The 102,804-nt window shown below is 40.7% G+C and overlaps 2 protein-coding genes across 4 annotated transcripts; one reads left to right on the top strand and one right to left on the bottom strand.

Annotated features, from left to right (window-relative positions):
• The first annotated feature begins 7,204 nt into the window (after positions 1-7,204).
• On the top strand, positions 7,205-74,993 carry znf827 (zinc finger protein 827). Of its 3 annotated transcripts, XM_088633134.1 has the most exons (15): positions 7,205-7,607; positions 35,557-36,765; positions 38,709-38,881; positions 39,603-40,074; positions 48,446-48,688; positions 54,073-54,309; positions 55,091-55,145; positions 55,321-55,421; positions 59,820-59,957; positions 61,409-61,580; positions 62,256-62,422; positions 64,944-65,153; positions 67,553-67,730; positions 70,770-70,820; positions 71,078-71,216. In XM_088633134.1, exons 1-14 carry the CDS (start codon positions 7,565-7,567, stop codon positions 70,816-70,818), a joined length of 3,447 nt encoding a protein of 1,148 aa, XP_088489260.1. In that variant the 5' UTR covers positions 7,205-7,564; the 3' UTR covers positions 70,819-70,820; positions 71,078-71,216. The 3 variants fall into 3 exon arrangements, with proteins under 3 accessions (XP_088489260.1, XP_088489259.1, XP_088489258.1); XM_088633133.1 differs by lacking the exon at positions 70,770-70,820 and having other exon boundaries at positions 7,207-7,607; positions 61,448-61,580; positions 71,078-74,993; XM_088633132.1 differs by lacking the exon at positions 70,770-70,820 and having other exon boundaries at positions 7,207-7,607; positions 71,078-74,993.
• A 1,749-nt stretch (positions 74,994-76,742) lies between these two features.
• On the bottom strand, positions 76,743-93,684 carry LOC148678270 (uncharacterized). The gene is made up of 7 exons (XM_088633135.1): positions 93,108-93,684; positions 92,546-92,625; positions 84,579-84,655; positions 83,138-83,213; positions 78,534-78,628; positions 78,260-78,332; positions 76,743-77,508 (listed from the first exon to the last, which is right to left on the bottom strand). Exons 1-7 carry the CDS (start codon positions 93,386-93,388, stop codon positions 77,306-77,308), a joined length of 885 nt encoding a protein of 294 aa, XP_088489261.1. The 5' UTR covers positions 93,389-93,684; the 3' UTR covers positions 76,743-77,305.
• Between the last annotated feature and the right edge of the window lie 9,120 nt (positions 93,685-102,804).

The following is a 102,804-nucleotide window of genomic DNA, read 5'->3' as shown; positions in this document are numbered from 1 at the left end:
TATTGCCATTGTTAAATATTTGTTTAACCAAGTATGCCTGAATTATTGCTTTTCTCACCAAAACTGTGCCAGAGGATAGGTAAATGGGACATGTCCCTCTAATTATACCAACCGCTCGGGTAAATTGTTGGAGAAATCCTTATAAGTAAGGGGTTATGATTATCTATTTTAGTTAGTTACCAAGCCACTCAGTCAATTCTTGTTATTCACCATTTTCGCAGCCTTCCATTTGTAACAGTAGGTTCTGGACAATTCTAACTAACTGATATTGCTAACACTGTTACTGACTAAAATAATGAATTAGTCTTTGAAGTAGTTAAACACTGCAAAGCAAATGACAATTTGAGCATCAACAACAAGGAATCTTAGAACAACAAACCAGGTAAGTGTACCTAAATATTGCTAAAATTTGATCTCACTAAACAGCATTCCTACAGTAGCTACTGTGTATGCCTCTGGCAGATCCCGCACTGGTCACCTTTATCAGTCACCTTCAGGCTTATGGAAGATAGTCATAGTCAACATTTCCAAATGATTATGTGGTTTATGCGATTCACAAACAAAAATAAAAAAGTGATTTGTTGTTTTGTCTTCTGGTCTTCTGTTCTGTATTGACAAAATGTATCGTCAATTGTATTGTTAAGTGCCATGGGGCAACCTTGTTGTGAAAGGTGCTATATAAAAATAAATGGAATTGAATTGAGTTGTTCTGTGGATAATGTAAAGACCAGACCAATGCAAAATACACAGGCCATACTTTAAAGGAAAAACACTAAAGCAGCATGCAATCCCTTTCAATAAAGCTGTGGTCATAGAAACAACACTCAAAGAGTCAATGGTGAGAACAACATGCAAAGCTAAGTGTGCTGTGTGATGAAAAGCTTCAATTTTCCAGCAATTCTAAATTTTGAATTCAGGATTGACTTAGGCCTGCTGTTTCTTCAGCCTGAAGAGTCTGCTGTTCATTTGCATAATTTTTGCAGTAAATCATAAACAAAGGTGTCAAAAATCAATTCAGATCTTTGTATTTCAACAACATACTACATACTGCTGGAATAGTGAATTAGTTGTCTTTTCAGGCCATTACAGGGCAGGACTCTGGTTCAACCAGCTGCTTAATTAGAGTAATTACTTGTTAAATAAAATATTAACACTGTTTCTAGTGCAATTTTGCAGTGCAGTAAATTGGAAGGACCATCATTGGACTGCACGTCCTATACTGGGTCATATTTCACAGATGCAGTCATACACTGAGCTGGTCCATTCCAGTCATGGGTGTTAATCTTCTGCAGACTGTGGCTTAGGCACAGCGGCAATGTGAATACTTTCATTCTTTCCTTTTCCCGCTAGGTTGCCTGCATTGTCTCAAATGCCACATTTTTGTATCAATTCACTAAACCACTAATTTCTGCAATTCCCTGGATCCACAGAGCAGCCATAGGGCGTGACTCTAAAATGTTATAACATACTGGTCTGTTGCTAGTAAGAGTTGGAGATCCTGATGGCTTTTGTTTGCTGTCCTAGTTGGAACCACTGGATTCTTCCCCAAAATTAGAACCCCTGCCCTCTCCAGTACCAAGAATAATAAAAGATGGGGTGCATGACCTTTGCCCTTACAGCAGAACTTGGAAGCAGCAAGGGATGCCAGCTCTGAATAGGTAATTCTTATCGTTTTGAAGCTGCAAAATCTGTGAAATAATAATACTCCTTTTTTTCCTGGTATTTAAATTTTGCAGAACAACAAGTCAGTTTTTTGTTTTAATAATTTGATTATTATCTCCAAAATATCTTTAGACCCTTTGAACTTCTACAGGGAGTCTAATCATGTTGTGCAATATTTTAATTATGAAAATGCTAAATGTGTGTCAGTCACTTGTGGTCAGAGGAGGTGATTAATTAGGGCGCTTATTAATTGTCTTTATAATGAGCTGCATGGGCTCTGCACTGAGTCACTGCAATGTGGCAGGAACCGAGAGGGTGCAGTCTGAACACGACTAAGGTGTTAGAAAAAAATAAAGTTATAAAACAACGCACAGCCTGTTATTCCTATAGTGAGACTGAAGAACAGCTTTCTGTGCCAAAGACTTCACAGCTGAGAATTCTAGTGAAATACAATTACTCTGTTTTTTCCTAGCCAGGAGAAAAAATAAACTTCAGAATAGTTCTATTTAACACTGATATGCTACTGAGTTACTGGACTTTTCATAGGTGTACACCAATGTACAGTACTGAAAAGTACATTAAAATAAGATTCACATATAATTTGTATTTTTGGAAGATATTACATATTATCCCTTTATACTGAAAATATAACAGGATTTAAGTGTGGACATACACTACCACACTTCATATTTGAGGGATAATTTTGCTTGCAAGACCAGTCGGAGTGTGAGAGAGGGTATGAAATGATTGTACAAAATGGTAATGTTCTTGACTCTTGTTTTTCTCACAAAAAGTGTGAAATTGTGAATTTAGGCCAGCAAAAACAATGTGCATCTGCATAAAAGACAAATGGTGTTGTTGTTTAAATCACACAACAACAAGAGAGGAACCCATTCACTGGAAAATAGTAAAAAGTGATGCGTTTGGGTAAATGCCAGTTCTGTCTCATTTGGTAATATCACAACCATAGATGTAGAAGAGCTAGACAGGAATGACATCACTCTGATGTTCAATCTAGATAATATGGCCACCTAGTTTGTAGATACATAGAGGTACATAGGTAGACTACATCAGCACACCCCCAAAGAAACTGGAGATTTGAACACCTTCTCTCAGGCACTTCCCAGCCACAGGCTACAGCACATTGAGACTCCTCAGAGATGAACTCCTAAACTAAAAGGTCTGCCTCCTGGCAGTAGAATTTATTCAATACATTGTTACTTGTTTATAAACTGTCGGGAAAGATCAATGTTACTTGACCAAGACCTTGTGTGTATCTCCTTGTTAATGATTCTTAAGGGCAAGGCTACAATTTGGAATATCGATCCTTCCATTTTCAATAACCATGTAGCCCAATACAGAGACACAGCACACCGTGGCCTAACCAAACAGGCAATAGGTGCAAGATAAGTCTTCAGTCCACTGTAGGGCATACACACAAGTGGAGGTCAGTTTAGAGACACTAATAAACCCAGACAGCATGGCTTTGGACTGTGGGAAGAAACTGGAGCACATGGAGAAAACCTAGGAGGCCGCTAGGAGATCATGTAAACTTGGCGTAGATGTGTACTGTAGATGAAGCCCTAAGCCAGAATTGAGCCCAGGATCCAAGAGCTTTGAGTCAGCAGCACCCCTCCACTACGCTGCCCTTAGTTTGGCATGTAAGAACTGAAATAAAGACGGCTGAAATAAAAGCTAAACTTTAATAGCACATGGCAAATTCGCAACATATTCCTGATGATGTGATGTGAAGAGATACTTATGTCAAGTCAGTTTCCAATTTGTTATTATTTTATAAACATTATGCAAACAATTTTAAGATTTTCTTACTGGCTGGCTGTGTATTTGGAAATTGTCTTTAAGGCTGGTTCTAGCTTGTTGTGTTTTGGAAAGCAGTGGTTTTAGTGGTTTCAGTGTGTTCTTTATCTCTCGTCGGGATCACATTCAATGGGTGACAGGGCCTTTTGTTGCTCTGCCCCAGAGCTTTGGAGCACTATCCCAAAATAAATTAGGGGCAGAGAGACACTGGGTTCTTTTAAGACGAGCCTAAAAACTCTCAGAACAGCTTTCTTTGGTCGTTTTATCTTCAGTATTTTCTTTTCTTGACTTTGTAATACTTTATGTAACACATTTTTGGTGTGTTGAAAGGTGTTTTTTTATTATTATTATTATTATTATTATTATTATTATTATTATTATTATTATTCAAAAACTCGATGTATACTGTAACAGAGATAAAGCGTAACCTGTGTCACGTGTTTGTGAACGTCTGTCTAATACGCAACTCAAAGGCTAGTAAGCCAAACGACAAAAGCATTATTATCAAACAGACATTAGAAGAAAATCTATACTACGTTTATTCTTAAAAAATCAATCTTCTTTCAGAAAAACAATATTTCTTGTCAATACACTTTTTAAAACGTACTCAAAAAGGAACAATTTAATATTCTGTTTATATTTAATACGAATATGTTTTGGTATCCAGACGTCTATTAAAATGTCAACGAGTGACAACAACTATCAATGTGCCTGGAGTATGCAATGCAATAGAAAAAGATATTCCACACTTTAGCGAATACAGTATGGACCAGTAAATTAAAAATATTTTTACTCAACTTTAAGTAACTGATTTCTGTGAACATGACAATACACACAGTGTACTCACATTACACCTTGTGGTGTCCAAGGACCCTGTCCCTAAGGGTCCAGGAAAGTCAGATTTAAAGAGCATTTCAGTCACTGGTTCATCTGTGTGTCACATCTGCGTAAAGCTGTGCAGTTGTGGCTAGATTGCTATAAATAATTCTGAGAATAACAGCAGATACATCTAATATATAGGTACAAAAAATATATTTTGTTATGCAATCATTACATTATACTGTACAATATACTGTAAGGTGTTCTTATATACAGCGTAGTCCATACAGTAAGTATTTGGACAGTGACACAATTTTTTCCATTTTTGGCTCTGTACTACACCACATTGGATTTAAAATAAAACAATGACTATGAGGTTAAAGTGCAGAATGTCAGCTTTAATTCGAGGGTATTTACGACGATATTGGGTGAACCATATAGTAATCATAGCCCTTTTTATACATAGTCCCCCCATTTCATGGGACCAAAAGTAATTGGATACATTAACATAATCTTAAATAAAATTTGGCATGTTTGCAAATACTTTGCAATTGAGGACTGCCTGAAGTCTGCGACCCATAGTCATCACCAAGTACCTTTCCTGGTGATGCTCTGCCAGGCCTGTAATTCAGCCATCTTCAGTTCCTGCTTGTTTCGGGGGCTTTTTGCTTTCAGTCTTCAGTAAGTAAAATGCATGCTCAATGGGATTCAGGTCGGGTGATTGACTTGGCCAGTCAAAAACATTCCACTTTTGGCCCTGAAAAACTCCATAGTTGCTTTAGCAGTATGTTTGGGGTCATTGTCCTGCTGCAAGGTGAAGCACCGTCCAATGATTTTTAAAGCAGTTGGTTGGACCTGAGCAGATAAGATGCTTCTGTACACTTCAGAATTCATCCTGCTGCTGGTGTCTGCAGTCAGATCATCAGTAAAGACAAATGAGCCAGTTCTACTGGCAGACATACATGCCCAAGCCATGACACTTCCTTCACCATGTTTCACAGGTGAGGTGGTATGCTTTGGATCATGAGCAGTTTCATTTTTTCTCCATACTTTTCTCTTTCCATCACTCTGATACAGGTTAATCTTCATCTCATCTGTCCATAAGGCTTTGTTCCTGAACTCTAGAGACTTTTTAATGTACTTTTTAGCAAACTGTAACCTGGCCTTTCTTACCAGTGGTTTGCATCTTGTGATGAACCCTCTGAGGTTATGCTGGTGTATTCTTCTCTTTATGGTAGTCTTTGACACATCTACTGTATGCCTACGTCCTGGAGAGTGTTCCTGATTTGTTCAATAGTCGAAAAGGGTTTTTTCTTCACGACTGAAAGTATTCTTCGTTCATCCACTACTGTGGTATTCTGTGGTCTACCAGGTCGTTTGCTATTGCTAAGCTCACCAGTGCGTTCTTGCCTCTTAATGTACCAAACAGTTGATTTTGACACACCTAAGGTTTTGGCTATGTCTCTGATTGATTTATTCTGATAAATTCTCATTTATTTCATGATGGCCCACTTTAATGGCATTAACACCTCTTTGGTCCTTATGTTAAGAGACAACAACAACAGACTCCAGGTGCAAATGCCACATCTAGAATCAACTCTAGATCTTTTGTTAGCTCTCTTGTGCATGAACTAATGATGCAACAACACACAGCTGGCCAAGAAACAACCGAGCAGCCAATTGTCCAATTGCTTTTGGTACCCTAAAATCAGAGGACTATGTATAAAAAGGACTGTGATTCCTATATGGTTCACCCAATATAGATATAAATACCCACAAATTAAAGCTGATTTTCTGCACTTAAACCTCATAGTCATTGTTTCATTTCAAATCCAATGTGCTGGAGTACAGAGCCAAAACAAGAAAAATTGTGTCACTGTCCAAATACGGACTACACTGTATACTCTATTGCTGTAAGTCAATAAATGTGTTTCCTGTTTTATATTCCATTTTGCGTACTGTATGTATCCTCATTTACTAACTTCATTGCTGTTTTCCAATCTTTTATGCACTGTACATAGAACTTTCAAACGATCCTAGAATATTAAAATTCGTGCAAACATGAAATTTAAAACATTATCATTTTCTTTCCTTTTTGCTTGTTTGTAAATGTAGTACTTTTATTATATTGATAACTTCTAAAGCATTGATTTTTGGCCACACTGTAAGTGGTCAAGCCAATAAAGCAACTTGAATAAAAAGGTCATCAGTTTTCTTTTTTTGCAGTTTCTAAGTGCTTTTGCATAGCCTCGACGCTGATGGTGTTTTTGCCAATTTCCCCGTGACATATCCTATAAATATAACGCCAGGTACTGCGAAAATAATAATAATAATAATAATAATAATAATAATAATAATAATAATAATAATAATAATAATGACGGACACTATTTTATTTTTATTCATTCATTACAGAGTAATAAAATACCAAAGTGTCTTGTGAAATGCCTTGGAAGTTATTGATATATACTTTTTCATTAATAGTACATTTCTAATATATTTTTTAAACCTACATCCTTTTAAAATACAATTCTTCAATGAATTAAAAAGGGCTTGTAATTCAGTGTTTTTGACAGTCGTTCTTCACTTTTATTCTATTTATCAACCACACTCCTCCGTCGTTTCATTTGCAAGTAACTCCTGAACTATAATTATACAGTAATATACTTTGTAAAGGTAACGTTTAATTTTTTTAAAAATCAAAATGTTAGATTATAGCACAAAACATTCACATGAAAAAATCGGTTACTTAGAAAAACAGCCACATGCGCATTTTTTTCATAGAAATAAACACGTTTCACATCTGCATGTACTTATGCATGCACATACATGAATATGCACACATGTCATGTAGTCATGTAATGCTGAGGTCCGAGCAGTCAGAAGTACACCCCCGAAATGTTGGGGGCACCTTGCCCGTTTCACTGCCTGCGAGCTGCGCCGGGGCTGCGCCGCGCTCCGAGCCGAGATCCTCTGTGTGTGCGTCTGCTCCGCTGTTGCTGCCCTTTGATCCCTGCATTAGTGTTAGTTAGGGGCTCGGAGACACACACATACACAGAGAGCAGCCATAGTCAAGACACAGCAACAACAACACCAACCACCTCCTCCTCCTGTGATCCTATTCCCAACAACACACTCTAAACCGGGGACAGCCAGGTGCACGGCAAGTCCCTGCCATCAGACACTCGCATACAATTTCAATGGAAAAAATCCTTTTTTCTTCTTATCCCTAAACAAGGAGGAGAATGTGAAAAAAGGGGGGAAAATGCCCAGGAGGAAGCAGGAGCAACCCAAGCGCCTGCCTTCACGTAAGTCGATTTCTGGTTTCGTATATTTTTAAATGGCTCTCAGTGTGTTTTCCGCAGTAGTTTAGGGTTAAAGAGGTGAAACGGACAAAGACACGGCGTAGGTTATTTCTCCTTTTTTAGGTCTGTGCTAGGCAGCCATGTTGGCGATGAGTAGCTAGCGAGTGTATTATAAGCAGTGTCTTTAACGCTAAATGATCGATAAAGGTCCTGTTCTCCTAAAGGTTGCGGTCAGTTAGCGTGTCTGTTGGCAGTAAATGGCTTTATGGCAGAGCGTGTTTGCGAATCCGTCCATGGAAGTGTCTCTCTCTCCTGGAAGCGAAAGGGGAGGATCTGAGGATCTGGCCGCAATAAAATGAAGGGTCAGTCGGATCAGACAAGCCAGGCTAGACTCAGGCTTCCATGCCCCAGCGTCAGCAGCAATAGTGCGATCCAGCACCGCTTGGTAACTTATTTCCTCTCTCCATGTAAAACATCTAACTTTCTTCCTTACGATCAAGAGCCCGGAATGCTTTACTCGCGATCCGGGCAGTTTCCGATCGGGGATGCGACGGATAGACGGAGATTTTTAAAGCTTATGTTTTCCGTCCAGCCCTCTCGGTTCAGAAGGGTTCATGTCTGCAAGCTGCCTGTGTCAAAGCCATGGTCGGTCACCTGAAGTTCAGGGTATTTTTCCCCCATATGCAGCCATTCATTGCAGACAGACTGCGATCAATAACGCAGGCATGTAGGCAAGATGGCACTTTTCCTGACTGCCCGGGACCTGTGAAGCGACGCAGCCTTTTAAATTAGCAACGCGCTAAACTTAGCTTTGAATGGACCATCAATCGTTGTTTTTTGTTCATTTGACCCTACGTACGATGTTTACATTGTGCTTTTATCAGTCGAAAAATAAAGCCTGCTGTTGCGCTGTTTGTCCACTAGAGGATACCGAAGGTAGATCTCGGAAAACATTGATCAAAAGACTTCTGTGAGGGATGTTTTCTAAGTAAAACAAGGATTATGAACCTGTACCTGTGTGTTTCCCTGAACATACGCTTATGTGGAAAGCGAGCTGCGCATTTATAATGACGGGTTGATATTTTAAAAACACAAAAGGCATATTATTTTAAATTGTTTTCACTTGTGTTTTATAAGCCACAGAGGAGCACATATATGTGTGCCCACATATTAAAATCTCTCTCCAGTCAGTTGGCGAAGTCGATGAGAAGTATTATGAATTAGTGTTGACATCGTATTTCCAAAGATACAGTGTATAGTGTATCTGATATCATTTGTTCAGTGCAAGTTTTGTCTTTCCCAATATAGGAATTCTTCAGTAAGAAGAATGGGTAAGCATGTTTATAGGTTTGTAAAGGTTATTTGACAGGGTCTTTGTCTGAACTGCCTTCATCCTTACAGTGTAGTTAGCTGAAATTAAATGGAGCAACACCAAGCAGGCGTGTTCATACACTGACTGAAAATCAGTAGTGACATTGCTGCCAAACACATCACAACACCATTTCAAACACATTTATTTTTAATTTTGACACACAGGACTTCATGGTACAATCCCTTAGAGATTGTGAGCACTACACTGGTTCTTGCCATAGTCTTGAGGTTAGATACATTTGTGAAGAGCTATGCCATTAACTCATAATAGTTATTTCTTGGCGGTGAAAATTGGATCTGAATTCTCTTTACTAATGCTGTTCTCAATTCCTTACACATCCTATGTCTTTACAGATAAACTGACAGGCTGATTCCTGAACAGTGTTGCCATTAAATAAGTTACCATTGTCTTATTCCCTGATATTATCACTGTAAATTTAATGTATGTTTATTTTATTTATAGCCAGTATGGATGCAGTCTATGTTTACAGAGTCTGTCTAATTGTTGTTTAGTTTTCTGTATGATTCCAATTGTCAGTTAAATGCAAGTAAGACAATTGGAACCACTTTATTTTTCCTTTTTTGAATGATGATGAGGGTGTACAAACTGTTTTAGAAACGTTACGTAAGACTTTAGACCAACTGATGTCAAAACAGTCACTTCACCTTTTAGATTTTTTATGTTCTGGATCAAGTGGGTACATTTTTAGTTCAGCCACTTTAATTAATAGTCTTGTTGCATTGTGTTTGTTTTTCCCCAAGATTTATTTTTAACACCTGAGTGCCACTTCAGTGTGTTTTCGCCCTGCAGCCCTTATCTGGCTCCTTTTTATGCTCTCCTTAGGTTCCGTTGCAAAATAAAAGAGGGTAGTCCTTGATATAATATATGAAGCACAAAAGTACTAATAAAAATCTCACAATTTCTTATATGATCTTATGTTTTATATGATCTTATATGATCATTTCTTATATTATCCTAATGAATTGAAGATATCGTTTGCTATGTGTAGACCTTGTTTTCCTGTAGTTAACTCCAGATTAGTGTTATTTCCTCATTATAGACAACCTCTGTACTGTCGATATCGCTTAACCATATAGGCATACCAGGGCTGTCGGGGGCTTCAGTACTTTAGTTTAGTTAAGGGACTCAAAGGCAGTATCGGGTAATTCAGAGCTTGGCTAAAAATGGAGACCAAAAGCTTCGACACTTCCCAAGGTTCTATATTCCATAGGCATCACCTGTGATAAGATTCCTTAGAACAGCTCGATATCGCCCAGCATCACATAGAAAATACTTCCTTAAGACAGCATTGTGAAACAAAAAGGCATTTTCTGCAACTCAAAGCCGTAAATGTAAAACCTTTGGGTTAAGTCTCAGTTCTGTTAACCAAATTGTGATGAACAAACCTTTAGCACACTGCTGTCCAGGGCTGTATTATAGGTCAGTCCTTATTTTATTAGTGTATTCTGTAACACTGTTGGTACTGCTGCTGACATCAGTAGAAGGAATCTACAGGCAGCTGAATTTTCGGTGCTTTCCCATTGTTCTGCGGTATGAGTTAATATTCCAGTTTGCTGTGGAGTTCCTACAGAAACAGAAATGGCATGTACATTGACCACATAGATGATCCTGTAATGATATGGGTCTATTTCTGAAGTTAGTAGTTCCAACAGCTTAAGCTGGGTTTGAGGAAGGTGGACACAGGGCCATTTACTCAACTTCATCATTTTCTTTCCCCACAACATAAGTCTAAGACAGCAGCACAATTATGTACTGGTTCTTCAGAAAACATCCGCTTGTGGTAGTACATAAACCTTAGCCCATAGGACCTCATAAAAACATTTTTATGGCAGTGGTTCTTAACCTGGGTATGCAACATGTCAGATACACAACATCTTTGTTTTGTGAAACCAAGGTATTTTAAGGTAAATGTAAAAACAAATTATTGTATTCTAAATGTTACTACAAATTTTAAATAAATAAATTTTAACAGAACAGACCTACTTCCAGCGGTTTTTGAATGGGTGCAAGAACAGATTTTGAGAACCAAGGGGCTGCAGACAGCAGTTAAGGTTAAGAACCACTGGTGCCTGTGCTCATATCAGTGTAGGCACCTTACTTTTTGGTTGGCAGTTTGATATGGTGCCAGTGTCTGCTGTTGCAGTGCTCACTTGTTGTGGCACTAAGTTACGAATTCAGAGTTTGATAATTAATGTCTCAGTTCAACAGTTCCTTCTCCTAAAGATTATGTGAAGTTGACTATCCACGATTATTTGCAGGAAGACAAATCGCACAAACGCCATATGTGAAGAATTCAAACACACAAAATCCAACATGCCCTGAATAGAAAACATCAAATGTCATGCATACATTGGTCCAGACCTCTCGCCATATTGACGATTGGATTTATATAATGTGATAAACCAGCCTGAATCTATGATGTATACAGTATGTCTGTATTCTGAAGCTATGTATTCTGTATCTGTAAAACAAAGATACAAATGTGTACTTGAGCTCAGCTCCCCTTTTTTCTTTTCTTTTTCTCAGTTTTTCCTCCTTTTTATTTTATCTGTTGTTATGAAAGAGGAAAAGTTAATAGTTTAAAAAAAGAAAACATCAAATGTGGATTCTTTGTTTCTGAGCTGGTGACAGGGGATGAATTAATTAGTACTCTGTTGAACTCTCCGATAATTGTCCTTTTTAGTGTAGCGGTGCAGTCTTTTCTTCAGAATTCACAGTGCCCTTGACAAACTAGAGGCAACTCTTTTCTCACATGATGTATGTCCAAATTACCTGATGTACAAATAAGGGTAATACAATAATTTTATCTTATCTACCCCCCCCCCCATTAGCATAATAGTATATATACTGGTATTGATTTCTTTTTGTGATGGACCAAAAGAATGTCCAATACAGTATACAGTAGTATACTGATTGCAGTAGGCCCTTAGTGTGCTTACTATATAGGTTTGGATGTAGCATTATAGTATATATTTGGAAGAACAGGCTAGCAGCTATTTTTAAATGATTTTGGCCATTGTTCCTCTTGACTTCCAAAACACAGAGTACCAGCCAAGAAACAAAGAGGAAACAAATCACAAGCTGTGTTTGAAGTGCTTGTTTGAGTCCTGTGCAGTCTAGTGAGCCAGTGCGGCCTTTCAGCTTTATGATCATAATCTCTGTGCAGTTTAAACAAGATGAGATGTTTGTTCCTAAAAACGGCATTTGCATTTGTGTATTATGATATAGTCACAGAGATGATAAAGTTTACTTATGACAAAGTAGATATCTTAAAAAAACTAAAGATCACATTAAGCTCTCCCTCTGGCACATTTCTTGTCACTTTGCACATTTTCATTCTTAGTGTTTAAAAGCCTCACAAATATTGTGCCAACATTATTGTCCTGTTTTGATTTCCAGATTCTTTTACTGCAGGTGTTACTTTTGTCTATTAGTTAATGCGACAAATTGTGTGACTGGGACCAATTTATTGGACCACACCAAAAGAAATGTAATATAGGAGAATACCAAACTGTTTGTGTACAAATCACCCACCATTTAGTCTCATGTAGTTCTCTTTGTGTCTGGGCGAACTGTACATTTATTTGCCAAAGTGGCTGCTTTGTTTGTAATTATCTTCATTTTTACACCATTATGTTCTTATGGGTTGTCGCGGTACAGTGTATTTTTAACCAGTCTTTCAAGTTGACCTGTTTTGCACCAATACAGTAAAGTTTCATTTAGCAGGAAATATTTGCTAGCTTTTTAAATTAGATTAGTAGTCGACTGCTAAAAATATTTAGTTGAATTATTTTGTTTAGATTAATTTATTTATTTTGTCAGATTTTCTCCAGGTATGTATTTTTTTTTTTCAAATTTATGGGTCACATAATATCACCATATCCGTTGTGTGTGCTGAAACAAAGCAGACAATGTTGGTATGAAGTTGGAAATGTAAGACAGAGTTTCAGATGTTGGATGCCATGAATCAGTGCAGTAACCTCAGACTAAGAGGTACAATTTGTTTTTGTCACCATAGGTAACAAGTAGGAAGGAGAAAGTAAAATTGTACTTCGAGAAAATATCAGACCTTTCCTTTGAACAAAAAGCCAGTCTTGCCCTGAGCAGTGAAGAATCTTTTTTTTAGACCTGTATTTTATCTGTAACCTGTTTTCTAAGTGTAAGATGATTGATGTCTGGCGGTGAGTGAAAGGCCATGGTATCTCCTCACCAGGATGTTTCAGTGGCCTTAATGGTACAGAATCTCTCTTTACTAGTGAGTCATCATGGCTCCCCCCGCGACGGTTATTTTGACCTTGACTGGCCTCGGGCCTGGAAACTTTGGATTAAAGGAAGAGGAAAACACAAGGGGATTTTCCATGTCAGCCTTGGCACCTGATCTGCACAGAGGTTCTGCCAAAACCAAGGTGGTCGAGCCATCACAGAGACTCTGCTGAATCGAGGTGGAATGATTTGTAATCCACCAGCTTTTATGTACAAAGCAATTAGAGGGCACCCATAAAGTGGACTGTGTGTAAAGTACCATGTGTTTCTGTACAGCTCTGTGGGTATCAGGCTCGTGGATGTAGAACTGAATAAACCTCTTCAGCATTCTCCAACATCTACAATACAGAGAGAAATACAATTAAAGGTTATGAGACATCATGAGTGATAAAATCATCTCAAGGCACTGTGCTGCTCTGAAGTTCAGGAGGTTCAATATTGAAACTATAATAAAGTAACTCTGTTGCTCGTTCTAAATCGATCCTCGATTGAAATGCATCATTTAATAAGTACTTAATATGACGGATCATTACTTGTAAGATATCTCATTGCTTTCTGCTAGATCTTTGTATATCTGAGACAATTTTTTGCAGTGAGAGACACTGCTGATTCTTCCAATTAATTTTACAAAGACACGTGTAACGGGGTCAGTAAGACTATGTGTCACCATAGGCTTCTGTGACGAATATTTGAAAGAACCTAAAACGAAACCTAAAATATTTTTTTCAGACCGGGCCCATGCGGCTGATTGTTTCACAGTTAAAAGTCTAATTTAAAGATTAAAAAATTGCAGAGTAATTTCACTTGCCCAAACCGACCTAGAAAAAAGGAAACCTTTGTCACCCCCGTGAGTCTTTTCATTTGTCCAGCCAGTGCGAAGTTTATTCCTGAAGTTGTCTGAGTGAAATAGGTGTGCTTTTCCTGCTTGAGACTTGAAACGTTTTGACAAGCCGCAACATTAAGATCTACAGCAGTGAGAGCAGCCCTTTGGCTACTGTTGCTTTACACTGAGTAATAAGGATCTCACAGGAGCAGCAGACATACAGTTGGCAGCAATTCACAAAGCAAGACTCAGTATTTCAGCTGGGAAGAGGTGGGGGCTGTCCACAGCTCCGAGGCCCTTTCTGTGTTGTAGTACTAGAGACCATCCAAATCTGTCCTTTCCCACTGGAGAAGGCTTTCAGCTCCCAGCGACAAAAGGAATGGAGCCCTGGGAAGGTCAGGGAAACCTGTGCTGTCCGGTAGCTAGGACACAGTGCTAAAAAGGGATGTGATTTATGAACCGACAAGTTATTCATACCATGGTTTGTTAAGAAAGAAATGTGTAGTCATCTAGTAAAAGGAGAGAGGGGATTTTAGAATGGGCATCATCATGAGTCAATGTTTTTAAAGCGCTTACTTGAGCTCTGGTTTGCTGCATCCCTTCCAGTTTGAAAACCAGGCCTCCTGACCGATCTTATCCCTGCGGGATCTTGTCAGCAGGTACTTTTAGCGCTTCAGCATAAGCTTCCTGAGCAGCTCGCCTGAACGAGGCCTCTTCCGGAAGTACAGGATGAGTCCTAGAGCCTGGAGCCCTCAGGCGCAGTCCTGACAGTGGGTTAACCAGAACTTGGCAAGGTGTGTGTATGTCTGTGTGGGGGGCATCTAGCCAGGCGGTGTAGATTCCTGAAGGACTGTTACACTGGGCCATACTGGTAGGAGCATAGCCTCCCTCCTTCTGGTCATATCTGGACTGAGCTGTGTCTCTTCCCCTCTGCCCCTCTGGCTGGCCAGACTCTTCTGCTCCTTAGTCCCTAATTCTTGAAACACTATATAGAAAGTGGAAGATCCGTGGGGAAAAAAGGTTCAAAATGTAGGTAAAGAAACATTATTTCGGTCCAATATAAAAAGGGAGTGTGCAGTATAATGTGAGTAATATTGGGTTTTTTTTTTTGGTAGTGGTATTATTTTCCTCCTGCCCTGGGATTTTGAAGCAAAACAAAGAAAAGTGTATGAAGAGGACTATTGCTCGTTCAAAGTGCAGTAATGGTCTTAAAAGTTACATTAAAGTAATGTCTCCAGTATGTCCACAGTTCTGTGGCTTTTTACTTTGCTTCAGCATGTAGTTTCTGTCCAATGTAAATTGTATTCCTCTTGAAAATTAGAAAGGTTTTTAAAGTTGGCCTGCTCACGTATGAGGCATTGAATTGTTTAGGCCCAGGTTATTTTAAGGGATTATAAGGGAGTATAGACTAGCTCTTATGTTGAGATCTGCTGATTCAGGTCTTCTTAGACCTGGCAAAGAGGGTGATAGAGCCTTCTTGAGTGTAGCACTACATCAATTGAACTTATTGACCGGCATCCATTAGAGATTCTGCAAGTGTCAACATTTTTAGAACTCACTTAAAGACCTGTCTTTCACTATTAATATATAATTAATTAATCTTTATTTTATTGAGTCAGTTTTAAAGTGCTCTTTTGGCTCTGTTATGTGTATGATGCACACAATGGTATGTATTGCTTTGTGTGTTTTGAAAAGCATTAATAAAACCATGGTGGTTAGCATTGCTGTTTTGCAGCGCTGGGGCCCTGGGTTCAGTTCTGGACCTGGGGTGCTATCTGCATGGCTATTCCTGTATGTTTTTCTATGTTTGCGTGGGTTTCCTTTGGGTCTTCTGTTTTCCTCCATTTTCCTCACACACTCCAATGACATACTGATAGGTCAATGGACTTCTGGTAAAATTAGCCCTGGTGTGAGTGTGTGTACCTTGTGATGGACTGGTGTCCTGTCCAGGGTGTATCCTGCCTTTACCCGTTGCTTTCCAGGATATGCTCTGACTCCTCTGCAGCCCTATGTTGGATAAAGAGTTTAGAAAATGGATGAATAGACAATGACATGTATTATTGTTTTCACTGCTTAGAGCTAACTTAAGTTTAACAGTGGTGTTCGGTGTTATGAGAAAGCCTGTAGTTTTTCTAAAACGGTAGATGATATGCAGTGGAAAGGAAGACATTGTATAATTGTTTCATCTAAAAAGTGTTGTTCTTTTGGCCTTGATCTCTGCAAGTTGAAACCTTGATAGCTCATTGCTATGAGAAGAAACTGTAGTGTGAGTGTACCAACATATAATACTGAACAAGATTATAATTGATGCAAGTTCTGTACTAGAGCTTGAAACCAACTGCATGAAACCAATCCTATTCTGGCATGGTTTTCAAAGGTGTATTATAGTGATTCACAAATAAAGCTACAACTGACCCACAGTTTTTCAAATGTACATGTGTTTGTAGCCCTCTTGATGTCTTATTTAGAAATGAGGAATTGGCCAGTTTGTAGCCCCTCCAGATGTAGAGTTGTCAAGTGTGGTCAAGTGCAGCCTTACAGCTGCGAAGCTTGCATTAGCCCCGGGCAAGGGTCCTTCTCCTAGTTGGCTCAGCATCCTAGCCCTTTGGTGAGCAGGTGATGTCTGGACATCGTGGCCTGCTTTGTTCTCTCGTACTGTTTGAGTGGCGGTGAAAGCCCACGAGCGATACCGTGTCTAAGAATGGAGAGATTCATTCGCTCCATTCTTTCAGGATGGCACAAGAAATCTTTCACTACATTCAAAATGTCATTATTGTGGCTGCAAGCAGCTTAAAGTGCTTGTCTGCATCATTGACCAAAATGTTTTTTTTCTGTCATCAGGATATTGTTTGTGAGGGGGAGTTAAAGAACGTTAGAATCTGAGGGGGAAATATCTGTGGACCTGTCTTGAAGTGAAGTGTCAGTTAAACCTAATGCTTTACTTGCATCTTCAATTTAATGGTATGTAGTAGGATACAGACAGAGCAAGATGGGCTGGATGACCTCCTCTTATTTGGAACTTATTTGTAATTCCTATTTTCTTAGTTCATTCTTTATTTGGTAACGTTAAGCAGACACTTTTAATGAAGTTCCTTATTCCTTGAAGCCAGACTTTCATTTACTGGACATGTAAGCCATACATCTTCTCTTATCTTCTGCTGTAAAATGCATATTTTACAGGATATGTTTGTAAGTCTGGGACAACGTTACAGATTACACACTGATAGGCTGTCTGTCTGATTACTTGGTTTATGTTTTCTTTTTTGCCTCTCACACCTTCATTTTTTTCCCTGTTTAGGTTCTTAATAATTCTCAATGTACCCCATAGCTCATAATTCAACTTTTCCACTCTTTAACCACTTTTGCCCCAAAAAACCCAAATTGGTAGTAAATGTATGCTGAAACAATATTTCCGTGCATTGCTGTGCTGAAAAACTTAAAAGTGTGCAGCATTCCCTCTTAAGGCATAGCAAAGTGCTGCTGAGTGCGAAGTGCAGTAAGGTCAATCAATTTGTTGGCACGGCAAAGGAAGAGGCTGTAGCTTACTGTAAAATACAGTGACAGAAAATACTACACGTGTAGTATGGACACCAGAAAGGCATTGAAATTAGAGGGATTTTGAAGTACAGTTTTTTTACAAAGCAAAAAGGTGGATTCCCACACTACACACTACATGCTGAACTGTTTCTTTAATCCTTACCAGTCACTGGGAAATGGGCAGTATTAACTCTTCCTCCATAAAGTATTCTAGATTACAGTGTAAACCCTAAATGAGCACATTAAAAACCTAATTTGGCCCTTTGCTCAAGATGCATTTTCTCATCCATGATAGGAACTGAATATGTCATTTGCTTGCTTCTGGTTAAAGGTGTTGCAAGAAATGAAGACCTTACAGGAAGTTGTTTATACATTATCATCCTGTGGATTTAGTGAATTCATAGCTGGGTTCCTGCACACTTAATGTTGAGCCTCACAATGACATTCTTTGATAAGTCTGGACACCTAATCGTTATTGTATCACACCCATGTCTGAGACTCCAGTCGCATTTTTTTCACTTAATTTTCCAATCGCTGCTTGATTGGACCAGTGGTTCAAAAGCTTAGGAGGGCCACAATTCAGGGAGCCAGTTCAAATAGATTTTACTTTGGTTGAATGTCGGTGATAACATTAAAGCAATTGGCCTTTTGCCCTTACCCCTTTGCACTAAAAATCTCAACATCACCCAAAAAAATCTAAATGAAGAAAAAAGACAATTTGAACTTGCTGTAACATGTTCGTATTCATCCCTAGATTACTTTGTGACTTTCTCCATGATAAAAGATGTTAAAAACTGTACAGTGTCTGTGTTCATTTCGCACTAGTTGTATGCATGTAGAATAATCTCGATTATTAGTTGAATTGGTTTAGCACTTCCTCATAGGAAAAAAAAGGTCAGATTGAGAATCTCAGCAAATTGTGAGGAAGAACCCAGCATGTATTTAGCTGGTCAGAGATGCTAGGATGAAATTTCTTTAGGGAATGCATCACACAAAACATAGGAGGTAATCATAAAATAAATCTCAAGTAGTTCAAGTAGGTAGCTGTGTCAGAACGCATAGACTGCAGAGGAACAAGTAAAGGTTTATTCCATGCTGAAAAAAGAAGAAAAGCGTTCTTCGGTTGTGAGAAAGAGAGGAAAGGAAATAAAATAAATCTGACTTTTCATCAAGTCATGGAAGAAGCCAATAATTAAAGCCTTATACACAGGAGATGGCTGATACTTATTCAAACATATCCACTTTCCACCCCTGTTCCAGAATGTGTTGCTCATGCTGAATCTGACAGCTTTAAGATAGCATGTTTGTAGCCAGATTCCCTCTCCAGTTTATGTGCATTAAGACATTTCTTTCAGTGAAACAGCCATAATAGCAGTTTCCACATTTGTCAGATCAGTGTCCAAGGTTTTAAGATGTGGTTTGGCTGTGACAGCCAGACCTTTTGAATATTGGTACAAAGTGAATGACCTTAGTCATCAAGTAGGATCTTAGTGCCAAAATTAAACTGTTGTTTTTGGTTTAAGGGAGATTTCATTTGTGCACCTTGACAGATGATCATTTTTGTGTTCCTGGCTGGAGAATAACACATACTGGGATCCTTCTGATAATTTGTCCCGTGGAATTGGGATTCCAGGTGTGAACTGTCCTCTACCAGGAAAAAAAATATCAGTCAATCCCATAAGGAGAAAACATTCAGGTTATCAGTGTGCTTAAAGCCTTTGAGACGCACTCATTTTGTAGTGTGGTTAATATTACAGTATGTGTGTAAAAGTGTCTGTGACACCTTTGCTTTAAGTACTATGTATAGAAAATAGTAGTTCAGGTGGGGAGCTGCGTCAGTATGCGTAGGCTGCAAAGGAACAAGTAATAGGTTTATCCCATGCTGAAAAAAAGAAGAAAGAAGACACAACGCTTCGGCCGTGGAGCCTTCTTCAGGTGTGGACTCTTCTTTTTTTTTAGCATGGAATAAACCAGTTACTTGTTCTCATGTACAGAAAATATTGAGATTCTCAGGGTCAAAGGTCAAAATTAATAATCATCCATTTTTGACAGGCATAGAATTTTAATTGGATGATCAAGACTTTACAGTGTCCCTAGCTGGAACTTAATACTTGAAATATCTTTGGAGGTGTGCTGGTTTGAAAGGACTGGAAGTGCAGTCTTCACAAATGATATACTTTCGGTGCCATTGTGGACAACAGCAACCCATTCGTGTTGGAGATATCAACATTTATTTGAGGAAATCCAGAACAATCTAACATGTGTATTGTTGTTTTAATAGTAAGAGCAACGTATAGCCTATAACTAAGGAACCCCAAACAATAGACATGACTGCAGTCTGCAGTGTAGTATATTAATACATAGCAAACTGAAAACTGGAGTCAAATTATTTCTTTAATGAAAGAGACAAATGGTATTTAAAAGGGAACAATTCTTTCAAGATGTGGGCAGAATAAACTTACCAGCATCTCGTTTATTTTTTATGGTTCCTCATTTACTGAGATTTCAGTTTCCATCCTGTGTGTTGTCTGGAGCAAAAAGAGGATTTGTCAGTTTCCACACACCAGTATGTCTGGGTAGTTCAGGACACATGCAAGAGGGCAATGTTAGAGATCTACGTGTAGCGCTCATGCCAGTCCTTAGCGGCAAACGGCAAAAAGCTGAGGGTCTGTACAGACCGCCACTCAAATGTAAGATGGAGTCTCCTGCTGTTGAGTGATGCTGATGCCCATAAAGAGGTTGCCCTTTCCAAGACTCGCACGGACGGTTCTTGAGCTTCCGGAGACTGACGGGATTAAACTGAAAGAGGCATTGCTGGGGGCTGTTATGATCCAGCGCCTGTCACTCCCGTGGTACTTAAGACGGCGATCTTTTCGGGTGACTGGGTGGCCAGTGGTTTTGTGCAGTCATCTCCTCTGCACCAAGGCTCTGCTGTATTTTACTGCATTGTAGACTGGGTTTCTGCATTTCAGGAGCCCCTGTGACCCATCTGTTGGGTATGAGGTGCCTTGTCAAAGTTGAGCAGACAACTGCCCTGCCCTGTACTGTAATTTTCTTTAGAAGGTTCTAGACTTACCTGTGTGTTGTACCCTTCCTACTACCGTTTTGTTTCAAAATGAGGAGAAATAAGACTGGGGTTCGTTGTCGGCTGTTCTGTTATTGTGCAAATGAGGAAAAGGGGCATGTGGGAGACTATCCATTATTATTCCTGTGCAGTCCCTGAATGTCAGTGACAGGAAGAACGAGACAGAATCCCTGTGGTATTACTGTACTATTACTGTACTAATAAAGAAACACATACTGTATGTGCCAGTACACTGTTTTCTAAGATGTTCTGTAGTCAATAAAAGGGTATACTGGGGGTGGAAATGTTTTATGTCACAGCTACAAAAAGGGTGATAGCATACCAGGGATGAATCACAAGGTAATATCAAAAGAATAATTGTTTTTCAATATGTTAGCATTGTCCAACATAGCAATGCAATTGTGTGTGTAGCTGTACTTATATGAGAAGCTTGAATACTTTTGCTGTGATATACTATTGGCTAGTATATCATGTACTGATATTGTACTGAATACTGAAAATAACCACTTTTCCTTTTGAAAATATATGGATTATTTTTTCATTTTCCTCCTAAGCTGTGGAATCCTTAATAGAACCACTTCAAAAATGGTAAACAGATGGGTCTACTTTTATGTTGTTCTTCTTTTTAATGTCTATTTTTACACTATTTCCCGTGGCTAATTGGATAGTAACAATTGGCCTTTAAGATTTATTTTCATATAGTTCTACACTGGGTAATTTATTAGGCTTTGCAATTTTCTGGACACTCCTGTATATTCAGCTAATAATGGTTAGAATTTGTACAGTAACTTTGAAACAGCTTTATTCATTCTGTTTACAAGACAATCCTTCATCTTATCTTTCGTAAACAGAGTTTAAAAAAAATTACATTTAGGAACTATTCTGTACAAAGGAATAAAACACATTTGGGTTCCTGTAGCATTAATATCATGTCTTATTGGGATATGAAAAGGAAAATACTGGTAGCATGAGCATCTATGACTGTATAACTAATATTACAACGTGGATGAGTTACGTTTTGCTGTATCAACAAAACAGTTGCCTTGAATATTTTGAATGTCTACATGCATAAGCAAAACCCGCAAATACAGCTCATGGAATTATGGAAAAGTTCATTATCACATAACCCTAATAATATATGGCACTGGTAGTTATGACCGAAATGTCTCACTCCACTTTTAATGGAAAATAACATTGTCTTAACAATGTCTGGTCTGGTTTCTCAGTTATCCACAGAATTGTGTCAATGCAGTGTTTCTGCAGCAGCATTCAAAAACCCATCCGTTCCTGCCCTGGTAAGAATAATGGCAACTGCATTCTCCATTCTCAAGAAGCAATGACTAAGAATGGAGATTATACCGCTTAACTTTGGGCTAGATAACTTGGCATCTCAAGACCATATTTCCCCTCTTTCAGTAAAAAAAAATGCAAGTTAGGAACAACAATTATAATAATTTAAAACCAATTTGTCTTACACTATGTCAAATTCAATTAATTTAATTAACTTACAAAATCCACTTAAAATACAAAATGGTGAAATCTACGTTTCCCGATTACATGTAAGTGTAATGGAAAATCCAGATTATACATTTAAAACAGTTCTATGTGTAATAATAATTATAATATCAATAATATCCTATACTTACATAGCACTTTTCTGTACACTGTGCTCATAGGGGTGTACAGCTTTTGGGGAATTAAATTTGGCCAGGACACCAGATTTACACCAATACTCCTTTTGAGAAACTCCCTGGGATCTTTAATGACCATAGAGAGTCATATATTAGTGGGGGGCAACCTTAAAGGACCAAAAGCTTAGACCAGTGGTTCTCAAACTTTTTGGACCAAGTACCACCCCTAATCCAACCAAAGCATCCAAGTACCACCTACAAGTCACCATCTCATAGGAACCCAGGAAATTATCAATGACCAACATGAGCGCATGTGCACACACACTCACACATACATATAATAAATATTATAATAATAAACTTTGTTTGATATATTAAAATGTGGCTTCTCAAAGTGTTTTACAGAAAAAAAACAACACATAAAAATAATAAAGCACCATTTCAGTGAGAGGGGTGAGCCTGTTTAGTCGAGCAAAGCAGATGTGAATTAATTTTTCGAGCCTTGATACAATTCACAACAGTCTTAACAGATTTTAAATCGTCAGGCATTTTCTTGATGGCAAAGGTCTCGCGGTGGATGTTGCAATGAAACCATTAATTTCTGGAGCAACATCTCTAATTCGTGCAACTACACCCCTGTGTCGGCTTGTCATTGCTCTAGCACCGTCTGTACAAACTCCGACACATTTTATCCAGTCGTTCTCGCACTTCGTATCCAGTGCCATTCTCTCCGAAAAATTCATTCAGAAGCTGAAATACGTGCTCTCCTGTAGTTCCTGTTGGTAGCGGCTTACAGAACAGAAAGTCCTCACGGGACGTAACCTGAAACTCGTATCTAACATGAACGAGCAAATTGGCCAAATCGACTACAGACTCATCTAATTGCAGTGAAAAACATCTGCTCATCTTAACGCGCTCTGTCAGCGTACTTGTGATATAATCCTTCATTTCAATAATTCTGTGAATGACTGTGTCTTTCGGGGGGGGGTAGCAGGTCGAGCTGTTCAGCAGCTTTTTCTCCACACATAATATTGTGGGGCTTACCTGCTTTATAAAAATACAAAATATGAAAACCCGTCCCGATTTTGTCAGCGCACACAGCACAGTTCCAGGGTCATTTGGCGTACCACCTGGCAGCACGCCACGTACCACTGCCGGTACGCGTACCACAGTTTGAGAACCACTGGCTTAGACAATGAAACAGATTGCCCACAGCAGACTTAACAAGAAATTGCAAAACTAAGCACATCCTTTACTGATAACCAACACTGAAAAAATGTAAGAAAACAAAACCTGAATGATACGTCCTTGTTATACGCGAATTTACCTCAAGCGGTTTTGAGTATCTGCGCCAATTTTCTGTGTACCATTTTGCCTTGCGCAACTCTAATTCTGAGGATCCGCGAGTTCAAGAAGCATTCGTGCGCTGCAGTGCGTGCTGGCTCGAGAGTTCTTTTCACAGGAAGAGCAGAGAGAGCAGCCGCGTGGTCAGATCTCGTTCTTTCTCAATAAACCTGCTTTGCCAGTAGACGTGTCAGTCGTTTCTCTCACATTCTCATACTGCTCTGTGAATATTAGTGTACATTATTGCTTTGATGGGTATTGATATGTGATTGTGCAAAGATGTGTTCGTGATAGTGACTTCCTAAATAAAAGTAACGGCCATTAGTTATGGTTCTACCTTGTTATAGATGAAAAACTGTTTGAGAGATTTTAATCTTGGTCTTAATAGGTGGGTCTTAACTCCAGTTACCCTAACCCTTTTTTACTCATAAAGTTTACCAACCGCGAATTTACTTACCACAAAGGGTTTTCAGGAATATAATGGTGCAAGGTATTACTGTATATATTAGGGGTTGGAACCATTTCAGAAGGGACGTGCGAAGAGTTAGCTCATGTACATGTTCTTACAGGTTTGTGTGACACTTTTCTAATGTCAATATTAGTCCTGCTCAAATTTTGGTTAGTAAAAAACAAATATTAACATATAATTAATAAATGAAAATGTTACCATTTGGTCTGATCCTTGCCCTTGCTGAGCTCTCCAGTCTCAGGCTCGTGGTTTGACACTTTAAGCAGCACACAAGCTTCTTGAGTGTTCAGTTGTTGACCAGCTGTGCTTCGCAACTTCATGTGTGAAAATATCTGTCCTTAGAGGTATGTTGATCCAAATACTGAGTGCAGTGAAAATGCAACTTTCTTCAAACAGTCAAATTTTACTAGCAGGGACTTTCAGCAGGTCATGATAGAAACGCTGTGATCATTTTTAGTAGCCTCAGCTGTATTTTGCAGATCACAGAACTTTGAGTTCCATAAGTCAGAGCACTGTAATTCAATTAGCTACATTCAAAATCCTCAACACCCATCCACCGAACCACTGAAAAATCCATGTTGCTGGTATCAAAAACCGGAAAGTTGGAAATCCTGAAATCTGACAGAAAATCCTGATCCTATTTCTCGGACGAACACTCCCGACTCGGCAACGTGGATTGTACAATGTTTTGAAAGTTCTTTCAGATGGTAAAAATGGTGGAGAGTTGAGGTGTCGATGATCCGAGAAAAAAATGGCAAGTTTTGCAAGAAAATTCTGCCATGTTTTGAAAGGGCCTGTAAGAGTTTGACCTGCAACCTGCAGATTGAGGTTCAGTTCATTCATATGTTTGGCGATGTTTGCTAGAAACATTAGTTTTGCAGCCCATTTTTCATCATGTTGTTAGAGTAGCTTTAAACTTTTCTGACATAAAGAACTTAATTGCATTAAGACTGTTCACAAAGCTTGTCAGCACCTTCGCATTGTTCCTGAAGGAGAGTTTGAAAGTGCCTGTGCCAGATTGAGCAACAAGAAAGCAACTGTTTTCACATTATTAAGCTCATAATTTTGAAAATCTCGGCTCAAAGATTTTCCTGACAAGTGATACAATGAAAATCTACCATGGAGTGGCCAGTGGGGTCCGAAACGATCTTTAAGAATCCCTGCTCTTTCCTGTCCATATCAGAGGAACAATCAGTCGGCACAGAAAATATTTTCTTGATGTCAATTCCTCTTTCCTCAAAATGATCAATAAATGTATTAGCTATGTCTGTGTCTTTCAGCCATTTTACTTATGTGTCTCTCCATCAATCTAACAGACACAGGTTAGTCTGTTAATTAATTAATTCTTAATTCTAGTGATGACCCTGTCTTTGTTGGGCAAACAATTAAACAAAACATCCAAACAACTAAGAAAAGCCTCTTTTATTCTTCCCACCTCTGAATGGCTTTCCATGTTTTGCAACACATTGTGTGATTTTGGGACTTCCCTCTGTGGCTTGGTTTTTACTTACACAGAAATTAATGTTTTAATGTTTTAATGTTTCTTTAGTAGCCCTATACAATTTCTTGCATTAGGAATTCTTCTTTTTGCATACCCCAGCTTTTCTCCAAGGAGACACAGACACACAGACAGGGAGAGAAGCTTGGGGTCAGAGCGCAGGGTCTGCCATTGTACGGCGCCCCTGGAGCAGTTGAGGTGAAGGGCCTTGCTCAGGGGCCCAACGGAGTAGGATTCCTCTGCCGGCCATGGGATTTGAACCGGCAACCTTCCAGTCACAGACGCAGATCCTTAGCCACAGAGCCACCCCTCCGCCCACTAATTTACTAAATTAGTAAAGATGCTGATTTGTTTCTGTGCCTCACTGTGGTCTGTTTATAGACTCAGCTTTGGCCACCTCAACCTTGAAGTGTTTGTCGTGTTTTGTCTGAAAATGTCATTGGACTGTTGATGTGCAACAAGCAACAGTCTCCCAACATAGAGCACAAACAGAACACTCTTTATGTTTTCTGTATTCATCTTTCCACAAGGGCTCAAATGAGAAGACATCTAACTTTGCTTTCTTAGCATCCACCATTTTGTCCAAAACGTTTGGCCTTATTCTTCACAGGATTGCAAGCTTTCCTGTGAAAACAATAGGCCATCCCCACTAAAAATAATGCAGTTGATAAATAAATAGCAAAGCAAATAAAGAGCTTTCATTGGATAGCATGTTGTAGAGAATTACAGAACAGTCAAGCCTAGCCCTTATCCTTTTTTTAACTTATTTTCTTCTTTAGACCTTTATCGCGTGAGCTGTAAAAAATCCTTCTGTGTGCCAATAATGACATGCATGACATAGGCTGTCGACCCCCGGTATATATATACTTGTCTCTCATTCAGACTGACTTCTCCAGTTGAGATTTAAAAATGTTTATGCAACCATGAATAATCCGTACACGCACTATGAAGTGTATTGCTTGGTTTCAGGGGGATCGTGCACTGGTCCTACACAGCAGTAATGCAGGAGGCATTATGGGTCACCCTTAAAGAGTTTAGAGTTCAGAGATCACTTGAAATGAAAATCTGAACACCGTGCAGCTCCTAAGGAGCACAGTTGGCAATTTCCTGAGTAAATTGAAGCAATTAATTTACTAAATTAATCAAAACCCAGGTATCCCATGTCTTCACAAACTGGTGATTTGCGGGTGACCTGTGTGCTTGGTGTGACTCTCTGAGACCAGGGTTCACCACCCCTGTCTTAGTTAGTATTCACCATAGGACTGTGTCAACAAAGGAAAGCTCAACCCAAGGTTTTAAAATCTGCACAGGCCTTGAATTTCAATCACCAGGGAGAGCATGACGAAATTTGCTGTTGGCACTACAAACATCAAAAGCTTGATCTGCTTTACTTTTTATTTTGAAAAAGTATGAAATCCATCATTAAATTCTTGGGGTCTGTGTTGAGGTCAAGCAGTATGAGTTTAGAAAGGGAGGTCAGGACCTGAAAAGGGACTTTCTTGAAAGATTAGCAACGAGATTAAAAATCTCTCTTTGGCCATTTGGGTAGCCAATGCATCCTGATGGAACATATAAACGAGCATTCCACGCATTTACGCAAATTGAATTCTTCAGATATGATTATCAAGACAGACCAGAATACTTTTATAGGTGCTGAAACTGGGGGAAATCAAAGTTTCATACAGCAAATATGCAAACTATTTAGTCTCATAAGTCATGAGTCTAGCAAAAGTTGTAAAATGTTCATACAAGTTTTTGATTGCAAAACTGCCCCATCATAGTAAATCAGATCTCCAAAGAAGAAGGCTCAGCAGCTGAAACCTTGTGTTTCTTCTTTCTACTTTTCAGCGTGGAATTAAGCTTCACTTGTTTACAGTCCTTACTTGGAAGACTATGCTATTCTGCTGTCCTTGACCTCTTTATAACAGTGTCTGTATATGTGTTGTCTTCCCAGACTTCACTGACCACTCCAGGGAACTGTTCACAGATCTGACCTGGTTGTCGGGGCAATGACAAGGCACAGTGCAGAGGTGCATGCTGGGTCTTTTGGAAAAGTGCAGTGTTTCCTGTGGGTGTTAGATCCCACGGTGCGGGATGAGCCCTCCTCACAGTAGTGCCAGTGATCCGCATGGGAAATCTCAGCCATGTCGTGGGAAGGTAACTGGGGATTCTCATCCTCCCGTGGTAACTCAGATTGCTGTGGGTGCCCAAAAGCCTTCAGAATTGCACTGTGTAAAGAGTTGAGCCAGTCCTCTGAGAAGCTTGTGACTTTTTTTGCAGTGTGATACAAAAGAGTAGCAGTTCACGGGGACAGAAATACCCAGACCTCCATTGAAAAGGTGCAAACCGACATTGTCATTTTTTCACACATTAATCTTCCTTTCCAAAGGAGCCCAGCCATTGAGACTAATGGATTGCCAAAATGTGAGGTGCTTTTATTTTTCATTTCTTTTCCCCAACCAGTGTATAAGGATACTGGCACGATACGCTGCTTCAATTTGACATTGCATTATTAGTTGATCCTCTTGATGAACAGCTTTACTTTGAAGATAATGAAGGTTTCCAAGGGAGAGGGTGTGCAAATGACAAAAAGTGAATTGTGAAATGAATGCATGATGATAAGCTCGTATTCTGTCTCCTGTTTGGGAAAAAAAAACACAGTCCACTTATCATATTGATGTACTATAAAGTAATGAGACAGGACAAATGTGTAGATGTGTTTGTTAACTGGAGAGAATGAGATACTGAAAGTGCCCCAATTAGTGGAATTACCTTCCCTTTTAACATGAGTACAAGTCATTTATAGAGACATACCCATGCAAGATGCTGTTTGCCCAATGTATTTTCCATTCAGTGTTAACGAGGCAGACTGCTGTATGTGCTCATTAGAATTGCCTGCAGTCTTGTCAGGGACGCAGTGCCTGACACTGTGTGGACGTTTAATGGCCTTATTTCTTAATTCTTATTTCTGACTACTACTAGGTACTACTACTAGTACCTGAGGGGCTTATGGCTTTGCAGGTGTGAGATGGTAGTGTGATGGTGCCTCTGTTTTAATAGGAGAAGATAAACTATAGGTGTCTGCTGAAGCGCCTCCTCTGTCTTGTCGTACTAAACACTAGAGTTTGTTTTATTTGAAACAAAGATGTTTCCATTGCCTTTCTTCAATGAGGAAATTATATTCTTGTGTTCTGTTTTAGTGTTATGCCAATGACTCACCCAGTCCTCCAATTTTGAAGTTAGACCATCTATTTATGTCTGTATGAGACACTGTAGACACTCCGTATGAGTTCAAGAAGTGCAGCATGGTGGCAAGGCTGTTAGTACTGGTGCTTTGCTTCTCTTGGGTCCTGGGTTTGATTCCAATCTCGGGCACCTTCTGTGTGGAGTTTGCATGTCATCACTTTTTAATCAATGTATCTAAAACAGCCAGCAGCCATATCACCCTGCAACTCACAACTGGCAACCCACTGAAGCTAAGCAGGTGTGAGCCTGGTCAGTACCTGGATGGGAGACCTCCTGGGAAAAACTAAGGTTGCTGCTGGAAGAGGTGTTAGTGGGGCCAGCAGGGGGCGCTCACCCTGCAGTCCATGTGGGTCCTAATGCCCCAGTATAGTGATGGGGACACTATACTGTAAACAGGCGCCGTCCTTCGGATGAGACGTAAAACCGAGGTCCTGACTCTCTGTGGTCATTAAAAATCCCAGGGCGCTTCTCGAAAAGAGTAGGGGTGTAACCCCGGTGTCCTGGCAAAATTTCCAATTGGCCCTTACCAATCATGGCCTCCTAATAATCCCCTTCTATGAATTGGCTACATTACTCTGCTCTCCTCCCCACTGATAGCTGATGTGTGGTGAGCGTTCTGGCGCACTATGGCTGCCGTCGCATCATCCAGGTGGATGCTGCACATTGGTGGTGGTGGAGGGGAGTCCCCATTACCTGTAAAGCGCTTTGAGTGGAGTGTCCAGAAAAGCGCTATATAAGTGTAAGCAATAATAATAATAATAATAATAATAATAAATTGTCCCAGTATGCTTGTATCCTTTCTAGAATTCAGTCTCCAGCTCACACCATGTGCTCATCATAGAGGCTTTGGGACCTGGGAATAAGTAGCTTTCAAATAGTAAAAGTAAATTGGTAGCTTCAATTTAGCTGCATTCATAGGCAACATTGTAAATCCTGTGGCATTTGGCCTTCAGAGCATACTGAATCTTTTAGTATTAATGTATCTTTAATATTCAGTATTAATGTATTGTTAACATTAGCAGGGGTTCATGGAAGGAAATACTGACTTTTTAGATATGTTCTGAACAAGTCAAGAATCCCGTTTCTTGTGTCATGTAAAAGATTAAATCACTCATACTTCAGTGTGTACTTAATCTTCGTCTCCACAACTCTCAGTAGACCCATGTTTTTTCCCCACAAAAATCATTTCTTTTCTAACAGTCTTCCTCCCGGCATACAAAAACTGAACACTATAAACTCAGCTTGGGTAAACACACATTGTTTTAGTACCCCTGTTTGTCATTTGTTAGTGTGCTTTTCAATTTATTTATAATCAAGCAGTCTACTAGATGTTTAAGTAGAAAGTTATATCATACACAGCCAAAATGTCCTAAACCACTTTTTCTCATAAAGGAGAAGAACAAGAATTAGAGTCTCCTCCGATCTGGATTTTCTTCCTATTATGTAGTAAACATTTCCATTTCAAGGAAGAAATTAACAGAGATAGTGCTCTTTACAGGAATGCGGCCAAGCCTTTAAGTGTGTGTTTTTTCTGCTCTTTAAAATCGATTTATAACAGTGATTTACTGCATTCACTAATCAAAGTAACTAATTCACCCTCTCCTCTACCCTTGTTTGCTTAAAAGACATTTTTTGAAATGATCGAGTCTCAGGTAGTTGGCCAATTTGGCATGTAGGAGAAAACATGGTGATAGGGTTCAGAGTGAAAGCTGTACAACAGGCAGGTCAAGAGCTCTAACCTTATGACCATGTGAATCTGCCCTGTCAGCTGTTGTCTGTGTCACAAGTGTATCTGAAGAATGATGGCACTCAGAGAGTTCAGGCAGAGTGTGTTGGAGGCCTCCAGTCTGGTTCACTTGAAATGATTGTTGTCATTTGGGTTTTAAGTTTTTCTTTTTCATCTAATGTCAAAAGGAGTCCTATTGTATTTTTTTTCTTTTAAAATTTAGAATCTCTTGTTCTTTTCTATACCCACCTGATTTGGAACAGCCGAGTGTGGGCTTTTTTCATGTCTCCCCTCGCAGCTGTGAACCCTGTGACCGCACACGGGGGGACAGTGAGGACGTTTCTCTGACCCGCCCTCATTGGGGCCTGTCACGTTTTAACCCATTGGAGCATATGAGGTCCTGTACTCAAGGTTCAGTGCTGGTTGGAAGAGAGACAGCGCACATGAAAGCTCTGCAAGCCTGCAAGTGCCCAGGAGGCCATGGGTGTTACTATGCTGCTGAGAGCCAAAAGAGTCCTAGCCAACTGTTACCAGCTTCCCTCGGCGGCGCTCAGCCAATAGCACGCCGCCACTTGGGGGTCACAGTCGGCTAGGTTGTGCTCTTGTAAACAATATTTCTAGCCTGGAAGACACTTTTTGATACAGGCTCATAAAGCACATAGCACATGCAACAGGATAATGAGCCTGTGCTCAGGTTAACCAGTTGCGCCCTTTATATGGTATTTTAAATTCAGAATGATGAAAGTTTTGAATGAGAAAAAGCTTTTTTTCTGATTAGTTCAACTGTGAGGTAAGATGAAATCGAGTGCATTTAAAAATCGTTTTATGCACATATAGTACACAGCACCTATAGAACGTCTACACACCCTTTCCAAAATGAAACAAATTGTGACCTAACAGTCTGAAATCGAGAAGCATTAAATCAGCATCGTACCACAAAACTTCCAAGTGAAAATCCAAAATTCAAATATTCTGCAAAGTAGTTACTTTTATTCTCCAAATAAGCCATTTATAATTGCACTTAATTAAAGTATTTTCTCTTTATCAGCTGATGTTTAAGGTTCAACAGACATCTGTTGTATGACATGGAGGAAAGCCTCATGTAAATATCATTTGAATAGCTAAGAACTTTAAAATTTCTTAAAGTATTGCCACACATGCAGTAGGCCTGTTTGTGGTGTCATCCATATATTGTCCTCCTGGCCTCAATTCTCACCTCTCCAGGGCACGGTGACCCCTGCTGGCCAGAAGTAGATTGACTGTCCTGATCCCTGCAGACCAGCATGTTTCAGTTGCTTGGCAACCAGTTGTGCTTCTTCCTTAAGGAACACAATTCAACCAGAAGACAGTCATGGTTCACATCAGGGGTGCCATGATAAAGCAAACCTTCATTCCCAAAAAGGGGTTAAATATATCGCACAACATTAAAATACAGATGATCAAAAGCCATGCCACTAAATGTAATTAATGAGCCAGTACTGGAGTTTGGAACACATACCCGAATCAACGCTGCTTTTTTTTTCTGTGATTGCCCCTGTCACACTTCCATTGTGTGCTGCTCAACATTTTGTTGATATTGGATAGTAATGTAAAGGAGTGTGAGGAGCAGCACAAAGCAGGTTGAAAAGTTTGAGGTGTGGCCAAGCAGCAATACAGACCCTGTTGCTTTGACAACATGTTCTCACAGGTTTGTGAATATTAATAGGTTATCAAGAATATTCACTTTCTTCTTTCGCCCTTGTCTGGCTGGCAGTTATCTGAGGCTTATGAATATTGATATATGAAGTGTATATTAATGACCCACCGTGACCTTAACCCTATCCTTATTGCCTCCCTGGTGGTAACTGCAGGCTCATGAATATTTATTAAGCTCTGTAACCTCCATTACCCTAATCTTTGCTGTCTAGCCTCCCAGAAGGGCCCGTTGCCATGGTTACCCCTTTACTAAACTCTTTTCAAACCCTGGGAAAAATATGGTTAATAAAAGAGTTTGATAATCAAGTTGTTCTACTGTACTAGAACTAGTTCCCTTTTTTTGTAATTGCTGCTGCGTCTTGCCAAAGGTATTTACATATATCTGTGCACAAGTACACCGTTTATATTTGGTAGAATTGGCGCCCTCCACATTTATTTATACCCTCAATGAAATAGGAATGAAAACATCATGTAACAAAAAGATTTATGGATTACATAACGTGTCCTGCTGAAAAACAAAAAAGTAACACTGTAATCTTAACAGAATTCCACAGAGCAAAGTCATTTTTGTTATAAATTATAGGAAACACTATTGTCACTTTTATTCACACGCCTGTGGTTAATATTTTGTAAATCCTCCACTGGCAAGGATGTAACTGACAAGACACCTCCTGTAGTGTGCTGTTAGGTTCTAGTATTTCTGAGGGGGGATTTCTGACCATTCGTCCAGGCAGAAGCACTCCAGGTCATTCAGACCTTTGGTTTCTCTTTGAGAACTGCATTCTTAAGTTCAAACCCCAGATATTGGATTGGACTGAGTTCTGAAGATTAAAATAGCTGGTTAACAACATTTATTTTGTACGCAGAGGGAATCAGATGTTTGGAGTTAATGTTCCGAATGAAATTAACAAGGGCTGTAGGACCTGTATGTGCAAGACAACCCCAAAATATAATAATCACCCAGCATATTTCACAGTGGCCAGGAGCGTTTCCTTCACAAGCCTCACCTTTTTAATGATCATACGACAGTGATGGGCACGGCTAATAAACTCCATTTTCATTTAAATTGGACAGTAAGACGTGGTTCCAATTGTCAAGCAGATGTAGTTTGGCAAACTCGTGAGTTGCCTCTTTTTGTAGTTCACCCTCAGAGGGCTTTTCCTTGCAACCTGGCCATGCCTGCCACATGCGGGTTTGAGTCTCTTTTCAGCTCTTTGCATCCTGAAGATGGCAGTTTGTGTTGGCGTTCTCCAGCTGTTACATGTGAGTTTACAGTTACATTGTGAACCACTTGTCACACAAACTGCGTTGGCAAGATATTTGCTGTTTTTCTGGCACGGTTGCCACGATCCCAGGTTGCCAGTAGATTCTACTTTTTGCATATTCTTTTACAGCGATTTGACAGTGCGATTTCTTTTGCCTCCGTGAAGCATGTGGCAACTGAAAGTCTCCTGTGTGTTATTTCTTTATATACCCCAGTGAAACGGGAAACGTTTGGAGGTTCCTGAATAGTTCAGAGGCTTACACTGCATTCCTAAAAAGCACAATGTTACTGTAGGTTTGTTTTTCTTGATTTGTTTTTTAAAATAATACTTAGAGGGATCTAATTTGTCCATTTTCAGGAAGAATAATAAAGAATTTGGGTTTAGGAAGTGTTCTGTAAGAAGAGGTGAAAGTAAAATTATAACTTGCTGTCAGATCAAAAAGCCTCTATCCTGCTGTTCTTTAGATTAAGGGTAATAACTAATGTGTCAGAAGTCTTTCCTAATTGTTTATACCATACAGTAGGTGGTAAGAAACAGACTGTAAAAGCATGAGACACACATGAACATTTGGAATTGTTCTATTATACAAATGTGTTTATCAAGCTCTTGTATTTTGGAACATTTTCAGTGGTATTTTTTTATGTTTTAACAACTATAAATGACCATTTAACTATCTGAACATGACTATGACTAACCCAAGTGTTTATCTGTCTTGAATTTTATTTTGAACTTTGTTACTAGTCAGACAGTCCAGCCTGGCTCTAAATGATCTCTAAAAAAACACATGCAAGTGAACATTGAAGGCCATATCAGAAGTGAGAACATTGAGGACAATTTGGGGTATCTGTATTTTTACTTGTTAAAATTAAATTTATGAATGCAAGAATTGGGCACAATGGCAGAGAAGGATATGAAATCCATCTCTGGTGGACCAGTAGGTGGCACTCTATCCCCTGAACCACAATTTCCAAACAAGGGTCCCAGTATGGCGATGGAGGGGGTGTGTTGTGCTTTAAAAGTGCCATAATTTGGATGAAACACTTTGGTTCTTTGCCTGGTAGTGTAAAGCTTTTTGGAAACCTGACGTGCTATGTGAATGCAATTAATTATTATTAAAACCAGCTGTCAAAGGAGACAGTTGTTTCAGTTTTGCCTTTGTACCTAAACAGTCTTGAGAGATTTGTAAAAACACAACAGCGACTAAGGTGAAGACATCCAATCTGCAAATTGTTATGAGGTCGTTGCCCATATAGTTTTATACTCGTATAAATAAAGACAAGGCATGCAACAGAAATTGAAGACATTAAGAGTGGCTGTCATGACTTTGATTTGAAATAATTGTTCGGCACATTGTGTGAGAGGTGAAAAGTTCTGTAGTTCATGTTAGAAAGCATTTTCAGTAGCCACTTGTCCTTTCTTCAGACTCAATGGTTTTTGACATTTTCAATTAGATGTAAGAAAACGTGAATGTAAAAAGTACAGTACATTTCTCTTTGCCTACCATCGTGAGGGCCTTCCATACTGCTGTTTCAAAATCCTCATTATTGTAGGACAGAGTCTTCCTCAGCAAACGAAAAGCCAGGAGTATGACAGTATACCATACAGTATGTTCTGTGTGTGATGTTGTGAATATAATGCTTGTGTATCTCCAGTGAATTCGAAGCTTTAATTCCTGACCTGTTAATAATTGTTACTCACATACCTGGCTTTCTCTGTCAAGAACATTTTCAGCAAAGAGAACTGGCTTTGCCACCATTTCTTGCTTGGGCATAATTCCCTGAAAACAGTTTGACTGGGACATCACAAATAAGCTTTGAGATGGAAGCCCTGCTGTAAATAATTTATTGGAAAGCAGTTTTTCTTTTTCTCACTTCAGGGGTTTTTTGTTTTGCTCGTCACTGCAATGCCTCCCGAACTCCTGTGCATGTTCCCCTGTTGAGGCACCGTTGGACTAATTTTAGTTGTGTTGCCTTGCAGATGTGGACAGAGTTGAGGAGGAAGAAGCCGAAGGAGAGACGGTCCCAGAAGACAGCTGGTTTGGGAATGCTTCAGATACTCGCTCCGAGTCCTCCTATGGGGATGTACAGGATGAACTTCGGGTGTCTCCTGATGCGCCCCAGCAGGATCAGGAGACCTCCGCCGAGAGCTCCCTGGGCTGCCCCACTCCGGTGCACGGGAACTCTCTGGAGCTCTTGGGGCTGGACAGTGAGTCCTTCAAGACAGGGAGCTACGCTGCCAAGGACGCCCTGTCCTCTGTTGTGTCTTCTCTCTATGGGGACGCCTCTCAGGCCCTTGGAAAGCCATTGAGCAGCAATCTCAGGCGTCTCCTCGAGGCAGGCTCCCTCAAGCTGGAAACAGGTGACCTAGCAGCCAGAGGGAGAGGAGGGGACTCCCCTCCAGTAAACCTGGCCACCAGCTTGGCTCTCTCTCCCTCCTCCCATCATGCCCAGCAGTTAAGTGCCCTTGCCCGGAAACTGGTCAACACCGGCTCCACAGCTGTGTCCCCCGCTTCCACGGCACCTCCGAACATCAAACAAGAGCCATGTGACCCCTTCGCCCCCAGCACGAGCAGCAGCGGCAGCAGTGGCAGTAGCTGTGCCGGCAGCTTTGTGTGGGTGGGTGGACCAGAGAAGTGGCCACCCACCAGCTGCTCGGCCCCCAGCAGCAGCAGCCTCTCCCCGGACTCCGCCATCCAAAAGCTGAAAGCGGCAGCCAATGCCGTGCTCCAGGACAAGAGCGCTGTGGCATCCTCCTCCTCCTCCTCCTCTTCCTCTTCCTCCTCCTCCTCAGCCACAGCTGTGGGGTCCAGAAATGAAGATGCGGTGCGCTTTGACGCCTTTGCCTCTCCTTTCAGCCCGCAGTCGGCTAGCTCCACCCTGGCAGCCCTGTCCAAGAAGGTGAGTGAGAGGGGTCTCTCTGGGGGCCAGACAGAGCACCAGGCCCCTGCCAGTTCCTTCCTCTCGCTGGTCTCCATGACCTCCTCTGCGGCCCTGCTCAAGGAGGTGGCAGCTCGGGCGGCTGGGAGCCTGCTGGCTGACAAGAAGGAGCCACCACTGGTGCCAGGACCACTGGAGGATGTCAAGCCCCTCCTAGACAAGAACCAGAAAATGCCCACATCCTCCCCGAGCCTGGAACTGCTGCTTCCAACCACTCCTAAAGGAAGGACTAAAGCGAGCAGTCAAGGAGGTACTGTATCTTTTAGAAGTAATAATGTGCAGTAGAGAAGACTGGGAAGGGTCCTCAGAAAGTCTCTTCCATTGATTATCTCACTTGATTGTTGTCTTACAATTTCTGGTTTGTGATTGTTCCATTCAGGTGCACTTCATGGTGTGCAAGGGAAACGCTACTCTTAAGAGTGGTGTAAAAAGGGAGTGCAGGCCTAATATTGGGAAACAGCCTGAGGCTTTAGGCTGAGGCAGTGTGTCTTTGAAAGAGGCCCAGTCCGATGAGCTCCATGTGAGGTTGGACGTTTTCTGTGGTGGAGGTTCCAGATAATTTATTAAAGATTTATTTGTACCAAGTACGGTGTGGTTTTGAAAATGTTGGTCTTTACTTGGTCCTTTGCAATTTATTTTCACAATGTCCTCTCCAGTTTATTGTTTCTATTTTATATGTACAGCACTTTATTATCACACATAAAAATAATACTAATAATAAGGCTTTTAAGTTAATACATTTAGCTAAGTAAATAAATAATATGTTTCTTTATTTTATTAGCAAAGCTTTAGTCTTACCTGTTCTTTGTACATCATGAGTGGAAATAACATGTCATGCTTCTTAGTCTCAAAGGTGAAGTTCAAGCCTGTTTCAAAAGTAAATCCTCTTGCAGAGATCTTGAATTTTAAATTAATACAATATCCTTGGCAACCACTACATTAAAGAGACACGGAGCTAAAATTAGTCTCATTCGAATTTTTTTCTCGGCTTCATCAGTGGTGTGTGTCTCTTCTCATCTCAACACCACAGAGCGGCTGTAGAAGAGAGCTCTGAACTGGCTCTGTGGTGTTCCATAGCGCAGCAGCTACAGCAGTGCGTTCCACTGTAGAGAATAAACCACAGTGTGGATCACTGTACTGCTCCTCCCAGGTAGTCCTCAGGGTGACAAGCCTGCTTATGAAACAGCTATACTCAAGAGTGCAGTACAGCAGGAGCTTTAAAACTGAAGGGCAGCACAGCAATCCGGCTCGAAAGTCTGCCTGGCTCTTGACATGAACATTGTACCAAAAGCCATTTGATTCACTGTTAGGCTGTGATTTCATTTCACCACCTGTAGCCAAGTCAATTCAAGCCAGGTGCCCTAAGTGATCGGTACCTGGCGGACGCCGACCATCAGCTGGAACATGAGCGTGCAAGGGAAATGGTGAGACTGGAAAGACACATTGCTCACAGGCCTCGGTGATGCTCCTCCATAAACTCTGCCAAGCAGAGATGTTACTCGGCAGTCGTTGATGTTGACATCTAGGAGCATCTAGCTCTTGTCCTTGAGTGGGTTAAGGCTAGGCCAATGTGGTGAACCAGTGTGTGTTGCCGATCCTAGAATGGCACAGGAAGTCTTGAATGGCTCTTGCCTTGGACCAGCAGTATTGCACTGAAAGACTCTAGGATTATATATATATAACATATAAAAATAAATTGCTGTTTCTTTAATGACATTTGGAGCTCAGCTACCAATAGCTTTTCATGTTGTGCTCAAAGAATCCTGTAGACAAGAAGTCAGTTTCTAAAGTTGGCTTTAATGGCCCACTCTCAGTTCTCATATTCTAAAAGATTTCATTACTGAGCTTGATTTATTGAAAAGATCCAGAATAGAATCTTTTTTTGAATGAGTTATGTGCAGTACTATTTTCAATTCATTTAAACTCCCTGTTGCTTTGGTGTTTTTAAATGCATTTCTGAATGCTTAGCTTCTTCTATGACTATAGATCATTCTGATAATTCGACCTGACCCTTGTTACTTTCCTTTTTTGCTGTGTCAGTTCTTTTAATGCTCCTGCAGAAACGTATTCTATTGAGTTGACTTACATGTTGGTTAATGTAACCCTTATTTCAGTGCCTTTGAAATGAGAAAAATAGATTACCAGCAAATTCCAGTGGCTTTTATAGTGTCTGTTTCTGTCTGTTCTCCACAGCATCTCCTGAGGATGGGGGAAAGCCCTTTCAGTGCCCGGTGTGTGGCTTGGTCATTAAGAGGAAGAGCTACTGGAAGAGACACATGGTGATTCACACAGGCCTGAAGAGTCACCAGTGCCCCCTCTGCCCCTTCCGATGTGCTCGCAAAGACAATCTCAAATCGCACATGAAGGTAGGGCGGGCTGACCTGTTCACAGCACCTGTACTTCAAATAAGGTTCTGCAGAGTCTGCTGTACTTCCTTGTCGTGCACTCAGAGTCATTTTAGTAAAGAGATCCTAACAATTTTTTATTTTAAAGCACAAGGATATAAAAATGGGTACAAAAGAGAGGAGGCCTTTCGTCCTGTCTAGCCTAGCTGGTCATCAGTAGCTGATTAATCCAGGATCTCATTCAGGCGTTTCTTTAAAGAAACCAGGGTCTCGGCTTCAAGTACATGGCTTGGGTGGGTTGTTCCAGACTCCCACAACCCTTTGGGCTCCTTGTTCTCAGTTTTAAATATATTTCCACATAGTTTCCATTTGAGCCCTCTGGTTGGTGTGTGTTACTGTGTCATATGACATAGGCGTCATAGGTCATAGGTCAAATCATAGGTGCCTATACAGCACATACAGGTACAACCTTGAACTCTGTTTTAAACCACTTGTATGCCACAACTTTTAAATATATACTGTATTTTTCGAGATTGGGAATACTTTAGGTTCTAAACAGAAGGATGTCATTTCTTTCATGGCAGTTTTGTCACGTACTTTGGGTGAATTCATGTATGGATCTCGTAATGTAGATAGCGCGGGAAGGTGACTCTCCCGACCTTCAGTGACATGGCGCAGCAGGAACTCTTTTAAGGGGAGATGTGTGCTCACTGAACTGGGTCAATGCTGTGCCCTTGTGCAGGTCCACCAGCACCAGGACCGAGGGGAGACCTTCCAGTGCGAGCTCTGTCCCTTCACCTCCTCCCGGCACTTCAGCCTCAAGCTGCACATGCGCTGCCACCAGCACTTTCCTCGCACGGAGGTCAAGGTCAAAGAGGAGGTCACCACCGACACGGAGGGAGAAGGCTCTGTGCTGGGCGACGCCGCCGCTCTGGGGGACCTGAAGGGCGCAGGCCAGAACTCCCCCCAGCCGCAGGACGCCAGGCTGGGGGCCTCTCCTGCCGAGCCCCACAATCACATGCACATCAAGGAGGAGCCCCAGGAGAGGGACGTGTCCACGCTGTCGCCGTTCTCCCTCTGCAGGGAGCAGACAGCCGCCAGCGCCAAGCCTCTGGACCAGCCAGGGCTGAAACCCAGCCTCCCCTCTCCCGCCTCTCTCTTCAGCCCCGACATCACCACCAAGACAGCCACCGACTTCCTCATAAAGCTCTCAGGTAGGATGTGCATTACTTTCGCACCTGGAGAGATGATAATGCGCAAACTAACCACCCAAAATACATAACGAAAGGATATACAGGCCAATCCCGGTATACATATAAAGTCCCGACATGTAGCAAAATTATTTTTCCCCATAAGAACAAATTAAATGTGGAGGGTCGGGACCCTAAGTTTATAAATTTAAGAACAAAGCTTTTCCCATAAGAGTCAAGACGAGAATAGAGTTGAGTTAAGAGATCATAAGGTACAGTAGATGGATGGTGTCTCACGTGAAGCTAAGAAAAACACAGTACAGAGGGTCCCATTATAAGTCCAGGTTAAATTCCTAAATAGTACAACTTACAGTAAAATTACTTGATAAAGTGAAATTAATATGTAATTAGCCTGAGTTGCGCTCCCAACATACAGTTCAATAATGGATATATACAGTTAATGTACCTAGAGCCCATAAAAACAACAAATTGTTCGCTGTTTCATGTTAGACTTTTGTTCTACACACTACATACATTTACCATCACACTTTAATCCACTCTAATCCAATGAGAGACATATTGCGCGGTGGTGGTAAGAAGTCAACTTTAAAAATGGGGCATAGCGATTCATAATCTTAAATTATGTGTAACGGCACTGTCTACAAGAACAACAATGTTTAATTACGTTACTGGCTTATTGTGCCTTGAGAAACGACATATGTTTAGGGAATCCTAATGTCGAGTTTCTTAATCGATTAAGTGCAACAAAGCATATACAACTTTAAAGTATTGTAACGGGGACCATCTGTACCAAAGACAGCACTGAGTTACACTTGATTAGCATTGCTGGAAAATGCGCTTTGGGATTTGTATTAAAGCAAAGAAGCCCTGGAGTGCAATTTGTTAAAGATGAACAGTGCGTTTGTAATTGAATGCAAAAATAAAAATGGGTAAAAACGGAGGGCCTTTGCTTTTTATCTGCAATGTTGAGATGAAACATCAGGATCGTTCTGTCATGTAGTTGAACATTAGGTTAATTAGAAATTCCTATATAATTCAAAATTAAAAAATGAATGTGAAATTAGGAAGGTCTTCTGGATCCTCATTTGACCCTGTCTTGGGACCCTCTGACTCCAAATCTCTCTGTATACAGTGTTTTGAGATGCTTTAATTCAGCTCCTCCTGGTGCAATAATTCAGTTCCTCTTCCAGTCTCCTAATCAAATATAAATTACTCTCAGGACTTGCCTTCAGGGGGTGAATTCTAAAAATGTCACTAAGCCTTAAAGAAATCAGAGCAAGAAAGTAAATGTTTTGATCCTGGAGAATTGTTTATGTCTAAACACTTATTGATTCAGTTTAATATACATGCATTTCACACGTTTAAGATATGCAATGTGGTATCTCAGCGTAGCTGAGAGCAGTGTGTTCTAGCTATGTTATGAAAGGTGGGCGTGTGTGTTACGTTTCCAAGGTGCAAAGAATAGAATAGCATGTTCGTTTTTTGCAGAGAAATTTATAATTTTGAGAAATTATGAATGTCGGAAAAATAACAAGTGAATAAAAGATGGTCTCCTCGTTGGGCCTGAGGTGTGAGTCCACAGTGATGAAGGAGATAAGGACACTGCCTCCAGTCAAACGGCCTCCTCATATTTACCACTCAGTTTTGACCTGGAGCTGAGCTGACACCCTTAAGGTTGAAAAGCGTGTTGGGGGAGGGGAGGGAAGCATCACATGGAGACATGTTAATGAGCAGTATGGTTCCTGTCCACATTCATGCCAACAAAGATAGAGCTGGGCAAGTAAGTGACATCTCATTTCTCTGGCTGTTAGTGTGTTAGTTCATTAAGGAGGGAAAGAGGATGTGTGAGTGTGGGTTTGGTGATAAATGGTCCTTGTGTCCACTGCTGTTTTACTTCCAGCCACGTTTGACTTGAACTGAGATGCAGTTTTGATTCTTTTGAACTTCCTGAGGTGAAACAGGAGGATGGACTTTACAGGATCTCTGACATAATTGGAATTCCAAGCTTGGGTTCCCATGGTTGTTACTGTTTGAGTAAACATTTCCCACTCTGCTACTTTGACTCTACTACCATGCATAAAACATTAAGATGAAGGGCACTAGTGAAACACAAACTAGAGGAAACAAATGGACACTATGTGGACGTGCATTTAAAAACTGACAACAGGAGGCATTTATTTTCCCTAAGGGTTGTGAGAGCCGTGAATGGTGGCAAACAATATTTCAAAGATTAAAAAAGTTACATTCACATGTCTGAAATTTAAGAATCAGATTAAGGAGAGCAAGGCAGCATAAGGTATTGTCAGAGTTTAGAAGTATAAATGTTTTTTTAACATCTAAGCATCTAAGCAGACAGTTCTTGATCAGAGTAAGCTTTCAAATGATCATAAAAGTAGGTGTCATCAGCATTGAAATGAAAATAGAAATCATACCTACAAATAATCTGACCCAGTAGTAAAATAAACTTATTAGAATGGGACCATGAACACAGCCCTGTGGGACACCAGGTTGTCCAGTTTTGTCAAGAGGTAAAGAATACACAATTTAGCAAATTATTTTATATCATTAGATGAGATTTAAACCATGACAAAGTGTGTTCATGGTATCCACTAATACCGGCAACCCTTTTAACCAAAAAGGTATGATCAACCGTACAAGTCAGCACTGACGTTCCTCAGGAAAAAATTAGAAAAAAAACAGACATAAGCCACAGGTAAATCATTAGAATTCTTAACAAAAGCTATTTCTGTCCTGTGCATCTGTCTGAACCCAGGCTGAAATGGCTGACAGGGCGTATTTGTAGCTAAGTGAGCTTGCAACTGAATAGAAGCAGGCTGCTTTAGAATCCGTGCTAAAAATGTTAAGTTAGATATCGTGTGGTAATTATAGTCCGCTGTAAATGAGTAGGCTCAAGTCTTATTTTGTTTTTTAAGTACTTGGTTAATATTTGTGTGTTTAAGGGCTGAGGAAAATTCCAGATCTTAATGATCCCTTGAATATATGTTTGAAAATCGAACAGAGGACTACAAAATGTTACCAGAGCAAGCTAATGCTCTTCCTGTTCCCATTCCAATTCCCCTTGGCATTGATCGGAGCAGAGCAGGAACAATGGGAACTGGATCCAAGGAGCATGTGTTGGGTTTTCTTTAAGTGATCATTTCAGTCAGCTTCCAAAGAGAGACTGCATGAAACTCTGTGAAGTGAGATGCACTAAACGTAAAAGTATGTAAACCTTTCTTAAAAGTGAAATCACAACATACAATTTGTCTTGTGACGTTGTCAGCTTCAAATGTAAAAAAATCAGACAGTGGATTGCAGTTTCAACTGTTCTGAGCTGGATTGAAGAGACAGTGATTTGTGGAAAGAAGTTAACGTCTTTGCCAAGTACATTACTCTATTCAAGAAGATGGATCCTTGCTGTTGGCTTTCATACGTTTGTGTATATATATTCAAACATATAGGAAATATAAAAAACATATTCAGTAGGGATGTGTTTTGTTAGGATTAAAATTGGGAGTCATCATTGTACTTTTAAACTTTCCTGTGTTAAAGAACAGTGATGAAGAAATGTATTATACTGCACACAGTGTAGCCTCTGCACGCCACCCTAAAACTGCTCATGGAAACAGACGTTCACTTTCACTGCGTAGGCAGTCTTCGGTGACAGAGGTGGAAAGGTACTGATGTTATTCCAGCTCAGAGAGTAGAGTAAGGGGTTGAGACAAGTAGACAAGATGGATAAGGAAGAGAAAGGCAGTAGCCATATCTGGCCTGCGTTCTTACCACAGTGATAATGTTAGCAGGACTCTGAGCCTCTCGGAAACTGGAGGCCAGGCCTGGAGGCTGGAGTGAGCAAGACAGGTTGCTACAGAGCTTAAGTGATGCCTTCTGTGTCTATGGCTGAGCTGTTTTGGGTGTTTTGATTTCTAAAGGTGTTTTCAATGTTAGAAATGTGATATAAACAAAACAAATCCAAAGATATTCCTTTAAATGGCCCTTCTTTGACTGAGACAATATCACAAGCTCTTTAAGCTTTACTAGAATAAAGGGCTGAAAACCAGAAATTCCATTGATAGCTGTTTTGAATGTATTTCACATCTCTTACTGTAACTGAGGGACACAGAACGATCGTCTACTGCAAATTTGGCCCAGATTGCACTGAGAATTTTTGCACATTTACATTCAAGACCTGTTTGGCTCCATTGAGGCTGTTTTTTTTATATTTTGGAAAGTCTGGTCTACTCATTACTACATGTTCAAAACTGCAACCTAATCATATGGATGCCCCCAAAAAACATTATCCTACAATGGAAAACAGTAATGCAGATGACGGTACATGTACAGTATAGTGTTTTTTTTAGAACAGCAGAATTAAGAGTATTTTATCAGAGTTAACAGTTCCAGACCTTTTCCAAGAGGCAGCATTGATTCAAACAGTAGCTTAGCATCTCAAATTAAAGACAAAAATGTCCCACTTTCTGATCCAACAAGGCAGTGTGTGATCTTAATTAGGCAAACACCTTGCAGCTAACAGACAGGTTGTGCTTAGCTTCTGACACCTGAGAAGATGACATTTCAAGCTGGTCCAAAATCAGAGCTGAACCAATGCACAAGTCTTCAGGCCTTTCCCACAGCACCTCCTCTGCCTCTGCGGCCCCCTACTGACTCCCAGTTGCAGGACTTGCCCACCTCTCTTGCTATGGTCTGGTCCAATTAAAAGTGCTCTGACTAATGCACATCACCATTAATCAGCACAAGGTGGCTTTGCAGATTGATGACATGGTTGCTTAGTTCTGGGCAGCGGAGTCTGTCAGAAGGAGTAGGAGGTTAGGGCAGCACAGATCCTGGCTGCAGTTCCCTCAACTGGAACATCATTCAGCCACAAAGTGATAACCTCTGGTGTCTGCCGCGCACAACTATTAAATATGTGCTGCAGAGAGGCAGTGGCAGATTTTGTTCATGCCTTGGCAGCGATCGTAAGTTTTTATGTGTTTAATTATTTATTCTTCACATAAACTCTTTGAAATATGACCCATTTTCACAAATCATCTAGGGAGGGCAGCACCATTTCAAGAGGCACATGCATTCGGCATTCACCTTTACACTTTTAACCACATTTAGTCTATCCTCGGCGTAGTATCCATTGTGTGGTGCGAGCATTTTTTTCTGTGGAGTGGCAACTTTTAATGCCAATCTTTATTAGAATAAATGTAATTAAAGTTACCCAAGTGCTCTGTTGAAAAAGGCACTGACTGCCTAGTGCAGAAGAGCAGCTCATTCAGGGGTTAACCTGAGCTGCTCTGAAGACCCAGGTTAATTTAATCTGGTTCAGCTGTGGGCGCTGTAGGCGGACAAGGGCAAGCTAAGTGTTTGCATCTCTCCAGCAGTCTGTTTCATCGATTGCTCAAGGTTGTAGTAAGAAAGTCCTGGCTCGCCACTAAACTCTCTGAAGTTGTTATGTAAACCCAGCCTCTGGACAAGGGGGCAAAGCTTGGGCTGGATCCATGAGTCAGTGCCAGACCTGTTTAGGCATAGAGCTTCTCACAGGGTAATTTTGTTGCACCTAAACAGTCAACTCAGGAGGGTAATGTCACAACAAGAAATATGGAATTGATCTCAAGGGGTCTGGCTGTAATGACCTGATTCTTTTTCATTCACAAGGTCAGGGCCAGCTGTGCTGGATTGAATTGATACAGGCATTCCTTTTCATTCTTTCTTTACATGGCTTCATCAGAGCTTTTGTGCAAGCTATAAAGCTTAGTAAAGAAAATTCTATTTGCTTAGAAATTAACAGAAGTTATTTTTTTGCTGGTTTATTAGAAAAACATAACCGACACACCTGGGCATGTAAGGAATCAGGCAGGTTTCAGTCAGAACAGATAGCTATTTGCAGTGCAAAAACAAAACAAAACGGTTTAGCTGCCGGCTGGGAAGCAGGTACAGCAACATCACAGAAACAGACCAGAGAGGAGAGAGAGCGGCTCCTCTCTGCTAGCTAAAGGCCAGGAGACTGCAGCTAGAGCAGTCAGTTCCTCCAGGGAATCCCCATCTTGCTCTTTTGGCTGCCATCTTGGCAGGGGGAATGAGGACAGGGGGACTCTTTTTCCCAGAACCCTTGTGCAGAGGAGAGACCACTACTCCGGGATTGTTAGTTACTATGGGAGGTTGTCTCGAGTGGGGAAAAAATTGAATGCTAAGTTCCTGAAATCTCAATATGAGATTTGTTTTTTTCAAATTCAATGAAGCAGTAATATTTTTTCAACTTTTTTGTTCTTTTACAAAAATACAGAGAATGGGGGACTGACACAAACCATAAAGAGGGATGATTTCAACAGGTGATGGAAAGAACAACTTTGCACCAGCATATTGCAGCTTAACCACAATTCTTTCCCCAAGAGCAATTGGGAGTGAATACAACCAAGAGGAAAAACAAGGGCATCACAGTTTCCACCCATAGAGAGATTTGTTTTAGCTGCCATTAGCTCTGCCAGCAGTCGGTGTTATACCTGAAGATTGATAGCAGTCTGGGAGCTATGTCATTGAGGAGCAGTCGGGGCCTTGGTGCCACAATGCTATCTGAGAACATACGGTAACATGTTTCCAGGAGCACAAAATGTGTTCCAATGTATCCCCTGAGGGCATCTGTGACAGAGAGGGCTGCCATTTTTCTTTGCACCTATAAGAGGTGGTACATTATTTTCCTGAGAGTCGATGATAAAAAATAAAACAGGTTGTATCAGTCAGTACTATATATCCGTTCATGTTCTCACTGTTTTATCCAGTACGGGGCCAAGGAGGAGCTGGAGCCTACAACGGGAAAGTAACGGTTCATAAAGAATCCATGCAGATAGCATACCAGGTCCGGAATTGAACCCAGGCCCCAGTGCTGAGAGACAGCAGTGCTAACCGCTGTGCTGCTATACTGCCCTAGTGCTATATTATTTCCACCGGGAATTTTGTTTCATATTATCGTTACAGTTGAAAGTGTGTATGACGTGTTTCAGATGATAGGCTTTATGGAATGGTGTCATGGGGTACTCCTCACGTTAGGTTTGAATATCATAAAAACCCTCTGGACATCATCTGGAAGTCATTTCTTGTGTAAGAGTATAAGCTTTGATTTGGTAAGATTTCATTCATCAACATACTTTGACAGCTTCTGCTGGCTGAAAGGCAGCTGAAATGGAAATCCATTTGTCTTTTACACAAGGTGTTTTACATTTTTTTTTATCTTATCAAGGGGCTTGTAACAGGATGTAATAGGCTCTGTTGGATAACATATCATTATCTTATAGAGCCTCTTATCCTTTAATAAACATAATATTATTGTCCTCCAAGGGATAATGCCCACCAGTAATAAACAGTGCACTGAGTGTGGTCTTATAGCTTTACGTTAAAGCTCACTTATGGGTGTAGTTTCTGTGGTGAGCTGAAGACTTACATAGGCCTGTGGTAAAATTCTGATCCCTGAACCCCTGGGTTGTGTTTCGTTTTGAAAACAGTCATGTCAGTGTTCTGTTTGGCTCATCCATGGCACAGCAGACGCTAAAGAAAGCCACTCCAAAATCGCATTCCAGTAAACCGTGGACACAAGCCATCTGGCTGCGCCTTGCCCAGGCACCAGCACGGACAGAATTTCCCATTGATTCTCAGGGATGTCTGGAAGCATTTCTGAGTGCATGGAAGAAGCTGAGTCAAACCTTGATGAACTGGCCTGACACCCAGAGGGGAGCTCCCACACCATCTGTGTTGGCCCTGGAGTTACAGAGCAGAGCGTTTGCCCACAAGGAAAACAATGCTGCTTTGTGAATTTTCGTTGGAATTGTAGGCTCAATGTCATTCCAGGTTCTGACATAAGTAAAGAACTACTAATTGGTGTGTTTGTGAATAATGCTGTGTGAGGTATGCAAGCAGTGTGGCATCGTCAAGGTTTTCCTGGAGAAGTGAGCTCAGCCTCTCCGGCAGAGAGCCAGACGTGTACTCGGGAGGCCTGACGAAAGCCAACATCTGAAGAACGCTCTTGTCAGTTTGTCACTAAACAATTATAGGTAGTATTCTCAGAAAACAGAGAAGCCAGGAGCATAAGGTTTTGCCTTTTGTTTAAATGAATATAGTATGTAGAGATAAGAGTCATTAAGTCATTCTTTTGTCATCTGCTCAGGGTGGGAGTGCTGTTTAGTCACGTGAGTGTTCTGTATGTAATCTGACTGTGGTTTAAATTCCAGGCCACCAGGGGCAAAAGCAGTGACATACAGTAAGTTTGGATGAATGTCTTTATAAGCTTCGCTCTGGCATCACTGCATTGCCATACACTTTAACATGTGCATTCAAAGACCATTTCTATTTCTATTTCTCTCTGTTCCCCCCCCTTCAGCCGCAACTCAGAAGGAGATGATGAAGCCCCAGTTCTCCGTGAAGGAGGAACCCCAGGCAGCGGAGCCCCAGAGCCCACGGCTGCCGCAGACCCAGCCCAGCTACGTGTTCTGCCAGGACGGGCCTGCGGGGACGGCGGAGCGAGCCCTGAAGAGCAGTGAGGGCAGCCCTCTGGCCAAGAGCAGCCTACTCAGCCAGGACATCAACGTGAAGGTGGCGTCGGAGCTGCTGATGAAGCTATCAGGTACCGCTTCCCTGCAGGGCCCCAGCATCTGCGAGCTGGGTTTTCATACCACGCTGCCCAATCTCCCCAGTGATTCTGTTACTGACATACAGACAGAAGCTCTGTACACAAGAAAGACCTTGTCTGATTATTTCCCTAATGCTGACTTGCAGTAAATAGCCCTGATATATTGTTTTTATCTGTACTGTCCAACCTGACAAGTAACGTACTCAGATTTCAAAAACTGTTTTTGAATTTGTTATGAAATTCCTGATGAAAATGCACCTTTTACCTGTCCGTTTTGCTTCACGTAATAAGGACAGTAAAATGCACAAATCATTCACCACGTTTGAAGCAAAGAACCCATCATTTTCATTAAAAACTGCTTGTGGATAAGCAGACATATTGGGATCCTGTGGGCAGATGCAGAGGGGGAAAGCACTGCATCCAGTCTTTCTGATGGAATTGAAAAGCAGGTTAGTGTTGCCTTGCCTGAGTCCATCCTTGTTTGCAATGAATGGTACAAGAAGTGTTTTACACATGTGCAGTTTGGCAGACTGCCTGCAGGTCAGATTTCACAGTGTGTTAGAGAAAGAGAGTGAGCATTGGTGTCTGACTACTGATACAGTGTGTCATGTGCATTTTTTTACCTCTGGGATAGTTTTAACCAGCTTTTAAAACAACAGAGCCTTGGGCTGCATTAATTAGCCCGTTTATTGTCATGTAAGAGAACACATTATATGACAGCAAGCTTTGCGATTCTTATGGTTGGTTTGGAGATACGTCCAAAGCAATGTACAGAGACACTTAGGTGTGATAAGTGTGATTGTCTGGCGTACAATTGCCATGGAAACTTGCGTCTTAAAAATGAAACGGGAATCCGCTGACTTGTCTTGATATACTGTACATTCTGCCTTAAGACCCTGATCACTCACATGGTCAAAATATCTGGATGGCAGAGGCTGTTTAATTTGTGCAGCATTTAAAGTTGTAGAGAAGATCAATTCAGAAATATTGTAGTTAGGAGAATGTTTCTGTTTAATTGTATAGTCTTTATGGTGTTACTGTGAACTACAGCTTCATATCCATCATGAAGACCCTGGTTACGTAATGGTTTAGTTTTTTTAAGTAGTGCCCTTTTAGAGACTGAGTTTTTTAGTTTTCTAATGGTGTTAATGTATAAACTGATCAGCTTTTCATCTGTGCACTGCTCAAAACATGCGCATTGTCTTGCAGAATTATTGCAACATCTAAAATACAAGGTATTTTTTGTGTTGGTGTTCTTAGGTAGAGGAAAACTATAACACAACTTTGACGTATGCATCGGAAGAAGCTTCTATGAAATGATCATATTGATCCTGTAATCGTGACCGTACAAGCTCGCCTGCATTTATAAGGTTTTGAAGATTGAGACATAAGGAGTCACCATGATGCATATTTTATTTTTTGGGGAAGACAAAACAGGATGGCAAGGTTGTCATCAGGGGAACAAGATGGATTTGTAAGTGTGCTAAGAACCAGATGTTGCTAAATAAGGTGGAGGAAGATTATTTTTTGAACTGACGACTAGTACAAGACTGTAAGAACATCAGTAACAGACATATTGGATTTGCCAACCCTTGACCCATGGGATGGAGAGTTATTGTGGGGAAGTACATGCTATTCCTGTGAGAGAACTTTTTTCATATATAAAAAGGACATGGACAGGTCTGTATCAGTTTTGTATCATGTTTTGACTTGGATTGTGGAACAGTTTTTACCAAATTCTGAACATCTTCCAGAATGAAGCAGTACAAGTTTGTGTCTTTGTCCGCAGGGTTAGTTTCTGTGTCCAAGGGGTTAGAGTTAGGGTTCGTGTCTGTCTCTTCAGGGTTGGGGTTAGTGGCTGTGTCCGGAGCGTGGGGGTTAGCGTCTATGTCTGGAGGGTGGGGGTTAGCATCTGTGTCTGGAGGGTGGGGGTTAGCGTCTGTGTCTGGAGGGTGGGGGTTAGCGTCTGTGTCCGGAGGGTGGGGGTTAGCGTCTGTGTCCGGAGCGTGGGGGTTAGCGTCTTTTTCCGGAGCATGGGGGTTAGCGTCTGTGTCCGGAGGGTATGGGTTAGCGTCTGTCTCCGGTGGGTGGGGGTTAGCGTCTGTCTCCGGTGGGTGGGGGTAAGCGTCTGTGTCCGGAGGGTAGGGGTTAGCGTCTGTGTCTTCAGGGTTAGGGTTAGTGCATGTGTCAGCAGGTTTGGGGTTAGTGTATGTGACTAAAAGGAGTGTGCTTCCTGTTCATGGTGCATCAGAATACCCCAATGATACCCTTTTCCAGGTGAGGGACCAAACACGGTTATTGGATGCATATTGAAAAGCTCCAGATCCTGGCCTCAGTATCATTCAGCACTGCTGAATTTAGGGTCATTTAGGGGCTACTCTTGGCCAGGAGTGATGGAGAATGCTGTAGTTGTTCATTCAAATGCTCACTCAGTCAATTAGGCTGCATTGTGCAGCCAGTATTGCCGTCATTATTTCTGAAAACTAACCCTCATACGCTGAGTTGATTAACATTTGCTATTTCATTCATTTTAAAAATGTACTTCAGGGAATTAAAAGCGATTACAGTCTTGTGTGATAGATTAGTACAGTGTCACCACCCTCAAAACTACATGGTGCGTTATTAAGGATGGTCATTGTATGCACTGCACTAGTTTTAAAAGTAGGTCACTTTTCACCATCCGTTTACAGTGAGTAAGCTTTTACACCTTTCACCCACCACATCTGTTTAATTTATAACATAGCCATCCCTGGGGCTAATTAAAGCGCATAAACAGACTTTCTGCTTATGGTGCTGCTTGAACAGATGTGCCATGATACAGCAGTATACTGCACACATTAACCCAGGTGTGAGCTACACGGTCACATGGAGGGGATTGAGTCATTGGTGTGGGCTGACTTGCAGTGGAGTGTCCTCCTGACTGTTACAAGTGCCTTTGGTGTGAATTGTACCCTTTCTCAGGGGGAGCCTTTTGAGTGCAGACCTCCTTGCCAGGCATGTCCTTGATAATTAAGTTGAGCCAATCAAAAATGTGACAGCACCCTGACATGCCATGCAGGCTTTTCATTATGCCAGTGAAACCCTGATCTTCTGCATTTGCACAGAGTGGGAGTGTATGCTGAGGTGCTTTGAAACCGCAGTGTTGCTCTTGCAGTACCGTCGTACTTGCTGTAGAAAACTGCAGCCAGACTAAATAAGTAGGAAATTACTAAATTTTCTTTGTGTACAAAGTGTATAAAATGTGTTGGGCACAACAACGAAGAGCAGGAAATAGCAATGTATTTTATGTAGGTTTTATCTTTGAATTCCTCCATGAAAAGCCCACACATGACCTGTGAAATACAGGGTGCTGTCAGGCTCCTCCCTGCTACATGAAGTGACAAAACCCTTCGCCTGTAATGAAAGGTTAATTCTGATCCTGGGATCTCTAAACAGTAAGACAAGAGTCTGGAGTTACTCCAGACTGCGTTCGCAGTTTGTAAGCAGATGTGCAAACGGGAGCAAAGGTAATACACACCTCGAAATTTCATGAGACATGCTGTTCCTTACAGCTATCTATCGTATGCTGTTGTATTTCGAGGGAGAACCCGAAGAAGTACCAGGACATTATGTTGTTCTTTTGAGCCCTAAAAGGTAACAAAAAGTAATGTTCATAGAACAGATACATTTTCTGGATGGTAGGGGCTGAAACATCAGTACTGACATGATTAAAATGCTGTGTGCTTAACCAAGCAGCTTTCTTCGAGGTCACTTGTGAGTCTAGGGCCCGGATTGTGTTAACTTATAGCCTTATCTGGAGTGTAGATCTTCATGTCCTTTTCATGACCTCAGCTTGTGGCTTTCGTAGTTCTGTATTTGCATTTGCTGTGGGGGCCTTATTAAAGGATTACTGGGCTGCTAGTTTTCTCTGTCCTGGCGTGGCTCAGCTCTGGACATATCTGGCACCTGTACCCTGGACATATCTGGCACCTGTACACAATGTATGTCAGCCTCAGACCAGATGAGCACTGCTCACCCAGGGACTGAGAGGCAGGCTTGCTCAGTAATTTCCAAAGGGATGTTCCCCTGTGGACTGCATCACTGCCCAGGCACATTCATGCTCTCCTGAAAGGTGTGAGCTAAAACACAGTTCAGAGCGTGAGCCGTTGCTCAGAAGCCCTAGAAGCTGGCTCTTCAACATGAATGTACAACTGCAGCTCATTAAACCGCCCTTCTTATTTCTTTGAGGTTTCAGCATTTTACCTGTAAGCCAGAATTAAGACATTTGGCATTTTTGCCAAAGAGTGTCTCAAGTTTTGCCAAAAGTTGAAGAATGGATTCTTAAACATCTTGCAGATCCTTTTAAAATGGAGAAGTTAGATCTTACAACTCCACAATTCACTGAATCTTTTAAGTGTTCTTCAGAAAACTAAACAAAAAAACACCTGGATTTCAAAAAGTTTTCAGTATTTTATATTTTTTATATGGAATTCCATATTTTAATGTAGAATTTATCAAAGTAAATGAACAAAAAATAATTATGTCCAGTCTTTTAATATTTTGCTAAACCTAAATTTAACAAGATACATATTTAAGCTTGAATTCTGATTTGGTCATGTTAACATTATAGACAAAATAAGTTATATTGGTCCTATTAAGCTTAGAAAAAAATACTTTTAAAAACATCAGTGAATGGTAGTTTCATCGTGAAAATTACAGTTTTAAGGGAGTGATGTCACCTTCTGCAACAGGCTCAGTTCTGGTGAGACCTGTTATATTCATCCCCTTCCCCTCCGTGAATGTTCACATCAGTCACTGTAATCCGAGTTGCTGCTTCAATGTGTAGCTTGGCACCTGCTGGGATTCCACCTTCAGCATTGTGAAGATTTCTGCTTCACCACAAGAGCGGGTCTCCTGCCACAGGAGAGCTCAACTTTATCCAAGTTCCAAGGAGGTGATGTCACCTTCAGTAAGAGGCTCAGTGCCACTGGGCCCTGCTGCACAGCTTCAGGAAGAAAATAAGATACTGTTTTCTTTTTCTTCTGAAGAAGAAATATTCAGTCTGGGAGGATTTTGTTTCTTTTGCTTGTTTTTTAGTCTTTTAGGACTGGTACTCTTCATTTACAGTTGTTGAGCTCTAATTGGTAAAGATGTGGAAAAAACTAAACAAAACTATTTTCTGGTTGAAGAGAACCTAGACCTTCATTGTGTTCTCTACTTTTGACAAAAACTTTTTTTTTCTGAGGTGAAATCTAATCAAGCTGTTGCAGTGCAGGTCTTTTGGGTAAGCTAGCATGAAAGACATGCTGTAAATTCTTACTCCAGTAATATTTGATCGGTAAAAGTGGACCTTGTCTGGAGGTTTTGGTCATCCGTCTGGGTTGGCTTGCTTTCAACAGAAAACAACAAAGAAACGCACCTACAGAAGGCCACAGTGAAAGCAGAGCCCATGGAGATCGACACCCACGATGACCTTCCGTCCTCTGCTCGCCTGCTAGGCTTCTGCACTTTACCAGGACGCGAGAAGAGCGAAGCACTACCCAGTATTCCTGAGGCCTTGATCTGCCCCCAGAAACCACTCTTTTCCCAGGACATTTCGGTCAAAATGGCCTCCGAACTCCTCTTCAAACTGTCAGGTATGCATCCCAGACACAGAAAATGGGTCTGAATTAGGGCTTAACCCTATGGTCTAAGAACAATGACCCATCATTGAAACATTTAAGTTTTGGTCTTTGGTGATTTTCATTTATTCAGTGTAATGAGGCAGTGTGAGGATCTTCCATGTCAATTGCAGATAAATTGTATTTTCTTGGAATAACTGTAGAGTCCTTCCTTGGTTGATAGGGAACAGTACATTCAGTTTCCCTTGAAATGGAAGCTGCAAAACACACGCTATCACGACTTAAATATGCATCCGACATAAAGTGGAATGTTTCAAGGCCGTATAATAAGCTCACAGACAGATAGGCTACAAATAGCAAGTGAATTTTTCTACCTAATTTTAAGTGTAAGGCATTACGCATAGTCGGTTGCACACTTTTTTCCCATTTGTAATTGTCATGGCAACACATACGGAACTCCATCCTCCGTGCTGCCCTGTGCTGTAGCAGTGTCAGGCTTTAAGATGAGGGGTGTTGTGCCATAAAACACTACCAAGGGAGCAGTCACTGTGAAATGAAGTCATTACTCCACTGTGAGAAAGTGTGCAGAAATCCCAGCAATAATCTGATGTCTAATACCGATTACATGCAATGCTGCATAGTCCAAACTGACACCTGACGCTCTTGGATGTAGTGAAATAAATCAGTGTGACCATGAAAAAGCATATATCTTCTTTATCGTATTGGTCTTCTTTTCTGAAATGCACTAAACTAGAACTCTTGTGTGTCCCCTTGCCTTATATTTCCTCTCTTTCAGAAAAAGTAAGCAAAGCTAACGATCACAAAGACAACAGCATGTTAAACATGAACAGGTAAGTCCCCACAACAGATAGCACTAACGTCGCATGTTGATAGCTGATGTGTAAAATACAAAACTATCTTTTTTGCAAATTGCAACACATCCCAGTGTCTGTGTTCCATTGACACCTTTACTGGTCAAAGCAAATTTAGATTCTTAAGAACTTCTGTCTCTCTGACCCTTCCTAGCCCTTTCCTTGAAGATGGCTTCAGACAATCACCCTTTGACTCCTGCTCCAAGGATGCTGTTCCCAACGAGGCTGGCTCTTCTGCACGAGCTTCAATGCAAGGTAAGACACAGTCCCTTCCGACAGCCCTGAGCTCTGGAGAGATCCCCTCCACAGTCCCAGCTGCCTCATTAACACATTGCGCACACTTGACTCCCAGGGACAGACTCCTAATGAGGGAGCGCTAGTCAGCCGAGTTCTGCTTCCGAGTGATTGTGCTTCAGTCCCTGCCTCCCACTGGCTAATGAAACCTTCACTTCTCATCTCGGAGTGGTTAAGGGATGCTACAACGCAAAGGGCAATTAGCATCTGCCATTCTCGTATCCCATGTTGACGAAAAAGTTATTGTGTTTCTGGATGTCAAAGGTGTCCTGAACGTTAATTTGCCTAATGCTTTCCTTCTCACTTTGAATTCTGTAGACCCCTTCTGTACAATCCAGAATAGAAGCTTAACTGGGAAATATTCTGACATATTCAGTATTGGAACATTTTTTTTTCCTTACTATAACCTTAAAATTAAACCTTACAACCTCCCCAAAATCGAAAGAGAACCGTGACTTTCCTAAAATCTCCCAGAGTTACCAAACACATGTATTGTATTAATTACCTAGAATTTTCTTTTGACCATTTTCGCTGCTCATTGCCTTCGGTTTCCACAATTCCTGCTTTCGGAAAGATTAAAGACGAGGAAAACGAGTAGCAAACTTCAGTTGTTTTGCAATGCAGTCTGTCAGCTGTGAAAGTAGCTGTGCTGGAGGAGGGTGTGTTTTGCTCCCAGAAGACGTGGTGCTGGTGGTGACTGGAAGGGGCAGCAGAAGAGAGCCATTAGTGTGCGTGTGCAGGCTCAGCATGGCTCCTGACCTTACCTTCCTGTCTAGGGGCAGACGCATACTGACCGCAAGAAGCCAAGGCACTCCAGCTTTAATAAGCGCAATTAAGCCATTAACTACTTCAAGGCCTGCAGGAACACTTAATTGGCTTAATTAAATATTTAGGTCATTGTTCGAGTAAGACACCGACTTGAATGACTCCTCACTGCTTCCCTCCTTCACATCTGCTTCATAAATATTTAAAGCTCTGTATCAGACTTGATTCAAAGAGCAGGGTTCACGCAAAGAAATCCAACCAGTTTTGTTACCTTGGGTGGTTTTATCCCAGATTGGGGGTGGTTTCTTCCGGCTGCTTGTACAGATTTATCCAGCTAATTTCTACCACTCTCACAGTTGCTGTCAGTCTCAAGACTATGACCAGTGTTACGGAGAAGGAGTCTAGATTCAAACCAGTATAATGAGGTGTTGTGATCTAGACACTGGGGCCTCAGAGCAGATCTAGTACTGCTGGTATTTCTGTGATGTAAGTCCATAAAAATCTTTAGTACATAACGCTTTGAGAAATCCAGGCCATAATTAAAATAGATCCTATACTATGGCTCACAATTCATTGCCTTTTCATTGGATTTGTGGAAAGATCAGGGAGGTAAACTTTGTTCCTGTTTGCACTGTTATATTTTTCTTCTGTACTTTTACTGTAGTTTGGTTCCTAATCCAATACAAAAAGATGGATTGGCTTATTTCAGCTGGGCATAGTTACACGCATGTAGAAATTTTAAAAAATATAAATCTGCTTGGTTAACACGGAAAAGAGACAGGTCTCAAATGAAGAACTAATCTGGTCTTTGAGCTTAAAGCTCGGTCTAGTGACAAGGTCTGGCTGTCCATCCAAGAAGGGTATTATGTCAATGTATTCCTGCTTTCTCGTTACAACCTCAGGACAACATTCCCTGACTTGAATGCAAGGTTACTTTCTTAAACTTTTTTTTTTTTACTTTGCTGACACAAAACTAAGCGAGTTGTTGTCCAAGAGCCTGACATGCTTGACAGGCACTTAAAACAGACTGTTATGGAAAATGGGATTAATTTTTCTGCCAGTGCAAGAATGAACCGGAAACCCATAGGAATGTCCTTCAGGTTCTTTCTCCAGGGTGAACACATCTGGTCTATAATGGATTCTGTTATAAGTATTGATACTGTATGTGCCAAAAGAGGACTGTTTTTAAATCTTCTATTTCCGCTGTGCCCCCCTCCCCCCATCAATCCCTCACTCCTTATTGGTTCTGATAATATTCTGAAAAATTTGTGCTTTTTGCTCTTGGCATATTCACTGCAAGAGCAGTAGTAAAGGCTTTTGCTGGGGAACCAAAGGCTATTATATTTTTCAGTGGATTGAAAGCCAAAATACCACAATTAAAGTTACTTTAATTTAAATCTAGCGATTCTGCTTTCTTTTTGGTGATGGTTTAATGTTGGCTTACAAGCAGTGTGTGGAAGCTGTAAGCTTTATTTTGCGCATATAAATAGAATTATGATTATGGCACAGCGTCACAGATTGTAAGAGGCATTCTCCAAAATACCAGTACAAATACATGATTTGAAAAAAAGAGAGAGAAAACTTCTGCTTTCTGGGAAATCTGCCTTACAGCCATCAAAAAACATTTTTCTGCTCTCCTTTCTGCTTTTGGCAATAAAATCTGATGTAGCCGAGCAGCAAAGTATGAGAAGCGAATGTCAGTGCACGAGATAATCCATTCTTATGCCACGTACAGCAAGGAACACAATGGCAAAGAAGTAAGAATGTTTCCAAGGGAACGTTTCAGATTTCAGAACAATTACGTAGAATATCAGGGCTCGGAGCGACAGAGTGATGTTCTACACATTGTTTAACTTTTCCTGTGGTAGCAAGAGAAAAGCAAACTGCAACAAACACACAGAGCAGTGATTTTTGAAAGGCACATATGGAAAAATAAAAGGTCTAAATTAAATGTATATTAATATTAGTTTTATGGAGTAAACAAAGTATCAGGGTTTTGTGTCAGATGAGACACAACCAGCGCTCGAAGACTGCTCACATGGGAAATAAGTGTCACCCTTTTCAAGTCTGATGGACATAAAAATGGAGAATATCTGAGATGAGCTGAGCGGGAGTTTTGTGTTTCACTGTCTTCAGTTTCTGTTATGATAAAGGCGACTTAAGTATAAAAATTATTGTAAATTTTGTTAATAATGTGTTTCGGTGATGTGCACGTGTGTGGGAAGGGGGGCGGTGTTCTGGAAATCTTATTGCTGATGTAAGTGTGCCTTGGGATCGAAATGACTGACATTTGAAACAGCTGATAACATACTAGCTGTTTACTTTAAGAACAGAAGAACACATCTATCGTAGGACTGAAGCGTACCAACTTAAAAAATCTTTCAGCACCACTAGCATTGCATTACTTGTCATAGACTAGTATTTCCCAACCTGCTGTGTACCAGGTTCCAGTACCCTGGGCTTCTCCTTTGAGGACCACTTAGGCTGAAAAGCAGTCCAGAGCAGGCATACAGTTCAATCTATACTGTTTACAAGGTTACAAGAGGGACCCGTGTCGATCCGCGGACCAGAAGTTGAGAAACGTGCTTTTAGGCGACCCTACTGTGAAATACTTTCTGGAAAAGTCATTGAAAAACATGGGTGTCATACCCAATTTGGGCCATCACCAAAAAGCTCTGTTAGTGTTAGTGTATTCATCGGTTTATATCAATCCATTTAATAACTGCTTCATCAAATACAGAGTTGTGGGGCTGCTGAAGCCTATCACAACGTGCAAGGGTGGGGTACACCCTGAACTGTTCACCAGTCCATCCTAGGGCACAAACAGACGCACACACAGCGAGATGCACACACTACCAGTATGTCTTTGGCCTGTGGCAGGAACCACACACAGACATGAGATGAACCTGCAATGTAATTATTTTACACCCTACACATAACCTTATCAGTATAAAGTGGAAAAAATTAGAACTGGGAAGAAGAGATATAGACTGGATCAGATTTTGAAAGGCAAAATTTGAGGTGCTGTAGGTGCATCCAGGAAGACAGATCAGTGGCAGTAGTTGTCAATGAAGAATTGCCAGAACTCAAAGATGGGAAGCAGAGGAAGATCTGAGAGGATCAGCAGCACATAAGAGACAGAGAAGAAATAGTTGGTATAGTTAGTGTAAAGAAAGTTTCATCCTGGGCAACAGCCACAGAGATCCAAAGAAGAAAGATATCATGAAACTCAAAGGAACAGGTGGAGTTCCAAGCTTAGTGACAAAGGATGAGAGGATGGTCGATCGGGAGTGTCTAAAGCTTCTGAGACGTCAAGGAAAACTAAGAATGTAAAGTAGTTTAAACAACAAGTGGAGAGTCAGTTATGTTAAGATATTGATATGGCATAAGAGTAATAATGGCATTTAGACATTCTGCCAGAATCATGTATTCCCACATCTTAGCAAAAGCCAGAATGAAGGTGACTGTTTGAAACATTCGCTTGGTGGCAGTACGCGGCATCAAGGTTAATTCAGGAAAATGCTTGTCTGTTCCTTATTGGAAAAGTCCTGGGCGCACGGTGGCGGCTGACATGTCGATGCGTGTGTGTTGCAGACCCGGAGAAGCCAGGCCAGGAGCCAGGAAACGGGATGCCTCAGTGGAGGCTGAACGAGCAGCTCTTGCCGTGTACTGTGTGTGGAAAGGTTTTTGGGAGACAGCAGACACTGTCTCGGCATCTCTCCCTGCATACTGGTAAGTACCGACACACAAGCAAATGCAAAAAAGGAAAATAAAAGCATCTGACAGAAGATAGTAATGTGTTCCCACCAGTTTTTCATGGTTCTGTTATCCAAAGTTATGTAAAAAAAAGTATGATTCTAAAGCACTGTACATTTGCGGCCCACTGCATTTGGTTTTGCATTTTAACAAAATGACAACAGCATAGAAATATAAAGGAAATAATGTTAAGTATGAAAACTAGACACATTTTTTAAATGTTTAATCAACAGTAGTTTTCTATTTCTTACCAACCATTCCATAATCTATTCCGATATGGAATCACCTATTGTATAGCTTGACAGCCTCTGTACCCACATGGAAAGCTTAAAAAAGTGTGGAACAGGCACCTCTGACTCCCCCCCCTCACCCCCTCATCGAGCCATACAGCTCTGCAGCGACCTGCAGGAGAGCCAGCTCTGACTGGAGGAGGAGCACGTCTCTCTCTGATGTCAGCCCTGCCGCCACTGTCTTCTGATTGTTTGCTTTTGTCTGTTGGTTTTTATTGCGTGAACATGTACTATAAATGCACCAAAACTACACACCCATTCAAAGGACATTAGATCATGTATTACCTGTGTATGATGTGTAATGTATACTGTATATACCCAATGGTAATTCTGTAGGAAGAAAACAAGAAATGATTTGGCTGTAAACAAATCTAGACAAAGACACTTCTTTCCGTTGTTCATTGCTTCATGATGATTCCTGCACCCTGTATACTGTATAATTGATTGTCCGTTTTGTGTTGATATAATAATAATTGCTTACACTTACATAGCGCTATTCTGGACACTCCACTCAAAGCGCTTTACAGGTAATGGGGACTCCCCTCCACCACCACCAATGTGCAGCCCCACCTGGATGATGTGATGGCAGCCATAGTGCGCCAGAACGCTCACCACACATCAGCTATCGGTGGGGAGGAGAGCAATATGTAAAGAAGCCAATTCACAGATGGGGATTATTAGGATGCCATGATTGGTAAGGGCCAATTGGAAATTTGGCCAGGACACCGGGGTTACACCCCTACTCTTTACGAGAAATGCCCTGGGATTTTTAATGACCACAGGGAGTCAGGACCTCGGTCTTACGTCTCATCCAAAGGACGGTGCCTGTTTACAATATAGTGTCCCCGTCAATATATTGGGGCATTAGGACCCACACAGCTTGCAGGGTGAGCACCCCCTGTTGGCCCCACTAACACCTCCCCAGCAGCAATCTTAGTTTTTCTCAGGAGGTCTCCCATCCAGGTACTGACCAGGCTTCAGTGGGCTGCCAGTTGTGAGTTGCAGGGTGATATGGCTGCTGGCAATATATTTCTCCTACAATTCAAACAGCCTGTGGATTTTAAGATGCTTAGAACAGAGATTGCACGCCTAAGGACAGGGGCTCCCTGCACAGTTTTACTCTGTTTGCTGTTCCAGAAGAGCGGAAGTACAAGTGTCACCTGTGTCCTTACGCAGCCAAGTGCCGTGCAAATCTCAATCAGCACCTCACCATCCACTCCGTCAAGCTGGTGAGCACTGATGCTGAGCAGATCGTCAGTGCTGTGACTGCGGAAACCAGAGAACGCAAGAACTGCCCCTACTACTACAGGTAGTAGACACGCCCTGGACACATAGCTACACTAAGACATTGCCTGGACAGGTAGCTCACCTTAGACATGTCCCGGACAGGCAGCTAACCTTAGATATGTCCCATATAGATAGCTAACCTTAGACATGTCCCGGACAGGTGGCTAACCTTAGACATGTCCCGGACAAGTAAGTTATAGCACTGGACTTGCTAATGCTGAACTAACCTCACATGCATGCTGTGTACAACTAACAAATATTATTAGTACATCCCTTGTGACTAAATTGAGAATCTTTAAACGTTTAAAAGCAGTTATTTAGCAGAATTAAAAAGTAATAAATAATAGTATATCATTTTACATATCCAAGTACATTTTGAAATAAGAAAGCTGCGTTGTTGATTTGCACAGCAATCTAATGCTGCTAACACATTGTTACAGCTATGACATTGAGCTGTAGAATACCACTAACCCTATCATCATCGCCAGCGACCTAGAACTAAGCTTATTCAAATGTAACTGCTCTAGTAAGGCGATGTCTGTAATCCAGGACGCTAGTGTATTGTAAGTCTGCTTTTGATTAGAAAGTGGCGTCTGCTTTTGTTTGATCAGAAGCAGCAATCTCTTCAGTTTGTCTGTAGCTGTCCGATTCGAGGCTTTGTGACTGATGATTTAAATGATGTCTGTGCCCCCTGCAGCTGCCATGTGTGTGGGTTTGAGACGGAGCTCAATGCCCAGTTTGTCAGTCACATGTCTCTTCACGTAGATAAGGAGCAGTGGATGTTCTCTATCTGCTGCAGCACTTGTGAATTTGTGTGCAGCGAGGAGACGGAGATGAAGACGCATGTAAATACAGGCCATGCAGGTAAGCCAAGGGTGAGGGGAAGGCGATCTCTGGGGCCCTGCTGTGCCTGCTTGTGTCTCTTCTGCTCCCTTCCCTTTGCCTTTTTCTTTTTTTGCCACCTCTCTTCTGGTGATTCATGTGACATTTTGTACCTCTCCCTGTTCTGCCGAAAAAGATTGCTTGCAAAATGTGACATAAAGGCTAGTCATGCTCTGACGAGTCCCTGAATCACGAGCAAGGAGTATCAGCAGTCGCTCTGTACACCTGAGGCCAAGTCTCTGTTCTTATCCTCCCCAGCTGTATTGAGTTCTGGTGAACATTCATTAGAGCTGTTTGAAAATCATGATCTAAATGAAATTATGAAACTAAACCACTTTAAAATGTTCCCTCATGAAGTAGTAAAATACATATGACAAATCATGTAGTAGCCTATTGTGTCCTGAATCTCTTTGCACCACGAATTCAACTAATACCAGTTTCTATTTATGAACATATAGTTGGAGTAAGTGTTTCTCAACCTTTTTGGTATAATAGCTCAGTGACGAATGAAATCTTTGCAGAGGGCTGATAATTACCAGAGGTTTGGTGGAATCAGGGCCAGAGAACATATATACAAAATGGTCCTGTTCTGCAGTGTTTTAGCTAGCTGCAGGTTACAACAGGCCAAAGAATCTGCCCAGTTCACGTCAAAGCTTGGCGTTTATGACTGATGGCGCAGTTGCAGAAATGTACTTTTTAACGAGGAACAACACTGTCAAGGTGAGGAAAGGGGCCACGTTTATTTGTCAGTGGAGATTCAGTGCTAGCAATAGGACATCTCCCTGAAAAGCCAAAAATCTACCGCACTGTGTTGTCACTCATGTAGTTAGGCAGTCTGGCACAAGGATGAGGCTGTTTGACAGACGAGTGTTTAGATCCTCTCATCACCCTGCAGCAGGCTGAGTGCTCTGCTTGTTAGGACACAGGGATTCACAGTTCCTGCAACACTGTCCACAGACTGCAAACCCCAAGTAACAATATTCTGTAGTTAGTCTCTGTGGTGATATTATACAGAAAAATTGGTGCAAGTTATTTCACTCACAATGAAATATATATATAAATCTATTTAATCATTGCTTGTCCTGAATTGTCCAGATTACAACCTCCATTTATGTCACCCCATTCAGAAAATAAATCTAAACAGAAAGAACTGCTTTGGGTGCTGTATTGATCTCCAGACTGCCTGGGTGTCATACTAAAGTATCTTCATGACACGGCTTAAGTGTAAATCTTGAATACGCCCAGTAGTCAGTCTCGGAAAGAAAAGCACCTCCAGTATGCTGTGCCAAGTCTGCCCACTCTCCCCCGGTCCTGGAAGCTCAACTGTGAAGATGTGAAGACGTGATGAGTGGACTTTGTCAGCCCGCCTCCATGTTTTTAAAGGCTTTAATCAAACCTCCTATTTCCAAGTCTAAAAATAATCCTTACTCTTAACCTGCAAGTGTGACTCATAACCTGAAACCCCAAGATTAGTCTAGTTTCTTTTTCTCTGCTTTGTTCAACTTCCATGAGGGGCTGGTGTTGTCACGTTTTGTGTAAGGAAAAGCCAGAGGTTAAACAATGCTTTGTACAAATATCAAAACTTTTTAACAGCAGCTCTTGGTTAACTACCAAGGACTTATAACCAAGTCCTGCTTATTCGCAGTAGATACATTCTTGAACTGAATGTGAATAAGAAAAAATGCAAATAATGGGGAAAATCTGTTCTTAATCATATATGTCTACACCCTGGGTATAACTAATACTCCATGTAAATTAACATACATATGCCAAATAACAAGAAGAACACAATAGAAAATACACTTCTGCATTGTTTTTCATTATAGAACTGAACATAAAGCACATACAGTTATTGAGCGCAGTAATCTTCAGAAAATTGTGATGAAGCGGGAGAGATGCGATGGGTAATGAGGTGTAAAAACATTTGCTGGCCAATATTGAATAAGAATCTGTTTGATCTGAGAAGCTTTCCACCTCTGAGAATGTTCTAGAAACTTCAGGAATGACTTGTCCACAGGTCAGTTTAATTCTTTTGGACTTTTGTCTGAAGCCAGAAGTTGCACAAAAGTCTCACAGATTTATTCAATTTATCTGTGCGGTCCTCTCTACTCACTGTTTTGTGGCGTAAGATGATTTAAAAAAAAAAGTGTCTTACCCTTTGTTCACAATGTAAAAAAAAAGACTTTAAAAATCAAAAAGACTTTAAAATTTGGATAGCAATTGTACATTTTAATGATATACTGCTAAAAAATCTTACATTATTTCTTTTGACATTTTAAATGATTTTCATTTTAATAAGGCTCATATCAGACAAAGGTCAAGCAGTTCAGTGTGATAATGAGTTTCTGCACACTAAGCTGTTATTGTCGTATATATTCTGGCCATTTCCATTAGGTTGTGTTTTGGGTTGAAGGAGGTGCTTAATTAAAAGCGATATTGACCCTAAGTGTGTGGTGTCCTAAAAGCTGGGCTCTTTTTCATGCTGGATATTTTTACCATTAAGGTTTCAACTCTAAAAGCCCTCTGAGTGAGACTAAGAGCACGTCCTCCTCGCTGTCAGCTCTCAGCGACTCGGTCAACGGCTCTGAGAGCAGCGACATCGCCCATAGCAACGAGGAGCTGAAGAGCCTGCTGGCCCCACCCTCTTCTGTGGGCAGCCAGGCCAGCTCCGGCAGCCACTTGGGATCTGGGGCAGAAGAGAAGTCAGAAAAGGGTACGTCCTCACCTCTGAGAGTCCCACTCTTTTCAGTCCTCCAGAAGTGCACACCTAAGGTTTCACAAAAGATTGTCTAAATCGGGAAACATTCACCAAAAGCATCAGTAAATATTGTTTTTTTCTTTAATTAAGCACAAACCTGCTAATCCGTAAGAGGAAAAAGAAAGGTGCTGCAGTGTTATTGCTACTATGTAAACGCAGGACTTAGAACATGGCAATTAATAAAGCAGGACTTGTGTGGTAATAATGTAGTTCCCTACTGTTGTGTAACTGCAATACTTTTGTGTAAGGAATACACTGAGCACCACAACAAGAGTTTACTGATCTCTTCACAGCTGTCTCCGGTCATGTATAAAGTGCCTCCCTTATTTATATCTGTTTTAGCAGAGTATCACGGCATTAGTCCAACATTTCAGTGGAGGACGTGTCCCTTCTCGCTCCGACTGGTGCCTGTTGGAGGCACATGCTGGGTTTAATGGAGTCATCTCCAGTCCTGGTCCTCAGGGGTCACTGTGCCTGCAACTCTTCATTCCAACAGATCTCTTAATGACTGCCTAGTTGCACTCATTATGGGCTTAATAAAACCAGTTTTTCCAATTCTTAAGGTGGAGGTGATGTTTAAAGCCTGCTGGACTGCTGATCTCCAGAACCAGGATTGGACTCTCCTAGATCATAGTGCTGGATCCTAGAAAACAGCTGTCTACAGCTGCCTCAGGATGAACTCTGCTACTTTGTATGACATGTAGTATTACCATAGCTGATTCTTGCAAGAGTTGAGAGATAAAATTAATGGTTTCTTGAGAAACTTACCAGTGCGGTTTAAAAATGGAAGATTCGTCTTAGGTTGTGATGTACTGTATTAGGAGTATACATAGGACACAAAAACATATTTCTGGAAGGGATTACTTGTCAACTGCTCGGTGGTCACATGTTAAACATGAAATTAGCTGCAGAATAGCTCCTATTTGGTCATCTGTTACAGGGCTGTGTCTCATTGTTTATTCTTTGTAGTAATTTCAGCATTTGGTTAATATGCAGTTTAAAATAGAATAATACTGTTAGAGTGGGATTTCCAGGCTTTTTATCTACACAACTATAAATGTCACTTTCACAGTCCAGACATCATAAACCATATTTATATTTTCCTGGGGCAACATGTGGCAGTAAATTTGACCTTAACCTCCTGGCTATTATGCAGGCAAACTGCAGTCATATTGATTTTTTAGGAAGATAAAAAGAGAGCTTTTGAAATATACTTGCTACACAGCTGAGTGCTGTTCTTTGCTCTAGCTAGTTTAAGGAAAACTGTGATGGCTGTGGTTTAAAACGTGCTGGAAACGTGCTGGAGGGTCAACTAGAGGAGGATGAACTCTTGTCTGTATGAGTGTAAGAAACCCACTACACCACAGATTAAGAAAAACGGATTTACAAAATGACAGGGCCATTTTTACTGTGCTGCATTCCATGATCCCAGCGTGGAATATATACCACCCAGAATGCTTGGTACAACTCGTCATATAATGAAACAAAGAAATGAGTATATCTGGATTTTAAATCCCTTCAATTCAAACAAAAACATGCAAAATAAATATGATAAATGCACGAAAGCCTTTTACTCTTTTATATCAGTTTGTGTTTATCTTAAGGCTGTTTAAAATTCTTGATCATTTGGTTGGTATTAGGTCATCAGTCAACAGATCTGTGCATTTTTTAAAATAATGATAGTGGCCTTAAAAAGTCTGCCTTACACACTGTTTTTTCATAAACACTAGGAACACTTAGGTGTCTTAAGAAAGTACAAATGATACATGTCTGATGCTTAATGTGAACTTATTTTCCTATTTATTGGAACATAATACCTCCCTTACCTCAAATTATTCACCAAATCAATCCGATTCATAAAGCATATTTCTAAAATAAAGCTGGTAATGCATAATTATGATACTAAAAATCTCACTCCCTTCTCCTTTTCCCTATGTGTTGTTGACACTGTGTCAGAAGGTTGTCAATCAAACAGTTAGCAAAGTTTTCCTGATGCTAAGCTGTGACGTGTGAGCAGCACAAGGAACACTTCCGAATGTACTTTTTCTGATGCCCAGAGTAATGTTTCGTGAGCTGTGAGTGGATATTGTTTCCGTTGTACCTGCAGTGTTCCACACTGACATGACATCCGCATTGTACAGCTGCCCGTCTAATTCAAAACCCAATGAAATGCGCAACGGCTCCGTTTGTACGTTGGCATGGCAAAGAATGCGCAAGTATTTCATGCGTCCTGTTCTGTGAAAACAGGACGTGATTTCCGTTACGGGTTGGCCACTTCTAAATACTGGAAAGAACAAGAGATGGTTTCTCTCCGATGAGTTCACGCCCTGCCTCTCGCTTGGAATCGCCCGCAGGTTTTGAGTGCGTGTTCTGCAACTTTGTCTGCAAGACGAAAATGATGTACGAACGCCACCTGCAGATCCACCTGATCACGCGGATGTTTGAGTGCGACGTCTGCCACAAGTTCATGAAGACCCCTGAGCAGCTGCTGGAGCACAAGAAATGCCACACAGTCCCCACTGGAGGGCTCAAGTAAGGAAAGCAAGTACAGCGGAGGCCTTTTCCCCATTTGTCTCTCTGAGGCGGCGCACTTGTTTAATGTAGCTGGATCATCCACCAGACAGCACCTGATTTTTAGAGATCCTCTATTAAGCATGCAAAAAACACACCCTTTTCAAAATCAATAAGGAAATATCATTGGTGAGGAAAAATGAGGTGATTTTGGCTGCAGCGTTTTCTTCTGTATTAACATGGAGATTGAACACTGAGCAGCTGTGGACCTGTTTCGATTCCCCATCACATTCCCATTTTCAACCTGTATAAATGTAAGTGTTTCAGCTCTCCTGCATTAAGGAATAGGGAAGGCTGTATTGGGTCAGCTACATTAAAGCTTTGTGCAAAGCCATTGTTTTATGTTTTTTGTAACCCACAGTCAAACACACTTGGATGACTACAAATATACATCAATCGTAATTTTGTGTGCTTTATTTTTGCACCTTCCGTAATGTAAAGCATACCACTCCCTCCAAAAGTCAAAACTGGCATTTTCACTTTGAACTCTGATTGTAATTCCTCATAAAACACTTGACTGATTAGCACAACTCCTTAAAGTGAATAGGTCTGTCCTCTTAAGTCCATTAAACTGGTAGTGTGGAACGTTTTCATTTTGAAGGAGCACAAGTATTGGGACAGTTGACTGACAGTCATAAAAGAGCTGTGAGCGTCACGTCAATCTATCATGATTGCCTTCATTGTTAGACCAGGGAATTTGGTAGCTGAAGGAAAAAGGGAGCTCAGTCAGAATCACAGCACAGAAACTGAGCATACCAGTATCAACAATTTGAAATGTATTGAACACGAACGAAACCACAGGCATAATTACCAATCGGCCAAGACCGAGTCAGGCAAAAATAACGTGCAGTTGATGGTCGAAGAAAGTCTGGGAGCTATGAAGGAGAACCCTGAAGCAGCCTCAGGAGAGCAGGGGTGAAGGTATCACAATCCACAGCTGGCAGAAGAATGAAACGGGAACTTTTTCAAAGATCATACCACAAGATGTTAACTCTCATCAGACTCTTCATGAACTGAAAATCCAGATTACTTTTTCATTGGTAGTAGAAAGGTGAGCCGGGGGTGTTTTGGACAAATGAGACCGAGATCAACCTCGGTCAGCCTAGGCCATGACATCACCTCACCTCGCCTGTGAAGCATGGTGGGGTTCCGCCTCTGGAACTGCCTCACTCCTCTTTATTGATAATGTAACTAATGGCTAACGAAAGTCAGTTTCCTGATTTAACTCCATCTGAGTTCATGCTTTACATGCTGAAGGAAAAAGTAGCCACAGCACCCAAGAACAGGCAAGAATGCAGCTGGCAAAACACCTCAAATGGTCACACAAAGAGTGTAGTGGGGTCAGTAAGTCTTCATGCAGTAGCTCCCGCAAAGGAATTTGAAATTACATACTGACCTTTACACTGTGACGTTTTTGTAATGGTCACTGAAAATCAACTTGTTCAACTCAAACTGTGGCTTTGTTTAATATGGCACTACTTATGCTTGCATTACCTAGTAATGAAATGTTACTGTATATTGTACTTGTCCTTCACATTAGTCGTGTGATCACAAATGAAAATTCCTCGATTGTAAAACAAAAATAACATTGTTTTTCCTGTCCCACTACAATTTTAGGGCACTGTAAGTATATGGATATAAGATAAGTATTATAAAAATCAGCATATTTTCTTATTATTCACGAAAGATGTACCAAAGTTTGCCTAGGACCGTACATTCATTGACTTTTTTCAAGTAGTGTTTAAGACTTTTGTACAACCCAGTCATACAGTACAGCATGTGTTATGAATGGAAGATGGTAAACCAGACACACATCCAAGAGCAGCTGGCAAAATAGAAACATAGAAAAAACACAACAGGTCTTATGTACAGTAGTTTATTCAACATATTTTTTTTCTTTCTAGTTTTCAGCATGGAATTTTGCAGACTCAACTAGAAACCTGCTGTAACTCACAACAGTGATATTATCTGTAAATCTGTAAAGACTCTGACGCGCCTTCCAGGCTTACGATGAGTTTTGAGAGTTCACCGTTTTTCCAAAGTTAGAATAATGGCTTGCCTTACCACTCATTGTGCTTCAAAAGAGTTTTCAAACCCTTGTCCTGGAGGGCCAGTGTATCTATGAGTTTTTAATCCAGCAGAACTCTTAATGTACATCTGCGCAATTTGTGACTTAATTGGACCTGTGTATCGTCTTAAGCCAGCTCTTCAGAAAGCTCTGTAGAAAGACTTGAACAACCTGCAGGCTCACTTGACTCCAGGTCCAGGGTTAGATATTCCCTGGATATTAGATATGGACCTGAAAGGGACCCCCTTCTGGGTATTTCAGTAGCTGGCCTCGGCTCACATCTCCTAAGAGCGAAGGAAGCACAGCCGTCACTTCATTCCTGTTCCATTTCAACACTTCGCTACTTCTCTGACCTTGACATGAACAAACATACTGACTTGGCAGAAGACCCTTCCTCCTCAACCTACTTTTACAAGGCTCTAACAAGGCCTGTTTCAAATGGCACTACATCAGTGATTTGGTGGTTGCACATTGGAAGATCGAGGGTCTAGCCTTTGAGTGAAGTGTGAAGATAAGGGATAAAGATCTGTTGAGTGTGGTTATTAGCTGTATGTGTGTAAGTGCTGTTTCAAGAAAAGAAATGATTCCTTCTTGATCTTTTTGTTGCGAGAGTTTCTCGTTTCTATCTATAATACAGTGGCCATTTCAACTTATATTTTGTTTTAGAGAGACATACAGTATTGTAATAACAAGAATCGTCCAGCTTTCAAGTTAAAAGCTGGAAGTAGAGCTTGAAAGCTCTTTTGTACCTCTTTTCCTGTGTGCTGTCATCTGCACTGTATGGAGATCGGTGGGCTGTCTTACTCAGTGATGCTCAGGCAGCCAGCTGGGCTTGGGCGCACAGGGCAGGGCAGTGTTTATCCTCTAGCATATAGGGGAGTGCAGGATAAAGGGGCTACACCATTGGTTTCTGAGGTGATTCTGTTCTGCAGGGTTTGTGAAGCACTCTGGGGTCCTGAGCAGATGAAAGGTGCTATATAAATGTAAGTCTCGTTCATTTATTCATTTACCTATGTACAAAATAAAACCTGGAGAATTAAATTATCTGCATCACAAAAAAAACCACTCACATCAACAATATACACACACCAACACGTTTTCACTTTTCAGCTCTTATCCCCTTCATCACGCTTTAGGGAGTGTGTTTGCGTAATAGTTTTTAACAAACGCTTCTGCCTCTTCTTATATTCTTCCCTTTCCAGTCTAACGCCCGCTTCTGTCTGTGTCTGTTCTGTCCCAGGTGCCCTTTCTGCATCTACTCCACCAACCGGCCCACGGCCATGGAGTGCCACCTGAAAACGCACTACAAGATGGAGTACAAGTGCCGCATCTGCCAGGCGGTCAAGGCCAACCAGCTGGAGCTGGAGATGCACATCCGCGAGCACCGGCTGGGCAACCACTACAAGTGCGAGCAGTGCGGCTACCTGTCCAAGACCGCGAACAAGCTGATCGAGCACGTCCGCGTGCACACAGGCGAGCGGCCCTTCCACTGCGACCAGTGCAGCTACAGCTGCAAGCGGAAGGACAACCTCAACCTGCACAAGAAGCTGAAGCACGCCCCCCGGCAGACCTTCAGCTGTGCCGAGTGCTCCTTCACCACCACGCACCCCTTCGTCTTCAGCCGCCACGTCAAGAAGCACCAGAATGGGGAGCCGCCCGATGAGGAGCCACACCGCCAGCTGCGGAAGGGCAAGGAGGCCTTCCTTGTGGGCAGCGCCGGCAGCGCCAGCAGCAGCAGCAGCGAGAGCAGCAGCAGCCCCCTGCTCACCATGTCCGCCTCTCAGGCGCTGCAGTCCGTGGCGCTGTCCGTGACGGGCAAGCAACAGGAAGCCAAGCCGACCCTCCACTACCTTTCGGCCAATGGCACGTCCTTTGCCTCCCGCTACGAGAAGTACAGGAACTGCGATCTGGCTCACCTCATCCCCCTCACCACCCTGTTCCCCCCGAGCCAGTTCGGGGGAGGCAGCACATTCCACCCGCCTTCCTCTTCCTCCTTCTCCAGACTACATCCCTCCTTCTCCCCCTCCTCCTGTTCCTCCCCCTCCCTGTCCCTGTCTCCCGACACACTCAAACACTCCTTCCTCGCCTACCTGGGACTGACCGAGAAGGCAAAGACGGTGTGATGCTGCCTCGCTTCCCTCCCTTGACCGTCGCGGGAGCGAACTGTGCCGCCCGCTGCAATAGGACCTGTCCGACCAAGTTACCATAACGTGCTGGATATAAAAGTAGTCGAGGTAGAAAATTCAAAGGCTGTATGTGCTTAATGCATTTATATCAAAGCTGCTTTCTTTTCTGTTGTAATTTAGTTTCTTTGCTTTTTTTTGTAAAGAGGAACCCACTGCACTACCTGAAACGTTTATAAAAGACAAGAGAGAGGAAGAAGTGCTGCACACGTCCTACTAGAGATTGCTTTTCTCAAAGCTTTAGGAAGCATGCTTTTCTGTCCTGACTTCACAGGTGTTAGTTTGGTCTTGCACCAGGGACGCTGAACACCACAGCATCGCCAGTAGCCTGTATTTGTCCGTGTCCCTCTGGCTGTTTGAAGGCGACGTTGTCGTGGGTTTTTGAACCGTCTACCAGAGCAGACCCGGATTTATTGTGAATGTCTTCTTTCAAAGGACAGCAACTATTTTTGATTCCCATTGCCTTCTTTTACCTGAGAAAGCACTCTTTGAGATATACACCTCATTTCCACTGCAAGTGGCGACAGCAGGTACAACATAGGTGTTTCAAATCATTTACGAAGATCTACGTCCAGTCAAAGTCAAAGTTGAATATAATAATATCATTAAGAAATCATGAAATGAATTTGGAATTTAAGTGGAATTACAGAAGATGGTCTGAATAAATTATGTATCAGCTGGTTCGGTCTGGGTAGTTGTGGTTTTTTAATGACTTTTTTTAGCCAGAAATACTCCCATTACTTTTTTATTTTGTATTTAGAAAAGCTGAAGAAATTAAGAATTGCAAATACTCAAACATGAGCGCCTGTAAATTTGTACTATAGCTGTAAAATGTGATGTATCTGAATACCGAGAAGTGAAAACATTTTCACTCAGTGTTTTACAACCACGTGCAATTTCCTTCCAAATGTGCTCTGTCTCCTGCTTTCTGGATAAAAGGTCATTTGGAGGATGACAGATAACAGCTATTTAGTCCTTAAACTCAGTTTTATTGTAGAGTTTAACACATAATGGGTGATTTGTTTAATGACCATGGCCTTTACCTCCTATCTAATGCTGTTTCCAGGTGCCCATGTTCAGTTTTTTGTATTATAAAAGCTGTTCCAAAAGGACTTTGTTGAATGTAAATGTAGACGTGACACAAAGATAGGTATAAAGTTCCAAGATTGGTTAAGATTTAATGTAAACAACAGAGTATTTGGTGGCCTTTTGTGTTAGTGTTTAATACTTGTTTTTATTATCATTTTATTATCAGAGATCCTGTCATGACGTGATATAAATCACACCTTGAAAAAGGCTTATGTGTGTAGTGAGAAAGTCACCATTCATTTTCTATGATGTATCATCTCTCTTTTCTTTGTACATTTGCCATGGAGACATTATATCCTCTTGAGCTTTTCTCCTTTTTATTTTTAAAAACATAATTGCACTTAATAGCTTCGAAATTAAAATAAAATGCACTTAATATTCCCTTTACATACTGTATAAAGATACAAGAACCAGGGTTTATTGTACAGTAGAATTGATTTTGCCTGTAAGGTAGTCCTGTAAAGAAACACTCTCATTCATATATACTATGTTATTTTTTTGTATTATAAAAAAGTTTTTTTTTAGATGCACATTTCTGGTGGTGCAGTGGTTTCCATGTGTTAAACCCTCTAAGGAATGGAGAAATACAATGTTATGTACAGAAAGTCCTCTCTTCTTTGGTTATTTGATAAATAGATGTTAGAGGTCAAACTCCTGGGCAAAGGTGCTCAGGCTAAATGAAAAAAGGCAGTTTTGCACAGTGCTTTAGTCTTGCACTATTTTATATTTGTCATTTAGAAAAACAAAGTATACCTGGCTGAGATTTGGCATTATCTCTGTATACAAAAAGGAAAGAGGCAAAACTCAATGATTTACCCTCATAGGTGAGAGGAAGTTCCTACCTATGGCACTCATGTTTCCTAAGTGGTCTTTAAGCCAAAACGATTTACTGTTTGCAAAGGGATTTTGAATTCGCACCAGTTTTTTGTGTCTTGTTTTTTTATTATTTTGTTTTTGTAATGGAAAACAAAGCTAACTTTTAAAAAGGCAGGTTTTAAAGACCAAAAGAAAATTGAAAAAAAAATTGGGCTGCGCGCTGAGGAATGAGTTTGTTTGGTTCTGGAAGCAGGGGGAAGGCAGTGTGCCTTTGCTCCCCCTGCAATTTTGCTATGTGTATGTACAGCATGCAGTCCTGGTGCTACATTATTTCAATATGGGGTGCTCTTGAACAGTCAAGTTAAGAACTCCCTTCAAATTTACATTATCTTTTATACTCTAGTGCCACTTGGTGGAAGGGAACAGTCTGAGATAGCTGAGAATGAGTAAAACTGATTTTCAGTGTCAACTCTGAAAAAACGTGTCTGCTGACACTTTTTGTCTGCCTTTGAATTTATCTAAAATGGCTGCACTTTCATGCAGTGTTCAATGGAAAAAAACTGACAGTGATCAGGCTGTCCTTTCTATACCAGTATTTCTAAGCACTTGATTCAGCTATTATTTGGCTACGTGTAAGCAGCACAGTGATTTAAAGTTATTGCGTGACTACCTTTAGCACTTCGGAAGATGCATGATATTGCAAACTCTAGTTCTTAGCACTTACTTTTGTTTCTTAAAAACAAACTTTTTTTGGATTCCATTTAATCATGCTGTTATTTCTCTGCACTCTTTTCTGTCCTTGTTTTGCTTTAAGTTTGCTGTATTTACTTCTCAAAGAAGCTCAATAATACTTTAGTATTTTCTTTCAGCACAGTAAAATGTTATGTACTGTATAAAGCTTTTTTATTACTTCATCTTTAAGGCTGTACAGGGTTGTTTGTGACAATAACTGGTAATTAGTTCATTTTGTATTTTTTTGTTCTGTTGGGGTTTTTTTTTTGCATTATTTTATGTTCAATTGCCAGTTCTCATTGTAACAGGATTTGGAAGTAAAGCTTACTCCAGATATTGTTCTTGTTTTGTCTTCTTTATCCATTTTTGGTATTGTAATATGTTAATTTCATTTCTTCGATGTTTCAAGATTGTACCTTAAGGGAGCATTCTTCAGTGTTTTCAGTGTGATTTATTTTGTGTTTGAGATTACATTGATAGACCCTTTAAGACATGTTTTGTCCTTTATGGAGGTGATAAAAATACTGTTATATTTTGGTGTTAAATACTACTTCTGTTGTAAGACCGAAGTATTAAGTATGCAACAAGTGAAGTTCTAAGACTACAACAAAATTAATAATTAGAGCCTTAGAAGATGTATAAAATTGGGTTATGTGACAATTTTTTTTTATTGCTACTTGTTCTTACTCACCCAAACGGAGTAATGAAAGCAGATCCACTTTAGTTGTTTGCAGGTGTTAAAAGACATGTTCTTCACTGTTAACTAGAGCTTAAGACCACCTTGGACTATGGCTCCCCTGCAGTGAATAGTGTTTCAGATCTTTCCCAGACTCCTACCTGAAGTCTGTTTGGCTGTAAGATTTTTTTATTGTTTTATTGTTGAATAAACAACTTATTGTTTTTTAAGATGGAACTTCAACAGGATACTGCCACATTGTTATATTATAATAAAAGGATTAAAGAGGTCAATACCTCCATGCCACTTAAAGTGCAGTGCCAAACTGCTTTTCTAACAGCACTACTGGGACAGTTTTTCTAGCAGCACTACTTGGACAGTCTTCTTCATTTGCAGCTGTGCAAGTTAATGTGGTCTCTTAATAGGTATGTTAGGAAATATAGGAACACCCCTTTACCAATGGGGTTTTTTCAAAGATGCATAGAACACAATATCCATTTGCTGTCCGTCTTTTGATTGGGTTTGGTGGGAAGGGCATAAGAAATAATGCACTCCTACCTGGATCTGCCTTTTGAGAAGGTAGAGATGCTCAGGTGTATATATGGAAGTTTCACACATATCCCACCCAAAAGCCATTTCATTTAATTATACAGTACGTATTCTGAGTCACTATGCATAATCGGCATTTCTAGTGTAAGACACTTGAAAACTTACAGGCACATCTGTTTAAAGACATATTTACTACACCCTTAGTGCAAATGTAAAAGCTGTGTCCAATGGCCTCTATGCGAATCAGTGTGTACAGTTCACTAAGCAGTTTGGTTGAGCAAAGGTTCATGCAATAGCTGACTAATGTTTATTTCATGGTCAGGAGCTGCAGAAGGCTTGCTGTTAATCTTGTGTAGAATCTCCATGTGTATCCTGCCTTGGATTTGGAGTTGCCCTTACCTAGTGATGCAGAATTTCCAACAATCTGCCAGAAATGAAAAAGGCAAAGATCCTTTAGCAAGGGCCATGCCAATCATGTAAAGCTCATATCGCATTAACAAAGGAATCACAATGAACACCTTTAAGGTATTACTCCTCAATGCATACTAGCAATGACGAACCCCAGTGTCCTAAACATCTTTGGAGTGATTTGAATACTCCATGTGCCACTTTTTACAGCAGGTGACTGAACTATTAATAACTAAATTCATTAATGCCTTGGTGTCGGTCTTATTACTGTCTGTACCAAATTGTATCAATGTTTGCTTTAGGGTAAACTTTGACTAAACCCAATAACTTGTTGAAATTTTGCTATTTTGTCAGAAATTGAAGTTATTCTGCTGCAAGTACAGTAAATGATGTATACAATAATCTGTTTTCTTGTTATCCAGAATAATCTTATACCACCACTTTCCCAGGGCTTCCTATTAATTAGTATTTTTAATGAGCTTTTCATTACAGTGAGGTTCAATTAGACTAATCTTCTGAATAACAGTCCATCACCAGTCAGTGAGACCACAAGCACGGTTTAAACACTACTTTTCACAAGCTAGTCATTTGAATTACGTATGAAAGGGTGTGAGGTCCATTTTCCTCCAAGAGGCCATAACTAGCTTTTAGTGTCCACATAGCTCACAGACATTAACAGGTTTGTTAAGAGCTTGGTTTGATTAAATCATTGTAAACATTGTAGGTTTCATTACATCAGATGTGCTGTCCACACCAACGAAGTGTTTTTCATCTGAATTAAACAGATCCAGATAAGGAATAAGATCAAAACTTATAGACAAGGACCCTGGGATTTGACTGAAGTGATTTAGATGGAAATCTGCCTGATTTTTCTGGCACATCTTTTACTTTTACAAATCATAATGTCCACAGAGAGCAATCATTTCTAAATACATCTTAGTCCTGAAGTCTTGTCACATACACTAAATCAGCTGTCTTGTCTCAGCCTTTATGTAGCTGCTAAAAAAAGGATGCTTCATGGTTGCTGATTGACGTGTTTCCCCGCACTTTCCTGTGGGTGCCGGTACTGACTGTGCCAGGGCTGAGTCACCCATTCTGGGTGGATCTGGAAGTCGGAGGCTCTGTGTCCCGGTGCCTCGCGCTGGCCCGGGCCCCTCCGCTGTGCTCTCTGAGGGTCTGTGGACAGGGTTTTTAACAGGCTCGCCACAGCCGCAGTTTCTGCAATAAATCAAGAAGAGGGGACAGACGGAGAGAGGGAGAAAATAGCTATAACCCTTCTGAGAAAGAAAAAAATAGACATATCATTCACTTTGATAGCCCTGTCTTACCAGCAGCCTTCAGTTTGTGAGACGGCACAACCTGTTGGAAAATCACCTCAGATGCCCCCCAGGCAGTCAGGAAATGCAGAATGGTTCACCATGACCCACGTGCACAGTTGCTGCACAATGTCACAAGAATTGCAAGGCTAGCTAGCTAGGTTAATTGGCACAGTAATAATGATGTTTAATACAGTATCTTAACCCAAAATGGTAAGTAAAATCTACAAAACTAGTGCTTGATAGAAAGGAAAAAGCACTTGAGACTGCAGTGAGGTACATGTGGTGTAAGCACTCCAAACATGAGTCAACAGGACATCCATTCCTCAGTATTGGAACTAGGATCTTTTTATGGAAATTGTTTTATATAGTTTTCAACTTTTTGTGTGACAACTGAAAAAATCCCCCCAACTACATCAAAATGTATCCTTTGAAAACATAGAGATAATGTGGTTGTTCCACAGCTTTCCTGTTCACCTGCATACAGATTGATTTACTTTTTATTCCTTTTTTAAAAGTTTGAATAAATTATTAAAATTCTCGATATCAGTTGAGCAGAGGAACTTGAACTGGAAACATTTATGCTTTTACGGACAGTACATGCAGTCACTTGAAATGGAAAGTTCGGTCCTGTCCAGTCTTTTTCGATGTACCTTCTTTCCCTGCCCTCCTGAGCCACTGGTTCATTGGCACAATGCACTCTGGTCTGATGTGTTTGGACATGGCCTACTCACAAAAGCAACAGCAGAAACAGAAATTAAGGATAAAAAATGACATTATGTCAGACCATATACAGTACATAATACAGAATCAAGTAATGATGAACATTTAAGTTGTTTTAGAATTTAAAGTTTTGTTTTTGGCAAGACTCAAGACTTCAAATGAGATTTTTATTAATGTCACTCAGGGCACAGACATCACCCTTACCTGGCTGATGTAGCTGTGTGCAGGAGAGCCTTCTTTTAGTGAGCTCCCACGCTGCTGAAACATGCTCACAGCCAAGTCCTGGACAGCTTTGCTCTCTACCACAGAAATGTAGCATAAAGCATTCAAAATGGAAAATCTTAATTTGTAATGAGGCTTCCTATAGAAAATTGAAGAAAAAGCTGTATACTTAAAAGCAGTATTAAGTGCTTTTGGAATTAAGGTAACAAACATTTACTTTTACAGAACCTTATTGCCCTCCTAACACTTCTATTCCCTATTCAACTCCCACCTCTGCTCTTTTGTTTATTTCTTTTTTTCCTCACTTCTCCAGCCTGTTTTTTATATTTGATGTTCTTCTGCCAATCCACACTCAACAGTGCACTGCTAATTGATAACCAACATTGTGATTGTTGTTTGAATCCCGTGCAGTTGGTGTTGCTGTCATTATGCCTTTTTAGGCATATAAACTGTAAAGAAGGTGACTCTTTTAAACTGCTCGGTTGTTTTCTGTTTCTATGGCCATTGTGACTTGGTGGGACAGCTGCTTTTTCAGTCTTAATAATTCTACAGACGTTCTTTTAAATTAAGAGTGAGCTATTTATGTCCTGACATGTTCCCAGAATTCTCGCTATTACTCTTTTCATCACCCTCGTTTCCCACCAAGCCTCAATCTGCCTGCAGGATGATCACTAATCAGCTCATCATGCCATCACACTGTTCATCACTTCAACGGCCAAAAAAGGATCAGAATCCAACTACTGCGTCTGCTGTGTTTTACCCCATCTACATGTTAATTTGAATTCAATAAAATACCAGAAAATTACAAGATCCACTGAATTTATATGTACTCCACAAAAAATGCCAACAATTACATAAAATTATAAGACGTGCTTAATGATTTTCTCTTTTTAGCTAAAGGAACTACAGCTACAAGAGCATATCAACATTATTCAGTTAGTGTTATTCCTAATTCATTGAACAAAATAAATGTTACGCTTCAAAATAAAAGCTTTTGTTTTTTTAAAGAAACTTGTCTTTAAACAAGTCATGTGACTAGGTTATTGAAAATTATTTACTTTTCACTAATCCATCTTCATTTATTAAGTGATATGTTATTCATTGCCTAATCCAAAATTGTTCTACCAAAGTGGTAATATTTTATCAGGCTGTAGATTAAGCATAATTACAGTATTTCTAATGAAAGCACTGGTAATTGACTTTAAATTAGATTGCTGAAATCTCTACTCATTTTTCTGAAAAGGGAGCGGTAGTACAATTTGTTACAATGAAAAGAAACGTGGCAATGCATGACAAAAGACGGAGAGACTGTCTCAAATCTATTCTTTTTAATTAGCAAGTTAACAGATACAAAACAAAAATTAGGGACAAGGTGTACTAGTGTAGTGTGCAGTATGTAGAACCACTGAGAAATAAGCAAGGATTTTTATCTTTTTAAATATTTAATCTTGATACGGGAAGACTTTTAAATACCTGAAGTGAAGAAGAATCTAGCACAGGGTACATGAAAAATCATAGGAAATCATCTATAGGCTCCCATGCCATATAAGCCCCAACACTAATAATAAACACCAGATCTAGGGTTCCACTGCGAAGTTTATTTTATCCAGACATTTTTGCTATATTTTGACTCCACAAAGTTTCATATGACAAATACATTGCTTGGTCCAAGTTATCAATGCAAGACAGAGGAAACCGCAGTCCACCTGGTATGGATTAGGTGTAAGGCTGCCAACTCTCCTGGAGTTTACCTGAAATTATCATACTCTCCTGCACAGCACTTGGTCCAGTCGTGGATTAGTTCTGAACAGAGACACTTTCGCGATCACCCGATCCAAGGATACAAACTTCTGACATGAACTGACAAAATCAACCCCATGGACTTCTTCAGACTCAACAGTGTAACACAAAGCAGATGGCACAAGTGGGAACTACTTGTATTAGTAGGACTCACTTTACTGAAAGCATTGTAGGTGTATGGCACTTGCTGAGATCCATTCATCCATTTTCTAACCACTTTATCCAATACAGGGTGGTGGGGAAGCCGGAGCCTATCCCAGCAAGCAACAAACACCAGGAAAAGGGATGCCAGTCTATCATAGAGCACATTTTTCACAGACACAGCACATACACTCACACCAGGGCCAATTAACTTACCAGCATGTCTTTGGAATGTGGGAGAAAACTGGAGCACCTGGAGGAAACCCAAGTGAACACAGGGAGAACATACAAACTGGGCGAATGGCTTCTTCTGCAAAGAGTCTGTTTTTCAGAATGTTCCAGTCAAACATATCCCAGATGTTTTCACTTGGGTTCACAGCAGGCAAACATGAACTTTGAACGTTGTAAGCTCAAAGAAATGCTTATGTTGCGTGTGTTGCAAATGCAAAGAAATGCTTAAATCCTGGCAGTGTGGGTTTTACCACGTAAGAAAATGAGGTCTGTCTCCGCCAGTTTATACTAACAGAGGACCGAAAATGTGTGGAGACGTATGTTGGACAACAGCTTGTGACCAAAGTTCTGACTAGAACTCAGCATTCACTGCACACCACACCATCACTCCTCCATCACAATAATCTAATTTCCCATAGTCTGCCACGCACGTTTCAGCTGTTCCTGAGCTGTGGAGAGTCCCAGTGATGACGTTTAGTGTGGCAGACTGAAGCCACTTGTGAATATTTTGAACACAAATGAAACAGTGTTGTCTTGCTGGAGTGAAGTGGAGTACCAGGACAAGGGTCATGTCCCAACCCTGCCAGTTGTCCCAGCAAGGCCTAACACATGAGAAATGGACATTAAGGCCTTGTGCAACCATATACAGTACTGCGAGATTTCAGCATCCTAAGCCATGATTCCTCTCTGCATTAGTCAATCATGGCTTGCATCTTGCAGAAAAGTATTAGAGCTTATAAATACACTAATTAAAAGGGCTGCATCATGACATCATTACGCCGAATAATGTTCCATGAAACTTGCACACTGGTGTTTGTTACACCTGTTACCAGCTCGGAAACAGCACGGAAACAGTCCCCATACTGTTATCTGTAACTCAGATTGGTGACCTGAGGATTTATTGCATCATTTCCCATAAGAGGAAGCCACTGCATTTTTATTGCCTGTATGTACTATATATACCAAATCATTTAACTTGAGGTGAAAAAATATCAAACGCATTACTTTTAGGGTTTGGACAGCAGAGGACTGTTATTTTTAAACTGTGTGTTTAAAGTGTGTTTTTCTGAATATTGCATTTTTCCATGTACTGGATTTATTTTAATTGTGTTTACTCTTTGTAGAAATGCTAAAACTGATTTATACGAGTGGTTATAAAAAAGAAGCTGCTTCAAACCCAATCAAGATTTGGATAAAGGATGAATTTGTTAAATGAAATTACTTAAGGATTACCAAAACCTCTTTGTACCAAACCTTCTAAAAATGACCACTAAAATCTATAGAATGACTAAAATAAAATGGCTTCCTAAGTTGTGATTTTATCCCTTTTTCTAAGAAACAAAAGCAGTTTTTTTCACCACAATATTGTACAAGCTTTTCCAGTTAAAGCTGTCTAGATGGCCTTAACCTTCTTAGCCTTTGACCACATCTTAGGAAAACTGGCTTCAGCACATCAATAGTTTTGGCTTTTTTGCTCGTACTTTAGTCAGTTTTGGTTTTATTACATCTGGTTCAACTCCTGGGGGAACAGTCTGCAGATTTACAAGAGGAGCTGATCTTGTTGCCAAAGCTGTGTAATCCCACAGTGACCTCTCTTGACCTCCTCAGCAAGGGAAGCTGCTTAAACAGTGTGTGTGTACAGGAACTCAAGCTGCAGAATAAAGACAGCAAGACTTCCTGTTCGTCACAGCCTCTTTCTGAACTCAGCATCTTCAAGGAAACCTCAAACTGTATATACCCCTTAGACTTCACAATTGTATGTCACACAGGAGCGCGAGAGACGTTTCCTGAGTGAATGCAGATTCAGAATAGAAACAGGCTTGACTTTATTTTTGCTTTGAGGCCAACTTAAAGGTGTGCAAACATGCTGATTTCATAAGCAACATGCAAGGACTTTGTACATGAAGATATGGAATCAATTAGCTAAAAGGAAGAAGACCAGAATTCCTCCTCGAATTTGTAGCTATGAGCCACCTTCTAAATTTATCTTGAAGTGATGTTGAGACAGAAACATTTACATGGAATAGATGTCCCATGGATAACATCCAAACCAAGTGTGCTTTGACACTGTTTCTTTGATATATGCATTTTAGGTTCTCACTAATAGTAGAGGTAGCAAGTTGTAGGGCACTATAAATGTGACCATTTACTGTAATCTGAGAATTCCAATTTAATCTCAAATAAAGTAATATAAACACTGCAACACAAAATAGTGCAAAGAAAGTCTTGGCAGGTGCTGATAACTTCAAGACTCTGTTGCAATTTCCTCTAAGATATGAGATGACAGAACAGGACAAATTAAAACAAAAAAAGAATGCAAAAAAATGTCTGGACACTTCAAAGTCTAACATTTTCAGGTCTCTGGGCATTAAAGGGGGTGTCAAATGTAAATGATCAATCAGATTGTTACCCACCAGCTTCTGGAGCAAGATTCATCCAGGCCCTAGCTGCCTGAGCCAGCTGTGCGCTGCAGAACACCATCTCAAGTACCTGCAATACCGAGAGTCAGATAAAACCCAGAGCACTCTACAGTGAGGCTTGCTGCTGTATACAGTATATGGCCACTAACTCTTCTGTACATTGCAATGTTTAAAAAATGTTAGTGGACAATGCACTGAACATGTTAAACCAGAAAAGAAATGGGGTTGTAATAAAGTATCCTAAGTTTTCATACAGATGAATATTCTCCAGTAATAAATGATTATCAAACAAAGAAAACACTTAACACTGAAAATACAGCACCATAATTAAATAATAATAATAATAATAATATACTGTATGGTGTATCTGCCTCTGTATTGATCTCAGAATAAATGGTTCAATAAAAATATGCTGTGGTGCAGAATTACATAGGTACTGTATATATTTATAATTAGATTAAAATCAATTATGAGCTCATTAACACATAATTAATAAGAAAATTAAATCATGTACATATATTAATTTATGACAAAGTCAAGTTTAATATGTCCTCCAGATTCAAGTTTTAAAACATCAGATTTATTTACCTTTCTAAGTAATTCAGTGATCCGTGTTGATAAAAGGATACATTCTATTATGATTTCCTTAATCTGTTATCACTGAACCAAAAATAGGTAGAGTTTTTCCAGAGAGTGAGGGGGGGCATTTCTGCATCATCAAACTACCCTATTCAAACTGACAAGGTAAACAACAAAGCACAATGTCAATGTTTCCCTTAGTCAGACAAGATGCCGTTCGTTTGCTTCAGACACAAGGTTTCCACAGCTACCTAACCATGTCAACCTATCACAAGGGCTGTTTGATCCTCATAGGTCTGAATTCAATCATCATCAAACAAATTATAATTACAATAGCACATAATCATACCCATCTTATTAAAACAGCCCTGACACTTGACAGGCAGAAAGGAAGCATTATGTTCAATAAATCTGTGAAGATACCAGGAGGAATTAGAAATATTCTACAAGCCCTGTTTCTTTAAAATATCATTAGATTTGTATAAGAAAAGACACCCAGCATTCATTTTGACATGTGCAGCAAAAGTGCTAATAAAAGACACCTTGCAGTACAGGTCCTGTGCCTCCTGCCTGTGTACTCTGCTCCTTTTCTTTAAGCATTTTGCTTTCTGTATCTTTTCCTACAATGTATTTTTACGCTAAATGAAGAGGTCTGAATAGCAGATTTCACAATTGAAGCTAATGAGCATGTATGACGTAGCATGTTCAATAGCCTGCTTTATTCAGAGTTTAACGATGCTCTAATACTGCTGCTAACGTAACGTAATTTGAACATAGTACCATAATACATGCATTCTAAGCAAGTCGGAATATCAAAATGTATTTAAATCTTGAGTTTAAAAACTTTGTACTGTACCTCTCCGTTTCCGTCTCGCTGTTTTTTTAGAGGGCTTCTGAAGCTGGCACTTGGTTCGGTATAACTATAACTTCCTCCTGTTAAGTAGAGAAATAATTTACTGTACTTATAAAAGCCAAGAGGTAAATGAATGAGAGAGCACTGTTGCCTACCATATTACCTTTGTTTTGATAAGTGCTCACAGTTTGCATTAAAGACACATCTGCTGTGTCCAAAAACAGAATATGAGTACAGAGTACCTGCAGTGATGCCATTTCTATGACCTTTGTTTATAACATAGATGTAGATGGAGGTTATGCTCTGTAATTTCAGCATACAGAGTGCTTATTGAGGATACCAAGAGACTGTACAGTTCATTTATCCTATATTAATGGATTTTTGACTGCCTGATACAAGACAACAATGTTCTTGAACCTACTCCCAAAGGGAACATGGCTTTGAAAATAACTAATTGTATATACAGTAGATCCTAAGCTTCCTAGAAAGTGAGTATTAAAATGATGAAGCATTTGTAGAAGCTACATAACTGCAAATGTCATCCACGCTCCAATGAGAAGGCCCATCCATTGTCAGTCGCCTCTCATCACGGCGAGGGTCACAGCAAGCTATAGCACTCCTGGGAGCACTCTTCTGTTTCCACTGCAGTGTCACGGAGAAAGGCCCAATTCAGAATAGCTAATCAAGCTGGCCTGCATGTCTCTGGAAGAAACTGGGAGCACTCTGCTGAAAAGTGCAAAATCCACACAGACTAACCCACAAAACGTAGATAAAACTCTTAAGCTGTCCTCGATGGGACTGTTAATATATGTTACTCTTTGCTCCAAAGACAATTTAATGACCTATGATCAGTGTTGCAAAAGCTGAATTGCATGCTTGCCTTAGAGCTAAAAAGTGAATTATGTTAACCTTGTTTAATATAACCAGCTACTGTACAAAGGTGTACAATGCTTAATTTTATGTTTATAATAATAATAATAATAAACTTTATTTTATATAGCGCCTTTAAAGGTGGCTTCTCAAAGCGCTTTACAGGATGACAATAACAATAAATAAGAAGACTACAACAATAAATAAGAAAAATTTCACAAGACAGGACACAATTATAATTACAGCAATACAACAATAACAATAGAGGAGACCGTGGAAGATGGTATTAAGAAGAGCAGAGGGGTGAAGAATGGAACCAGTTAAGTAAAGGCTTTTCTGAAAAGGAGGGTTTTGAGTCTGGATTTGAAGGAGTTTAGAGAAGGTGACTCTCTAATATCCTTGGGCAAGGAGTTCCAGAGCTTGGGGGCATAGCAGGAGAAGGCCCTGTCGCCCATACAATGTAGACGGGCTTGGGGGACAGTAAGGAGGGCAGAATTTGAAGAGCGGAGGTTGCGAGGTGGGGAGTAGGGCGATAAAAGTTCAGACAGGTATTGAGGTGCCAAGCCATGTAAAGCCTTGTAGGTGAGCATGAGGATTTTAAAGTCTACGCGGAATTTGACCGGAAGCCAGTGCAAGGACTCCAGGATAGGAGTAATGTGAACACTTGCACTAGATCTGGTCAGGATTCTGGCTGCTGAATTTTGGACATACTGCAGCTTGTTCAGAGTAGATTTAGATACCCCAGGGAGCAGAGCATTGCAGTAGTCAATTCGAGAGAATACAAATATGTTGATCAGCTTTTCAGCCACAGTTAATGATAGCATAGGGCGTAGTCTTGCGATATTTCTAAGGTGAAAAAAAGATGTTTTGACAGTATGCTGTACATGTGGGTCGAATGTTAAGCCAGAATCGAATATAACCCCAAGGTTTTTCAATTTTGATTGGAGCTCAAGTACAGAGCCATCTACAGACAGGGTTACAGGACTGGCTTTGCGAAGTTGATGGGGGGTACCAATAAGCATGACTTCAGTCTTGTCACAGTTAAGATGAAGGAAGTTTTGAGTCATCCAAATTTTTATGTCAGAGATGCAATTAGATAGAATAGAGACAGCCACATCAGTGTCGGGTTTGGTATGGATGTATATTTGAGTATCGTCAGCGTAAAAATGAAAGCTGAGGCCATGTGATCTTAAAAGCTGACCAAGTGAGAACATGTAAATGCTGAAGAGCAAGGGGCCCAGTATTGAGCCCTGAGGGACACCAGACTTGACAAGACCAGTTTCAGACCTGTACCCATTGAGAGAGACAAAGTGACAGCGATCAGTGAGGTAAGACTTAAACCATTTGAGGGCAGTGTCAGAGACTCCAAACACAGTCTCGAGACGAGAAAGCAAGATGTTATGGTCAACAGTGTCAAAGGCAGCACTGAGATCAAGAAGGATGAGTATGGAAAGAGAACCAGAATCAGAAGCTATTAGGAGATCGTTGGTGACTTTGACTAGGGCGGTTTCTGTGCTGTGAAGTTGACGGAAGCCAGATTGGAGGGGTTCGAAAAGGTTGTTTGTCATGAGGTGGTTATGTAACTGAAGTGTGACAGCACGTTCTAGAATTTTAGAGAGAAAGGGTAAGTTGGAGATGGGGCGAAAGTTGTTAAGATTGTCGAGAGCCATGTTAGGCTTCTTTGGCACTGGGGTAATAGCAGCAGTTTTGAGGACCGTTGGTACAATGCCGGTGCTCAAGGATTCATGTATTATATTGAGGACAATGGGACAGAGAGAAGAGAAACAGGACTGGAATAAAGTGGTGGGAATGGGATCTAAAATAGATGTGGTGGGTTTCATGCGCGTAACTAGTTTGTTTAGGGATGCTGAGTCAAGAAGAGAGAAGCTGGAGAGACGGGAACCAGAGAAGTTGGATGAGGAGGGAGGAGGTGTGGAAATTATATCCGTAGTGGAGAGAATGTGATGCCGGATGTTGTCAATCTTAGAACTAAAGAAATCTAAGAATGTGTTGCAAAGTTGTGATGAGGCAGGTAATGTGGTGGGGCAGTTTGGCTTGAGCAGTCTGTTGATGGTGGAGAAAAGATGTCTGGGATTGTTTTGGTGATTTTCAATGATGTGAGAGAAGTAGGTGGATCTAGCAGACTCTATAGTAACCTTATAATCAGATAAGTAATCTCTCCAGGCCTGATAATGTACATTTAGGCCGGAAAGACGCCACCTACGCTCAAGTTTGCGAGAGGCTGCCTTCATGAAACGCAGATGGTCATTGTACCAGGGGGCAGGGCGAGAGAAGGAGATGGTTCGAGTTTTTAAAGGAGCAAAGGTGTCGAGGGTAGATAAAAGAGCATTGTCAAGTAACTGTATTTTGTCCTCTAGAGGGTCAGAGGAAGAGAAACAGGATAAGGAGGACAGAACAGAATTTGCAAACCTTGGGTGATCAATTGATCGCCAGTTGCGGAAATTTACAGAGCGTGAGGGGGAAGTGTTAGAAACAGGTAATTCCAGATTGAAGAGAATGGCTAAGTGGTCAGAGAGGCCTAGATCAAGGGGGGAGCAGTGGGAGACAAAGGAGTCATTTGCAATAATTAGATCTAAGGTTTAGTCTTTCAATAACAGTACATTTGAAATAGACAGTTAGTATCCTGCCAATATTTACTATAACACTGGGAACCAGCCTGACCAGTCAGCAACAGGGGTCACCAATGCATCTGAAACTGAGGACCATTCCTCCCATTTCAACCAGCTCAAGAGCAGCAGAGCTCAACAAGGTATCCCTGGATGCTCCCAGTCCCATTTAGGTAGCGGATTCAAATGGATTTCTCCTTAATATTCTAGAGTTGAAGCATCATTAATCAGGCAGTTTCACTGGCTGACTACTTTGAGAACCTTAAACGTGATGTTTTTGCTAGTGTTACTGTTTTGGTTTTTACCATTACACTCTATCATATTGCTGATGTGATTCCTTTTAGATATGAGATTACAAGGTCAATCATGGTTTCAATCTGATTTAAGTGCTTCTTTCCTCCTGTTTGAGAAATATGGCCAAACTGCATTAGGAGGAAATTACATTACCAGCCTTCATCTTTATTGACAGAGGAAATGCCTGGTTTCCCAAGACAGAACAGTCCCAATTAAGCTCAGCCTATGTGCACAGAATTTTCACTTTTCTATTGGCCATGCTTGTATAATGTTTGTGAATAGGATCATTGGCTATTGCATTATTCACCCCACCTAAAGCACACAAAACACTTCTCAGTACCCAACCTAGCATTCATACACTAAAAAAGAATCATGCAGTATGAATACCAAAACTGTGGCAAAATTGCCATTCTAGTATGCAAATCTGTACAAATATTATATTGTTTTTGCTTATTTCTCTAGTGCCCAACAATCACTCAAGTCAACCCTCTCTTTCAGACATCTCCCTTTTACTTTTGAAAGTGTGCTTGTACATTTTTCGCTACTCTTGCAAATTCCCCAGATGTGGGAACTTGTTAAAGTAAATGAGGTTATTATTAGACAGGTCAGGGTAAATGGGTGCACATAGGTTAAGTGCACCTCTAATATCCTTATTTACCTTTAATATAGTCCTCCAGACACCCCCACCATGCAAGCTCCCCTCACAACTACTGCTTCTCTGCTACAGAGTCTTTGAACATCTTTTCCAGTTCCATCTTTCTGTGCTTTCTTAGAGACAGCAGCCCTGCAAGCGTTCCTTCAGTCCTGACCCTGCCAAGTCACCTGTCTCTTTCTGTTTCTCCATACGCACAGGACACAACCACATTCGCCACTGCTGTACCTGTCCACACACTTGACAAACCATATGCCCTGTTTTAGTTCACAAAGCAACTTCCATCATATTAGGAAAGTGGATTATGCGATATTATGATCACTGACAGTGTAGATAAGCATTTAATTTAAAGTTTAAACAATCTGAAAAGAAGCTGCAAGCAGAATTAGATTACACTTGATGAGAACCACCTCTGGAAAAATTGCATTCTTATTCAGTTTTGCAGTATTCACTGTAAGAAACTCTTAGATGGTGATGAATAGGAAAAAGACACTCTATATAAGAAAATACTGATTGAACCAACTGGAAGGTTGTCATTAATTCAAATGAACCTCAGTTATTTTCAATGAGGAATGTAATTCAGCTGCACGTGATATGATAAATAGCTTCTTGCATAGAAAAACACCAGCCCATAAATTAGGGCAACATTTTTACGCAGATTTGAAACAACCATACAGTGCTATTGATTTCCCGTGATATGCTGTGATCAATCTGTAGAATCTACATTTGTGCTCTACTCCTTCTTTAGCATTCTTTTAAAATGCTGACACCTGCAGTATGACAGAATAAGGGCAATTTTTTTTAGCTCTGGTTGGATCTGTCCAGAAGGTCAAATCAGTCCATCTGTGATTCAATGAAGAGCACCATCTTCTTGGGCCTGCTCTGTAGAGCCTGCTACGTTTTGGGCCTGGTACAAGTTGCAGGAAGCTGTAAAGTGTACAGTCCACAGAGGCTAGGAGCCCCCTCACTGGCAGGTGAACATGTGACCTTCCTCATGAGCCTGTTTTGCACAAATGCCCACTTTTATGTGCCTTTCATTCAGCTTTTCAATTTTACACCAAGGATGTCTCACAAACTTCACTGCCAAACCTGTGCAGAAGAATGGAGTTCAATTCATGCCTACAGTAAATACATGTGTCAGTAAGTGAGCATGAATGCTATTCTATTAGTGGACAAAGGAAGGGAACAAATCAGAGAGCAGTGACATGTAAACGTAGTTACAACTGCCCTCCCAACTAACAACTTTAACAAGCTTCACATGAATTCTGGCTGTTAAACTTGTTATACAATTTCTAGATTGGCAAAGCTGGAACATTTCTAGCTTTCCATTTCTGCTCTGAGGTACAGTTATGCTCTCTATGCCACCTCAGCATTGATGGCCTAAAAACCTGAAAATGTGTGCACAGTTTCTGTTGAAATAGTTTTTTGGGGGAGATTTCAACTAATTGGTTGTTAATACAAACCTTTAAGCTGAAAGGCACTTCCAATGTCAGTTCCATTTCCGAACAATTAATCATTAAGAGGGTGGCTTATGTTTTTTTAATGCAGAGACTTACTTCATAGGTAAAATAAAAAACAATGAATACTGAAAACATGGCATCACTTTTTCTTACTATAAAACTTGGCTCACCGTCCTGCCTTAGGGTATGAATAACAACAGCTCAGAATTTCCATCTATTACTGATATTGAAATCAATACGTGACATATCAGTATGTTTCCAGTCAACATGCTGTGTGTGAGGGAAGGTTAATGCAGTCAGACACCCAGGAAAAATGACATTCTGCACTGGGTGTTTAGGAAAAAAGGGAACTAAGAAAAATACAAAAAGCAAAGAAAATGTATAAGAGAGAGAGAGAGAGAGAGAGAGAGAGATCACTTTATTGGCCATATACAATTTCTTGCTTTAGGAATTTGTCTTTTCGCATACCCCAATCTCTCCATGAAACACATAGACATGGAGAGAAGCTTGGGGTCAGAGTGCAGGGTCAGCCATTTATATGGTGCCCCTGGAACAGTTGGGGTTAAGGGCCTTGCTCAGGGGCTCAAGGAGTAGGATTCCTCTGCCACCCACAGGTATGAACCGGCAACCTTCCAGCCACAGAGCCACTGCACCGCCCCCATATGAGTATTTTAAATATATATATGCAGTATTATATCAAAGGTTTGAATCTTTAAGGACTGTGCAAGTCAACAGAATGGCCAAATTGTACTATGCTGAAAAGAGTGACAAAATAGGTGTAGGCCAACAGGCATTGGGGGCTATACTGCCTTCAAGGTTGCTTTGAATGGCCAGTAAAGGAACAAGTAAAGGTTTATTCCATGCTGAAAAGAAAAGAGACATGTTTCGGCTGTGGAGCCAGTGTCTCCGTAAGACTTTGTCTTCCTTGTCCTCGGAGCGTCCCATTGATCAAAGGTCCTCCTTGTGCAGACACAGCTCAGAGGTGACGTGGGATTGCAAGAGAGGTCTAACTGGGCCTCAGACCGAGAGGGGGGTTCTGGAACAGGGCAAGAACAGACAGAGCATCGTCACATCTGGCCATCTGCAAACAGCCAGTTCATTAACGAGCCCCAAGCCATGTGTGAGCTCTGCCCACACTCAGGGCATCACATTTCTTCTAAATTTTCTCCATTCATTGGAAGTTTCATTTCACACCTCTCTACACCTATCCTGACTTCACACCTCTTGATTGGCCTCTCTTTCTGTCCCCTGCTCCCGCCTCTAACCCCTCATCTCTCCCAGCCTTTGTTCTCCCACTGCATTACCTTTGCCTACTGCCTTGTCTCTCTCACACCTGAAGAAGGCTCCACGGCAGAAATGTTGTGTTTTCTTTCTTCATTTTTTCAGCATGGAATAAACCTATTACTTGTTCCATCACAGAGACACCTCCCTCTCCCCCATAACGAGTCGTGACTCCTGGCTAGAAAAGGGCAGGACAAGTCCCAGTCAGAGTGCAGCAGGCACAGAGTAGAGGGACTGACTGCGCCACTGGACACTGGAGAAGGTTTGGACGCCAGAGGGGACTGTACAGACAGCAGGAGAGCAAGGCTCTGGCATCGTCTCCCTCCCCTCATGCCCGATATCGATCTCGGAGACACCTGAGTGGATTGTGAGGTATCACTTTGATTGGGTCGGCTCAAGACTGAAGAAGATACCTAAAACCACCGAATGACGACAGAGTTTCTTTACTGTGGCAGTAGAGAGTAACTAGGGTCCATGAGTGTTCATGTGTTTCTGTGAGTGAGTCCCCTGGGGATTCTTATTTTGTGTGTGCTCTTTTAAGAGACATAACTACTCTTGACTGTAGCTGTAAAAACACTACCTGTCTTGTCTGATCTGTGGCAGCGCTGGTGGTTCTAAGAGATAAGAACCTGTTGTGGGGGGGAAGGATCCTACTACTCTTATAATTTCTAGTTGATATAGCCAGCTACAAAGCAGACGAATCCTGCAATCTGGGATTCATGATATTTGTTCACAAACATAAAAGGAGGGCAATATGTCAGTTCTCTCAAGCAAGGGGGCTCTTACCTCTGGCATTCCCAACAGCATGGTGGTCCACTGAATTAAAGTATCCCGAAACAGTATGTAGCTTGGTCACTAAAAAAACTCTGGAACACAAGGAAAGTAAAACATTAATATTAACCATTGAAATGTGTGGAGGAATCTGAAAGTGGCAGAGAAGAAGAAAACGTAATTCCAAAACATTTTTTACAATACGTACAGCATGCTATCCTGCCAGGTATCGTTTAAAAGGCATAAAATGAGGTTAGTGGGTTTTTGTTTCATTGCCACCACCTAAGTTTCTTTTTATTTTTCAAATGCCAAGCTCATACGATCTTTGGGGAGTGACGCGTTTTGGGCAGCACTACAACATAATTTGTCTGACCTACAATTCTCACAATTGCTGAAAATAATACTACATTTATTTCTTCCCGCTTTCCAAGGAACCCAATGCGCTGGTGGAAAGATGCGATTTCATTGCTAGTTGTATCGCGTACAACCAAAAACGCCATAAAAAAAATAATTTTCAGTTGCAAGTGTGAAAATATGAACTTAGAAAACCTCAGCGGGAAGGCGGTCCGGTTCTTACTCCGACGGATGGGGCTTCTCCATGCGAGTTGGAGAGCTCGGCCTGACCCTGCACTGCGTTGGCTCGTCCAGTGTTTTGGTGCAATGCTGTCCCCTATAGGTAGTAAAACTCTCTAGCCGTTTTCGGGTGTCAGCTTCCCACGACGATCTGGCAACCCTCCGAATCCTCTCAAACTCGTACGGGTCCAAGGGTCTCTGAAGAAGCTCCCAGTCTTCGGTGTCAAACCACCGTTTTTTGAATACCTCTTTTCCGTAGCTAGACCGGGGTGCTGAAGATGTCATTTCTTCTTTAAGCAAGGCAGCGCCTGATCAATGATGTCAGTTTAATTCGTCAGTATTTTAATTTACGTGGCCGTGCTGAGGGAGTTGAAGTTTCACTGCATTTGTTCCACAAAGAAATAAACGCCAAGTCGGCAGCCTACTCTTCGATGTGGTTGGTGCTTAAACAGGTTTTAAAGAGCTCCTGTGTTGATTCTGTTTGCTAAGCAACAGACAGCCGAAGACAAGCAATGATTAAGGCTATAAGGGGTACCCTGGCTTAAAGCCTTGAACCATTGTACGTTTGTTCTCTGCGAAGGAACAAAAGAAAGTCGCGCCCTCCCCCTGGATCACTTTAATCAGCCGACTTACCTTCTGAAAGAGGAGACAGGTGAGGCTTGCATCAATCAGATTCCTTTAGGACCATTTTTCTTAAAATCAGAAATGTAATCACATTCTCAGTATAAAAAGACGTGCAATGTAACACGAGTATTCAGTTTTTCAACTTTTTCCTTAAACCGCTTCTTAAATTTTAAAGAAAGGGGCGTTTCATAAAACCATTTAGATTAGTTTAGATTTTATTGTGCCTTAAAAATACTCAAATGATCTAGAGATGTTGCATCAAACTCACTTCCTGCAGGTTCTACTTGGTTTCTAGGATTTCGGTTACACAGTGGATCTAACTATTTAACTGCATAATTGTAATATTTCTAACCTAATTTCAGAATGTATTAAAACTGCAATTTTAAATAAGTAATTTTTTGGAGTTATGAACTGAAAATATAGCTTAGGAAACATACTATAAATCTCTAAATGACAGGCTCAAAATACACCATGTGCTCCTGGAATTGAGCCTCACACCCCTGTCCTAGAGATTGCCTTGGATGTGTATGAAAAGCAATTTATCTGCGGTTTAACCATTAAATAGCCAGATGTATGTTTTAAAATGAGGTTGCCCAAAATGTCCTGTGGTATACTTCCTGAAATACAACAAGGTTCGGTGTGAAGACTTCTTAAACACATACAATTGGGAAATATCTAAGACAATACGTTTTCAGGTAAACATGAAGAAAACTAATTGCCAAGATTAGGACTTTATTTCTTCGTAAATGAAAAAATGGTTATAAACGTTCATTACAATTTTCGTTGTCAGGAAACACCTTCAAATAGGTCAATACAAACTAGCTAACTACAACACATATTTACTATCAGATTGTTTCCAATGTTCAATCCACATGTGCATTATGGTGTTCAGCATATAAATTTTCAGCATGGTCTCTCTTTCTTATAAGAAAACCTAGTTTACAGAGATCATGTATGGAAAATGGCAAAAAGGCAGGTCTGCTGAAGAAATGCTTGTGAAAACAGACATAATAGTCAAAAGACCTTGTACATTTTACAAAACACAAAGTAAATGTTCAAAGTAAAACATACACTGGTGTTTTACTCATTTTAGGTCTTATCAAATAATAGCTAGCCGTTTTATGTTTGCATTCTGAGAACAAGATTGCAGCCCAAGACTGTGGATTCATATTCCTGTACTGTAAGTGCACGGACACGACTGAGATCTACGCCCACATCAGCAGCACTTCAAGCAAACAAACAGATCCTACATGACAGACTTGTACAGGCTAGAGATCAGATGGTTCAGAGTATCTCGAGGAGCAGCGCAGCGATTGTTGCCAAGGTGTTCAGATAGTCATTTGACCCTCACTCAGTAAAAAGCAGCTGCCTGGAAGAGGTTGATATCTAAAGGCAGAAATCTGCGTGAGGGGAATAAACACAAGGAAGGCAGATGGCCTTCAACCCTTTTCTTTTGATGCCAATTATTCAGCTTTTTAAATTACATAAATATGTATGTTTTGTAAGATTTCACCTTCTTTTAAATGGAAATGTAAAATGCCTGCATCTCTCTCTTTCATTCCTCAAAATTCCCGGGCAACCACATGATGAATGCAGTGTATAGTCATTTTTTTTATTTTTAAAACCGGCAATGGTTGGACCTTTACACTGCAGAGCCTCTTATAAGGAGGTATGGATGGGGCTGTGGATAAGGAACATGCTCAAAGTTGGTAATTTGCTGGAAGGCACGATGTAAATAGCACAGCCTTCTAACTATAGCTCCTAATCATGGCATGTTCAAGTAGGGGTGCCATGTGCAGGGATTTAGGGCACATTCGTGTTCAACTTTCTCCATCCAATCACATCATCAAATCCAGGTTCACATTTAGCTCAGTTGTAAAAGGAGAGATTTATTCACTTCCCTGTAAGTTCAATTGGACAACAGTCCTTGCCCATTTAAGACTAGCAAACAATTTACAAAATCCCCATCACACCACCTTCACAACCCCTATTTCCTTCAGGACACGGTTATTGAAACACTTTCACAGGGGTATTGTGTTGAGGTTCACACTGCAGTTGAATTACAATATTTATAGACTGAAAAACCTCCTTTTCTACTGTTTAGAGAGCAGAAGAGCTATGAGTCCTAATCAATTTTTTATGCAAAGTTAATTTGCAAAGCTTTCTTTTTCTGGGCACAAGAGAGTACTATCTGGGGCCCTTGGGTAAAGCAGATGAAGGGAATGAATGTTTCGGAAAATAGCTAAGCAGATGGTTTTTTGAAGCAGATACTTTGGGATTTCTTAAGCAAAGCTGCCTCAAACCATGGTACTCCCATCAGCAAGCTCGATGGTCAGGATAAGATTGTTCTTTTGGAAGGTAGTGTTTGGTGTGGGCCACACAAAACAATTCTCATGGAGACCCTAAAGTCCGACTTTTGACTCGTCTGTCCAAGGAACCCACTTCCTTGGCTTGTGTCTCATCTGGGTGCTCTTTTTTGAGCTTCAGATAGGCGGCAGCATTCTTGTAATTGAGCAGTAGTTTCTTCTGGCTACCCTCCCATGAAAATCCTTTTCCATTCAGTCTTTCCCTCATGGTTGAGACATGAAAACTGACAGTAGCCACAGAGAGAGAGAGGTCACCAGATCCTCTGATGTTACTATTGTGTTATGCCTGATGTCCTGGATGAGTTTCTGTGCTGCTCTTGGAGAGATCTGGGCAGGAAGACTGGCCTTTGGTAGAGTCACAGTGGTGTTGAATATTGTCTATTTGTAGACTGTCTGACAGTGGACAGATGCAGCCCCAAATGTTAAGGAATGATTTTTTAACCCTCTCTAAAGCAATGAGCAATAGCTGCTCTTTTTCTGAGATCCTCTAAATTTTTGGTGATCGTGGTTTGACATGTTTCCTTTAATGTGTATGGAAAACAAAAAACTCACAAAGCTTCTGGCCAGTATACTGTACAGGACAGGGATGCACAAACCCTGCCCTTTTTTACCTGTCACCCAATTGTTAAACCACTTGATTCTAATTACCCCCTTAACTGTGCTAATTCTTATTCTTTTTTTTACTTCATACACAAATTTATCTCAAAAACATTGAATCGGTCAATATAAACTTGTGGTTATTTCAGAAAAGACTGCTTTTGATTAAACAAGGATTGTAATTCCCATTCCCATAATTATATTGGGGAGCAACACATATTCTTTGACACTGTACATGCATTCTAACACCATATAAATAGTTTAAAACAATCCACTCTCCTTTGTCATTTTTTTCCCCAATGTCACCTTCTTTCTTGGAGTAAAGGAACATTTTAATTTTAGAAATGATCCGATCACTATACAAATTATACAAATAATTATCACCTAAGGAGTCTATCTTTCTGGACTATGCAGAATATCATTACTGACCAAGACCTACAGTAAATATTATAGAAGCACTTAGTTTCAGCTTTAAATGAGCAGCAATATTTCCTATCTTCCATCCGACTGAAAAGCGGGAAAAAAAGGCTTCTGTAATTCCTAAATAACATGATCTGAAATCGTCCAGTCCAAGGAGGTAAGCTCTACCCTTCCGTCGTGTGCGAGAAGCAGCAATGATGAAATCATTAGCGCTCTGTCCTCCTCGCAGCTTGCCGCTTGCAGGAGGGACACCTGGACCTTCTTCCTTCTGCCAGCAACCTGGTGCTGTGCTGTAGGTCTGTTGCGCTGCCAGGACAGCGGCCTTGTGGTTGAGATGTTAAAGTAGGTTCCCATCTGCTCCACTGACACCAGCACTCCTATGGCTCTTGTTGTACAGAGCGATTGTAAGAGCTACTGCAACTTGGCAAAACTGCTTTAAACATCAATCTGGGACGACCTCAAGCTCGGAGGATTTACCTTCTGGTCAAGACAAAACACGGTTTTCTAGGATTAGAATGAAGAGTCACATAGAAACCAGCCAGCTCGACTGTTCTCTTCTGCATTTTGATATTTTCAGTTACTGTATGTAATGTCATTCTTTAAAGTGAATTATTCGCTGTCCCAGAAATGGAAATACCACCTTTTCTAACTTCAGAAGGTTTCTCCCCATGTGAGCGCTCGTTCTGGTTTTCCTGAATTACATTACAAAGCCAGAAACAAACTTTTTGTACGATCCAATATAAAAGAATAATAACAAAATATATTCATTTGACTGCAGGATCATGAAGAGCCACATGCTTAAAGTTTTATGAGATTACGCTCATTACAGTCAGTGGTGATATAAACAGCTGGGTAACTTAAAATCTAAATTTCCGGCAGTACTGTCAGAATGACCACCTTTTGCATTAATGTTTCCTATTGGTATTCATTTTAAAGTAGTTTATAATTAGAATTGGGGAAAGATTGTAAAATGTGTGGAAATACTTGGATTGTTTAATGGAAAGAGCTCAGTGTAATATTTTGTCAGCATTAAATTATCAGTCTTAAATGATTTCAGTAATACTGGTTACTGTACAAAAAGCTGCATAATTCAATACTGGACATTTTAAAAGGTGCGTACACATTCTTTGTGGTAGATTCATACAGTAGTTGATTGGACAATTACCGGGTGTAAAAAAGGAAGCAAGATTACTCAAAATTATGCTTAGAAAAAAAGAAGAATCACATTTTCAATCTAATCATTGAAGGTCAGGCGAAACATTATGCCAACCTGCTTTATTTCTCACAGCTAACGAAACGGAGACATTGCCAGCAACAAACTGGCCAGAGTAGAAAAAAACTGCTTGCAATGAACTGTTACCAATACGTGCCAACTGTATAGCCACTCTTACACAAACCGAATTCTCAGTCTCTCTGGACAGGCGCTTGGCAACCTAAAAACAAAATGTCACGACCAAACATTTTCTGCCCTCTTGTGCGTACTTCTGTGTTCTCAAACACACACAAAAATAGTACCAGGAAATCTTTCCCCCTTGTTTTGCTCTCCATAATTCCCATGCAGATGTTACTGGGCAGATAAAATGCTTACTCTCTATTACAGGAACGCTGGTTTTAGTGCTGTTCTGTGGAGAAGAGCAGCGACAGAAATGACAGTTTTAAAGAGAACAAGGCTAAGTGTGGCAGCCAGATGCGTCCTGTGTCCACTGGCAGCTGGTCTTTCTGTCAAAACAAGGCCACCTGGACCTCTGCCCAAGGAGGAAGAGGGCATGTGGAAAGAATGGGCACAGGCAAAGAGGGCATCTGGACTATTCAAGAAAACACGTAGGCCTACATTTTTATCTAGGACAATAATTCTCAGAATAGACAAGTGAAAAAAGTTCTCTTCACAAACTCAAAGAAGGGCAAAAGATTCAACAGCTTTCGTTTCACACCTGTGCTCAACTGTGCTGAAAAGGGCAACTTGTTCATTCAAAGGCTGAAGTTTAAAGATGTCGCCATCGCAAAAAGGAGGTGCTCTAACCCTGGTGTCCTGGTTAAATTCCAGTTCAGAATTTGTAGATCTGGCTTTTGTGATCCTCCCCGTCTAGTTCAGTCAGCCAAGCCTGGTGGAATTTTTCTAAAGTATTCAAACACATGAAGGATGTCATACGCACACAACTCAGTAGCATCCTTAAACAGGAACTGAAAATAGGGAATACTAGAATGTTACAGTGTATCCGTTCGCAAAACGGGACAAAAGAGAAGAAGGCAATTATAAACCAGTCAGTCTCACATCTATTTGTTGTATCCTTCCATGATCTGAAAGCTCTTTTCTCCTGGTAAAGTTCAAGGCACCCTGGAGCCTATCCTGCACAGGGTGCAAGGCAGGACTGCACCCTGAATCAGGTACCATTTCAACTCATGGCAAACACACACAAGACAATTAAGAGACACCAACCAAACTGGACTGCATGTCTTTCAAAGGTGGGGGATAAACCAGGAGAACAGAAGGAAGGTCAGAAACGAGAGGAGGGTATTCTGTCTATGAGAGAACTGGAACTGGAGCCACTATGACATAACCTGTGGCACTGGAACCACTATGACATCCCCTTAAATATAAATTTGAAAGTTACAATGTGCCACTAAAATTATTAAAGACAGTGAGTACAGCAAATGGTATGTCTCGTTGAAATAGCTTGCTATATGGCTTTGAATGCACAACAGCAATAATAATGGATACAGGTAATGCTTATGAAATTGTATATTTAAATTTCCAGAGAACCTTTGATATGAAATGATTAAATCTCAGACTGAAAGTTGTGGGAATCCAGGGAGACTGTGTGGATTGTGAAAATGTGACAACAGATTATTTCATTTTTACGGGGTAGATTCAACATAATTTTGGCATAATCAAATTTGTCCTAATAACAGTTACACGGAAATACACTGCACTGTTACTGAATACTTTAATGCTAATTTAAATATTTATTCTATAGGAAACGGACGATGTTGTCACAGTGAAAGCAAGAATATATTGGCATTCGGTATGATTGCATTCACACAATCCTGACATCACAGCAACCATCAAAAGGCATGTTATGAGCCTTTGGACAGAACGCAAAGTCACTATTGTGACAGTAAGTGCAGCTGTGACTTCCTCCCACGTATAGGTATTATTTACAACATGAATTAGGGTAGTGACTTCAACAACATGGCTGGGTAGCTTGTTCCCACAAACATCTATGTAAAAAAGCACCTCCTGGTGTCTGGGAGGTGATTAGCACATTACCACAAGGATCCAATGATCAATTGTGCTACAGTTAAAAAAACGGATAAAATCTGCAGATGTCAGGAAGAAATAGGAGCAGCACCAAACATCAATTGACACTGGACAAACCACTGGCAAAGAAATAATCATAACATAACTCATTGTTCAGTATCAAACAGAGTAACAGAAAAAATATAATTATCTGCTGTTTCTACCATGAGCTTTGAATGACAATATATGGTCAGAAATAACACCCAGGCTTTTAACTTTGATTAATTTCTCATTTTAGCACCATCAACACTGATGCTGAAATCCCCAACAAATCCTCAAATGTTACATAGCCAAGATTTACAAATAGGTCCCTATTAGTTCAATAGAATCCAAACAAGCAAAAGGAAGATCTAGTGACCATTAAATTTACTTTCTGCATGGTCCAGTTAAATGTCTCTATTGACATTATCAAAAACTGTGCTTAAGGTTACAAGGAGATTACATTAACCAAAGTCAGAAATCACCCATAGGTCATTCACTAAGTTAAACAAAGGCTGTAGTGTATCAGTACTGTTCCTCTGCTATGTCTTGTCTACTGGCACCCAAATGACCTTAAAGTCTATTACCTTGTGCTCTTCTCTTGTAATTTCTCATGTTTCCTCTATTGCATGCTGCCGGACCACAATGGTTTGGCACACTTTCCTAGAAGTTGTTACAGACTAACTGTGTGAGACTCTTGCATTGATCCAATTGAGACAGAATATTAAATGCTGGAAGATAGTTCCATCCATTCAGAGACAAAGAGAACTCTCAGTCAGGTAGAAATATTACACAGGAAGTGAAGAACACAACTAAAATCTAAAAAAAAAAAGGAGACCAACCTCTAATTTCAACAGGGCTCCTAGAGTACTTTACTGAATTTTGTTCATCTTCTCTGTTTGCAGCCAGTAGGATATTGTAACAATAGTCTCAGGATATATTTTTGGGATGCAGTAATTAAACAGCTGAATCCAGTTAGTGAGACAGCTCAGGCTATTTAAGTTTGGGCTAAACTGATTCAATTTTCTGTCCTAAGGAAAAGCTGAATTGTTTTTGAATATTTCATAATCGTGGAAGGTGAAATACTTGACAGGACCCAAGTGGAGTTTGTAAAACAATAATGTTACAAACAACTTTGAAAAACCCAAGCTGATTAAATGTTGAGGATGGATCTATACCCAGGCATTCATTTTCTAAGGGTAACTGGGGAAAAGCTTGACTTACCCGGCTCTGATTTCTATTCAGGAACACGCCTAGCACGAAAGTCACTGGAGAAGCAGCTGGATTTCATTTCTTTGGAGCTGGCAGCAATCTTCCCTATAGCAGTGAGTCACCATGCAGGATTTATCCTGATATCATCTTCCAAAATGTACAAAGAAAGGGATTTGGTAATTATTCACATAAATGCATTAACAGAGGTCAATCAAGCTCCCCTCTTCGCAATAACTCTAGTGATTATCTCAAGAGCCTTTTTTCTCTTTCCTGTGAGGCCTTAAATCAAGGAGTAAATCAGTGATGGCAAACAGCCAGCATTGAACGAAAATGATTTTCCTCAGTTTTATCAAAGTTTTGACTCCTAGGAATATTGATGTTATGGTCTTTACAAAGGGCCACAAATATCACACTATCACTGTATTTGCCTTATGGGAACTTATGGGAAAAATATATATTTTAAACTGGTTTCACATGACACTACATACTGTAAAATAAATAAAGGATGGCTAGAGAGCCAATTGAGCCCCAAGGTTAGCAAGTCAGCTCCCAGGAAGATGTGGTGTGACGAAAATTAATTGGAACGACATCCACAAAAAGAAAAATATTTCATATGGGAATAATACTTTAAGTATGAACAATACACTGAGCCACAAATCCTAATCACAAAAAAGCATTAGAGTAAGAGAAAGCACATTGTCAGAACAGTTAAAGATGGTGTATCAAGAAAGGAGTTAAATAGAAGATGAGATTGCCTCATTGAGGCAAGTTAAAAAGGTTTAAATCAAATATTCACAATTTCTACTGACAAAAATCAAGACCAGGCACTTGTAGAAGCTCAACCATGTGAAACAAGGACCTGGGGTTACAAGTGGAAATTAAGATGGGAAGCATAGCGGACAGAAACCAGTCCACCCTGTGGATGCTGACTGTTTGAGATCTCATGAAATGGCTCTGAGAATCTAGGATTCATTACCTATTTGCAACCAAACAATCAAATTGTGGACTCCTTATACTCTCAATGCAACACAGCAAGACTATTGCCTTTAAAACAATGCCCAGGCCTCTTGCAAATTAACATTGTTTCAAGTGAAATATTATTCTAATGTTGATTCAAGTTCTCATTCAATATGTATGATGTGAGAAGCAGAATGAACCTAATTCACAGTAAAACTCAGTTACAAAAGCACATTGCTGCTCCAGTA

Source organism: Lepisosteus platostomus, chromosome 1, assembly GCF_059453375.1.
Source record: "Lepisosteus platostomus isolate fLepPlt1 chromosome 1, fLepPlt1.hap1, whole genome shotgun sequence".
NCBI lineage: Eukaryota > Metazoa > Chordata > Actinopteri > Semionotiformes > Lepisosteidae > Lepisosteus > Lepisosteus platostomus.
This window is presented reverse-complemented; position numbering and strand designations above follow the sequence as displayed.

Coding starts and splice junctions, on each gene's coding strand:
- znf827 (XM_088633132.1), top strand. CDS start 7,565: ATGCCCAGGAGGAAGCAGGAGCAACCCAAGCGCCTGCCTTCAC. Junction 40,075..48,445: donor CTTCCTCATAAAGCTCTCAG/GTAGGATGTGCA, acceptor CCCCCCCTTCAG/CCGCAACTCAGAAGGAGATG. Junction 67,731..71,077: donor GTCCCCACTGGAGGGCTCAA/GTAAGGAAAGCA, acceptor GTTCTGTCCCAG/GTGCCCTTTCTGCATCTACT.
- LOC148678270 (XM_088633135.1), bottom strand. CDS start 93,388: ATGACATCTTCAGCACCCCGGTCTAGCTACGGAAAAGAGGTATTCAAA. Junction 92,626..93,107: donor GAGAAGCCCCATCCGTCGGA/GTAAGAACCGGA, acceptor CTTGTGTTCCAG/AGTTTTTTTAGTGACCAAGC. Junction 84,656..92,545: donor TGCTGTTGGGAATGCCAGAG/GTAAGAGCCCCC, acceptor TCTACTTAACAG/GAGGAAGTTATAGTTATACC.